At 36.1% G+C, this 144,179-nt stretch overlaps 1 long non-coding RNA gene across 1 annotated transcript; it reads left to right on the top strand.

Annotated features, from left to right (window-relative positions):
- Positions 1-60,034: 60,034 nt before the first annotated feature.
- On the top strand, positions 60,035-113,848 carry LOC140849596 (uncharacterized). The gene is made up of 3 exons (XR_012131679.1): positions 60,035-60,255; positions 60,868-60,990; positions 113,770-113,848. It is a non-coding gene; the product is annotated as an uncharacterized lncRNA (long non-coding RNA).
- Positions 113,849-144,179: the final 30,331 nt, after the last annotated feature.

Below are 144,179 nucleotides of genomic sequence, written 5' to 3'. Positions count from 1 at the left end.
CAATAATGGTTGTTATATCTAAACCCTACTCTAAAAAAGGCATCGTTTTAATGAATTACCAAAATGTCTGGTGTTACAGGTTCAGTTAAATCAGGGTTCCAAGGAGTAGTATTAATCCATGTGTTAAGCAAAAATAATGTATGTTCTGTGATAAAAATTACATAGCTAAAAATAATAATCCTTTGCATAGAGAGGCTAAAAAGAAATACACCATGGAAATTACTGAATAATGAGAATATAAATTATTTATCTTTTAACTAATTTTTGAAGTTCCTCAATTTTCTCTCATAATAATGTTGAACGTTAATGAGGTAAACATAAAGGAGAAGGTCCTGGAAGACTGACTCACTTTTCTTTATATGTATTTCAGAATATCTTGATATAACAGTGTATATATACAAGTTGATTCTGTTGTTAGACAGGAATATAATTAACAGTGTTTATATTTAGTTATCCAGAAAATATCCATTCTTTATTTCATGAGGGCTTTAAACTTTTGCTGGAAGTAGATCTTAGAACTTAGTTAGAATGAAACTCAGATAATGGGAGCTGTCCGACAGACAGCTGGAGCGATCACAGGTTAGGCTCCGGCTGAAGACAGATCACGCAGGAACCCACAGGCAGAACTCAGGAACACAAACACAAAAGTAGGTGTGATGATGTTCTGCAGTGATTCAGACCATTTGGCCTATTCAGACACACTTTGGGAAACTGCTCATTTCTTCAAAACTTATTTGCATGGAGACAGTTCCATAGTGTGTTTCAACTGATTACATGCCATGCTCAGCACTCCAATATTGGTGAACAGCTGAATTTGGACATTATCAACAAAATTATTTAATGTAATGTCTGACATTTTTACTTTTCACTGGTATGGCAGGATAGATAGCAATAAATAATGGGGTATGTTTAGAGGACTTGAGTGAGAAATGTTTAGATTATTAGTACTGAATTCCATAGTTTGGAGAGTCAGCCTTCCTTAATCATATTGATCATTTATCAAGAGGATGATCATGACATTTTGCAGATATGGGAAAAACCCAAAAACCTATTTCCCCAAGGACAAATAATATATGATAATGACATTTCCTTTTCCTATACTGCTGCTAGGAAGAACTGGGACTAACAAATAAAGCGCATTGTGAGAGTCATGGAAAAGCTCGCAGTTCCTCATCTGCTATGCGGTACCGGCACACTTTCCATCTAATAGAAGGTATACATTAATGAGACAACCAAGAATTCACATATCTGTACTTTGTTTTGATTTTATTTCATTTATTTGTTTTGGCTTAATTTTAATTTCATTTTGATTTTATTTATGGAAGAATCAAATGTGTAAGCTGGAAGGGAGTTTAAAGATAATGGTCTACCAATCTCATTTCTCCTGTTTATGAAAAAGTGGCCCAAGAGGAAATTATTTACTAAGTCAGAGTATAATTAACTTCTTGATGGTAGGATTGCTCAGGTTGTCTGGGTGCCAGTCAATGAGTATCCTATTTCTCATAAGCTAAGGGTTTGACGTGTATGTGTGTGCATAGGTGAGTGCCTTTTGGTATACATAGAGTACTTTTTTTTCCATTTTTTAAAATACATTGGCATTCTGATTGGTTTCAGTAGTATAAAGTTCCATTCTGATCTGTTTCAGAATGGCGTCATTTAAATTTTATTGCTACCAAACAAAAACTAATAGTTCTTCCAACTAATGACATCTCTTTCCATAACTATACCTAGAATAACTTTCCATGGCATGTGTCATATAGTTTATACAAGGTGAATTTATCTAAGATATTCAAAGTACGTATAGATTAATATACTGATAGGCTAATTATTTGTGAGTATAAAACTGGGGGCCTAAGACAAGTGGATCACATATTCAAAAGAATACAAATTCTTATAGCTGGAGAAATCCTAAAAAGCCCAACTCCCTCTGAGACCACAAGAGTTGCACAGCATGTAACGACTACCTCTAAATCATAACCCATTCTGCCTGCCTTCCTATACATTTTATTTCCTACTGTAGATGACCTTTTATACTGCTGGAGTATGCAATAAAGGAATCGAGAACAAATTCCACAAATAGTCATATAAAATTAGGGCTGGGAGTGAGCTTAATGTATTCTTGTATTTATTCAACACACATTTATTAAATATATCATATATCAGGCTCACTTGAGAGCTCTTGGGACACAAAGATAAAAAACACGATCCCTACTCTAGAAATGATAACAGTTATTAGAATATACACATATGCAAACAGGTTTTTAAAGCAAAGTTGGTTAAGTTTTCTTAAAACATGTGGACAAAGTTTTTAGAGACTACAGAGGAAGGAATAGTCAAATGTAGGCATCACACACAGAAGAGGAAAATTTTAACTGGATCTTCTAAAGACTTCATTCAGATGATAGAAGATGATGCCACAGAGAAAACGAGTAAGGTAATTTTAGGCAAAAGGAAAACCTTGAAAGAGTATGACACATATGAGAAATAATTAGAAAGGAGATGCAGCTAGAACCTCCATGAATAAATGTTACTAGACTCTCCTAGAGTCAGCTGGCATGATAGTGACATAATTTGGGACAGATTGTCTACAGCCCCAAGTATCAGTGTAGAGTTTTAGAATACTTAACAAAAGTTTTTAATAACAGATAAATGATAGGGTAACTCTTCCTAAGCTTATTTATTCTAAACTCTTGGTTTAAATGTTTCCAATGGCCCATATTAGAATTATGAAGACTTCTCATAGGAGTGAGGCCATAGTCCTGTCCACTGCTCCCTTGTGGATTTCTCTCTCTTTCCCATGAAATGGCTCCTTCATATGTTAGACCATATCTACTGTGTCCATGAGATGGCTCTTCCCATATGGTGAAGGAGCATTTCTCAGTTTGGGTATTTCCTTGGCTTAATCAGCTATTCTGGTTCAAAGATATCCTACTCAGACTTCTAGTACTTTGATGATTATATACTGCCAGCCCACTCAGTAAATTCCATCTTAATCTCCTCCCATGTCAGAAAATATCCCACTCCTCAGTCCCCATCTGATTTCAACACCTTTTGTCATTTGTGATCCATTGCTGACAGGCGAGAGGCTTCAAAATAGAAAAAAATAAATTAAAGTTTCTCTTTTTAACATGTTCTTTTCTCAGCATAACGGCCTATGGTGTGTCTAATGTAGGTTACTGATATAAAAATGATGGACAAATAAACCAAGATCACAAATATAAAATACCGATGCATGATCCCTCCTAAAATTGCTTCTTTTTTTATTCATTTTATTATCATTAATCTACAATTACATGAATAATATTATAGTTACTAGACTACCCCCTTCACCAAGTCCCCCCCAACAAACCCCATTAGAGTCACTGTCCATCAGCGTAGTAAGATGCTGTAGACTCACTACTTGTCTTCTCTGTGTTGCACATCCCTCCTTATGCCCCGCCACATTATACATGCTAATTGTAAGGCCCCCTTTCATTTTCCCTGCCCTTATCCCTCCCTTCCCAACCCTCCTGCCTAGTCCCTTTCCCTTTGGTAACCATTAGTCAATTCTTGGGTTCTGTGATTCTGCTGCTGTTTTATTCCCTTGGTTTTTCTTTGCTCTTATACTCCACATATGAGTGAAATCATTTGGTACTTCTCTTTCTACACCTGGCTTATTTCACTGAGCATAATATCTGCTAGCTCCATCCATGTTGTGCAAATGGTAGGATCTGTTTTCTTCTTATGGTTGAATAATATTCCATTGTGTATATGTACCACATCTTCTTTATCCATTCATCTATTGATGGACACTTAGGTTGCTTCCATTTCTTGGCTATTGTAAACAGTGTTGCGATAAACATAGAGGTGCATCTGTCTTTCTCAAACTGGGCTGCTGCATTCTTAGGATAAATTCCTAGCAGTCGAATTTCTGGGTCAAATGGTATTTCTATTTTGAGCTTTTTGAGGAACCTCCATATTGCTTTCCACATTCATGGTTGATCTAATTTGCATTCCCACCAGCAGAGTAGGAGGGTTCCCCTTTCTCCACAACCTCACCAACATTTGTTGTTGTTTGTCTTTTCGATGATGGCTATCCTTACTGGTGTGAGGTGATACCTCATTGTAGTTTTAATTTGCATTTCTCTGATGAAAAGCACCTTTTCATGTGTCTGTTGGCCATCTGAATTTCTTCTTTGGAGAACTGTCTATTCAGCTCCTCTGCCCATTTTTTAATTGAGTTATTTGCTTTTTGTTTGTTGAGGTGCGTGAGCTCTTTATATATTTTGGATGTCAACCCTTTATTGGATCTGTCATTTATGAATATATTCTCCCATACTGTAGGGTACCTTTTTGCTTTATTGATGGTGTCCTTTGCTCTACAGAAGCTTTTCAGATTGATATAGTCCCACTTGTTCATTTTTGCTTTTGTTTCCCTTGCCCAGGGAGATATGTTCATGAAGAAATCAATCATGTTTAGGTCCAGGAGACTTTTGCCTATGTTTTTCTCTAAGAGTTTTATGGTTTCATGACTTACATTCAGGTCTTTGATCCATTTTGAATTTACTTTTGTAAATGGGGTTAGACAATGGTCCAATTTCATTCTCTTACATGTAGCTGTCCAGTTTTGCCAGCACCATCTGTTGAAGAGACTGTCATTTCCCCATTGTATGTCCATGGCTCCTTTATCGTATATTAATTGACCATATATGTTTGGTTTAATATCTGGGGTCTCTATTCTGTTCCACTGGTCTGTGGCTCTGTTCTTGTGCCAGTAACAAACTGTCTTGATTATTGCAGCTTTGTAGTAGAGCTTGAAGTTGGGGAGTGAGATCCCCCCCACTTTATTCTCCTTTCTCAGGTTGCTTTGGCTATTTGGGGTCTTTGGTGTTTCCATATGAATGTTTGAACCATTTGTTCTAGTTCATTGAAGAATGTTGTTGGTAATTTGATAGGGATTGCATCAAATCTGTATATTGCTTTGGGCAGGTTGGCCATTTTGACGATATTAATTCTTCCTAGCCAAGAGCATGGGATGAGTTTCCATTTATTAGTGTCCTCTTTAATTTCTCTTAAGAGTGTCTTATAGTTTTCAGGGTATAGGTCTCTCACTTCTTTGGTAAGGTTTATTCCTAGGTATTTTATTCTTTTTGATGCAATTGTGAATGGAATTGTTTTCCTGATTTCTCTTTCTATTGGTTCATTGTTAGTGTATAGGAAAGCCACAGATTTCTGTGTGTTAATTCTGTATCCTGCAACTTTGCTGTATTCTGATATCAGTTCTAATAGTTTTGGAGTGGAGTCTTTAGGGTTCTTTATGTACAATATCATGTCATCTGCAAATAGTGATAGTTTAACTTCTTCTTTACCAATTTGGATTCCTTGTATTTCTTTGTTTTGTCTAATTTCCATGGCTAGGACCTCCAGTACTATGTTGAATAACAGTGGGGAGAGTGGGCATCCGTGTCTTGTTCACGACCTCAGGAGAAAAGCTTTCAGCTTTTCAGTGTTCAGTATGATGTTAGCTGTGGGTTTATCATATATGGCCTTTATTATGTTTAGGTACCTGCCCTCTGTACCCATTTTGTTGACAGCTTTTATCATGAATGGATGTTGAATTTTGTCAAATGCTTTTTCAGCATCTATGGAGATGATCATGTGGTTTTTGTCTTTCTTTTTGTTTATGTGGTGGATCATGTTGATGGATTTTCAGATGTTGTACCATCCTTGCATCTCTGGGATGAATCCCACTTGGTCATGGTGTATGATCTTTTTGATGTATTTTTGAATTCGGTTTGCTAATATTTTGTTGAGTATTTTTGCATCTACGTTCATCAGGGATATTGGTCTGTAATTTTCTTTTTTGGTGGGGTCTTTGCCTGGTTTTGGTGTTAAGGTGATGTTGGCTTCATCGAATGAGTTTCGGAGTATTCCCTCCTTTTCTATTTTTTGGAAAACTTTGAGGAGAATGGGTATTATATCTTCTCTGTGTGTCTGATAAAATCCTGCTAGCCCGGGGTTTTTTTTCTTTGGTAGTTTTTTGATTACTGCTTCACTTTCTTTGCTGGTAATTGGTTTATTTAGATTTTGTGTTTCTTCCCTGGTCAGTCTTATTTTTCTAAGAAGTTGTCTATTTCTTCTAGGTTTTCCAGCTTCTTAGCATATAGATTTTCATAGTAGTCTCTAATAATTATTTGTATTTCTGTTGGGTCCGTAGTGATGTTTCCTTTCTCATTTCTGATTCTCTTTTTCTCTTAATAAGTCTGGCTGGAGGCTTATCTATTTTGTTTATTTTCTCAAAGAACCAGCTCTTAGTTTCTTTGATTTTTTCTATTGTTTTATTCTTCTCAATTTTGTTTATTTCTTCTCTGATCTTTATTATGTCCCTCCTTCTGTGGACTTTAGGCCTCATTTGTTCTTCTTTTTCCAATTTCTATAATTGTGATGTTAAACTATTCATTTGAGTTTGTTCTTCCTTCATTAAGTATGCCTGGATTGCTATATACTTTCCTCTTAAGACCGCTTTTGCTGCATCCCACAGAAGTTGGGGCTTTGTGTTGTTGTTGTCATTTATTTTCATATATTGCTGGATCTCCATTTTAATTTGGTCATTGATCCATTGACTTTTTAGGAGTGTGTTGATAAGCCTCTATGTGTTTGTGACCCTTTTTGCTTCCTTTGTACAGTTTATTTCTAGTTTTATACCTTTTGTTGTCTGAAAAGTTGGTTGATAGGATTTCAATCTTTTGGAATTTACTGAGGCTCTTTTTGTGGCCTAGTATGTGGTCTATTCTGGAGAACGTTTGATGTGCACTTGAGAAGAACGTGTATCCTGTTGCTTTCGGATGTAGAATTCAATAGATGTTTATTAGGTCCATCTGTTCTAGCATGCTATTCAGTGCCTCTGTGTCCTTACTAATTTTCTGTTTGGTGGATCTGTCCTTTGGAGTGAATTGTGTGTTGAAGTCTCCTAAAATGAATGCATTGCAGTCTATTTCCTCCTTTAGTTCTGTTAGTATTTGTTTCACATATGCTTGTGCTCCTGTGTTGGGTACACATATATTTATAATGGTTATATCCTCTTGTTGGACTGAGCCCTTTATCATTATGTAATGTCCTTCTTTATCTCTTGTTACTTTTTTGTTTTGAAGACTATTTTGTCTGATACTAGTACTGCCACACCTGCTTTTTTCTCCCTACTGTTTGCATGAAATAACTTTTTCCATCCCTTGACTTTTAGTGTGTGCATGTCTTTGGGTTTAAGGTTAGTTGCTTGTAAGCAGCATATAGATGGGTCTTGTTTTATTATCCATTCAGTGATTCTATGTCTTTTGATTGGTGCATTCAGTCCATTTACATTTAGGGTGATTATCGATAGGTAAGTACTTATTGCCATTTCAGGCTTTAGATTCGTGGTTACCAAAGGTTCCAGGTTACTTTCCTTACTATCTAAGAGTCTAACTTAACTCACTTAGTATGCTGTTACAAACAAAATCTTAAGGTTCTTTTCTATTTCTCCTCCTTTTTCTTCCTCCTTCTTTCTTTATATATTAGTTATCAAATTCTGTACATTTTGTCTATCTCTTGATTGACTTTTGGGATAGTTAATTTAATTTTGCAGTTGCTTTGTAATTAACTTTTCTACTTTCTTTACTGTGATTTTATTACCTCTGGTGACAGCTATTCATCCTTAGGAACACTTCCATTTATAGCAGTCCCTCCAAAATAGGCTGTAGAGATGGTTTGTGGAAGGTAAATTCTCTCAGCTTTTGCTTATCTGGAAATTGTTTAATCCCTCCTTCAAATTTAAATGATAATCTTGCTGAATTAAGTAATCTTGGTTACAGGCCCTTCTGCTTCATGGCATTAAATGCATCATGCCACTCCCTTCTGGCCTGTAAGGTTTCTGTTGAGAAGTCTGATGTTAGCCTGATGGGCTTTCCTTTGTATGTGATATTATTTCTGCCTCTGGCTGCTTTTAGCAGCCTGTCCTTATCCTTGATCTTTCCCATTTTAATTACTATGTGTCTTGCTATTGTCTTCCTTGGGTCCCTTGTGTTGGGAGATCTGTGGATCTCCATGGCCTGAGAGACTATCTCTTTCCCCAGATTGGGGTACTTTCCAGCAACTACCTCCTCAAAGACACTTTCTATCCCTTTCTCTCTCTTCTTCTTCTTCTGGTATCCCTATAACGCGAATATTGTTCCGCTTGGATTGGTCACACAGTTTTCTCGATATTCTTTCATTCTTAGAGATCCTTTTTTCTGTTTGTGCCTCAGCTTCTTTGTATTCCTCTTCTCTAGTTTCTATTTCATTTATTGTCTCCTCCACTGTATCCAACCTGCTTTTAATACCCTCCATTGTGCTCTTCAACGATTGGATCTCCGACCTGAATTCTTTCCTGAGTTCTTGAATGTCTTTCTGTACTTCCATTAGAATGTTGAGTATTTTTATTTTGAACTTCCTTTCAGGAAGAGTTATAAGGTCCATATCATTTAAAGCTTTCTCAGTAGTTGTATTAATAATTTTGCTCTGGGCAAGGTTTCTTTGGCATTTCATGTTTGTATATGGCACCGTCTAGTGCCCAGAAGCTCTATTCTGGAGCTTCTGAGCCCCTGAAGCAATATCTGGGTTCACAGGGGAGCAGTATTTGTGCCTGGGGGGAGTAAAGAGCTGTTCCCCACCTCCTGGCTGCTGTGCCTGTCTCCACTGCCTGAGCCAGTAGGCTGGGCACACAGGTATAAGTTTTTGTCCCAGAGCAGCCTGATATGCTTTTCACAAGCAGCTGGAATCCCAGTCTCCCCAGGAACTCTGCCTGTATTAACTTTCCAACCCGGTAGTCATGCAAGTCTCATGAAAGTACCATGAAATGTAGGTTTGTGCTCCCAGAGCAGATCTCCTGAGCTAGGTATTCAGCAGTCCCAGGCCTTCCACTCCCTCTCTGCTCCATTTCTCTTCTTCCCATGCATGACCTGGGGTGGGGGAAGGGCCCGGGTCCCATGGAGCCGCAGCTCTGGCATATTACCCTGTTCACTGAGGTCTGCTCTTTTCTCCAGGTGTGTGCAGTCTGACACCGTCCTCTTTCCTGTTGCTCTCTCAGGATTAGTTGCGCCAACTATATTTTCTAATTGTATCCAGGTTTAGTAGGAAGCCTCTGTCTCTCCTCTCACACCGCCATCTTTAATCCATCTGCCCTAAAATTTCTTTTTATACACAGCTATGTTCATTTTGTTTCATCTGGGAATAAAGACCTTGAAGTCACAATGCTTCTTAGAAAATGTACCTTATTCATTTTGACACATCAGGCTTATTTGGATGATGGCCCATAAAGCCAAATCATCTGGATATTTATAACAATAGATTCAATAGGGTCTCCACATGTAGAAGTTGTCTTTTGCTTGGGTCTATATATATATAAGAACCATATTTTTACTTGGGCATTAATAAGATTCCAATTTCAACAGCAAGGAATAATTTAGGCATCATGTGATTTCTCCTTAATGGTTTATTTAAGAGCTTACACTACTGTTGACAGTGTATCTGAGGAAACCCTTCATGAGAAGTTGTTTTGTATGTGTAGCAACAACTTTTGAAACCTATGTGTGGCAGGTAAAGGCTTTCATTTTTCTGAATGGTTGAGATATAAACGAAATACATGAAAAGTCAGTCATACAGTTGTTGTAGACATTACTTCTTCTTAATTCTACATGTTACTATTTCCCATTTCATCACCCCATTAATTCAACTCTGCTAATAAAGACATTCGTTTTACTGTTTCTGCTCTCAACTAATCATTCTGGATAAAGTACTTTCACAATTAGGATTTCACTTCATATTAACTCACTTTAAGACATCCTCTCCAGGCATGCTTTGCAACTAAATGTGGTGACAGCCTTACCAAAAATTCTATGAATCCCTAGGAGGTGAGAGAAGTTAGATTTGAAATCTCAGTTCTTGTTTCCTTTGTTACCTCCATTCCTCCCCAGCTGAATAACTACTTTCCATTTTCCATAGAATTATTCTCATCAAAATCTCCTCTTCCAACTCTGCAAGCTAACACATGTATCATAGGTTAGGCCTTACTTGAACAATATTTCATTTCTCTATCAAAATACAGTGCTAGAAAGACTATATCTGAGCTCTAGTGCAACTCATGGCCAGTTTCTCCAGATAATACCAATAAATGCAGTGTAAGTTCTTGGGCCATGTTCTAAAGGATTCTCAGAATGTACATTCCTTTATTTTTTGTTTTTGATCATTAACTTATAGTTGATATAAAATATTTTACTGGTTTCAAGTGCACAACATAGTGATTCAACAGTTATATACGTTATTAAAACCTCACCCCAACTAATGCAGTTACTATCTGTCTACATAGAAAGAAGTTAGAGAACTATTGGCTATATTCTCCATGCTGTACTTTCATCCTGATTACTAATTCATATTATGACTGAAATTTTGTGTCTCTTTATCCCCTTCACCAATTTCACTCACCCACTGGAGCCCCTCCCCTGTGGTAACCACCAGTCACTTCTCAGTGTCTATGAGTCACTGCTCTTTTGTTCCTTTCACTTTGTTTGTTTTTAGATTCCACATATATGTGAAATCATATGGTATTTGTATTTCTCTGCCTGGCTTATTTTACTTAGCACAATACCTTCTAGGTCCATCTATGTTGTTACAAATGGCAGGATTTCTTTTTTTATGATAGAATAATATGCCATTTTGCATATGTACCACATGTTTATCCATTCATCTGTTGATGGACACTTTGGTTGCTTCCATATGTTTGCTATTGTAAATAAAGTGGCAGTAAGCATAGGAGTGCATACACTTTTTAAATCAGTGATTTTGTTTTCTCTGGGTAAATTTCCAGAAGTGAAATTGTATGGTATTTCTAATTTTTTGAGGAACCTCCCTACTGCTTTCTACAGTGATTATACCAATTTACATTCCCACCAACAGTGTAGGAGGGCTCCCTTTTTTCCACTTCTTCACAAGCACTTTTTATTTCTTGTCTTTTTCATAATGGCCATTTTGACTGGTGTGAGATGATACCTCACTGTGGTTTTGATTGGCATTTCCCTGATGATTAGTGATATAGGACATCTTTTCATGTACCTGTTGGCCATTTGCATGTCTTCTTTGGAAAAATGTGTATTAAGGTCCTTTGCTCATTGTTTAATTGGGCTGTTTATTTATTTATTTATTCATTTATTCATTCATTCATTCATTCATTCATTTATTTATTTATTGGTGTTGAGTCATTGAGTTCTTTAAAATTTTGGATATTAGCACCTTATAATTTGCAAATATATTCTCCCATACAGAAGGTTGCTCTATTGTGTTGTTAAAGGTGTCCTTTGCTCTACAAAGACTTTTCAGGTTGATGTAGCCCCACTTGTTTATTTTTGCTTTTGTTTCCCTTGCTCTAGGAGACATATTCAGAAAAAAACTCCTCATGTTTATGAGTTTATGTTTGAGAAATATTTGCCTATGTTTTGTTCTAAGAGTTTTACGGTTTTATGTCTTAGATTTAGGTCCATTTTGAGTTTACTTTGTGCATGGTATAAGGGAGTAATCCAGTTTTAGGATGTACATTCCTTTAGAGTTATCTGTTTTCTTCCTATGCTATCTAAATTTTGCTATTAAAATTTATAGTTTATATTATTAAACCTCTTGAAGAGTCTTCAATTTAAATCAGAGGCCTCTGTAAAGAAAGCGTGGGTTAAACACCTTAATGGTCATTTTTAATAAGCTTTCAAAGAAAATATTTTGCTCCAAAAGGTACACTTGTGTGGATATGAAGAGTTTAGTCAGTCTGAGAAGAAAGGAAAGGCTGGAGGGGGGTAGGGACATACCTGATGCTACTGGAGCTGCTTCACTCTGTTTACCAAATCTGGGATATTAAATTGAAAAAATTATGTATATGTGATTAAATAAGTGACTTTGATGTTTTCAGAGAATGACATTTGTGTAAGTTTAAAAATGTTGTTACCAGATGCATGGCAGGACAATACCTCATGTCAAACATTGTTGGTTGTTTTCATTTTAGACATCTTCATGGTTAAATTATGACCTGCTCTTCGGACCAAAAACTTAGAAACTGAAAAAGAGTATAAAGGATGAAATTAGAATCTGTAACATAATTCAAAGGGTCAGATCATAGCACATGAATCACTCTTGAATATTCTATTTGATTTTCTTATATCCAGGCCATTTTATACCACATCTTATACCACAGACCATCCAGGTCTAGTGATGTACCTGCAGCCCAGGTAAATGAAATTTTAACCTGTTAGGACTAAAACATCCATCATTTCAGATTACATTTCTCAAAGCTTCTTCTTTACAAACAGTGTTTTCTAGTAATTGTTAAAAGCAGGGAAAAAATTCTAGGGGATTGTCAAGGCAATTCATGCAACTGGTGGGGAGGAGGTTGAAATCAAATCTTAGTTTGAGACAATTTCTGCCCATTAGAAGTTCATAATCAACTTCAACAGGGATACACATAAAAGAGTCACCATAGTATAATAGGGAAAAAAATAAAATCACTCAACCGAACTGAGGGACTTCATTCAACTCCTTGAAGTACAGTGTCAACATCTGTAAGTACAATGTTAACACCCATCTTGAGGACTTTCATGAAAATCAAATAAGTTCCCTGTAAAGTAACTGACTCTAAATGATGTACTATAAAAGTGTCAGGGATGTCTCTAGGAGAGGCATACCATGATGGCAGTTTTAATAGAAGGTCCCCATTGTACCGGTATAGAAACACGTGGGAGACCTTAAATGGCTTCTTTGGTGCAGTGTCTTTCAGAGAAGATTTGAATAATAGTCAAAACCAACTTCTTTGTTGTAACTTCATCTAGCCTAGTATTTCCCAAAGTAAGTTTTGTGGAACAAAACTTCCAGTTTCTATTTATCGACATTCTGATTCAAGGTTTCTTTGAACTCAGAAGTTTGGATAGCACTAATAAATGACACAAAATGGATATCTTTACAGCAGGTCTTGTCTGAGGCTTTCACTTACACGTAAGTACTATGAATATATGAGTGGTGGTGGGAAAGAAGAGTGGAAGAGAGAGCCTGCAGGTTACCAAAACTCATTTTACCATTTAAAAAATACTGTTTTCTAAAGGAAAGCCCTAGTAAAATAGCATTCTACAACATATTTTTACACTTTGGGAAATGCTAGTCTACACTTTTGCTGCTGGAAATTATGCTATATAGCAGATGACTCTGTGTATTTTTTACTATGCTCAAAGTTGGTATACTAGTATACAGCATGTAAGTCAGAGCTTTAAAATATTGCATTAAGCTATTTAAATCCTTACTAAAATCCCTCTTGCCAGTAAGAAATAGAACATTAACCTCAGGGTGGGTACGAACTCTGTTTGAGAGGCAGCAAAAGGGGAACTAACCCTACAGAAGCAAAGAATGGCATTAAAACTATTCCTTCCAAGCTCAATATCAGAACATGGGTCAAGGACCAGTCCTTGCTCAGGGTATGGGGCCATGGGGTGTGGTGGAGTGGGTGGCAAGTGGTGGCTCATGTGCCACATAATTGCCAACAAAGATCTTTCCAAAGGAACCATCTAGGCATCTGTATGACTCAAGTAGTACTGATACATTTTTCCTGAAGTAGGTATTTCATTTAATTAATTCATCCAGCTATATGTTATACAAATATTGTTTTCACTTATCTGTGCCAGTGAGTGCTGAAAAACACTTAAGTGTTTCCTAAGTGTTCTCACCCTCTTTTAACTTACATGTTTCCCATGCTATCTTGGAAAGCACCAGTATTTTTCTTAAAGAAAATGAATCAGCATGGTATTTAGGTTGTTTTAATTTTTTTTTTTTTTTTGAGAGGGCATCTCTCATATTTATTGATCAAATGGTCGTTAACAACAATAAAAATCAGTATAGGGGGGTCAACGCTCAATGTACAATCATTAATCCATCTCAAGCCAAATCTCGTCAGTCTCCAATCTTCTGAAGCATAACGAACAACTTCTTACATGGTGAACGAATTCTTACATAGTGAATAAATTCTTACATGGTGAACAGTACAAGGGCAGTCATCACAGAAACTTTCGGTTTTGATCATGCAATATGACCTATAAACAATCAGGTCAAATATGAATATTCGTTTGATTTTTGTACTTGATTTATATGTTGATCCCACATTTCTCTTATTATTATTATTTTTATTTTTAATAAAATGCTGAAGTGGTAGGTAGATGCAAGATAAAGGTAGAAAACATAGTTTAGTGCTGTAAGAAGGCAAATGTAGATGATCAGATGATCAGGTGTGTGCCTATGGACCAAGTATTAATCCAGGCTAGACAAGGGCAGCAAGACATCCACGGATGCAGAAGATTTCTCTCAAAGCAGGGGGGGTGAGGTTCTGAGCCTCACCTCTGTTGATCCCCAAATTCTCACCTGATGGCCCCCCTGCGACTGTGCCTGTCTTAGGTTGTTCCTCCCTTGAGGAATCTTACCCGTCTCTGGCTAACCAGTCATCTTCCGGGGCCATACAGGGAAATGTAAAGTTGGTAAGTGAGAGAGAAGCCATATTGTTTGCAAAGGTTAGCTTTTTACTTCTTTGCAGATTTATGCCCTGTGGCTTCTATACCCAGCACTTGTCTCGAGGTATCTTTACCACCTGGAGGAATTATGATACTCGGTAAATTCGATATGAGGCACGAATTCTATTTAAGGGTTGTAATTAGGAAGGAAGAAGAAAAGCTATAGATGTAGCATATGAAGGAAACATGGGAGGATTGATTATTTCTTTGACATATCTTCTTGTAGAGTACCTTAAGTATGTATAGGTTTTAAACTACTAACTAATTTGTACACACATATTAACATAATAGGAATACGGTGACATAAACAAAGCAAATCTATAATTACCATCCATCTCCAGTGAAGACAAGAAAACCATTTAGGCACCCTAGGCATTTGTGAAAATTTATCTATGATATGATGGATATTGTCCAACTGTACTTGAACCATCAGGCAAATTAAAGCAGCCCATTTCTGGGATCTGTTCACATCCCATATGTTCTTTTAACCATAGATAGTCTATAGTCATGAGATTTTGGAGTGCTACAACTTGCACCCCTCCCAACTCCTGGTTGAGTTCCAACAGTACAGATCCGGTCAAATTCATTGTCTCATTGTATGCACATGCCAGCCTAGACATCTCCCTCCTCATTCTTATGGCAAGTCCAGGAGACGGTGGGCTGGATGCAGCCACAACCGCAGCATCGTCCGGATCCCTGTGGAGGCTTTTTGATGATCATCCCCCGGCACAAGTCCTCCAGAGAGTGCTGATGCCGGAAGCTCCTCCTCATATCGTATCTTAGTTCATTTTCTGGGTATCCAAGCTAGGCCCTGATCTTCTGCGTAGAAACAAACAGACCCTTTGCCCACACTTTGACATGCCCTCTATAACACTGTGCAGAACTCATTGGAGGTCAGCACAGAGTAACTGCTTTTTTTTTTTTTTTTTTTAATTAAGAGAAAGGAATATTATCAGAAAAGAGTACCTCCATAGCTGATCATCTGACACCCTTTAAGTGATCAACATTAAGGATATTTAAAGCATGCGTTGATCTTTGATTTACCAATAGTTTTATCCTGTTAAGGAGTAATCCCCCTTTTCTTTCTTTCTTTCTTTTTTTTTTTTTAATTTTTAATTTTTAATCTATACTTACATGAAGAATACTATGTTTACTATGCTCTCCCCTATATCAGGTCCCCCCTAACAACCACATTACGGTTACTGTCCATCAGCTTAGCAAAATGTTGTAGAGTCACTACTTGTCCTCTCTGTGTTGTGCAGCCCACCCTCCCCTTTCTCCCTCCCCCCATGCATGCTAATCTTAATACGCCCCTTCTTCTCCCCCCCCCTTATCCCTCCCTGCCCACCCAACCTCCCCAGTTCCTTTCCCTTTGGTACCTGTTAGTCCATTTTTGGGTTCTGTAATTCCACTGCTGTTTTGTTCCTTCAGTTTTTCCTTTGTTCCTATACTCCTCAGATGAGTGAAATCATTTGGTATTTCTCTTTCTCCGCTTGGCTTATTTCACTGAGCATTTTACTCTCCAGCTCCATCCATGTTGCTGCAAATGGTTGGATTTTTCCACTTCTTATGGCTGAGTAGTATTCCATTGTGTATATGTACCACATCTTCTTTATCCATTCATCTACCGATGGACATTTAGGTTACTTCCAATTCTTGGCTATTGTAAATAGTGCTGCGATAAACATAGGAGTGCATCTGTCTTTCTCAAACTTGATTGCTGCGTTCTTAGGGTAAATTCCTAGGAGTGGAATTCCTGGGTCAAATGGTAGGTCTGTTTTGAGCATTTTGATGCACCTCCAAACTGCTTTCCACAATGGTTGAACTAATTTACATTCCCACCAGCAGTGTAGGAGGGTTCCCCTTTCTCCACAGCCTCGCCAACATTTGTTGTTGTTTGTCTTTTGGATGGCAGCTATCCTTACTGGTGTGAGGTGATACCTCATTGTAGTTTTAATTTGCATTTCTCTGATAATTAGCGATGTGGAGCATCTTTTCATGTGTCTCTTGGCCATCTGTATTTCTTTTTTGGAGAACTGTCTGTTCAGTTCCTCTGCCCATTTTTTAATTGGGTTATTTGTTTTTTGTTTGTTGAGGCGTGTGAGCTCTTTATATATTCTGGACGTCAAGCCTTTATCGGATCTGTCATTTTCAAATATATTCTCCCATACTGTAGGGTTCCTTTTTGTTCTATTGATGGTGTCTTTCGCTGTACAGAAGCTTTTCAGCTTAATGTAGTCCCACTTGCTCATTTTTGCTGTTGTTTTCCTTGCCCGGGGAGATATGTTCAAGAAGAGATCACTCATGTTTATGTCTAAGAGGTTTTTGCCTATGTTTTTTTCCAAGAGTTTAATGGTTTCATGACTTACATTCAGGTCTTTGATCCATTTTGAGTTTACCTTTGTATATGGGGTTAGACAATGGTGCAGTTTCATTCTCCTACATGTAGCTGTCCAGTTTTGCCAGCACCATCTGTTGAAGAGACTGTCATTTTGCCATTGTATGTCCATGGCTCCTTTATCAAATATTAATTGACCATATGTTTGGGTTAATTTCTGGGGTCTCTAATCTGTTCCACTGGTCTGTGGCTCTGTTCTTGTGCCAGTACCAAATTGTCTTGATTACTATGGCTTTGTAGTAGAGCTTGAAGTTGGGGAGTGAGATCCCCCCTACTTTATTCTTCTTTTTCAGGATTGCTTTGGCTATTCGGGGTCTTTGGTGTTTCCATATGAATTTTTGAATTATTTGTTCCAATTCATTGAAGAATGTTGCTGGTAATTTGAGAGGGATTGCATCAAATCTGTATATTGCTTTGGGCAGGATGGCCATTTTGACGATATTAATTCTTCCTAGCCACGAGCATGGGATGAGTTTCCATCTGTTAGTGTCCCCTTTAATTTCTCTTAAGAGTGACTTGTAGTTTTCAGAGTATAAGTCTTTCACTTCTTTGGTTAGGTTTATTCCTAGGTATTTTATTCTTTTTGATGCAATGGTGAATGGAATTGTTTTCCTGATTTCTCTTTCTATTGATTCGTTGTTAGTGTATAGGAAAGCTACAGATTTCTGTGAGTTAATTTTGTATCCTGCAACTTTGCTGTATTCCGATATCAGTTGTAGTAGTTTTGGAGTGGAGTCTTTAGGGTTTTTTATGTACAGTATCATATCATCTGCAAATAGTGACAGTTTAACTTCTTCTTTACCAATCTGGATTCCTTGTATTTCTTTGTTTTGTCTGATTGCTGTGGCTAGGACCTCCAGTACTATGTTAAATAACAGTGGGGAGAGTGGGCATCCCTGTCTGGTTCCCGATCTCAGTGGAAATGCTTTCAGCTTCTCGCTGTTCAGTATAATGCTGGCTGTGGGTTTATCATATATGGCCTTTATTATGTTGAGGTACTTGCCCTCTATTCCCATTTTGCTGAGAGTTTTTAGCATGAATGGATGTTGAATTTTGTCAAATGCTTTTTCAGCATCTATGGAGATGATCATGTGGTTTTTGTCTTTCTTTTTGTTGATGTGGTGGATGATGTTGATGGATTTTCGAATGTTGTACCATCCTTGCATCCCTGGGATGAACCCCACTTGGTCATGGTGTATGATCCTTTTGATATACTGTTGAATTCTGTTTGCTAATATTTTATTGAGTATTTTTGCATCTACATTCATCAGGGATATTGGTCTGTAATTTTCTTTTTTGGTGGGGTCTTTGCCTGGTTTTGGTATTAGGGTGATGTTGGCCTCATAGAATGAGTTTGGGAGTATTCCCTCTTCTTCTATTTTGTGGAACACTTTAAGGAGAATGGGTATTATGTCTTCTCTGTGTGTCTGATAAAATTCCGAGGTAAATCCGTCCGGCCCCGGGGATTTGTTCTTGGGTAGTTTTTTGATTACTGTTTCAATTTCTTTGCTTGTAATTGGTTTGTTTAACTTTTGTGTTTCTTCCTTGGTCAGTCTTGGGAGGTTGTATTTTTCTAGGAAGTTGTCCATTTCTTCTAGGTTTTCCAGCTTGTTGGCATATAGGTTTTCATAGTAGTCTTTAATAATTCTTTGTATTTCTGTGGAGTCTGTTGTGATTTTTCCATTCTCATTTCTGATTATGTTGATTTGTGTTGACTCTCTTTTTCTCTTAATAAGTTGGGCTAGAGGCTTATCTATTTTGTTTATTTTCTCAAAGAACCAGCTCTTGGTTTCGTTGATTTTTGCTATTGTTTTATTCTTCTCAATTTTGTTTATTTCTTCTCTGATCTTTATTATGTCCCTCCTTCTGCTGACTTTAGGCCTCCTTTGTTCTTCTTTTTCCAGTTTTCATAATTGTGATGTTAGACTATTCATTTGGGATTGTTCTTCCTTCTTCAAGTGTGCCTGGATTGCTATATACTTTCCTCTTAAGACTGCTTTCGCTGCATCCCACAGAAGTTGGGGCTTAGTGTTGTTGTTGTCATTTGTTTCTATATATTCCTTGATCTCTATTTTGATTTGTTCATTGATCCATTGATTATTTAGGAGCATGTTGTTAAGCCTCCATGTGTTTGTGAGCCTTTTTGTTTTCTTTGTAGAATTTATTTCTACTTTCATACCTTTGTGGTCTGAAAAATTGGTTGGTAGAATTTCAATATTTTGGAATTTACTGAGGCTCTTTCTGTGAGCTAGTATGTGGTCTATTCTGGAGAATGTTCCATGTGCACTTGAGAAGAATGTATATCCTGTTGCTTTTGGATGTAGTTCTATAGATGTCTATTAGGTCCATCTGTTCTAGTGTGTTGTTCAGTGCCTGTGTGTCTTTACTTATTTTCTGCCCGGTGGATCTATCCTTTGGGGTGAGTGGTGTGTTGAAGTCTCCTACAATGAATGCATTGCAGTCTATTTCCCTCTTTAGTTCTGTTAGTATTTGCTTCACATATGCTGGTGCTCCTGTATTGGGTGCATATATATTTAGAATGGTTATATCCTCTTGTTGGACTGAGCCCTTTATCATTATGTAGTGGCCTTCTTTATCTCTTGTTACTTTCTTTGTTTTGAAGTCTATTTTGTCTGATATTAGTACTGCAACCCCTGCTTTCTTCTCACTGTTGTTTGCCTGAAATATGTTTTTCCATCCCTTGACTTTTAGTCTATGCTTATCTTTGGGTTTAAGGTGAGTTTCTTGTAAGCAGCATATAGATGGGTCTTGCTTTTTTATCCATTCTATTACTCTATGTCTTTTGATTGGTGCATTAAGTCCATTTACATTTAGGGTGACTATTGAGAGATATGTACTTATTGCCATTTCAGGCTTTAGATTCGTGGTTACCAAAGGTTCAAGGTTAGCCTCTTTAGTATCTTACTGCCTAACTTAGCTCGCTTATTGAGCTGTTATATACACTGTCTGGAGATTCTTTTCTTCTCTCCCTTCTTATTCCTCCTCCTCCATTCTTCATATGTTGTGTGTTTTGTTCTGTGCTCTTTTTAGGGGTGCTCCCATCTAGAGCAGTCCCTGTAGGATGCCCTGTAGAGGTGGTTTGTGGGAAGCAAATTCCCTCAGCTTTTGCTTGTCTGGGAATTGTTTAATCCCACCATCATATTTAAATGATAGTCGTGCTGGATACAGTATCCTTGGTTCAAGGCCCTTCTGTTTCATTGCATTAAGTATATCATGCCATTCTCTTCTGGCCTGTAGGGTTTCTGTTGAGAAGTCTGATGTTAGCCTGATTGGTTTTCCTTTATAGGTGACCTTTTTCTCTCTAGCTGCCTTTAAAACTCTTTCCTTGTCCTTGATCTTTGCCATTTTAATTACTATGTGTCTTGGTGTTGTCCTCCTTGGGTCCTTTCTGTTGGGGGTTCTGTATAATTCCATGGTCTGTTCGATTATTTCCTCCCCCAGTTTGGGGAAGTTTTCAGCAATTATTTCTTCAAAGACACTTTCTATCCCTTTTCCTCTTTCTTCCTCTTCTGGTATCCCTATAATACGAATGTTTTTCCTTTTGTATTGGTCACATATTTCTCTTAGTGTTGTTTCATTCCTGGAGATCCTTTTATCTCTCTCTATGTCAGCTTCTATACGTTCCTGTTCTCTGGCTTCTATTCCTTCAATGGCCTCTTGCATCTTATCCATTCTGCTTATAAATCCTTCCAGGGATTGTTTCACTTCTGTGATCTCTTTCCTGACATCTGTGATCTCCTTCCGGACTTCATCCCACTGCTCTTGCATTTTTCTCTGCATCTCATCCCACTGCTCTTGCATTTTTCTCTGCATCTCGTCCCATTGCTCTTGCATTTTTCTCTGCATCTCTGTCAGCATGTTCATGATTTTTATTTTGAATTCTTTTTCAGGAAGACTAGTTAGGTCTGTCTCCTTCTCAGGTGTTGTCTCTGTGATCTTTGTCTGCCTGTAGTTTTGTCTTTTCATGGTGATAGAGATAGTTTGCAGAGCTGGTACAAGTGACCGCTGGAAGAGCTTCCCTTCTTGTTGGTTTGTAGCCTTTTCCTGGGAGACTAGCAACCTCCAGTTGCTTGTGCTGGGCAGCTGTGCACAGACAGGGCTTCTGCTTCCTGCCTAGTTGCTTTCGGGTTTATTTCCGCTGTTGCTGTGGGCTTGGCCTGGCTGGGGCTGTTCCTCCAAAATGGTGGAGCCCCGTTGGAGTGGGAGCGGCCAGGAGGCTATTTATCTCCGTAAGGGGCCTCTGTGCTCCCTGCTGCCCAGGGGGTTAGAGTGCCCAGAGATCCCCAGATTCCCTGCCTCTGATCTAAGTGACCTATCCTGCCCCTTTAAGACTTCCAAAAAGCACTCTCCAAACCAAAACAACAACAGCAACAATGAGAGAGGGAACAGAAAGAAAGAAAAAAAAAAAAAAAAAAAGGAAAAATCAAGCGATTTTTTTTTTTTTTTTTGTCTTCTGGTGCCGGTCCCAGGCACCCGCTCACTGGTCCTGCTGCCCTGTCTCCCTAGCACCAGGGTCCCTGTCCTTTCAAGGCTTCCAAAAAGCACCCACCCACCGGTCCCGCAGGGAAGGAACGCTCGATATTCTTTGTCCTCAGGCACTGGTCCCAGGCACCCGCTCTCCAGTCCCGCCGCCCTGCCTCCCTAGCACCGGGGTCCCTGTCCCTTTAAGGCTTCCAAAAAGCACTCGCCAAAAAGAGAGAAAAAAAGGGGAAAAACGCGCGATTTCTTCCGTCCTCAGGTGCCGGTCTCAGGCACCCACCCACCAGTCCCACAGGGAAAAACGTGGGATATTCTTTGTCCTCCGGCGCCGTTCCCAGGCACCTGCTCACCGGTCCCGCCACCCTGCCTCCCTAGCAACGGGGGCCCGTCCCTTTAAGGCTTCCAAAAAGCGCTCGCCAAAAAAAAAACCGCTCCAGTTTCTTTCCACCCCCCGGGAGCCGGGGGGAGGGGCGCTCGGGTCCCGCCGGGCCGGGGCTTGTATCTTACCCCCTTCGCAAGGCGCTGGGTTCTTGCAGTTGTGGATGTGGTCTGGATGTTGTCCTGTGTCCTGTGGTCTCTATTTTAGGAAGATTTTTCTTTGTTATAGTTTCATAGCTCTATGTGTTTTTGGGAGGAGATTTCCACTGCTCTACTCACGCCGCCATCCTGGCTCCGCCCAGGTTGTTTTAATTTTTAAGTTATTGTCATTTATTAATTTCTGCACACATGCACACTGAAATAGGCAAACAATTGAATTTTTATGAACATGATCACAGTGAAGAGAATATATCCCAGGGTCAGGAATGTGTGTTTAATATATATATATATTATATATATATTATTTTATTATATTATATTATATATATATATATAATATATATATATATGTATATATAAAATTTTTATTCTTTTCCATGTTATTATGATGAAAATAGTACAACAATAAATGCTTAAAAAAGAGGAAAAACCTCTAAGAACATTTTAAGAGGTCACAAGAATAAAGACATGCAAAGGGGAGACAATCCTTTTTTAAGATACAAAGGGAAAATTTTTGAAGATGCATCAATATCAAGCTAGACTGCCTTGTTTTGAGTCTGTCTTCTCTATGATTTTGAGTCTTTCTTCTCTTTTATATAGCAAATAAGTGGTCATTCAATACAATTAATTGGTAAAAAAATAATACTAATGATAATTTGAACTAGCAATCTAATTCAATCATCTGATGCTGTGCATATCGTTCATTGAGTAATTATTTTACTCTATTTTCCAAGGAATGAAGTAATAGACTATTTATTTTGGTACTATGATGTTGCTTATGTGTGTATCTTTGATTTTTTTTCATTTATTTATCTTACAAATGGACACTCAGTGGCAGGTACTATACCAAGTGCCAGATATAGAAAAAGGTAGAGCAAAGTACTTGCCTGTAAATATTGCCAAGCACAAAGAGGGAAATACTGCTTTGACATATATACCTTATGTGCCTTCTCAGATTCCAACCACTTCCCATTTTTCTTGTTCTGTTGGTACCCACCTTCACCAAGTTGACCCTCCTCTTTCAGATTTGCAGGAAACAACACATCATCGGAGTGTGGGACCCCACTTTAGACTATTCACCAAAGACTCAAATGATTCAATGCAGAAATAAGAGGTGGTATCTCCCCGTGTGGTTGAGAAAAAGAGGCAGGAAGGATCCAGGTAGATAAATCTCCCCTGCCATAGAGGACCACCCCAAGCAGTGCACCTTTCAACCCACCCTAAGTCCCACATGTTGATACTGTATCTCATCATTGCTCAATTTGGAGAGGTAGCCATTACAGGAAGGAATTACCTTGCATGTATCACATCTTGTGTTGTTCCATATCCCTTTTTCCCCTCACTTTCTTCCATCTGGTCTTGTACATTTCATGTAATGACGTATTAATCTTTCTGTTCTACTCGATTTTTAGTGAGTCTGGGTTAATACACAAACATGAGAATAAGGGGATCTAATAAGGGGATAAATAACTATTGTAAAAAATGGTGAGATAAGTATTAATAAATGGGAAAATTAAATAGTAACAAGATTACCACTTATTGGATATCTCTTATGTGCTGAATACTTTAAAGCTAAGGTTTGTGATATTTTAAATACCTGTCAGAAAAGGTATTGTTTAGGTTAGGTATTTTATGAAAATATAGATGAGATAAATACACCTGACAAGGTCACGTAGCTAATACTGGTAGAATATGAAAATACTGGGGGTGGGGGGTTGTGAACATGGTTAGTGTTCTTCGGGTCCTACATTTAAGAGGTCAGGGAAGGCTTCTCTGAAGATACAGCTTTGGCATATGGCCAAAGAGTTCATAAGAAATAAAAAGACCTTTCAATCTGAGGGAATAATAGGAATAAAGGGACACATATTTTGTATCACAACCTAAGTGCCCAAATCATAAGGCTCAAGCTTTTTCTGTTTACGATTCCACTTGCAGCTTGTGTATTTCTACTGTCCACTCCACTGCAAGCAACATGCTTCAGAGAAAAGAAAACACTGGTCTAACTTAAACAGTAGACCTCTTCTTGCCAATAAAGAATGGCTTACTACCACCTTCTGATTTCTTAAACTTTTGTTCAATTTTTAAAAAATTTTCCTAGTAATACACAAATATTTATAAAAATGTAACCCAGGAAGGTTACATAACCTTTAAAATAATCAAGTTTCCCTCTAGTAAATCTAGTAAATCTAGATGTGCTCCCAAACTCTGCAACATGGACACTGACCTGACTGACCAAGGATAAGAGAGAGTATGTGGTTCTGGGAATGCCAGGGTCTCTGCTGGGAAGGGAAGACATTTACAGGCTGATGAATGATCTGTAGATTGCTTAGCTGGGAATGTCAGAATTGTCAATGCTTGGATAAATAAATAAATGAATAAATAACAAGAGTCAGAGGCAATGATTCAGAAAAAAATGGAACTGGGGAGAATGAAGTAGGACAAGTATGGAATTAAACTGAAAGGAAATGAATTTAAAAAGAGAAAAAGAAATCCCTAACAAAGCCATTCTTTGCTTTAAAGTGTACTGTGTTCATTTTTATTTATTTTGACTTATTTTTGCAATAAGAGAATATCTGTCTTTTGAAAAGTGTCTCCTATCATGGAATGACATAGAAAAGTACCCTGCTTTCTCTCTTTTGGTGTATTTTATTTTAACATCATTATCTTAGTGGACCTTGTTGATATGCAAATCCATCTATAAAGCATAATAACAGTTTATTAGAATCCAACATATGGGCTTGTATTATTTTTATTATATAAAGTATAATTACCTTTGCACTCTCAAAGCTCCATGGAAGATAAGCTGTGATTCCTGTGTGACTGTGGTCAGGTCGGAGAAGTCTACTGAGGCCAGACAAAGGTTCACAGATGGAGAAATTTCTGGAGGGAAGTCAGATCTACTTAGTCAGCCAGCTGCACAGATTGTAAAGTGTCTGGGAGTAGAATAACTGGACTTAGGGAGGATGCATCAAGCTATTTTTGGCACAAAACTTTGCATAAAAAATAGACATTAAAGGAGGAAAGGATGAAAGGAAGAAGGAGAAAGTATAAAACCCTTCATGCTGTTGCTTCCAGTAATTCTGTAAGCCTTACATATTGAGTCTGTGACTTTGGACAAGACTCTAACACTCATTATCTCTCATTTTCTTACCTGGAAAATGGAAATGTATTATTTTATATACATTATAGCAGAGTACTGGAATAGTTGATTCTCAATTCTACAACTCTTGGAAAGCTATTAGAGAGAGCATAATATATTTGAAAAATCAGAGAATGAATTTGAAATAAGTCAGATGTGGGTGTGATCTTGTCTCTGACTCTCTGGTTCAATCAACCAGGAAAAGTTATTTAGATGTGTTGGGATAATTTGATTATTTTAAGAATTGACACAACTGCTATAGAAGATGAGAGATTAGATATAATAAGAAAGCCGGAGCTTAGAGTCACTATTTGAGAATGCTTTTTAAAAATAATGTTTCAATAAATAAAACTTATTTTACTTTTATACTTTCAGACACTGATTTTTTAAAATTTTATCTTTCTAGAACCTTCAGTTTGACAAGTGATCTCATAGTTTTTCTGGCCTTCTCTTCTACTTTTTTGTCTGGATTTAAGTAGTTTTAATTTTCTCCTTTCATACTGGAAATTCAAATGAATAAACTTGCAATAGAATCTCTTTTTTAACAAGATATAATGTAACTATTATATAACAATGTGGTAGAATTACCAATCATGCAATGCCTTTCTGGTTAATTCTAAACCCATGCTGCCTTGCTCACATGTTTCTGGCATATAGAATATTGTGATTTCTACCACAGAGCAATTCCCAGCAGGCATACAAAGGCAAGATAGGAACACCAGGAAATGTTATGAGCCACAGTTACTGATCCATGATTCTTACTACATTTTGGACCATTCCCTTTCTGTTACTACAATAACTAATGTTAGTTATTGTATTTGCATAATCTCATCCCTGAAGTTCTAAATAACTGTACCTATATCCATACTTTTATAGCTGTCTGTGATCCCCTTAACTTTCAGCCACCCTAATTCTCTATGATTAAATCTAGTTTTTTTTATGGTGACAAATGAATAACATAGGCTGGTATTGTAAGGAGACCTAATCATTGATACTCTTGATAATTTAGGGGAAATCTTGGGGAATTAATCCTCGAGGAAATGAAGAGTAGTGAAAGATCTACAGAGGAATGGACAAAATAAAATTCACATTTTAGCTCTTGGAAACATGAAAAAGATCAATTGATTGTGTGAGGGGAGGGGAGGTTTCTGAGAGAAGCATATACCAGCTATACAACTTTTGTACTGCTACAATGAAGAATTAATAGAACACTATGTTGAAGTAGTGACAATGGAAATAAACAAGACTAAACAAGACACATTAAAGTGATAGGATCGATGTGAATTGGAGTTGAATTAAATATCAGATGTGAGGGAGAAAAATAAGCTAAGAATAGTTCCTAGGTTTCTGGATTGAGATAGTGAGTCAATAGGAAAAAATACAGATATGAACAAAATACAAATTCAGTTTAATATGTAAAGAATGTGATATTTCTATGAGCAATACTTAAAAAATTGACAGCATTGTAAAAACCATGAGCAGGAAGCATTTCAGGAAGGAAAAGTTAATATATTCATAGAGTTTATGTATCTAAGACATTACAGGGAGGTCAGTAGGGTGAGAACTGAACATTCCTTACTACATTTCTGTTCATATCCACATTTACCCTTCTTTGAACATTAAGTTTAATAACTTGTTCCTGGATCACAGGAACTATTTTCACAAATCAGCTTCTTTCCCAATAATATAAGCAGCAACAGATTGTGAATTTTATATTAATTTCTATTTTAATGGCTGGTGAAGAAAGAAGAAACTGATCTACCAGTTTCATCTTCCAGCTCAAAATTCATGTATATATTTGGGTTCAATTTATTCATTCAATTACAAAATTAGTAATAAAGTAATAGCAACTCCATGATGAGTGTATATTCAGGTCTTGGATGATATTCTTCAATCCCTAGACGGCACAGAGTCCCATGTGTCCTCTAATGTCAATCCGACTGGTACCCTTGCTTTAGTCTTTGTTTCTCAACAGACTTGATTGGTTCAACATACTACACTGTTCCATCCTAAATCTATCCACTCCCTGGAGTCACGCTGTAAGTGAAGTGAAGCTTACCAACCCACCAATACCAAATGTGTCTTCAGAGGATAAATGGATAATTTTTTTTTGAAATAGATTGAACTTCCTCAGAGTGATATATTGCTCTATATAAGCTTTTAATACCTGTACCAAGTCTGGGTTAACATTATCTACATAAACTTTGAGTCTATTCTCTTAAAAGCATGCAGTTCTATCCAGTAACTGTCCTTTTAACCTTTGGATCCTCCAAAATCTATTTGCTTAACCCTTTGCCAAACTCTCCTCTGAATCCTGACACCCTATAATATTAGAATCCCTCCAAGATAGTCTTATATTTAGAAAAGAGTTGAGCTGCTAGAAAGTGTCTGTGACAAAAAAATACAAGTTGTTACCAATATCTACCCAAACGTTCTTTCGTGCCTGGCTGCCAGAATAGAGACACCATTTCCAAGCCTCCCTTGAGTTTGATATAACCTTGTGAATAAGTCCGACCCACTAAACAACAATAGAAGTCCCAGAAACCTTTGAAAGAGAGCTGCCCAATCTACTTTTGCTTCATCTCTACTTTGATCCTGCTACCTGGAATGTAGCTACTGCCATCTTGGAATATAAAGGTGAAGACAGTGTGCAGGAGTTAGTAAAAAAAGGAGCTGAAAAGAACCTTGTTCTCTAACAGCTTTGTGGTACAGAATTGAAATCTAAATGTTTTACTACTCTAATTTACATGTGAAGAAATAATATTATTATTATGCTACTCACTGGATATTTTATTGTTATTGGTTGTATTATAATACCCTTCACATTGCTGCAAGTATTTTTCCTCTCTATAAATGCATTATAGCTTAAATCTATGACACTTCCATCCACTAGAATATTTTAAAATATTATTTTAAAATGCATGACAAATTTGGACTTAATAGAATTACCCCATCTAAACACAAATTGGTTACCAATAAACACATAAAAGGATAAATCCAATAATAAGCAAACTTACTGATCATCATGATTGTTGAAATTGCCAAGAATGCCAAAATTTCTTGAGAAATTATTTCATTAGAGTATTTTAATCTCCTGATCAATGTGTTTTTGATTGTAGAAGAATTAAGCCTTCCCATGTCAAACATAATTTTAATATATGCTCTCCATATTCTTTTGGCATAAAATTACTTGGAACAATGCATTAAAACTAAAATAATTAGAGTAGCATCTACACTAATTCAATTTATTAATTAAAGCCCTGGGGAAAACAAAATAATCCACAATGGAAAGACTAGCGTACTCAGAAGGTTCTCTATTTTCTCCCTCACTCTCAGCTTTTCTAAGGGCATTTAAATTTGTTTTATATTTATAAATTTGGCACACTTTTACCATACTTGTTTTTAGTTAGTAAATGAAACATTCCATTTTGGCTTTCTAAGAGCTGCAATGGAAGTTTTGCCCACCAACTACTGGAGGCAGTAAGAATTATCCTTGAGTAGAGAGATTAGTAATTTCAGGTCTTTTGAATGTCCTTAAGAAATGGAATTACCCCCCTTATGTCCTTTCATTACCCCTTAATGTCCTTATAAGTTAATTTCCTAACCAGAAGACATGTGCCTTTAAGAGGAAAATTAAAAATGTTTTCCAATTGAAATCCTGTGAAAGTGAAAGGAAGGATGGAATTTGTGGAAGAACTAGAGGAAAATTTACATCAGACACGGCTGGCTTCATGGGCATGTGACTCCTGCAGTTTCACAGGGCCCTGTGATCAGAGGGGGCTTCTGCTGGATTAAACACTTGCTATTGCCTTTTTTAACTAGAAGACTCATTTCATTTTTCACATACAAACTATGTAGCCAGTTCTGGCATCAAAAGTATGTATGTGTGTCTGCTTTGTGGAATTGCATAACATGCTATCTTATTGTAGAACTCCATATAGCTAGGATAATTTTTTGACAAGTAGAAACAACAATTAAAGAAGATTTTTAAAAACTTCTGTTATCTTTTTTTTAATCCTTTAGTTCAAGGTAATTGAACCTGAACAGCTTGTGTGATTTAAAAGAAGCACCACTGAGGTTACAGAGAACTTATCACAGCTAAGGAGCCAAAAGGAGTAAATGAACTGGGGCCCTCGCACATTGTCTGTCATTTTGCAAAACAAGTGATATCCCACAGGACAAAGTAGGGCATCGTGACTCTTTTAAACTATTATATATTAACTCAGAAATTGTTTAGTGTTTGTTCTTAAAAGGAGTTGTGCTTTTTTTTGACAACATTTTGTTGAGGAGGAATAAGAAACTCAAATGGAGATTTTCCTGAAACTACAAATCCAAATAGCAGCATGAATAGAGCAGTGCAAAATCATTTAATTAATTGCCCCAGCATGGTACATGTTTGGAAGACAGTGTCTGTGCTTCTAGAATCATGTAAATCCAGAAGGGAAGAAGGATCCTGACCTGGAAAAGTTAATTTTTTTATCTAACCATCAGGCAGAATTAAGGTTAAAACCACAAACAAATTAAGGTTAAAAATCCACCCTATCTTCTTGGCCAACTCAGCTATTTCTAGGACTGATTTCTAGGACTTAATTTTCTTGGTTTCTGTACCCCTTTGACTAAGCTTTGTAGTTTTGTTTTTAAGTCTCAGTATCTTTGTTATGAACAGGTCTTTAACCTCATCCTCATATTCCCAGCCATGTACCACACCCACATCTCCATTTTGGATCCAGTAAGGTTCATTTTCACAAGAGATTCAATCTCTTCTCTGCTATAGGATTGAGGGAAGCTGGAATCTAACATGCTTATGTATTAACTGTTAAACAATTCTGCTCTCATTTCAGCACAATCTTCTGTGGTTGCCCACATAGTTCTATAGGCACCTGGAGTGACTTTTTCTATTTGTGAAGACTGTTACTATTCCTCTACTTATTTTCTAAATTTTTTAAAATCTTTTATCCACAGCTATATCCCATTTTTGTATTTTTTGTTTCATGTTTGCCATTTGTTTTCTCGGAGGAGGTTATTTCCTCTGATGTCACAATAGGGTGAATGCATATGGCTATTTCAGTGTGTTTAAAGTCATTGTTGAGCTTCACCCTGACCTTCCACATTTTTCAAACTAAGTCATTGATCTTGCACTCTTCTTAGCATGGAAAAGAAACATAATTCATGTAACTGATTTTTCTGACTAATGATCTATATTTCTGTCTGTCTGTCTCTCTGTCACTGTCCCCAGTCTAAACAATATCATCTGATTCCAGGTTGTTTTATTTAGTTCTGCTATTTCTGACCTGTTGTTAATTACATATACCAATGTCATCATGATCATCACAGTTACCACCTTCATCATCATCATCTTCACATTATCAAATTTCCAACATATTTAGAATATATCAATTTGGCTTACTATTTACCACATATTATGCTAAGTGCTTTCCCCAGGACCTTATAAAAGCACAGCAAGGTACATGTACTTACCATAGCCATTTTACACATGAGAAAACAAAGGCAGGAAAGAGGAAATAAAATTGCCGGGGTTAGATAAAATTAAGAGTGGCAGCATTTGAACATGAACAGGGTCTGCTTGGATATTACATTTTGTTCTTAAAATATACTTTGTTATTGTAGTAAGAATAAAATACTTTGATAGGAATAAAATACATCAATTAACTCATTAGAGTTTTTACATCTATGGAAATCAGTATTTCCTTCATATAGGAGTAATATTTGGCTCAAATCTTATATAAGCAGACCTTGAAAGAGATCTTAAATTAGGAGAAGCTTGAAGGAAAGTCTCCCAAATTAGTCCTATGTGGCTTTATTGATGACTTTATTTACTTTATAGTTCTCATATCATGCACACATGAAGGAACCTAAAATATTTGAATGACAATGAAAACAGCCTGTTGTTGCAATGGGTGAAGATAAGTTGAAAAGCTGGCAGCAGTTGTGACAATACTAACCATGCAACAGACTACCTGTAGTTGAAATGTTAGAAAGATCAGTGGGGGTTGTGTTCTTTCTCTTTTGATTATTATAGTCTCAATATGTATTTGGAATTTAGCTTCCCACACCACATGTAAATTGATTATCCTATTAAGGGATCTGTATGTGAAGTTTTATGAGAAGCATTTGAAAGAAAATTGGCTTTAAACATAGCAAAACAAATAAAAAGGGTTATGTCTGTATTCTTCAACTATTTAAATATAGTCATAAATGGATTATGGTTTCCCCTCGACAGTAGAATCACAACTAGCAGATTGACTTGGCAGACATATTTGGGGGTAAAATCAGGAAGAACTGACTAATATCAAGAGATTTCCAAAAATCAAATACTTATTTCTCTATGGCATAAAGTATCAAGTGGAGACTGCATGGTTGTTTTGCTAGAGAGATTTGAGAATGGAGTCCTCTTTTGCGTGGATTAATAGAATAGACACTTTCCGAAGCTTCTGAAAACACTAAGATTCTATGATTTTAGCTTATTGCTTCCACAGTGCTCTAAGACAAGGCCAGGAGCTTGGCTCTTCCAGGAGCGCTGTGTGCCGAGAGAATAGTGGAAAGGAGACGCGAGGGGAATCGTGCGGTCTGAGACACCGTGTGTTTCAGGGAAAGTCTGAAGGACAGACATGCCCTGAATATGAAATGACCCAAATCAGTTTAAGCCCTTTTTCTATGCTCAATTCCCAGCTACTTTTTTGAGCTTGTCTGTAGGCAGGCTATTTCGCTCACCGTGTGCCTCCTTCCCTACAAATTGTTTATTTCTTTTAAAGCAGCTGTCAAGAACAGAAATCCATTTGCATGGCGCAGTGCCCGCGCGTTGTAGTTTATTGGACAATAAGCCTCGCTGACGCATCCATTTAAAATCTTAATCCAGAGGCTCCTGCTACATTTCTATATTGTCACAATGGGTCTGAAGGAAGGTATTTTATTTGATCATGATTTTAAATTTATCACTCATTACTTTGGTAAGTGAATGGAGCATTAATTTGAATCAAATAATAAAACCATTCCCAAGGTTGTGAATATTTTGACACTGACAGAATAAAACCTTTCTCTTAGTGTGCTGACCACTGCTTACAGCATGGAAGTATTCTTCCTAACACTGATTGAACTGGTTGGAAGTACTTTGTTATTTTTTCCAAAGTTGAATCTCTGCCCAGAATGTATATCAAATGCCACCGACATTGTAGTGTTTAACAATGAGTGTTGCTTAGGAAGGAAAAAAAAAAGTGATCACTTAATATAAACAAACAAAAAAATTGTAGTTAACCTCAGGAACAGGGGGAAATAACAGCTATAATTCTGTGTATATAATTGTCAAATCACTATGTTGTATACCTGAAATTAACAGAATATTGTATGCCAACTGTACTTAAGTGAAATTAATTTTAAGAATAATAATTCTTGGCAGCAAAGTAAAAAATAAAAACTTCAAGAGCATACATTTTCAAATAAGAAAAAAAATCTGACAATTACACCTGGAATATGACTTACATGATAATGAAGAAGGAAGAATAAACTATGCTATTTGAAATAAAATATTTTCTATTTGGTAGGTTTAGAGTAGAAAACAGGATAAGGTAGACTTAAAGAAGTGGCAGAACAAATGATATCTCTTCCAAAAATGTTTAAATATAACACAAAAATCTAACTTAAATATAGCTGTCTGTTTCTGACTGGAGCTTGTTGATTTGGATTAAAATTGCAGACTTCTCAGTCTTGAATCAATTCTAAAGGATGTAGTAATAGTGGAAGTGGAATGGCATTACAATTCACTATGCTCTAGCTCTTCATCCTTTAGGTAAGAAAAATAAAGGCAAGATGTGCACATAGCTTTCTCCCCCCACAGCACCACCACTGCACTGCCATTATCTCTATCTACTTCACTGATTCTCATTCTTCCTCACACTTTCAAAACCTGGATGGCATATGATATGCTCTACTGTTAGTAACACTTGATGTGTGTGTGTGGCAGCTAGTAGAGCAAAGTGGAGGAAGGGAGATGATGTGTACTTTGAAAAATACCAAGGAAAATCTTTATGACCCTGCAGACAAGCCTCCCTTACTTCCTCTCCTCCTCCTATAACCCCTTTTATCCCCATGGTGAGAATTTCTAGAATTCAATGTGTATTACACTGATTACAGAGACTGTTGGCTAACTTCCTAGTTATCAGCTTCATTCTGTTGCAGAATCACATAGAATACCTGTAAGAGAATGTGGAAAATTTATTGAAGCTGCGCTACAATGTAACAGAGTGCCCGAAACAACTCTTCAGGCTATTCATTTAAGCCACACACTTAATCTGCCTGATTTTGTTTCCTTTTTCACAGAGCCAAATTGTCCTAGGAATGAGTTGAACATTTATTTGGTTATTGCATAGCCCTAGACCTGGGTATGATTTTAGTAATTGGCAAAGTAGAGTCTCAGTCCCTCTGTATGAAGAATGACATAATACAAACAGTCCAGATATTCATTTGCCTGAGTTTTCTCCAAGCTAATTTGCAACGAGAAATATTTTAAGATGTGTCAGTCCCTATATTTCATCACTTGATGTTTCCAGTCATTAAAACCAATTATCTTAGTTGATGTCCAAATTTGTTTATATTGTAGTATTTCCATGTATTTCTATTATTTAAAAAATTAAAGATTTTTGTAAACTGAGATCTTCGATTGTTTATACCAGTCAAGTTGATGTGGTAATTTAAGGAGGAAAATACATTTAAGCTAAAACTACTATAGAACTATGAACTGCAAATATACTATTGACAGAAAAAGTTGTGGGAACTCTGGAATCAGAATTAGGATTTAATTTCTAGATCACGGTAATGATTGTGTGGCTTTAGGCAAATGTCTTATCCTCATTCTCATTTTCCTCTTCTGTGAAATAGAAGTATTGATATACCTTCATCATAGGGTTCTGAGAACAAAAGGAATTATGATTTGTCTTTTTATTTTTTTCATATCTCTTTATCTGGAGTGCTCTAAACAATATGTAAGCAAAGTACACAAAATTTTTGTTCATTCTACTCACAACATTAGATAGTTCCAGTGAATGAAATAGGTCCAGCATATTTCCAGGAAGACACTGATTTCCACATCTTCCAGTGGTCATTTGTACAGTGTTCCTCAGGCTTGATGTATGTACATGTATATACGTATGTATGTGTGTGTGTTTGTCTAAACATATGCATATATTTTAGACCCAAAGTTGCAACATCTCTAAATTCCAATAATAATACTTCATTTTTACTACTTTGTTCTCAAATTCATTAAAGATTCATTATTGGAAGCCAGATTTTTAATGATTCCTTTGATATTCACCAAACATATTCTCTCTTATTGATTGAATGTGAGTTTTCCATTTTTAGTATAACATTTTTTTTCATCTTTTTGCATCTTAGATAAAACATCTATTTACTCGGGAGTATTAGGGGTGTTGGTAAGCCACTGGGTGGTAAACTGGATCCATGCACCACAATTGTTCAGTCCAACAAAGTAAGCTTTTTGCTCAAATTATCTGGATAATTGCCTTAACTATTTTATTTTTTCCATGAAAACAGACTTTGTGTTACTCAGAGGAGTAATTTTTTGAGTTCCCATTTTTAGTGCTAAAAATAGAAAACTGCAAATATATGAAGAGAGATATGAGGAAGTTCTCCACATAGTTCATACAATAGTGTAGACAAAAGAGCACTTAACTTCATGAAATGAGAAATGAGATCAAGACTCACAATTCAATCAGAATGGATACATGGTTGTTGATCAGGTCCCACTTGCACAGGATGTGTATCTATCCCATTTGGAATCAGAATGAGGAAGCTAGAGTGAACTATAAATTGTCCAGAAATATCTAGGAGTGAACTGTTTAATTGTTAAACACACTGACATTTAAAATAACCTTCATTTGTCATTAAGTAGAAGTCTGAAGCAGGTAAAATATCTTATTTTACCTCATTCCTCTGCTTAGAGAATATATTTTGAGAACATTAAAAAAAGGTGTTCCTGCATCTAGAGTGGGTCTTTCTAAAAGAATCTGTTGCATCACCTACCTTCACCCCAACAACCCAACTTACCACACTTGAATGTCTTTCATTGTTGGTCTTAAAATCGACCAAAGTGTCAGCACAGTTTAGGTAAGTGTTAACGTAATCTGGCCCCTGCCTTTGTCTCCAGTCTTACCTCCTAGAATCCTTCCTTCCCTCTCAAAACTCCAATCCAACAACATTTTTTCAATCATTCCATGAAATATATTCCCTCCTGCTAGTGGGCATGTCCTGTTCCTTCTACCTGAACTTTGCCTAATTAATTCTTATTCTTCAGTCTGAGTCAAATGTAGCTTCCTCAGGGAAGCCTTCCCTCAGCTCCTAGTCATGTTTCCAGAGTGTCATGAAACTTATTTGATGTTTTGCATTTTTGTATGATTATTTTATTACCATCCATTTTCCTCAGTAGAACATGAGACCCATGTCTCTTTTGGGTCACAGAAGCCTAGTTTATAATTTCTGGCATTAAAGTGGGTGTGCAGTAGAATTAGTTCAACACATTATGTTAAGTATAATATAGAAAAAAGCCACTCCCAAATACCACATATTTTGTAATTCTATTTATATGAAATGTCCAGGAAAGACAAATCTACAGAGAAAATAGATCAGTGGTTTCCTAGGCCTGAGAGTGGGAATGGGGATTAACTCTAAATTGGAATAAGATATTTTACTGCAACAATGGAAATTTTCTAAAATAAGATTGTGGGAAAAGTTGCAGAACTCAGCAAATTGATTTTAAAAAATCATTGAATTGAACATTTAAAATGGGTGAAATTTGTGGTATGTAAATAATACCTCAATAAAGATCTTTTTTTTTTAATGTTCAGTGTAGTCTGGCTTTTACATTAGCCAAATGTGATCCCATTTATAAAAATTTGTTTCCACCTGTAAAGCACCATGTCAGTGGTTCTTAGATCTTTTTATATCTTTCTATGTACCCCTTCACATCTTTTCTGGGCCTTTGTCTTAACTTGCACCTGAGACTCGCTCTGGAAGACTCCCCTCAGCCACTGTAACAGCTTTGCCCAAGTGGCAGGGAGCCTGGAGTGCCTGGGCTTTTACCACCCTCGGGACGGGCCTTAACCAGTCACTGACTGGTAAAGGAGGATGGAAACAGAGCTTCCTCACCTCCATGGGGGACACACCCCATGCTCCCAATAAAGCTGAATCCACCATTTCAGCATCTTTGTCTGGAGATACTCCTCCCCAAGCATGTTTCCCTTTCCTTCCCTGCTTCCACCAACATCTGGGAGCTCTTCCATGAATTCCTGGAGCAGAAGCCCACACCTCAGACTATGTCTGTCGTAAACAAGCCCAGATGCTGACCCATTCAAGAGCCCATGCTTTGAAGATTTGAAGTTTCAAAAATAATGTGGAATGATTCACTCTTACCCTTATACATCATATTCCCTTGTAAGTCGCAGACTTCTCCGCACACGCCACATACTCACCTGCTGGGGATTCTCTGAACCTCTTCCTGCTCCTCTTCTCTTACACGCATTTCAGATCCAAGTCTGGCATTATCTTTACCCAAGGAACCTTCCCCATAGCTTCCAGTATGGATACAGTGTCTCCTTTTTTGACAGAAGGTATATGATTGATATTTATTGATTCAAACTAATTACATAATGTATTTATTAATTTGTAACATTATATACTTCTTAATATGTAATGCTGCTTAATCTAAGTTCAGAATGTAAATCCATTTATATATATAAATACATATGTAAATTATATGCCATATAATTTTCTATTAATGCATTTATTTTTAAAAATTACATGCATTTATTTAAAAAAATAAAACAGTAGTGGCTCTTTCTGGGAATTGAAGGGCATTATGATTTATAATTCATAATTTAACTTTATGGACTCATTTTTGTCACTTGAATAGTTATTACAATGTAAGAAAGAAAGAGAAATTATTACAATGTAAGAAAAAAGAAACAATGATTGAATTTAATTAGGAGCTGTAGGCATTATAAGTTGCCAGAATGTTGTTCCTGTTGCTGAGATTAATCGTTGATTTCATCTGTTTGGGGGAAACAAGGCTATACCCAGAATCAATTATATTCTGATATGCAAGGAACTGCCTTCTCAATTTAATCATAAGAGTGACTTCAGAAGCCACATTATTTAGTTATTATTATAGCATTTAAATGAATAGAATTAGCTTTAACATGCTTCAGGCCATTGCTTGTAACTCAGCAAATAGAAATCAAGTAGCGTGGCAGTTATTCTCTACTGGTTGAAAATTTTATCATGGCTCTAGAATGGCTATGTGAAATTTGATTTTCATCCTCCAGGTTTGGCGTGGATATAGGACAGGCCACTTAGCATATATTGAGAGGTGTGTGTGTGTGTGTGTGTGTGTGTGTGTGGCGGGGGGGCAGGTATGCCCTACTGTGTGCATGCGTGTGGAGATTGGTGTGGTTACATTAATTTTTAAATATTTAATTAAGATTATTGGTGATTTGAAGAGTCTAATTGGTGGTCATATAGGTCATCATTATTTTGTTCTATTATTTTTGGTCATCACCAGGCTGAAAGAAGTGAACATAAAAATCACAAAATCCCATAAAGCTGAACACGACAACAAAATGACCCAGAGCGCTGACAACTGACTTACGGCAAAATCTCTGGGGCTCCCCTGGGCAGATTGTGCCAAAAACCCTCCTTCCTGTGAAATGCTCTCCATCAGTACATTTCAGCTGGGACATATATAATTTCACCAGCTAAATATTTTTACTTCACACTTTGGACTGTCAATGCACAAAAGTCACATTTCCAACATCACTGAACCCTCTGAAAATAATAATAATACAATAAAAGCAGAGGGAAAGACTTTTGTCATTTCTCCTTGGCGAACAATACATACAGACCTCAGGGGCCAGCACAGGATTTTCCTCTGGGGTGTTAACTGTGGCCCAAGAGAGTAATCAACCAGTCATTGAATAGAAGCTGTAGTTTTCACTTTTCTTTTTTTTCCCTTCTTTTTCCCTCTTTCCTTTGTTTCATCCCTTTGTTTCTTTCTGTGTTTTTGTCTCCTCTTTCATTTTCCCTCCTCTCTCTACAGTTTTTTGTTCATCTGGTTTCTCTTTTTCTCCTTTTTTTATCTTTTATCCCGTCTCTTCCTTCCATTCATCTCCTCTGTTTTCCTTCCTTCCTTTCTCTCTTTCCTTCGGCTTCTCCTCTCCTCACTTCCCCCTCCTTCTCCTCGTCCTCCTTTTCCTCCCTCACCTGCCCCTTCTTCTTTGCTTTGTATTATTAAGAAACTTTACCAGAACAGCAGACTAAGAATCTTCCTGATCCTGACTCATCTGGAGATGAGCCTAATGTGGCTTAATGAAGAGACGAGCCCTTAGGACAGCTGAACTTTCTTCTCTTGTTGTTTACACCATATGCCCCTTTCTAACCATCTGTATTCCACCTTTTGGAAGTCATTGCTTATCTGGAACATGTGTATAACTTGTAGGCAATGGAGTATATGAGTCCATTCATTGCAGCATGGCTTCATGAGGTATTTCTCAAACTTTGATGTACAAACAGATCACTGAGGATTTTGTTAAAATGTAGATTCAGAGTTGGCCTGAATTGTGGAGCCTGACATCGTGCTTTTCTTATAAGCTCCCAGGTGAACAGACACTGCTAGTATACGCACCACGGTTAGAGTAGCAAGGGTGTGGAGTACTCACCTACAGTCTACCCACACCTCTATTTACCTGCTAAGTTAAAATCTTTGCATTCTATGGCAGGTCATTTTTGAACATCTATTGTGTGTTTCATGTTCTGGCATCTATTAGAAATAATAAGGAGACATAATAAAGCATGACCTCTGCTCTTAAGGACAAATTATAATCAAGTTGGGGAAAGAAACCAATTCTAAATATTAATTTGGTGCCATATGACTGACTTACTGGGGTGTGAAGATAGAAGGTGAAATAGCTCAGTGAAGTTATTATAGAATAATTAGCAAATAGCAGCATGTGATCTGCTGTTCTGCAATACAGACTATCAGTGGAATAGAGGTTCAGGGAGGAGAAAATTCACAAAACTTGGAGGTGGGCAATCAAGAGTAGACAGAAGATACTACAGTTAAGAAAACAAAGATAACATTTCAAAATGGAAAAAATGAAAACACCATACCTGGACTTTGTGACAGTTTCCCCAAACCCACAGTGAACTCCTTGAGAGTAGAGAAAATACCTGTGCTTTTCAATGTACAGTATTTGCTTCTTTGCATATAGCAGAAGGTAATGAACCAAACAATTCCAGAATAGATAATATACCTAGAATGATTAATTAGATGAAGGGATAGACTTATATGGAGATATTATGAAATGACTGAATATGTGTTGAGATGATAACATTTTGGGGGCAAGCCTGATTAATATCTATCTACAATCTATATGCATCTATATAGCTATCTACCTATCTATCATCTATCTATTTAAGATAGAAATAAAAAGGAAGGAGTCCAGAATATTTAGTAAGACCTAAGAGTTTTCAAATGCAGTGTTTGGTATGTCATTAAGCTTAGGAACACCTAGTCTACTGACATAAAAGATAAATTAAAATGTATTGTTATCTGAATATAGAAAACCAAATTTTTGAAAAAGTGATTTTTTTCACATTGTAGGGTGTCTCAGAGAAGTTCACATATAATTAAGATAAAAAACATGTTCAAAATAAAATAAGTTTAATTGGTTTTAATTAGAAATAAAAATGTTAAGATTGGATAATACTTTCTGATTGGCACATGAGTACTGGGAAAAGGACTTCAAAATTTTGGCAAACACCTTAACAATACACATACCTCTCTCTCTTAGTTTTGAATAATTTGGCTATATTATAACATTCATTACAAGTAATTTTCTGAGTCAATTAGCAATGGATTTTTAAGTGATTAGGAAATGATTATTGACCTCCTAGAGACTAGGTTATTCAAATGTTAAATTAATTTTTTTATGCAGGGACAGCTCACTCATGTGAGCACATATAAAGTTCTATGTAACTCCTACCTTTTATTTTTATTAAGTGGTTAGTGCAGTTGCTAAATTGATTCAGCTTTCTCTATAATAAGGTAAAAATATTTTGCAGTTTACATCTTGCCACATGTTTGTGTGCTCATTCTGTCCAATATCCTGGAAAATCTCCCATTATATGATGGAGTAAAGGGAATGTAGACAGCATCAAAAAACCCCAACCATGCTAACTGTTACTTATTTATTTCATTTATTAAGGTATCATTGATACAGTCTTATGTTCAGGTTTCACATGAGTAACATTGTGGTTATTACATTCCTCCCTATTATCAAGTCCTCACCACACACGGCATTACAGTCACTGCACTGACTGTTATTTTAAAGCATACAGGTGATTGCTTGCAGAAAGACAAAGTAAAATGACATGAATTAATTATTTCAGGAGTGACAGATGCAGACATATTTTAGGAAGTGATAATACATCTACCACAGCTCAGTTCTGAGATGGAAATTAAAAGTTCAGTGTTGGCAACGACCTTTTATTATAAGCCATGATGGTTTGTAGGGAGTTCTAAATTACCATTAGTATTTGATTTTAAGATCCCCCCAGATACTTCAGTTACCTCATTTTGAAAATCCACATTTATATTTTTCATTTTTATCTAATTGTTTTATTTTTCTCTAATTGCTTTTGAGTTATTCAAACTCAATCAGCAGCATAAAACCACTTTTAAAGGGGAAATCTGAGGAGTCTGTCATGACCGTGCACAAATTACTGGGCTGTAAGCTGATTCACATTTTCTTTTATACACAAAACTATTGCTGTGTGGCTGGTTTACTTCTTAGTGAACTTACAATGCAAATCTTGCAAACGAGCCAAGGCTAACAATTTGCCAAGCTGCTCATTTGGCCTGGAGTGTTTACAAGTTCCACCAACTCCAGTAAACAAGACTACAATATTCTGGTTACTGCTATTTAGATATGATTTTAGGATTTTGCACAAATGCTGTCATAATGTATTTCCTCACCTATCAAAATAGCAGGGTAATCCTTATGTCTGTAGGACCTCATAAGTGGAGAAGAATAATAAATCTTGCACACTTCAGATTTTGTTGTTTTCATTTGCATGCATTATTTCAGATGCTCACAAGTACTCTAGGATATTAAACTGGTTATCACTGTTCTAAGGTTTTAGTTTAATTTATTCATATGTCCAACATATAATTTATTTAGCAGATGTCTTACCAAATTCTTACATGTGCTTGTGTACAAGAAATGCAGAAATGGAAACAATAACAATAACAAAAACAGGAAAAAAGAACAACCAGTCCCCTTCCTGAAGAATTTTTGTAGTCTTATGAAAGGACGTATAGGTAATTAAACAATTACACATTTGGGAAGGATATGTGCCTAGAATGATGAGAATGCATCTTAAAAAACTAGGAGCAAGGAAGGGACTGACTATGAATGACATCCATTAGGTGGCAAAATTTAGCTGAGTCCTGAAGTACTAATATTGTTAAATGCTTTACTGTCTTCCAATATTATTTCTTTTTTAGGAACTCCAATATTTTATGTATTAAATAATTTTTTACCTACATTTTTGTTTATCATTCATGCTGAAATATTTGGCCACAATTTTTATTTATCTCCATGGTAATTATTTTATAGTGAGTTTTCTTTGCCTGTTAAGTTCAAGTTCTTCATTTACTCATTTTTTACCTTTGTAAAATGTGTTATTACAGTCTTTTATATTTTATTATTATCGCTGAAATATTTATTTCTAACACCTCTCTATCCTATGGCTATTGGAGTTTTCTCTGGGTTCATTTGAGGGTGAAAGAACATAAAAATATCCAGCTCCTTCTTTGCTGCTGCACGGAAACATTGTTTTTCTTATATGCTGTGTCTAGAACTTTTACTTTACCTTACTTAATTTTCCAAATCTAAAGGCCGGGGAGAAGGTCCTTCTGTTTCCTGATTGATCACGCTAGGTAGAATTACTGCACACAAGAATGCGTTCTGCACCTCTGGGTATATTATTCATCTACTATCATTCTCTGACCTTTGCCAGTTCTAAGTGATCCTGTCCTGTAGTTTCTTGCCCATAGTTTACAAATGCTACTTTCCAGCCAAAAGAACACAACTCAGCCAAGTTCTCTGAACTGAACAAAATTCCTCCACTCCAATAGTATGCTCCTAATTTCCATGGCATCTCTCCCTAGTATCACTTTTAATGTCCCTATTTCTATCAATAGTCTCTTCAATTTAATCTAGGATTTTTCTATCATTACCTTCAAAATTCTTTCAGCCTCTTTCCATACCCAATTCCAAAGCCATTTTCACTACTTTATTTGTTACAATAGCACCAAAGGAAGCATCTGGTCCATGTATTTCTCTTAGCTTCTGGTGTCACTGGAAATCCTTGGTGTCTCTTGGCTCACAGATTCATAACTCTAATCTCTGCCTCCATGGTCACCTGGTATTCTCCTGTCTCTGTGTCTTCACATGGCCATCTGCTTATAAGCATACCAGTCATATTGGACTAGGAGCTCACTCTACTCCATGATCTCATCATAACTTAAATCATTTCAACTGCAATGACCCTATTTCCAAATAAGATTACACTCTGAGATACTGATGTTAGGACTCAGACATACTTTTCTGGAAGGATGCAATTCAATCCATAAGATATGGCATTTGGCCAAAAAATTTTTCAACATTTCATTTGTAAACACTCTTCTTGACAATAGTCCTTACTGTTAAACTATATTACTTATATAGTTTAACCACATACAAGCTAAACAATATGAACTCCTATGTGTACACAAACTGAAAACTGAAGCAAATATTATATGTACAGTAGACTATCTTAACTATCTTAAACTATTACTATTTACTATAACCCCAAGACATTGAGGTATAGTAATAGTGGATTATTTGTTCTAAAGATGTTTACCCTTAAACTATACTTTCACACACTATGCAATATGAGAAAGAAAACCAACCTCAAGGCTTCTTTTTTTTAAGATAGAGAAGTAGCTCACTTCTTTGAAAAGTAGGCTTGTTTTAACAATAAAATAAAAGGGAAATTCATTAACTAAACCCTGATTTTAATAATAAGATACCACTCACTATTTTAAGATAAGGATTCACTGTTGTAAAACAAGTGGTGAAAAATGTATATTGTACATAGTAACTTTATAGTAGGAAAGCAAGAGAACTAAGTTGGAGATATTTTTGCTTTATATAGTTTATCATTTTGATTTTTTGTCTGTAATACATGAATTAATTTCACATTACATAAATTAAAAACAAAATAAAACTAGGAAATTACATGAGTTCAGTGACAGCCAAAAAGAAATCCAAAAATACAAAATACAAGCAAGTAACTTTTATTTGGTGTATATACAATACTTGAGGTATATTAAGATGATGAGAAGATCAGAGTAAGAATCAGGTTTTCAAGAAGAATGAGGAGACTGAGGAGAAAACACTTCTAGACATATTTCATTGCTTTGGTGCTGATTTCATGGGAGTTCCCCAAATACCTTCTGATATAATCTTGTTTCTGAAAGAAAAAACATTGTGTTTCTATATAAAAATCACAATTTTAAAGAATGTATTCAGATTATAACTGAGGGACAGTCTAGAATAAGGTTTGAAGAAAAAGGTAAGTATATATTGCTCTATTACAAATTATGTAGGCAAGAATAACAAATGTTTTAAAATTCCCTGTTAAGGAACTGTAAGAAATTGTTGGGTAAGAGCAGAGGAGAAAAATTATTAGCATAACAAAAAAGATCTTATACATTAGACTTATTGATTTAAGAAATTTCATAAGCATAAAGATAAAACTCAAAGTAAGAAGTTCTGGGTAAGTTCAAATTATATGAAAAAAAAATTTTAAGTTTAGCCTGAGCCAATTAAGATGATTACCTATAATCAATCTCTGCAAGACTCATATAACTGTCAAGTTGCACATTTAAATATTATTGTCTTTTTTTTACAAGAGTTATATTAAATTGGTTACTATGAGGGAGGGATTGAGGTGGGTAGGGAGAAAGGGTGAGGGGGATAAAGGGGCACAAAAATCTCAATCATAATATAAGTTGGCCATGAGGATAGTAGTACAGCATGGATAATATAGTCAATGAGTCTGTACATCTTTCTATATTGACAGATAGTAACTGCACTAGTTGAGGAATGATTTAATAATGTGAGTAACTGTTGAATTACTGTTGCATTCTTCAAATCAATATAACATTGTATACCAATTATACTTCAATAAAGTTTTATATATTAAATTAGTTGGCAATTAGAGTAATAGGAATGAAAATCTCAAATACTTTTTCATATATGAATGGAAATAGAAAGTAGAAAATTTATGTCTGGCAACTTTTGCAATAAGGAATGACTTTGCTGGGAGGACGTAAGGGAAAGAGGACAGGAATAAAATACTTTGGCTAAGGAAAGGTATGGAGCAGATGTTTTCATGTGTCTTCAAAATGGAAGAAGAATAAAGTAATATGAGGAAAGTGTCTTTCTATAAGATATTCCAGTGATATATGGTGGAGATAGAGAATAAAATACTAAATGAATGAATCATTTAATTAATGACTGTCCTTGTGACTGACTAATAGAAGTATCTCACAAGAATCATTAGATCAATAGATTTTATAGCTCTACTTAATGAACTAACTCTAAGATATGAAAAGGAGAGAGAAATATGATATCTGATTAAGCACAGTGAATATTGAAATGACTTATTCACTTCTGCAAGTTTTTCTTGAGCTCTGCCTCAGTGCTAGGACTGTTTTGCTACTATCTGGATATAGAAGGAAATTATCTATCATGTCCTCCCAAGTCCACTCAGAGGGCGCAGGAAACAGTTAGTTACTTAAGATTCACTCAGCATCATTGGGGGTGACAGGAGTGGGAAAGGCATGTAGCACAAGAAGATCATAACTTCACCATAAACTAAGGGGTGGGAAGGCATACTTGAGAGTGGGGGAGAGTTGTTATTTAAGTAAGGTAGTAAGGAAAACACAAAAGAAAGTTGATTGATTTATATAGGACAGCTTCCCTAGCAGTATTTTCATTGAAAAACAGTATTTTCCTTAAAAATGACATATAGAGAAAGACAATAGTAAGAGAACATTTAAAGAGAGCATCATAGTAAAAATATACTTTATACAAAACAGAAATAATAAAATTACATATTACACTATGTATCTCTGTGTATGTGTGTGTGTGTGCATCTGTGTTTCACAGGGGTATATGCAAATGACAAAACATACACATTTACATACATATAAATGTGGGTGAATAAATGGGCCATTTTGTGAGAACAGAAATATCAAACAAGTATAAATTGTTATTAGTCAGCAAACTTAGATATGTTTGTAGAAAATGCATATTGTTTGGAATTACATCTTTATTGTTAAATGTCACCAGAAGGGCCAGATTCATGAAATGAGACCAGTGTCACAAGATTTCACGGATATTATAATTAAGAATTCTCACCCTTTGCATGTTGAAACTCTTTTACCTTTATACATAAATAAAAATTTGAAGCCATAATAGTCTTAGTTAACATACTCCTTTAGCACTGTGAAAACATTATAAAAATCTTAGGTTATTGGGTATTGATGCAGATTTGTGTTCGGCAGGAAAATAGATATAAACAGGGTGGAAAGAATATAAGGCCATAAAGCCCACTAAAAGGGACTCAGAAAGTTAACCAGTTAAAACTAGAAACCCAGAAATGACTCAGAGCTAATGAGTTAAGCGGTTAAAGCTCAAAAAGCCAAGAGCAACTTGGCTTGAAAATATTTGAATATTCCCCAGATAAAGGAGGGTATCTCAGCATAGCCCATGTCTTTACTGTGTTAATCATACAGGCTCAGCTTATTTTTTTTAACTTTACCTATATGCTGTTTTTCCTCCTTTAGCTCTAATCAAGTAATTTGCAACCTGGGCAACTGATTTAGAGTGCAGGCCTAAACAACATAGTAAAAGGCAGGAAGGATTCCATCTTAAAGATAAGATTGCATTTTAACATCCAGGAAGTTTAAGAAGTAAGATTCTTGACTTACTCTTTAGCAAACAGACAATAATTCAGCCCACCTTGGGGGCCAGGCAGGAGGTCTTGTTTGATATGTTCCCAGACCAAGAAGTTGGTATCTCAGGGAGAAATCAGAGCAGTAAATTTCTTGTGTTAAGTTAATTTTAAATATTCAGTGACCACTTAACAGGTCTGCACCCCCAGCCCTTTGTCACATTCCTGAAAAATCCTTAAAAGTGGGAAGCCCCAACCTTTCAGTGCACTTTTCTCTCTAAGGTCTCTTTGTAAGTGTGTAAGTTTGATTTCTTCCCAATCTTTCAGTGCCCCTCTCTCTGAGGTCACTTGCACTTTCTGTGTGTAGCCTTAAACTTTCTCCCTCCAACCATTCAGGGCACCTCTCCTCCCTGAGGTTGCCTGTACTTTTCTCTCTTTCAGTAAGTAACTTTAAATAAAACTTTTACTCTGCGTCACTACTGTGTCTCTGTCCTTTAATTCTTTGTTGCACTGGGGACAAGAACCGAGAAAAATAAGCAGTACCCCTCTGACCCCCCCAACACTTGTAATTCTCTATTGTATAGTTGACTGAAGAAGAGATTTTTTAAAAATGCCTATATGACCAATAGTAAGGGCATAAAATGAAAAAGTTGTCAAAATGTGACTCTAAAAAGTGTGTCAGACTCATATCAGAATATTTTTACAGCTATATCCTTCAATTATTCAAGGAAAAAATACTATTTTATCTTTAATTTCTTTATAAGGCATTATGAAAAATGAAAAACTTGTAAGTACTCTTTTAGGAAGCAATAATTATATTAAAAACAACCTACAAAGCTAAAGTAAATTGGCATCATTGAAAAAAATCCTTAAGTAAAATTATGTGTTATTCTTGAGGATAATAAAGCTAGTGAAAAAGTACTGGAGGATATCAGCCAGTAAGTTTTCAATGGAATTTGTTGAGCACACAAGTTATTTCTGAATTTTCAAATGTTTTTCTCTATGATTAGGGCGTCTATATTTGCTAATGTGTGCCTATAGGTTCCCACTCTCTCAGATATGAACTTCTTTTCCTTGCTGGTTACATTTCAAAGAAATGGCTCCTAGATCCTTGAAAAAGACATTCTTGGGTTTTACAACTGGCAAGAGTCTTGTAAAGAGATTTGCAACTCAAAGGAACAGAAAGAATTTAAAATTACAAAGCTTTCTAAAGTAAATGCTCCAAAAAAAGGGAGGTCAGGGGCCTACCATCAGGAAGGAGGCTATCTATCAATCAGAGGGGAATGTTAAGGCCAATTGGTAAGTACCCTAAAAAAGTAAGTAGCAGTAGTACATATTTCAATGCATTTTTGATGGAATTAGATGAAATAATAAATTAATTTACCATAAAGCTTAAAATTCTAATAAATACCCAATAAATATTATTGTAATTATCATTAATATTATACATACTTGTATCATTCTTGTTCTCTCAAAGTTTCTAGTGGAAAAGTCCAGCTTGCCAACAAAATTTATTCCTGGGAATGCTTAATACCTGGGACAGACTTACATAATCTGCTCGATTTAACCTCTCATTTTAGAAACATTATTTGGTGAGGCTAAACATCTAAATTAACAACAAGCAATGACAACACCACCAAAGCTCGTTCAATACTTGACATTAAATTTTAGGTTAGCTCATATGTAACATAGTAAAATGAAAAAGATGATGAAGATTAGAAAAGCAATGAAAGCAGTGGATGAAGCAAAACTTAAAACAAATATTTAAGTAAAAAGACAAAATAGTAGAAAAACAGATGAAGCACTGTAGCCTTAGGAAATGCAATGTGTAGGCAAATAACCCAAATGTTGGATAATTTCCATAAAGATAACTTTTATACTATAAATAATTATTATCCACTTGGAGCTTTTAAGAAAATTATAACATATTCCTAGATGAATACTTTAAAAATTTTAGAAATATTTTTATTTAAAGGAGTTCAAATAAAAATTTTAAAATGCTACTGCTAGTTTCTGTACTCTAGAAAATTAACTTATATGGAACATCTTCTCTTGTGAATCTGTATCCAGGAAATATTATTACATGGTAATAAACTGAATAGAATTGTCCAAATGTCCTGTGGGGCCCCAGAAATAGTAGATGATATTTTTGGCTGAACTGACTTGAGTAAATAACAGGGAGAACATAGTACTATATTTGGGTCTTAAAACTAGTTTATTAATAAAAAATAATCATATTTTCCATTTTTATTATAGAATTAAAATATAGAATAAAATTCACCTCTACCACATCCTGATCCAATTATTGTTTTGAAGATATTTGCCATCATTATAAACTCTGCTTTTCATAATCAACCTGTTATAGAAGGCTCCTTATATGGAAGAAGGAGAATGTTTTCCTCTTCTTTGAAATTGCTTCCTTGGACAAATGAAAAAATATCTAATTGAATCCTACTATAAGAATAAGTATGCTTCCTTCTACTTGCAAACTTTAGATCCTTTTTCAAGGAGGAGAGGAACACAGCTTTACTGGGAACTTTCATAATAAATTGGACTGAGACTGTAGCGCCATGCTTTTCAAAAATTTATCCCTTGATTTTGCTCAAAACTGGGAAGTATCCCTGACAAGCCTCCTGGTTGCAAATGAAAGGGATTTTAAGAGGCAAGGACATTTTTGTCTTTAGTTTGGTACCTAGGAACTTTTGGCTTTCCATAATTTGCATCTTCAAAACCCTGTCAAGTTGGAGTAATAAAATTTATTTGGGATGGAGTACCATTGGTAAATGAATATACAAATTAATGATTAATTTAAGAAGCAAACCACATTCTTAACTCTTCATATTTTCAGGAAGCCTGTAGCTTTAACCATGTGTATTCTTGTAGGTCATGTTATGTCTTTGGAGGACTGATCCCTGTTAAACTGATTTCACAGGGAGACATCTAAGTTGAGCAGAAAGGACAGAGGGACAGAGAGGACACCAGCTTTCTGGCTGAGTTTAGACCACATTACCTCTTAGGCTCCAGGCTTGGCTAAAATAAGGCAGCCGTGAGCAATTGCTTCTAGAAGAGCCTCAGAGATTCCTTTTAAGACAACATGTTCTGATATATCTTCCAGGATTCATTATTCTCTGATGCTTGAAAGCTAAGCTCAAAACCAGACACAGGTCAACAAAGCTCCTGGTTTGACCCAATACCGTGGTATAAAGGATCCAGACCACAGTTCTGAATACAGAACAAGCGGCAAAGCCGATGCCTGTTGAGGGCTCAGTACTCTTGCCTCCAGGGAGGATAGATACGGCTGGTGCTCAGGCAAACTATTGATTGGAACGTTGTAAACTCTGCATTTATTGTTGAAAGAAGAGGGGGAGGGTTTGGGGTCTGAGAGTGTTTCCATCTTGGTATTCAGATGCATGAAACAGACAGTTCATAATTTATGCTGTGGAAAATCCAGTGACTTTATCAGTCTACAGATATGAAACACGATTCAGCTTGTGCTGATTTAGATCCTGGCAGAATGCCCCTGATCTTAGGCCACGGCACCTGCTCACTATTCTAGGGTGCTTACCCATTGCTTGTTCACCCACCATTCCTTATTCAAACTACAGCTCTCCTTCAACCCACACCTGAAATGCTACATCCTCTACAAAGATACAAAGTATTTCTCTCTGCTGAACCCTCAAAAAACATGTTGTATATCTCCTGTAGCCATTTGATTTTCTATTTGAAATAAAGTTAAAGAACTCATATGATTAGTCCCTTTAGGTGAGGAGTGTGGTTTCTGGAGGCAGACACTGGCATGCTGAATATTGGCTCAGTAATTTACCCACATGTGTCCCTAGCAAATAATTCAATTTTTTAAGCCTTATTTTTTTCACTTGGAAAATGAGAATAACAATAGTACCTAGGCCATACAGTTTTGGAAATTAAATGATATAATATATGTAAAAACGTTTAGTAACATTTCTGGTACAATAAAGATTTTTGTTTTTGTTATCATTCTCACTAACAATTGCTCAAAATCATGTTTTAAATGGAATTCAACATCTTATCAGGAAGCCATCTATTTTGCTCTGTAATGAAAAATTGAAAAGGGACTTTTATCCTTATATGTAAGAAGGCATATTTAAAAATCAGAAGTATCAAAGGTATAAAAGTCTATGTGAGTCATTCTATTAAAACAATCCCCAAAAATGTCACCACCTGTTTTGACAAGGATTCAGGTATTATATATAAAATGGACTTTCTTTTTTCACATTGTGTGCAGGCCACATGCAGTTACTTTCATCTTAGCAGTTTCACGCCATTGTGTTTCATTACACATTGTGATGTGTCAGAAAGGAAAACACTTCACTGACTTGCTGATGAAAATTTAATGTGTCATTTAAATACCCATTTTCAGTTCTTAAAATGGTTGAACTAACATAGTAAGTAAATATGATATTAATATATACTTTGAAGTTTTAAAAAGAAAACAAAAAAGGACAGAATGGCATTACTGACAGTTGCAAGCTATGTGTCTTCATTTGTAGAATACATAGCTCTGTGAGAAGCCGCCCAGCTGGAGTAGAAAAGCACAGGAAAAAACTTGCTCAAAATGTTCAACTTTTGGACATGCCATTTCATCTTCTTTTGGTTTTCAGGAAACTTCATGAAAATTCAAATTTCAGTGAAAGTGATACAGTTTTCATCTTCAACCAATCAACTTTATTGGTTGATATTTGAGCAATAATTTAACAAAGAGATTCAAAATAGGTGGAGATGACAATCAGGAAAGACCAAGGGCAAAATGGAAGAAGGAAGTAGAAAGAAAATAATAAATTTTGCCCCAGGCTATCTGAATGTCTTCTACAGTAGGAAAGTAATTAGGCATCATATTATTCAATGTTAGCTGGTGTTACCAACATTAAACAAAATTAGTAATTCAAGCAATTGTGTTGATAAATTCCCATGTAGGGTAGGACTGGGGAGAAGTACTATCAGTTTGATTTGTTTTGCTGAAATGTGAGCATGTTGAAGACACTCAGTTTTGAATGGGCTGTAACAATTCAGTAGGCATAATTCTCTTGCCTCCAAACCTGTATTGATACTAAATGAACACATGCATTTGCTTGTATTTCAGTAGAGATAACATGAAGTAGATCAGTATAGCAAACTTTTAGCAGAAGTTTCATCATATATTCATTTTGTGATCTTGAACAATTCAATTAAATTCTACCTAGTTCTTAGTTTCCTGATCTCTAAAGTACAGGAATAAAATAGTATTATCTGATGATTTAACAAGATGGTAGTGATAAATGGAATGAAACAGAAGTTTTTGGAAAGGTATAGGTAGACAATATTGATAGATAAGCAGAAACAGCTGAACCATTGTCATTTCTTCAGTGTAATTATGTGAATGGATTTGCTATATTTGTTTTGCGTTATTCTTAAAATGTCTCCATTCCATTACTGCAGTACAGAGGACTTCAGCATTTAAAAGAAGATGGGATTTATTATATTTAGTTAGCATTTCTTAAGATTTGTTCAAAGACTTGATTTAAATTAATTCATTGAATAGAGTTAATTATTGATTTTAGTGATCTAGTCTCCTCTTTATTAGGGTTATTAGATATAAGTTACAATACATTAGCATGTTTTGTACATTGAAGTATTTAGTTGATTTTAAATGAACCATAGCAACTGTATCTGTGCATGACATTTGACATTTGTCAATCCCTTTCAGTTACGAATTTCAGTGTTGACTGTATTTTGTGCTGATTAGTTCTTTAAATTTTTCTGAACAATTGCCTTTGAACATGCCAACATGCTTGTGAATACCTTCAGCCAAAAGCAATTAATTTCTCATCGGATTTGTCATGCTCAACCCCCTTCCCATGTGATCACTGACACCTTCATCTAGGCAAACACTCACAATTCCACAACTGAAGGACATGTTAGTTTTATCATAATCATGCCATCTATAACTACTCAGATATCCTAAGAACATGAAAAAGCTTATTTTCTCATCAATAATCTTTTTGACCTACTTGTCTAGCATTCTATGTTCATGTCATGTCTTTGAGTCATTCATTAGAAGATTTTGCACTTAAATATGTATACTTACATAGCCAATCTCTTATTTACTGATGTCTGATGGGAATGAATTTCCCATCACGGAGCAGATGTTAAGTTAACCAAGTATGAACAAATATGGAAAACATAACCTTGGCCTCAGTACCCAAGAAATAAATATCTTACCAGCTGAGAGCTAAGACTTTAAGAATATTCACATTGTTGTCATGTCCTTTATGGTAACTATTACCTAATTGCTTTCACTATAACAGAGATTTCTTGAAATGATTTTACTGCTAAAGGTAAAATCAATGAAAAGGTAACAATAGGTACCTCTTTCAGAATAAAGTGCTTAAAATATGACAGTGTCTTGTTCCCTTATTAAACTATTAAAAAAGAGTTGTTTTAGCCTATATGTATATATATATTCAACCTCACTGGTGGAAATTATATTACAATTAAGCCATTATTCTCTTTTGATTAGAAGGTATGTTTAAATAATCCCAGGAGGAAGAGAAAGGTCTTTACATCACCCTAAATTTCAATGGACCTAAATAAATTATGTTTAAATCTCTACTTTGATGTAGCAATATCCTCTTAAACCTCTTGAATGACTGCAGCTTATAGAAGTCTCCTGCTTTCCTGGAGCATTGCATACTGTATGTGGGAGGAAACAGAAAAATTTGGGGAAAGGGAAATTGTGCTCTGTCTTTCATCAGAAGTGTATTAATAGTCAAGAGTTACTCAATATCAGGATGCATAATAAAATTATCTACCTTTACTATGAGCAAACATTTTTATTAACAATTATTCCAAGTCCTCATGCATTTATATGCAGCAGCCTGAGGTGTGGAGCACATCTGCTTTCATCATGGGATAGATTGAAATAATTCCTGATGTAGTTGTTACCATTCATAGTTGCATATTAGACCTATTTGTGAAACTTAAAAAAAAGTACAGATGCTGTTCTCTGCTTACTCATATGGTATCTTCTGGAAGGAATTCATGGCCTTTATTAAAAATAAAAATAGAAAATGAAATCCATCAACCAACCACTCTGAGAAAAGGATTTCACTGGAGGGAATCTATATAGTAAATTCATGTACATAGTGTAGCATTTGGAACTATTTTATTTCACAAAAGTCTTGAGAGAGATGTGGATCTCTAAAATGTTGAAAAGTGGGGGTAGAAATATTATTCAGACTGCCAGACACTGATTATTCTTTCTCACTCAGGATGAAGATGTAGTCTGACTGATCCTAACTGTGGTTCAAGAGCAAGAAATACGAATATTTGTAAACATTCCCTTAATAGAAAAAACACAGGCTTTTAGTATAAATTCTGTGTGAATAGTGATATAAGCTCCAAATACAAATGGGGAAGAATTGAACTAGATCTGGTATAACTAAACTTTTTACAGGATATCTTCATTTTCCTGTTAGGGGCTCTGGGCAACAAAGAATGATACAATCTTGTGTTCTTGTTAGGTAGAAGGACAGACATGAGCAGCCAGAGAAGTGGAAGATAAAGTTCAAGGAAAAAAACTGCCCAAACTCTGCCCAGGTAAGGGATCCCATATGAAAACAAAAAAGGCTTTGCAGGGAGATAACTTCTTTGCCTTTTAGGATCAAGATAAACTGGTCCCAAACTGATCATAAGGTGGACACAATTGAAAAAAGCTAAGAACTTCCCAAACCACATCTCCTCATAATCTCATTAAAATGGCTATTTTTCTCCCCTACATGGGCTTTTCTGTATGCATTCTGGGAGAAGACATGTGCATCAAGAGGAATGGGTGTATAACTAAAACTGTCAATCAAAAGACCTCACCCTGTCAATCGAAGAAGTGCCTCCCAGCTAGGTTATAATAAATAGACCCTCTGCTAAAAGTCTGGGTCCTTTGTCTACCTTGACTCTGGCCCACTCCACCCTTAGATTGTATTTAAATACAACTTTCAATCTGCTTTACCGTTATGTCTCTGCCTTTCAATTCTTTGTTGTGGCTGGGACAAGAACTGAGGAGAACAAACTCAACCCATAACACTGTTCCTTTCTTCTGTGGACACAATGCCTTATCTTACCAAACAAGAAGCACCTGAAATTTTGAAGCAAGTATCAGCATTAGCTGTGAAGTAGTCATCAAACACAAACACAGCTGTATTTGAGAAGGAATGTGGCTACTGGAATGAAGGAAAGAAGAGCGAACTGAATATGACTTGGGAATACATAGCACCATCTTGTCAATGGATTTCAGCCCCAGACAAATTCCCTATGGATTCAGTGAGACTGAAAATGATAGTGAAACATTCTTGGGATGAAAGGATTTATACCCAACTTTATTTCTATGGTAGCAGGTCAAGCACAAGAATCCTGTGGACACCTCAGAGCAAGTCTGCATGCAGCAAGCTGGTCTCTGCCTCTGGGTCTCTCTGCCCCCACAGACATCTCAGTCTCTGTCCTCAGCATTGCCACAACTCCAGCCTCTGCTCTCCTGCAGCTGTGCAGCTCAGAGCACTGGGAAGAGCTCTTTGAGTCAATAACAACGTATTGCCCACGCATTTATAGTGAGCGAAAAGACCAGGGTTAGGTGAGAATCCTGGCCATAGGAACTTTCACTTTCTCCAAAGCACCCCATGAAGGAGTTATAGGATCAGTGTGATATGAGTTTGAAGAAATCTATATTTGGTCATTAAGATGACCAAACTATATTTCTTAGATATATATGGTCTTCATTCACAGTACCTGAAAATGCATAAGAATCATAAAGGAGAAATGGGTCTGGTTATGTTAATGAAGAGACTTTTGGACCCCACAGTGGGTAGGGGCTGGTTGGCAGGAGGAACAACTACAACATTAGAGGGTGGGGACTTATGGCTCCCTGTCCCAACCCTAGGGAGAGGAGAGGGTGAGAGTCTGGAGGTTGAATCAACCAATGGCTAATGATTTAGTCAATCATGACTATGCAGTGAACCTGTGGTGAAAATGGAAGTTCCTATGGCCAAGATTCTTACCTGACCCTAAACTACTTGGTGATGTAATTGGCTACTACTAGGCTACTGCTTCCACACCACAGGCCATATGCTATTATTGACTGAGTCACTATATAAAGAGCTCTGCCCAGTGCTCTGAGTGGAGCAGAGATGGAAGAGGATTATGTACCTACAGACTATTGCGTGCATATGTGATTCTAGTGCTTAACTTATTTCTGGGAAAATAAAGCTGGGTATAAACCCTTTTACCCCAAGAATGTTCCATTGTCATTTCTTGGTCTCACTGAGTCCATATTGAACTTTCCCAGGCCTAAAACCCTCAGGCAAGACACCCAGGCAACAGGAACCTGTAAGTTGCAATCGGGGATCTCGGTAGCCCCTCTCTACTTGTCTGAAGTAGAACAGAGAGAGAGAGAACACTAGTGCTTAAGTCTAGAAAATGGAATGAAATAGCAAATTAACAAAGATACTTATCACTGGGAAAAGGGGTCTCTTATTAGCCTCCCAAGAAGCTTGGAGGAGCAGAGAGACAAAACACAGTAAATTGATCAGCAAGAAGTCTTTATTTAAGGCAAAGTACACACTCGATGAAAGGGGAGTGAAGGCAGCCTCAGAGAGGAGGCATTCTTAAGAGCTTGGGATTCTATCTTTTAAGGATTTCAAGAATGGGGCAAAGGGCAGAAGGGTGGGGGTTGGGTGTTTAACATGTGGTTTCATGATATCTATCTTTGGTGAGAGACATTATGCCACCAACCACATCAGTTCTCTAGATATTCTGTAAGATAAGCTTAACACAAGCAATTTCTTGATCCTGTTCTTCTCCAAGACAGTGGTTACCCTCAAGCAGTGGAAATATACTATCATACATTGCCTCAAGATGGGGTCTGTTGTTGTCTAATTACCATGAAATATGTTTAGCATTTAAAATGTAATCTTAGATGGAGTCCCTTCTATTCTTATTATATTTTTTATATCTTGGCATTTTTCATAATAGGCAGGAAAAATTAATCATGATGCTTGTCCCATGTCAGTGCTTTACCTCAATATCCTTTATAAAAGTGGTAAATAGGTTTTCCAGAGTGCTATGAGCAGCTCTAGCAATTTAATGGAGCATAAGGGCAAGGTGGTTGGCTCCTCTAATCTGTAGCTGGTGGATCAGAGGCAAAGGTAACAGCCTGGCACCTGTGACTGGCACCTGGAGTGGAGGGCGGAGGGCACTCCAGGATATGGATGAAAGGGTGGAGTCTTGTGGGACAGAGCCCTGAATCTGGGGAATCTGGTGCTGTCTTTGGGCAGATAGTGTCAGAATTAGGTTGAATTCTTGGACGCACTGCTGGTTTTTGAGAACTGCTTGGTGTTGGAGAGGAAGAAATTTCCTCTACCCCTCAAGGTTCTTCTAGCTGGTTTAAGAATCAAACTGACATGAGAGAGATTAACAGAAGAAAAAAAGAAAGTTGAATTACATACATATGGGGAATAGATTCCAAAAACAGGGAGAATGCGGTATATATGTTATCCTGAACCAAGGAGAAGATTGTAGGGGTTTGAAACTTCAAAGGAAAAGAGAAGTAATTCACAGGAATATGAAAAGAATAAATGCGACATGAACAAAATATTTGATAGGCCACACAGAAATAATAGGGCACAGCAAGAAATTTTTAACAAACAGGCTTTGTCACATTCCTTACTGTCTAGCATCCCTAGTTTACATTATAATATAGTTGTCTATGATGACAGTTCTCCTCCTGAAGCACTTCTTCCATTTAAATTCTTTTTATGCAGTTGTTGTGGGTGGGGTGTCAAAGTATCCTTCCCAGTCTTTTGAGCCTTAATGGTATTCAGTTCAAAATAATCTGCATGTCAAAGTGGCTCATCTTCCCTTGGTCCCTACAGTGTCCTGTGTGGGGAAAAGCCCCCTCTCCCCAAAAAAATCAGTGAGGGATGCTTTTTGCTTGTCATTTCATCTCAGTGGATTTCATCTTCCTCCATTTTAGCTATACTTACAGCCAGTCAGGGACCATGGTTAAATGAAAAACAACCAAGCCGATGGATAAGATGGTACAAGATCCAATTCTTTAGCCTTCATTTCCATTTTAGTCAATAAAGATTCCAAGATACTGTTTGAGCCTATATTCATATTAGTGAGTGCTGCAAGCGTTTTAAGCAAAAAAAAAAAATAATGAAAAAATACAGATGGTATGTAAAATTATTTTTATAGTGGAATAGAAATATTGCCCCCACATAAGAGTCCTCAATAAATATCCTTATTATTAACTCTGGTCACCCTCTCTTACCTTATTTTGATTTTTCTTTTTGATTTTAGAACATTTAATTTCATAGTAGTTTCATTCAAACCCTTTACACAAGGCAATGTGCTTGGCGCTCAATATATTGGCGAAAAACATTAACTCAGGAAAAGGCAGTTCTTGAGAGCAGAAAGCCTTTGTTATATTTTAACGGCTTTATTGAAATATGCTTCACCTCCCATGCAATCTACCCATTTAAACTACACAATTCAGTGATTTTTAGTATGGTCACAGAGTTGTGCAATCATCACCATAATCAATTCTAGAATATTTTCATTATTTTCCAAAGAGACCTTGTATTAGCTGTCACTCTCCTAATACCCCCAACCCTCCCAACACCCTTAGGAAACCACTAATCTTTGTCATTATAGATTAGTCTCTTCTAGGCATTTAACAAAAATATAATCGTATATAGTCAGTTGTGATTGATTTTTTTCACTTAGCCTCTATATTTCAAGGTTAATCCATATTATAGCATGTATCAATATTCCATTCCTTTTTAAAGCTGAATAATATACCATCATATGCATCTGTTTTTCCCATTCATCTGTTGATGAATATTTGGGTTGTTTCCATATTTTGGCTGTCGTATATAAAGCTGCATTGAACATTTGTATACAGCTTTTGTGTGCGCATCTGTTTACATTTCTTTCGGGTACATCCCTCGGAGTGGAATTACTAGGTCACATGGTAACTTTATGTTTAATCCTAGAGGAATGGCCAGACTGTTTTCCAAAGTAACTGTACCATTTTACATTCCTTCCAGCAGTACATGAGAGCCCCAGTTTCTCCACATCCTTGCACACATACCAGCTATCCAACTGGGTGTGAAGTGTATCCAAGTGGGAGTCAAATGTGGTTTTGATCTTCCTTTCCCTGATGACTAATGGTGTAGAACATATTTTCATGCTAATTGGCAATTTGAATACCTTCTGTGGAGAAATTTCTGTTCTGATGTTTTGCCCGTTTAAAAATTTGGTTGTCTTTTCATTTTTGAGTAGCATTTTATTTATATATTCTGGATACTAGACCCTTATCAGATGTATGAGAGGACTTGGCATGCTTATCAAAAATGTATCAAACACTGTATACGGGTTTATTTCAGGATGCTCAATTTGATTCCATTGATCTGCATATCTATTCTCATGCCAGTACCATACAGTCTTGATTACTGTGGATTTATAGGAAGTTTTAAAATTGGAAGTTTTAATTTTTTTGTTTTTATTTTTGTTTTCTGGCTCTTCTAGGTCCCTTGAATATCCATTTGAACATATAAATTTTAGGAAGTGAATAGTCACTTTCTTCAAAAAAGCCAACTGGAATTCTGACAGGGATTCAATTGAATCTGAAGATCACTTTGTTTTTGCCATCTTAATATTAAGTCTCCCAATTCATAAATATGGGATGTATTTCCATTTATTTAGCTCTTATTTATTTCAAAAGTGGTTTGTAGTTTTTAGGGTACAAGTTTTGCATACCTTTCTTTAAATTTATTCCTAATAGTGTTATTCTTTTCAATGCTATTTTAAATAAATAATTTTCTTAATTTCATTTTCAGATTGTTCATTGCAAGCATATAGAAACACAATTGATTTAAACATATTGATTTCATTGCCTGCAACCTTGTTCAACTTGTTTAATAGGTTTATAAAAGATTCATTAGGATTTTCTGTATACAAGGTCATGCCCTCTACAAATAGAGATACAAACTGCTTTCCCATTTGAATGTTTTTTATTTCCCTTAGTTGCCTAATTGCCCTGGTAGAATCTCTAGTACAAAATGGAATAGAAATGGTAAGAGCAAATATCCTTGTTTGTTCGTGACTTGTCAGCCCATGTTTTCCACCAGAAACCTATGTTTGCTGCCCCTGGTCCTTCTGGATTCTGGGACTACAGATGTGTCACTTGAGCACGCATAGTATGCTGACCCATTCTGGCCTGGGGTGGCAACGATCGGGCACAGCCTTTAAGCCAGAGCTTTTTTCCGAGTTTCGATGGAGCCTTGGTGGTAGGCACAGCTGCACTGTGACTCTGATTAGGGCTGGCAGGCATCCAAGAGGATTAAGTTTGTATGATAGGTGGTTTGTGCATTACCCCTTACTGAGCAGCCTGGCATCAGGGGCCTCAGACCGGAGCAGACAGGTGTTCTGATTCTCAGGACTCCCCGGCGGGCCTCCGTAGAATGTCTGAAATCCCGCGAGATCTAGCTTCCTCCGGGATGAGGGGTTTCGGCTGCAGCACCTGCAGCCTGATTCCACCACTCTCTGAAGTGCCAAAGCTCCGCTGCGCTTTCCTGTCCCTCTTCCCCTTGCCACCTTCACCAGGACGGGCGCTAATTCCACCCCCTTGCCCAGAGCCAAACAGCGCACCCTGCTGGTTCAGGTGCTCCGTATGCTGGGAGCCTGTGCGCTCCACCCTCCGGGCCACTCAGGCGCGGGCCCCAAGGCCCTTCCACGGTGTTCAAAGAAGAGCATCCCTTGATGGAGGGCCTGTCGTGAATGGCCAGCTCCCCAACCTCAGGCTGGGGGCAGTTTCCTGGGTCCAAAAGAAACAACAATGCCCTGAGGTGGTTCTTCACGGAACGGATGGAGGAACAGGCAGTCGTAGTCACCTGCTGTGAATTGTAGACACCTCGCAGCTGCTGGAAGGGCGACTGGGCCCACGGATATGCGTGAGTACCTGATTTTTCTCCCATATTTTTTTTTGTGTGTATGTATGTTTGTGTACATTTGTTTCTTTTCTTTTATTTTCTTCTCCGCCTTCCGTGTGAAGTGCATTAATCTGATAGAGTGTTTTGCTGCTTCTCCAGAGCAATGTCCAGTATGGCGAGCCCAGGGTAATGTTTAAATACAAATGGAGACCAGATCTGAAAATTCCTTGAGTAGACAAAAACCTTTTAAGCCACTTAAGTGAAACGTAATTTAGCTTATTCTGCAAAACAGGAGAAACGTAAATTGTTCTGCTTCTTGTAAATGCCTCTGATAATCAAAAAAAGAGATTTAAGTCATCTCCCAAAAATGATGTAAGGTACTCACTTTTAACCAAGCCCCTGCTGTCTGGAAAATCCCATTATAATAACCAGTCACTATAAAGGTTAAACAACTTGATCATTTTTTCTTTATAATCCATCACGTACTGTTATGCCCCTGAGCTTCATTCATGTCAGTATTTCAATTTGACTATTCCCAATTCCTACACTGTTATTACATATGCAGTAAACTTTTACTAAATACTACTGATCGATTTGGTATTTCTAATTTTGCTACTTCTGGATTTTTGACAGTGTTTGGCACTAGAACTGGGATCCTAATAAGACCTCCCAGCGATTCGGGCCAGTGAACGGACCAGGTGCTGGTAACCAGAGCCCACTGAGCATGTGTTTTCTCACTTCCTATTGAGTTCACAGGTGAGTCTCTCTTTTTTAATTAAGCTAATTCCAGTTGTTTGCATATCCAGTTCTCTTAATTTATTGTGCATATCTGTATTTTTTTTTAATCTTCTTGGTTCAAAAGGGTGGAAACATGATTTTCTGTGTTTTGGAACAGCTGTTGAGTAATAGAGACCCTCAGTTAAGATGTTTTAGGGAATCTAAAGGTAAAGATGTGTTTAAAACTCTAAAACTCTTCTTTTCCCTGAAGAACTCTTGCTTCTTATATATGCATACCCACAGTGGACTAGGATCCTTTTTCTTTTCGGGAAATGGGTGAACTTTTGGATAATTTGGGATTATAGGACCACTGTGAGGAAACTTTGGATAAGATCCCCTTTAAGGCACATCCTTCAAAAGAGAGGATCCCAAACCTCTCAGAGATAATGGAATACATTCTTTGTATGAAGAATCTTCTAGAAAAACAAATAACTCCAAAAATAGCTTCTCTAAAAGGATCCTTACAGCATACAAATAAAAAATCTTTAGTCAAAACTTTAGCCGTTTGAGCCGGGAACCTTACCTCAGTTCATCTGCTAGAAATATTTGGACCCAGCTATTCTTTTGATTTTGTATTATTGTACCTAAGATGTAGATAAGAATTTTATTACTCAGAAATATAGAAACTAACCCAAATGTTTTTCAGATTTACAAGATCTGGGATAAATTTTATAAATAAAAAGCTAATTTAAGTTTGTTGATTCAATAAATACAAGCATGTCTTCAGAATTATCAACATTAAATATAATGCAAACATACAACTTTTTTTATTTGGGTCTACTAGTCAAATAAGCTCTTGCTATCTCAGTGTTACAAAATGTGTCAAGAAGACAAGAAACTTAAGGTGATTAGCTGCTTAATGTCTAATGCAAACATAATTACTAAAAGCAAATAATTTAAATAGATCCACATAAAAGTTTACACTATTAAACTAAATAATGGATATTCATTGTATATCTAAATCATATCCAAACAATATAATATACTGAAACATTAATTGTCAAACATAAGTTTACCTTTGGCTTAAATTTTTACAGGGAAACAAAAGCAATTTGGGTCTATCATAAATATGTCTTTGCCACATTAGAAATTGTACTATTAAAATATGTCTCTAAAAAGTATGTTTTTATAATTATGTATTTATAAATTTGCTATATACAGGATAATAATTTGTGTTACAGTTGCCTGCTTCCTACTTTTCACTGAAAAGTAAGACACTAATAAAATTATCTTTGACATATAAAAGTAAAACTACTAGAAACAGTAAGAGAAAAGGGAAATGATTTTATATACAAAGTATGGAGAAAAAAATGGGATGTGTGTTTTATATGAATATGCAAGGAATATAGGATGTGCTTTTATTAAGGAAAAAGAAAGTAATGTCAAAAATAAAATGACTGATTGTTCCAGAATAAGAAAGGAAAAAGAGTAAGACAAAACCCAGAGGGATATAGAAATTTGTAGAAGGTTTGTGGAAAAGAAATTTTATGTTATAAGGTCAAAGCTGGCTAAAATTAAAAAGATTTATTTATAAGTGCTGCTTAATGTGAGCTAAGTAATGATACTAAACGAGTTTAATTTTCTCAGTTAAAACGCAAAATTTCTTGGATTATTGGTCTGCTCTTAATAAAAGATTCTAAGAGGTTTTTGTTTACCTTTCATGTAATCTGCTAAGAAACAAAGATAAAAGTCCTTGGATATCATGAAAGCTTTCACTGGAATGTTGTATTTGAGAATATGCATAGAATCACTACCAAGTCTTTCATTATTAACTATGCTATTAATGGTGGGTTTTCATAGATGTCCTTTATCCATATTTGTTGAGAGTTTTTATCATGAAAGTGTTGGATTTAATGGAACGCTTTTTTTATATGTATTAAAATGGTCAGACTTAGTTTTTAATCTACTAATATGGTGTATTATACTGATTTCTGTATGTTAAACTTTCTTCAGGGGATAAATCTTACTCGGTCGTGATATATATATGGTCTTGTTTATTTTTCCGGATTTGGCTTGATAACATTTTGTCTGTGTGTATGTGTGTTTTCATGCATACATTCATAAGAGATATTGGCCTGTGATTTTCTTTTCCTGTAATACTTTTGGTTTGGGTAGCAGAGTAATGCTGGCCTTTTAGAATGAGTTGTGAAGCAATCTCTTCTACTTTTTTGGAAGTGCTTGTGGAGAGGTACAGTTTCTTCTTTAAATGTTCAATAGAGTTCATTGGTGACTTGTGACTTATTTAATTTTTGTCTTTTATTCCTTGATTATTTAAGAGTGTGTTGTTCTATTTTGATGTAGTTTTCAATTGCCCCAATTTTTTTGTTACTGATTTCTGATGTTCCATTGTGGTGTGAGAATATTCTTTGCTTTATGTCCTAGTATATATTCTACCCTGAAGAATGGTCTTTGTGCATTTGAGAAGAATTTATATTCTGCTCTCGTTGGATGCAGTTTCTTAGAAATGTCTGCTGCTAGTTCCACTTAGTTTTTTTGTGGATTTGAGTTAAAATGATGTCATTTCCTTAGCCCAGTACTGATTCGTTCCCACTTCCTTTGTTCTGCTATTGACAGATTATTACATTTTGTCTGTATTATTGTTTGATTTGGGGTTCATCTGGTTGAATAAATTTTACTACTCAGTTTAGAATACACTGACATCATTTTTCCATATTAGGTTTCATATTTGTGTGTCATATATATATGTATATATATGATACAGTTTCTCTTTGAGCAAATAGTCTATTGAATTTAAGACATATCTTTTAATTTGTGAGTGTTCTCAAAATAGGTTTATTTACATGTAAGAATTTTTAATTGATGAAATGCAATGTGTTAGGTTTTTTATTTTTATTTTTTTAACTAACATGTTTTTAAGAACTCTTCATGTTATTGTGTATGTATCACTACTATTACATTTCCAATGTCAAGGTCATGAATTGTTGGGGAGGACTCTTCTAATCTACTGAAAGGACAAAACATACAAAATGAACATTCGCCAAGACCTATAGTTAGTACCTATTGAGGTGCGCCGTTGTCCCACATGCACTGCATGCCCTATTCATATCCTCTAGGCACCCACAAGCCCACCCAGGATTGCTTCCAGTAACAATCTGAGACTCTGCTTGAGGGCGAATCTTCTCACAAGGCTGAAGATTTGTTCCTCTGGCAAACAAACCTGAAATGTTGGAAAGCAGTTGTCCCAGAAGTAGCTGTCTACTAATGACAGAAAGAATGCTGGATAAACATCCCAGCTCTCAGGCCTCTGGTTGACACAACTCAGAAGTATGTTTTACACACAGGTCCAACTTATCCCTCAGAATTCCCCATGGTGACTGAGGTCTAGCTTCCTATCACAATAACCTTTTTGATAATGCACTTTTTATTGTATTTTATTTTTCTGTGCCCCATTCCCATCCTGTGTTTTGTGGGATTACTCCAGAATAAACTACTTGCAGTCACCATCTTGTTTCCAAGTTTGCTTTGGGGGACACAGAAATTAATACTAGTTTCATTACTAGGTCAGAAAATGAGAGATATAATTTCCAAAAGAATATGGGGTATATTTGTTTTAAAAGGAAAAAGCAGTTACTCTGTGGTGATGGTTTTGTTAGGGCATTCTTCCTGGAAGAGAAAGAATTGTTTTAGGTCTATAAATACTGAACAGCTGGAAGAATTGGTTGGTAGAAGGAAAGCTTGGAAGCTAGATACTGACATGTTGAAGAGGTTTGCTATTCCTGTGTGTTCAGCTTTTATTCCAAGGTTAATGGGGAAAGCTCCTCATACTCGATAATCCTTGAGGGATTATGGATATTTTCACAGAACAAATTTGTAAACAGCTTTCAATGATTATTCTGAAAGTAAAGTCAAGATCTTTAGCATTTTTTCCCATGAGTCTAATGAGTCCCACTGAGTAATGAGAATTACTCAAATGCAAGAAATTACAAACACCTGAGACTATGTTGATAGACTTCCAGGGCTATATGAACATCAATGTGAGGAACATTGTACTAAAATTTAAAAAGCTTCCCTGTAAATGATTATAGCTAAACAGATCATAAAATCTAAAGGCAGATGGAGTCAACACAAGTAAAGTAATAGTTTTGTATAATGTAGTGGTATAAATTATTTTGAATGTGCTCAAATTATTATTGAAAGCAAATCCCCAATTTAAAAATTCTTAGAAATTGTTTTTACCCAATGTTATATCTGTCAACCACCAGAGTTCCTTATATCTTAATTTAAGACACACTGAATTAATATTTTGTTTTTAAAATGCTCAGTAGTCAGTCATCAGTTGTTTAAATAAACTTTATTATATAGGGGTGGTGTCCCTTTTTAACTAGTTGAACCAATATGACAAATCAGGCTGTAAAGGAAATGCTTACTTTAGAAGGTTATCCTAGTTTTAGCAGTGCTTTGAACTAATTCTATTGGACTAGTTTTTGAAAAGAGTCCAGTAACACCTGATTGAACCACTCAACTGTTCTAATTTATTGGCACCTCACTTGATATCTTATTGATCAACTTACTTACCTCATAGGCTTCCCAGCTAAAGTCATCTTTGCTTTCTTCATCACATCAGTTGTTCTGATCATGGTCTTTCATGTTGCTGAAGTAGTTTGCAGTCACATCTTTAACTACATAAGGGATCTTGTATGTTTAGGTCTGGATTTACCACTTTCACTTGGTCTTTTTTGTCCTTTGACAATATTTGATCTCTTAAAATTATCCAGAAAATGGTTATGTTGGTGACTGTGTCTTTCTTTAGCAGTAGTTACAAAATTTAATCATATTTTTGGCTAAACATTTGTCTTACTATCATTTTGTTTATATAATTTTATTCATCATCAAAATCATACCTGGAGAAGAAAGAGTGTTGGTATAAACAAATAGCATGTAACCAGTAAAAAATGGTGATGTCTTTGCATGGTTTTATTTTGCTTGTTTATATCCTAAGTTAACTACCAAAGTAATACACATTAATTTCTTGTAAGTTAATGTACAAGAAAAATATATTGATGCATTTTGTGATTTTTTTTTCAGTTTTTTTTCTGTACGATAACCCCCCTGATTCTTCCCCCTCCACACACACTCACACATTTATCCCCCAAACACAGTGAGGTTTCTGGCGGCTCTTTCAATTACAAGGATGGTGAAGCTTTTCTTTACATAAAACAATCTTCAGCAAAATATTTTCTAGCACCTCAAAAACTCTTTAATCTGGGCTCATGCTATGCAAAGTTAAAACGTAACCCATCCATGCCATATTTATCTTGCATTCTGTCTGTAGTGCTCTTCTAAGATCAATAAAATGAACTCAGCATATAGAAAAAAATGGAATGCCCTTAGAACTCCAGCTGTCTTTTACCATTGTTCAATAGGCATGCCCTGATTTTATCAAGGCAACTCTCATTTCTCTTTCCCTTGATAATAGACTCATTTCTTTATCTTTATATTTTGTCATTTGTCTAATATAAAGTTCCTCTATAACATACCAATTTCGATATTTTCTTGTGTCAACTCTCAGAAACTATTAGTGTGTGGAGAGTACATGCTTGTTCTTCTATGTCACACTGTTTTTCTCATGTTTTAATGGTAGTTTGTCTCTCTGTCCCCTTTATTATAACCTTGGTGATAGAATGTAAACGCCTTTTTCCATCTGTCTCCACCAAGAATATACTGTGAGAAACATATTTAAGTTCCTCAGATATTTGTTGAATAAATCAGTGTTCAGTTCAAGCCTCACTTTCCCTTAGAAAACATCCATAGTATCTTTTTTTGTTATTTTAAAGTTTTCAAAATATGTCAGGACTTTTCCTGATGGTGTATTGTCTGATAGTGAAGCAGTAAACAAAATGACAGTAACACCAACACCCACAAAGAATGCAAGTTATTTCAACATAGGTTAATTATACAGTGTCTACAGTTATCAGCTACACTGTAACAAATTACCCCAAAGCTTAAAACCTCTGTTATTTTACATGTAGGTGGATTAAGGATCAGGGTGTGACTGAGCTTGAGGCCTTTTGTGCAGGTTCTCTTACAAAACCGAAATCCAGATTTTGTCCTAGGTCACGGTCATTACAAACCTAGATGGGGAAGTTCCATTCTAAGCTCACTCACATGGCTCTTAGCAGGCCTCAGAAGATCCAATTCCAAACTTGCATATATGGCTGTTGATAGTTCCTAAATACTCATTGGCTGCTGGAGAGAGAGAGAGAGAGAGAGAGAGAGTTCTGACTATTTGGACTCTCCATATGGCTACTCACACTCTGGCATTGCATCTCCCAAAGAGGTTGAGTGAGAGGGGCACTCCCTAAGACAGAAGCTGTGGTCTTGCGGTGACCAAATGTGATACCCCATCAGTTCTGCCATCTTCTATTCAGTAGAAGCCATTCACTAGGTTCACCCCACACTCAAGAGGAAGGGATTATACAAGGACATAATTATCAGGAGACAGGGACCACTGGGAGAATCTTAGCAACTGCCTTCCACACATCTGTTGCATTTAAGTTCTGCATAACAGCCCACAGTATGCACATCTACGTCTCATCTATCCATTTTCATACCAGTGACCTACTTTGTTTCCAATTCCTCAGTACACAGATGAGAAGGCTTTGATGAGCTTCCATGTAGAGATCCCTTTACAGATCACAGTTCCTCTGCATATATATCCAGAACTGGAGGTGATGAGCCATAGGCAAATATATATGTAAAAGAAAAACATAAAATAAATACAGAATATAGACACTTCCATTTTCAAAATGAGTTGAGCTACCAGGTATGGCAAATTCTTTGTTTTACAAATGATATTAGATATCTTGATATGTATAAGTAAAGGGCTAGTGTATAATAGCATTTAAAGTTACATAGCTCTTCATATTAAGTAAGCTATTACACTTCTCTGTAGAAATTTATGAATAAATTCCTGATAGCTACTGAATTTGGAAACATCAGTAAATACATATTTTCTAAAAATTTTCACATTTTTATTTTATTTTTTGTCTTGGAAACAGATATATGAGAGTAAAGGGTTGTGCGTCACTTCTGGGCCAGTTCTGAGAAAATCAGAGAGAACCACCATTTCAGTACAAGTTAGCATATTTAGCAAGTAGCAGAGAAATAATCAACCTAACTTCATTTATTATTTTCCATTTATTGCATTAAAAAATCTGAGGGCTGGCTCATAGAAAAGTAAATAATTATTTACTTAATTAAGTACTTATGGGAAATATTTTATTTGAATCCCCAGAACATTTGAATTAAGAATATTTCTATAATTGGCATGACAGTCTCACTTTTAACCTTTAGAACAACTCAGTAAAATGTTATATCTTTTTTTTTTACACATCTTTGGGTCATCTGAGTAAGAATTCTCTGGGAATATGCATTTACATAGATTAGTAATATTATCCAAGACTCTCTCTATATATTCATCTCAGAGCTTGATGTTATATAGACCTAATGCTAAAGAAACCCTAAAAGGAAAGAAAAAACAGTCCCTCATGGGCCAAACTGTTACATATGCAAGATTAATCTTGAACTAATAAGAATAGGTAAGCTGAAATTTCTAATTCCATCAGTCATAACACTTAGAAAAAATTATAAAGTGCATTCATTACACTAGAAATAGTGTTACAGAAAACAAATTTCTCAGTGGAAAGGAATTTTGAAACTTCTAGTCTCTTTGGTTGAGTGAAATAAATGGAATGTTCTTACAATGATTTAGAGAAGAATGCTTTATCACTTTGTTAGGTACGCATATGAGGGGCTGTTAGCTAGATGAAATAACTGGCTATGTAACATTAATTCCATGCTGTAAAGTCATTAATTTCTGAAAGGTGAAAAAGATAGCATGTGACATATTGGTGATGCCATCACATAATAACAGGCATTTCTGGTTGTGGATACGTTTGATATTTGTACTTTTGGTATTAACAGAATACTTGAATGAATGGAAAAGAAACCCTGTATGTAGGAATAAAGAAGCAGTTTTTGCCTTAGAAGACAATTTATATATCATATGCACATATGTTTGTTTTGATTTTCTGTTTCTATTTCTACTTTAATACAATTAACTCAGTTTCATCAATTGACTTTTCAGGATTGAGTCTTAGTTCTTTTGAGTTGTTAAGTGGTGAAGAGATATTTCTTGGTTACCCAAGTACTTCAGCAATGACAAGCCCACTTGCATGTTTTATTTATTAGTCCTTTTAATCATTTACTGGATTATTAGATTTTTTTGTTCATCACTTTCCACTTCCTCCCTTCACAGATGATTCGTTTATAGAAAATAAGCAAAACTTTTTCTTAAGTACATTTTTCTGTTTACATTCTCCAATTTAATTCTCTGTATTCACATGCACATATGTACTAATTTCCTTTAAATTCCCCTTTCTCAAATAACTCTCCTGATCAGAAATGTTTAACTTTTTATTGATAAAAAACTTTATAGGATAAAACACTTAAATTGTTAGTTATTGCTTTTTATATCCTTACTTCAAAGTACCTTTTCCATCCTATCTCTCCACTATTTATGAACATAAACTCTGAAATCCTGATTCTCTCAAACAAGCGATTATCATTCCTGACACCACAACAAGTAATTATTTTTGGAATGCAATTCTCCATCCTCTCCTGTCTTATCATGTCACCCATCAAAATTCAGCAGAAGTTCTTATATCTAGTGGAATTTTGCAAATATCTCCAGCACATATTGATCTCATATTTCTGGATTAATACAGAACTCAAACATTCATCCTGGCATTTATATTATACTAAATATGAACAACTCTGCTATCTTCTAATTAACTACAAATTTAAATCAGAGATCACACCATATAAATATTTTCATCATTTGCCACTCTAAAGAAAATACCTTATCTACAGCAGAGGTTAGAGCTTGGGTGTTGGGTTAAGGCAGAAATTAACCATGTTTGAATTTTAGCTCCATCCTTTAGCAGCTTTTTCAGGGATGATTATGAGTGTCTAGAATTTTCATCTGTTAAATGTGATTAATACTGGATAAGATTCTTATGCAGGATAAATAATAAAGACAAAGAAAGTGCTTAGCTTAGCACTTAGCCCATTATAAACACTCAGTATTTAGCTTTGTTTATTGATTGATTGAATATTGCAGCAGTTATCTATGGCAGTATAACAAATCACCCTAAACTTCAGCATCTTAAAACAACAAACATTTATTATCACATACAGTTTTTGAGGGTCAGGGGTACGGGAACAGCTGGATGGTTCTGTCTCAGGGTCTCTCATGAATCATGGTTAAGATGTTGGCTAAAGGTCTGACTTGTGCTGGAAGATCTGCTTCCAAGATTGTGCACTCGCCTCTCTGTTGGAATTGGGGGGGTGGGCGGCTTCAGTTATTTGCTGGCTGTTGGTGGAAGGTTCAGTTCCTTTTCTCAGGGAACTCTTCATAGGGCTGCTTCAGTGTTCTCACAGGATAGTGGGTAGCTTCCCCAGAGCAGGCATTCCATGGAATCCATAATGTCTTTTTATGACCTAGCCTTAGAAGTCATGCTCTGTCATGTCTGCAATACCTAGTTACCCATGTCAGTCCTGGTCAGTGTGAGAGGGAGTTACACAAATGGCAGGAAGGCAAGACTCGTAAGACCATCTGGCAGACTGCCTTTGCTTTCAAGCCCAGACTATTGAATGGCTCTTGAAAGTTCCTTATTCTTTACTGAAGTCTTGTTTAGAGTTTCAGTTTGTATTAGATTCCACATTGTGAGGGTATGTTGTATATACTCTAATATCACATTGTAATTTTGTTCTGTGAAATCAGAGGTGACTTAGTACAAAGCATACTGTACGAGGTTTTAGACTATAGTTTGATGATCTTTCAAACATTGGTACAAAATGCTATTGGAGTAGTTTCAAAAGGACATCTTTAATGAAGTGTGAACAGTAAACATTAATATTATGAAATGGAGTAAAATAACTGCCATGAGAGAAATGCAAGTGTAATAAGGTTTAAGAAAGAGGCACATTATTTCCAGTTGTAGTATTTGGAAAGTATGGTCTATGGTACTTACTATGGCTCCATGGTCTAGGTAATACCAAATGGGTTTTGGAGAATCATGAGAGATAGAAATGGTGAAAGAGAAGTAAAAATGGCCATAACCACTAAATATCAAATATACAAACAAGGTAAGATACATTTACAAAGAAAAAGCTGAATTATTGAAAACCTACTAACTAAATGATCAAAATTATTTGACTGTTCGAATTTGCCTAGATTGTAAAATAATTTACAGTCTAGTGTATCTGCTAATAAATGGCATAAAGTAAGTCAATAATTTGCATGATGCTGAGACATAACAGAAAGCATTTGGCTAGTAAAGAGATCTTGAAGTTCAAACTTATTTTTAAGCTTTATAGATATTGAGGTGGCAGTGATATATGTGCTTGATTGTAGATAAGATATAAAGAATAATAACTTTGAAATCCTTAGTGCTTTTGGATTATGGTACAGTAAAATGCCCAATTTTATTAGCAATTATAATTTTATTATTGATACTTCTATACACTATTTTATTATTAAAACAAAACTTAAGCTGAATCCAAATGGTGGCTGCAAATTCTATCACTGTAGCTTCATTTCTGAATGTGACATATGTCATTAAATTTTGGGAATATAAAGTCATGGACTGCTGTTGCTTATATTCTGTAGAAGCTGCTTAGTTTAGGAATATGTGTGTGTGAGAGACAGAGGTGTGTTTATACATATGCATACATATATATGCATACATAACACATGTACTTAATTATACACAACACATATATAAATGGGAAAGATATCCCTGACTTTGAATGAAATAAATATTTTAAAGAGCAAAATAACATAGTGACATAGTGGGGAGAAAAGTTCAAGTTATCTATGATATTCTAAGATCACCTTATCTTGTCAGCTCATTTTTAATTCATTTTCTCTATTCTGGAGTGATTTTCATTAATAGCATTGTTATTTGACAAGTTCTTTTTGCAGCTTTTATTCCTTATGTCTTCTAAATATATAAATACATTTTATTGATTAGCTTCTATATTCTTCTAGTTTGAGGGAAGTTTTTTGACCACTCATAAGGCAAAAGTTCTAGTGAACTTTATCTTCACAGTACTTGTTACAGATGCATAGTTACTTTTATGTGATTGATAAATTAATATTTGTAACCTCTACCAAGTGTCTGTGGAGGCAAAGGTCAATCTCGTAAAGTGCTTGATAAATATTTGTCAAAAAAATGAAAAAGTGAATGAAAGAATACAATTATGAATACCTTCACAAAAGCAGAAAAATACTCAACAAGAAGAGTTTCTCAAGGAATAACAATGAACAGCTCCAAAAACAGTCACCTGAAATATGTTTTTGATATATTCATAGATTGACAATATATTTTTAACTGATAACTTTTCAACTAATTGTTTCTACTCTTTCCTAGTATCAGATATTAGAATCTTAAATAACAGGAAATAGCAGAAAGTATATGTTCTTATCATCCTTTCATGTTTTATAATTGGGTCTCTGCCTTTCAGGTGTCTTCTCATGAAAATATAATTTCCATATGTGATGTGAGTAGGACAGAGGTGCCAAGCTGTCATTGCTCTAGCAAATGAAATTTCCCTATCTTCTGACAGCCATCAGGGCTGATAAACCAACTCTGATGTGATCACAGTTGTGTCTCAGGGCCCCTTATGCCCACCCTCTGGAGCAGGTGAGTCCAGCATGACAGCTTGCCTCTAACACCTGAGAAGCCACGTTCCTAAAAGGCCAAGTGACACAGTGTTCCAGGAAGTTATGTTTGCTTCTTGGTTCTTGCCACTTATCACAATTAAATTGAATGGCCACAGAATGCAGATTGCAAGCCCAGAATATGTCGTGCATTTGCACATTAGTGCACTCTTGTCTGTATGAAAGGAAGGTTCAGTAATTAGAACACCGGAAGTGACATGTAAGCAGAGGCCTATGCCATGGATCTTTCTTTATTCTTTTTGGGATGATTTTGCCCCATTTCTTTACTTGAGAAAATAGACCTGCCACTCTCTTTTCTAATAAAATTAATTAGATCTTGGGTCATTTTCAGTGTTTCAGCCACTTTCTCAGTAATTCTTGGACAGCTTCAATACAGGTTTTTCTGTTCTAGCACAGATTTTTTTAAGGACTTACAAATCCTGGCACTGGATATGGGAGGAAACAAAACAAAACAGAAAACAATAACCTTGCATTTATAATCACAGACAATGTTCACAGGATTTCATTACTGAAAATATACTCAAATGATGTTTAGAATTTCTCTAAAGGGAAAAGTGGAGAAAATGGAGAAAAAACTTTGTTAAAATATGATAATTCAAGAACAGAAAGTGGCTATTAAAAATTCAGAACTGTGTAGATAAAGTTTGCAGAGAGCTCCTGGGAATTAGAGAACCTGATTATTCCTATATTAAATGCTGAACTTGAAGAGACCTGATTCATACCTAGGCAAAGTTTGCCAGCAGAACTTCATATTCTATAATTTTGGGTGAGCAATTTGTGTTTCTTTCCTGGAATCCCACTTTATATCCTAAAATTGCAAGCTATACATTTTGTGTGAGAGGCTTAATAATTAGATATTATAACTAGAGTAGATGTGCAGAGCAGAGTAACAAATGGTGAGATTTGAGCTTCTCTGGACAATGAGGGAGAATCAACCTGAACAGTTCTGATTGAAAGCATGAGGAGCAACATGTCTGACCCTTAAATCAAGGGGATTTTGGCATATTTTTCTAAACTGTACAGACTATACAGATCATAAAGCTTTGTAAAAAATAATTAGGTGTGTTTCTAGGAATATACAGAGCACTTTCAAGTCATAGAAAATGTAAATGATCATAATTGGAAATTCTTTCCAGAGTAAATACTATTTCCCACCACCCTCCCTGTTTCTTCCATGACCAATTGTCTCATTCTCTCTAAGTCTGGCTTTATCTCCCACTCCCCTACATTAGTGCCCAAGGAGCACAGCTCTAATCCCCATCACTTCTTTTTTTTTTAATCATTGTTACTTCAAAGTAAATAGTCACATATTCAAGTTACACTTCAGTCATTTTTTTATGACTCTGCTCCACTGTTGTTCTAGTTTTGAGGAACCACATACTCTTTACATCTTCAACATGCTTGCTGTGTGGGCCTCTGTTACACAACTTGACTAAAACTGAGCGGTAACAATCTCCCTCTGAAATCCTACCCCTACTGACTTAAAAATTTTTGTTAATGGTGCTACCAGTCTCTAAGTTATCTGGATTTAAGATTATAAATGTATTTCTGTTTGAAGCCCTACCCTAAAATCTAATGTTATCATAAACCCCTGCAGATGTTTCTCCTATCAGCTTCTAGTATGGCATGTGCTCACTTCATGACCTAATATCAAATATTGCAAAAATTCTCTTTATACTATGCCATACCATAAATTTTTATTCCTAACCCTTCAACATACCTTTTGACTATAAAATAAAAAATAAATGCCTAGACTAAGACTCAGAACTATTCCACAGTAAGATCCAAGCCAGATTTAAAAATTTTCCCAGTATCACTCTGTTTCATCTATTCCTGTGTGTATGTGTATGTGTTAATTTATTTTTGGGTAAGAGATGTGCATTGATTCATGTCCTGCTGATACTGTTAAAAAATCCAGTGTTTCACAGAATGCTTATTGATTACATAGATAATAAATTTCTACTCACATTGGAGAAAGCAGATGAACCATCTTAATCAAATGGTTCAACTCAACATCATCTATAAAATGTAAAAATGACATCATGTATATCCTGATACAAGTCACTGAGAAAGAAAAAGCACTCTCTGTGTAATACCACTACCAAAGTGTTCAGATGAATCTAGTGAGGAAAGCACAGGCAAATCCAAACTGAGGGAATTCTAAAAACCAACTAGCTTGAGCTCTTTGAAAATGTCAATGGAATTAAAGACTAAAAAGAAAAAAACAGAAATAACTAAAAATAGAAGAAATCTAGATTAATAAAGACAAAAGGGACATGACAACTAAATGAAATAATTATTAATTGGATCCTCAATTGTAGACAATAACAAATGAAGAACTTTATTGGGGTAAATTTATGAAATTTAAATATGGCTACATATTCAAGGAGGTAAGGTTTTCTCAAAGTCTTTTGTCTGAAAGCCATCAATATTGCTCCTCTTGGCTGTTATGCTCTAAATGCAGTATTTTACAGCATTTTATTTTGTTTTAATAACATCATAATTTTATAATCTTTTTTTTTTTATTGAAGGGTAGTTGACACACGGTATTACATTAGTTTCAGGTGTACAACATAATGATTCAACATTTATATACATGATAATTCTAGCTACCAGCTATCACCATACAAAGTTGTTACAATATTTTGACTATATTCCTAATGCTATACATTACATCCCGGTTACGTATTTATTTTACAATTGGAAGTCTGTACTTTTTTTTTCTTTTTTTTTTTGAGAGGGCATCTCTCATATTTATTGATCAAATGGTTGTTAACAACAATAAAATTCTGTATAGGGGAGTCAATGCTCAATGCACAATCATTAATCCATCCCAAGCCTAATTTTCATCAGTCTCCAATCTTCTGAAGCATAACGAACAAGTTCTTACATGGAAAACAAATTCTTACATAGTGAATAAGTTATTACATGGTGAACAGTACAAGGGCAGTCATCACAGAAACTTTTGGTTTTGATCATGCATTATGAACTATAATCAGTCCAAATATGAATATTCATTTGATTTTTATACTTGATTTATATGTGGATACCACATTTCTCTCTTTAATATTATTATTTTTAATAAAATGCTGAAGTGGTAGGTAGATGCAAGATAAAGATAGAAAACATAGTTTAGTGTTGTAAGAGAGCAAATGTAGATGATCAGGTGTGTGTCTGTAGACTATGTGTTAATCCAAGCTAGACAAGGGCAATAAAACATCCATGGATGCAGAAGATTTCTCTCAAAACAGGGGGGGGTGAGGTTCTAAGCCTCACCTCCATTGATCCCCAATTTCTCACCTGATGGCCCCCCTGCGACTGTGCCTGTCTTAGGTTCTTCCTCCCTTGAGGAATCTTACCCATCTCTGGCTAACCAGTCATCTTCCGGGGCCATACAGAGAAAATGTAAAGTTGGTAAGTGAGAGAGAAGCCTTATTGTTTGAAAAGGTTAGTTTTTTACCTCTTTGCATATTTATGCCCTGTGGCTTCTATGCCCAGCATTTGTCTTGAGGTATCTTTACCACTTGGAAGAATTATGATACTCAGTAAATTCGATATGAGGCATGAATTCTAGTTAAGGGTTGTAATTAGGAAGGAAGAAGAAAAGCTATAGAAGTAGCAGGCAGAAGAAAACATGGGAAGATTGATTATTTCTTTGACATATCTTCCTGTAGAGTAACATACGCATGTATAGGTTTTAAACTACTAATTAAATTGTGCACACACATTAACATAATAGGAGTACAGTTACATAACCAAAGCAGACCTATAATTACCAGCCATCTCCAGTGAAACCAAGAAAACCAGTTAGGCACCTTAGGCATTTGTGAAAACTTATCTGTGATATGGTGGATATTGTCCAACTGAACTTGAACAGTCTGAGAGAAATAAGACAAATTAAAACAACCCATTCCTGGGGACTGTTCACATCCCATATGTTCTTTTAACAGTAGATAGTCAGTAGTTGTAAGATTTTGGAGCGCTACAACTTGCACTTCTCCTAATTCTTGGTTGAGTTCCAACAATATAGATCCAGTCAAATTTGTTGTTTTACTGTATGCACAGGCCAGCACAGATATCTCTTTCTTCTTTCCCACGGCAAGTCCAGGAACCGGTGGGATGAGTGCATCTACAACTGTAGCAGCGCGTGGATCTTTGTTGGGGTTTTTTGATGATCATCTTCTGGCATGAGCCTTCCAGAGAGTGCTGATGTTGGAAGTTCTTTTTTGTATCATATCTTAGTTCATTTTCTGGGTAGCCAACTTAGGCTTTGATTCTCTGTATAACCGGGTCCCCCCTATAAACCCCTTTAAAGTCACTGTCCATCAGCATAGCAAAATGTTGTAGAATCACTACTTATCTTCTCTGTGTTGTACAGCCCTCTCCTTTCTCCCACCCCCCCATGCATGCTAATCTTAATACCCCCTTCTTCTTCCCCCCGCCTTGTCCCTCCCTACCCACCCATCCTCCCCAGTCCCTTTCCGTTTGGTACCTGTTAGTCCTATCTTGGGTTCTGTGATTCTGCTGCTGTTTTGTTCCTTCAGTTTTTCCTTTGTTCTTATACTCCTCAGATGAGTGAAATCATTTGGTATTTCTCTTTCTCCACTTGGCTGATTTCACTGAGCATAATACCCTCCAGCTCCATCCATGTTGCTGCAAATGGTAGGATTTTCCCTCTTCTTATGGCTGAGTAGTATTCCATTGTGTGTATGTACCACCTCTTCTTTATCCATTCATCTACCGATGGACATTTAGGTTGCTTCCAATTCTTGGCTATTGTAAATAGTGCTGCGATAAACATAGGGGTGCATCTGTCTTTCTCAAACTTGATTGCTGCATTCTTAGGGTAAATTCCTAGGAGTGGAATTCCTGGGTCAAATGGTAAGTCTGTTTTGAGCATTTTGATGTACCTCCATACTGCTTTCCACAATGGTTGAACTAATTTACATTCCTACCAGCAGTGTAGGAGGGTTCCCCTTTTTCCACAGCCGTGCCAACATTTGTTGTTGTTTGTCTTTTGGATGGCAGCCATCCTTACTGGTGTGAGGTGATACCTCATTGTAGTTTTAATTTGCATTTCTCTGATAATTAGCGATGTGGAGCATCTTTTCATGTGTCTGTTGGCCATCTATATTTCTTTTTTGGATAACTGCCTGTTCAGTTCCTCTGCCCATTTTTTAATTGAGTTATTTGATTTTTGTTTGTTGAGGCATATGTGCTCTTTATATATTCTGGACGTCAAGCCTTTATCAGATCTGTCATTTTCAAATATATTCTCCCATACTGTAGGGTTGCATTTTGTTCTATTGATGGTGTGTTTTGATGTAAAGAAGTTTTCAGCTTGATATAGTCCCACTTGTTCATTTTTGCTGTTGTTTTCCTTACCCGGGGAGATATGTTCAAGAAGAGGTCACTCATGTTTATGTCTAAGAGGTTTTTACCTATGTTTTTTTCCAAGAGTTTAACGGTTTCATGACTTACATTCAGGTCTTTGATCCATTTTGAGTTTACTTTTGTATATAGGGTTATACAATGGTCCAGTTTAATTCTCCTACATGTAGCTGCCCAGTTTTGCCAGCACCATCTGTTGAAGAGACTGTCATTTCGCCATTGTATGTCCATGGCTCCTTTATCAAATATTAATTGACCATATATGTTTGGGTTAATGTCTGGAGTTTCTAGTCTGTTCCATTGGTCTGTGGCTCTGTTCTTGTGCCAGTACCAAATTGTCTTGATTACTATGGCTTTATAGCAGAGCTTGAAGTTGGGGAGTGAGATCCCCCGTACTTTATTCTTCTTTCTCAGGATTGCTTTGGCTATTCGGGGCCTTTGGTGTTTCCATATGAATTTTTGAATTATTTGTTCCAGTTCATTGAAGAATGTTGCTGCTAGTTTGATAGGGATTGCATCAAATCTGTATATTGTTTTGGGCAGGATGGCCATTTTAACGATATTAATTCTTCCTAGCCACGAGCATGGGATGAGTTTCCATCTGTTAGTGTCCCCTTTAATTTCTCTTAAGAGTGACTTGTAGTTTGCAGAGTATAAGTCTTTCAGTTCTTTGGTTAGGTTTATTCCTAGGTACTTTATTTTTTTTAATGCAATTGTGAATGGAGTTGTTTTCCTGATTTCTCTTTCAGTTGGTTCATTGTTAGTGGATAGGAAAGCCACAGATATCTGTGTGTTAAGTTTGTATCCTGCAACTTTGCTGTATTCCGATATCAGTTCTAGTAGTTTTGGGGTGGAGTCTTCAGGGTTTTTTATGTACAGTATCATGTCATCCGCAAATAGTGATAGTTTAACTTCTTCTTTACCAGTCTGGATTCCTTGTATTTTTTGGTTTTGTCTGATTGCCATGGCTAGGACCTCCAGTACTATGTTAAATAACAGTGGGGAGAGTGGGCATCCCTGTCTTGTTTCCGATCTCAGAGGAAAAGCTTTCAGCTTCTCGCTGTTCAATATAATGTTGGTTGTGGGTTTATCATAAATGGCCTTTATTATGTTGAGGTTCTTGCCCTCTATTCCCATTTTGCTGAGAGTTTTTATCATGAATGGATGTTGAATTTTGTCAAATGCTTTTTCAGTATCTATGGAGAGGATCATGTGATTTTTGTCTTTCTTTTTGTTGATGTGGTGGATGATGTTGATGGATTTTCGAATGTTGTACCATCCTTGCATCCTGGGATGAATCCCACTTGGTCATGGTGTACGATCCTTTTGATGTATTTTTGAATTCGGTTTGCTAATATTTTGTTGAGTATTTTTGCATCTACATTCATCAGGGATATTGGTCTGTAGTTTTCTTTTTTATTGGAGTCTTTGCCTGGTTTTGGTATTAGGGTGATGTTGGCTTCATAGAATGAGTTTGGGAGTACCCCTTCTCCTCTATTTTTTGGAAAACTTTAAGGAGAATGGGTTTTATGCCTTCCCTGTATGTTTGATAAAATTCCAAGGTGAATCCATCTGGCGTGGGGGTTTTGTTCTTTGTTAGTTTTTTGATTACCGCTTCAATTTCGGTGCTGGTAATTGGTCTGTTTAGATTTTCTGTTTCTTTTTGGGTCAGTCTTGGAAGGTTGTATTTTTCTGGGAAGTTGTCCACTTTTCCTAGGTTTCCCAGCTTGTTAGCATATAGGTTTTCATAGTACTCTCTAATAATTCTTTGTATTCTGTGGGGTCTGTCACGATTTTTCCTTTCTTGGTTCTGATACTGTTGATTTGTGTTGACTCTCTTTTCCTCTTAAGAAGTCTGGCTAGAGGCTTATCTATTTCATTTATTTTCTCAAAGAACCAGCTCATGGTTTCATTGATTTTTGCTATTGTTTTATCCTCAATTTTATTTATTTCTTCTCTATCTTTATTATGTCCCTCCTTCTGCTGACCTTAGGCCTCATTTGTTCTTCTTTTTCCAATTTCGATAATTGTGACATTAGAGCATTCATTTGGGATTGTTCTTCCTTCTTTACATGTGCCTGGATTGCTATATACTTTCCTCTTAAGACAGCTTTTGCTGTGTTCCACAGTATTTGGGGCTTTGTGTTGTTGTTGTCCTTTGTTTCCATATATTGCTGGATCTCCATTTTGATTTGGTCATTGATCCATTGATTATTTAGGAGCGTGTTGTTAAGTCTCCATGTGTTTGTGAGCCTTTTTGCTTTCTTTGTACAGTTTATTTCTAGTTTCATGCCTTTGTGGTCTGAAAAGTTGGTTGGTAGGATTTCAATCTTTTGGAATTTACTGAGGCTCTTTTTGTGGCCTAGTATGTGGTCTATTCTGGAGAATGTTCCATGTGCACTTGAGAAGAATGTGTGTCCTGTTGCTTTTGGATGTAGAGTTCTGTAGATGTCTATTAGGTCCGTGTGTTCTAGTGTGTTGTTCAGTCCCTCTGTGTCCTTACTTGTTTTCTGTCTGGTGGATCTGTCCTTTGGAGTGAGTGGTGTGTTGCAGTCTCCCAGAATGAATGCATTGCATTCTATTTCCTTCTTTAGTTCTGTTAGTATTTGTTTCAGGTATGTTGGTGCTCCTGTATTGGGTGCATATATATTTATAATGGTTATATCCTCTTGTTGGACTGAGCCCTTTATCATTATGTAATGTCCTTCTTTATCTTTTGTTACTTTCTTTATTTTGAAGTCTGTTTTGTCTGATACCAGAATTGCAACACCTGCTTTCTTCTCTCTGTTGTTTGCATGAAATATCTTTTTCCATCCCTTGACTTTAAGTCTGTGCATGTCTTTGGGTTTGAGGTGAGTCTCTTGTAAGCAGCATATGGATGGATCTAGCTTTTTTATCCATTCTATTTATCTGTGTCTTTTTATTGGTGCATTCAGTCCATTTACATTTAGGGTGATTGTTGAAAGGTATGTTCTTATTGCCGTTGCAGGCTTTAAGTTTGTTGTTACCACAGGTTCAGGGTTAGCTTATTTACTATCTTAATGTCTAACTTAACTCGCTTGTTGAGCTATTGTAAACACGGTCTGATGATTCTTTATTTTTCTCCCTTCCTATTCCTCCTCCTCCCTTCTTCATGTGTTGGGTGCTTTGTTCTGTGCTCTTTTTAGGAGTGCTCCCTTCTAGAGCAGTCCATGTAGGATGCCCTATAGAGGTGGTTTGTGGGAGGCAAATTCCCTCAACTTTTGCTTGTCTGGGAGTTGTTTAATCCCTCCTTCATATTTAAATGATATTCGTGCTGGATACAGTAGTCTTGGTTTGAGGCCCTTCTGTTTCATTGCATTAAATATATCATGCCATTCTTTTCTGGCCTGTAGGGTTTCCGTTGAGAAGTCTGATGATAGCCTGATGGGTTTTCCTTTGTAGGTAACCTTTTTTTTTCTCTCTGGCTGCCTTTAATACTTTGTCCTTGTCTTTGATCTTTGCCAGTTTAATTATTATGTGTCTTGCTGTTGTCCTCCTTGGATCCCTTGTCATGGGAGTTCTGTGTACCTCTGTGGTCTGAGAGGCCATTTCTTCCCCTAGTTTGGGGAATTTTTCGGCAATTATTTCTTCAAAGACACTTTCTATCCCTTTTTCTCTCTCTTCTTCTTCTGGTACCCCTATAATGTGGTTTTTGTTACATTTTGATTGTTCACTCAGCTCTCTTAGAATTCTTTCATTCCTGGAGATCCTTTTTTCTCTCTTTGCATCAGCTTCTCTGGGTTCCTGTTCTCTGTTTTCTAGTCCATTACTGGTCTCTTGCATCTCGTCCATTCTGTTTTGATGTCCTTCCAGAGCTTGTTTTATTTTTGTATTCTCCTTCCTTAGTTCTTGCATATTTCTCTGCAAGTCCATCAGCATGGTTATGACTTTTGTTTTGAATTCTTTTTCAGGAAGACTGGTTAAATCTATCTCCCCAGGTTCCTTCTCAGGGGAAGATGTAGCAGATGCCGAAGCTGTCTGGGTTAGTCTTGTCTGGATCATATTTTTTTGCCTTTTCATGTTGACAGGTGCTATTGACTGTCAGCTGGGAGGGCCAAACTTTTCACTTGCTACTGGCCTTTCTTTACTGGGACAACTGCGACCCCTAGGGGCTTGTGTTGGGTAATTGCGTGTAGACTGGGTCTTTGTGTCTTGCCTGCTGATATGGAGGAAACTCCCTTTCGGGGGGCGTGGTCTACCTTTGGCTGCTTCTCTGCTTTCGTAGCACCCTCAGGGGTAATGGATGGGGGGAGCAGTTTGGCTGTTTACCTCCGTGAGGTGTCTCAGAGCTGTTGCCCAGGGGTTTAGTGTGCCCAGTTTTCCCTGTAATTTCCAGCCACTGGGCTGTGACCTTTGTTGTTTCTGTCCAGCTCTTGGGTCCCTGTCCGTTTAAGACTTTCAAAAAGCACTTGCTTTTCTTTGTCACAGAGGCATCAGCTTCGGGACCCACTCAGAGGTCTTGCTGCCCTGTTTCCCTAGTTTCCAGCCCTCCATGCATGCACTGTGTCTGCGCTCTGGTGCAGGTGGCTGGGTCTGGATGTTTAGCACTCCTGAGCTCCCTCTCCCTCCCTCCAGGAGCTTGTGGGAGGCGTGCTCACGTCCCACCGGGCCGGGGATTGTATCTTACCCCTTTCACCAAGCGCTTGGCTCTCGCACGTGTGGATGTAGTCTGGCTGTTGTCCTGTGTCTTCTGGTCTCTCTTTTAGGATTAGTTGTATTTGTTGTATTTTCAAAAATATATGTGTTTTTGGGAGGAGATTCCCACTGTCCTACTAATGCCACCATGTTGGCTCCACTTCCATAATCTTTTTTAACAAGTAATGTTTTCAATAGGTATTATAAATTTGGGAAAAAATTTTATATTCTGCAAATGTAAAAAGATAGATACATGGCATCGATCATTATCCATTACCAAGAATGCAAGCATTGTTGACTTCTGTCAGGGAGCCTCCTTGTATGGTATTAGTACAGCACTGGACTTGCCAAAGAACTTTCTAGTAAATATACTGGCATATATTATTGTTAGCGTTTTTCTTTTTTAAAACAAAATTTGGGTTCTATTATGTATGTTATTTTTAATTGTATTCTTTTTTTCTTACATATACGGCATAGATATCTTTAATGTCACAGCATATAGAGTTACAGTTATTTTTAATATGAGTCAGATATTCCATATTGATGGGTATCTTAGTTTTCAATGTTTAGCTTAGATGGGCAATGTAATTGAAATGGATATTTGTACATATTTCTTTTCAAATTTACGGGAACATTTCTCTGGGTAAATTTTTAGAAACATTCTCATTAAGTTTAAGGTTACAAATATGTATTCTTTGAGTTTCTTTATCATGCAACATATATACTTTATTGTCATTAAGAAAGTGCTTTACTGATTCTATTTCCAGTAATGGTGTATGAAGGTACCATTTTCCCTCACACATTTATTAATCCTGGATATATTTTATTTCCTTCCTTGCTTCCTCCCTCCCCCTTTGGTAAGCTGCCTGGTAAAAAAAATAATGCACTGTTTCTTTAATTTGTTTTTCCTCAGTACAAGTTTTGATTAATCACTGAGTAACTTCTCACTTTGGGGGAGTAAAATGTCATACATGGGAAGAAGAAAATGTCAAAGCTCTGGCATTTATAGTGTTAACTATAAATGGTTGGTGGTAATGTATCTGACCTGTCAATAATAATATTTATAGTCTGGCTTACAGTTCTTCCCCATAGCAAATCATTTGAAGAATATAAACATTCAAGTGTAATTTTTATTTTTTTCAGGTTTATTGAAATTTTATGTTTTCAGGTTTATTGACAAAAATATAATATATTTAAAGAGTACAATATGATGATTTAATATATGTGTGCCTTGTGAAAGTATTCCTAACACTGAGTTAATTAAAACATCCATTACTTCATGTATTTCAGGTTTCAACCCCCCACCCCTGCTTTTTTGTTTTGGTGAGAATGCTTAAATTCTACTCTCTTAACAATGTCTCATTCTTGATCTTAGAGGAAGAGCTTTGAAGTTTTCATCTTTTGCATGTGATGTTAGCTGTGAATTTATCACATATGCCCTTTATTATGTTCAGGTATGTTCCCTCTGTACACACTTTATTGAGAGTTTTTATCATGAAAGGACGGAAATTTTTGTCAGATGCTATTTATTCATCTAGTGAGGTTATTTTATGAATTTTATCCTTTATTTTGTTATTAGGGGTGTGTCATATTTATTGATTTGCATATATTGATACACCTTTGCTTCCCAGGAATAACTATCACTTGATCATGGTGTATAGTCCTTTTAGTACTGTTAAATTTGGTTTGCTAATATTTTGAGTTTTTTTTTTTACATATGTTCATCAGAAATACCTGTAATTTTCTTGTAGTGAGTGTCCTTGCCTGCTTTAATATCAGGTTGATCCTGGTTTTGTAAATGAGTTTAAATGTGTTCCTTCCTCGTCTGTTTTGAATCCCATTTCTTCTTGGTCACCAAATTTGTAGGCGTGTAATTGTTCATTGTAGTTTTTTATGATTCTTAGTTTTCTGTTAGAAGTTGTAATGTTCCCTTTTTAATTTTTAACTTTATTTATGAGTCATCTTTTTTTCATAGATGTGCTAAAGATTTGTCTGTTTTTGTTACCTTTTCAAAACCCCAGTTTTTAAAGTCACTGATCTGTTGTCTTTTTAGTCTCTTTTTCTATTTATTTCTGCTCTGATATTTCTTATTTCCTTACTCCTACTAACTGTGGACTTTTGTAGTTCTTCATCTAGTTCCCTGAGTTATAAAGTTTGGTTGTTTGAGATCTTTATTTGTTCTTTTGTTTAATGTAGGCATTTACTGCTTTTAAATTCCTTCTAAGAACTGCTTTTGCTGTGTCCCACCCTTTTTGATAGGTTGGGTTTCCATTTTCAAGATTTTTTTCTGATTTCTCTTTTGAATTCTTTTTAGGCTCATTGGTTGTTCAGGAATGTGTTATTTAATCTCATCATAGTTGGGCATCTTCCAATTTTTTAACAATTCTTATAAGACCAGTCTATGGGTGATGAACTCCTTAGCTTTTATTTGCCTGTAGAACTCTTTTTCAATCCTTGAATTTTGATAAACAGCTTTACTTGGTAGAGTATTCTTAGTTGGCAATTTTTTTTCCTTTCAGCGCTTTGAACATATTATCCCATTGCTTTCTGCCTTCAAAATTTCTGCTGCAAACATATGCTGATAGTCTTATGGGGTGCCCCTGTAAGTAACAAGTTGTTTTTTTCTCTTGCTGTTTTTAAAATTCTCCTTTTCTTTAACTTTTGACAATTTAATTATAATGTGTTTTGGTGTGGGTCTTTTTAGATTCACCTCGTTTGGTACTTTTGGGGCTTCCTCTATCCAAATACCCTTTTCTATCCCCCATGTCGGGGAAGTTTATAGCCATTATATCCTTGAATAAGCATTTTTGCCCTTTGTCACTTTCATCATCTTCTGGGACCCCCTGTTGATGCATATATTGGTCCAACTTTTGGTGTCCTATAATCTCCTAAGGTACCTTAAGTCTTTGTAATTCTTTTTTTCTATTTGCTCATTTGATTGAATGAATTCTACTGTGTTATCTTTGAGTTTGTGATTCTTATGCTTGAGGTAGTTGGCTGTTGAATCCCTCTATTGAATATTTTTCAGTTGAGCTGTTATATTCTTCAGCTCTATGATTCTCTTTCATGCCTTTAAATATTTTGTTGCTCTGGGTTGAAATTTTCACTTTGTTCCTGTACTGCTCTCCTGACCTCAGTGAGCATCTGAACGGCCATCATGTTGAGCTCTTTATTGGGTAACAGTGTGCATCTAGGTGCTAACTAGGATGTTCCCCTTCTTAGATATTAATGGGTCTTTACATACCCTCAACTACTGAGAGCTATTAAAAACAAACACGGCATTTTGAGAAATTACAAAGGATTGAAAGGCAACCAGGAGCTTGTGCTGGGCTGATCAACAAGGCTCACCTCTTAAACTGAAACCAGCATGTCAAGACTAGGAAAGGTGAACAGAAACCAGCACAGGAAGTTGAGAAAAGTAAAGAAACAGTGGATAATGAACAAAAGAACAGGTTAGAGTAAGGAACAAAATATAAATGTACACCCCACAAATCTATCTTATGAAACAGATAAATCATTTAGAAGCTGGATCCTCAGGCATTTAAAAACTACCTCTTTGTTTGCTAGTCCTGTGGGACTCATGAGTGTAAGCCCATTAACTGTCATAGCCAGGGGACTTGGGGACCATCCTTTGGGTGGCAGCTGTGACATTTGCAGAACTAGACGTGTGGAGAAGCTCCTTTGAGAGACATACTGTCAACTTGGCTTTATTGTTGGTGTGAGCTGGATGCAAAAGGTAGGAGAAATGGCTGGTGGCTCCGCTGGGCTCAGGTAGACTCATAGCCAGCTTCTAAAAGTGTGTTAATTAGGCACAACTATGCAGTCAGACTCTTTCTCAGGAAAGACTTGGGGACGGGTATTCTTGCCTGTTGTCTCTGTGCTGGTCCCTGAGGGCATAGCCACAGTGAGAGCCTGTGTCCCCTAAGAATTGCTTCTTTGTTTGCTGTAGTTCTGCCGTACTTGTGATCAGACTCCCATTGGCTTTTAGATATGGGTGTTTGGGGTGCCTGTCTCTTGGGTGGTGGAATTAAACATTACAGTGTGAGATGTGCAGTCCAAACCCTTTGCTCCTCAGGGTGAAGCTGGGCTTTTGGGTTCCTTCCTGATTGTGTGGCACTGTGCCCTGGGTGGAGTTTATAGTGAGAATGTGTCTACCCATTCGGATGTTATTTTTATGCCTACCATTCCTACCCATTCGGATGTTATTTTTTATTCACCCAGTCTGTAGTAGTCACTCAGCTAGTCTCTGGATTTCTCACGGAGAGGATTGTGCCATGAGTAGCAGTGAATGATCAGGGATGATCAGGAGCCTTGTCACCACCAGCTTGGTTCTAACTCTTCCCTAAACTATATAGGTTACTCCCCTACATAAAAAGCTTTCAGATTTTACTATTAATCAAATAAGTCCTAACTGCTCACTTAGTTTTATAAGACCATTTATTACCTTTCTTTGGTTCAGCTTTAAAATCTCACCTATCTCTCTCATACTCAGCTCAAATAAACTTGTCATTCTTTAAGATCCCTGTGATTCTGCACATACACTTCTTTTGGCTGGTATAATTCCCAAATCCCCATTCAAAAAAATATCACAACCACTTTCAAGATCCCCTTCACATATGACCTATTCTGTGAGGCCTACTCTCAGAATGCTATTGGAGAGATGGGCACCATCTTCCATGTTTCAGTAACATGTGATACTTTGCCATGGTTCTGAACACACAAGTCATGTTTTATCAGATAAATGGGTTTTCATGATGCTTCCCATGCTAGATACATAAGTTTTAAATAGTAACTTAAATTTCATTTGCTGTATTTTCTTTATTTGAAAAATGTGGATATATCTCAAATTATACAGAATTGTTGGGAACATTAAGTGAGTTTATGCATATAAAATGTTCCTCACAGAATATTTAGCAATCAGTAAATGATGACCATAATTATTTTTAAAATGTATGCACCCACTATAGGTAACTAAAGAAGAAATACCATTGCTTGTTATTTAAAGAAGAAATAACATATTGTTGCTTATTATTTCAATTGTATTTGAAGGGACTATTTTATTCTAGATTGTAATCTCCTGAAGTGCAGAAATGATTCCTTAAGCTTCTTGGCACTGTTGGAGTAACCAAATGCCTGACACAGATAATATCTGTCTAACAGATATTCAGATAGAGGAAATATCTATCAGATAACATACCTGATATCTATAGATATTCAGTATAGGTAATATATTTACTGAATGAATAAATAATCTGAATATTTCGGTTGCTGCAAGTTTTGTGCACTGTACATGATGTCAGCATGCAGAGCAGAACTAACTGGTAGACAGATTTCCATTATTGTCTGTCAAAGCTAAGACATTAGAACTAATTCTAGATGTACTAATAGGCAAAAATCTGCTGTAAGTAAGGCTGCTGGAAAAATCTCCCTTTCCCTTCAAATGATCCCCTGACCTGAATGTGATGCCTAGTGTTTCTTAAATAAAAGACACAATGATATATGTCCCAAAGAGTCAAGGAAGGGGGTGTATGTCCTGTTTTAGGTGGCGAAAAGCAGGTGTTTTTCCTAAAACTGGTCTTGGTAGATAGTGGGGAAATGAGAATAAGGACATTGGAAGGAGGGTGATAATTTTCTTTTATCAGAAGAAAGGAAGACATTGGAACATAAAACTTCTTTTTGCACTAGAATAGGCCTTCCATAGATCCCTAGAACATTCAAATGTGGGTAAAGCAGTGCATGACAAATTACATTATGCGGATATTGGGGAATATTGCTTAAAGAATATTCAAATGTATTCATGTCACTGTTGTCCAATAGATCTTCCCATGATTTTTCTGTATCAGTATGTCCCATGTGGTAGCTCTAGCCACATCAGGCTAGTGAGCACTTAAAATGTTGCTCATGTAGTTCAGAAACTTAAATTTTAATTATACTGAACTTTCATTAATTCAGATTTCAATTTAAATAACCAGAAATGGCTACCAACTGCTTATTGGATAGCACAGGTCTGTATTATCATTAAATCTCCATAAATACCCAAAAGGCAATAATCTTCTCTGTCACAGATTTCCCCCAATAGGGCACATTTTTACTTTCTCGGTAAAATTCAGGGAGTTTCTGCAGCCCATCGTTTTTTCCTGAGCATCATCGCTGCTCACTAGCCAGTTTGTCATCAGGAGTGTGCACATACTTCCCACAGCTGAAATGCTATTACAATTAACTCAAGGGAGTTGTACCATCAATACAAGAGGCTTTGCTTTCAAGGCAATCAAATTCCTTTTGAGGTGAACATGCGCAAAAGGACTTTCATAAAGAAATAACCATGCTTGTCAATTTAATATAAACTTAAACCCAATCTCATTTATCAGAGACTGTATCCTTCCAGTAAAATTAAAAAAAAATCCTCATTAGTATGAGTGTGTTGATAACAGTTTTTCATGGATGGAAGAATATTCTTGAATATCTTTGGAAATTTCAATTCAAATCCATGAGAAATTACAGTTTTAAAATCCATTCTGGGTTATTTAATGCTGCTAAGACATGATGCAGTGAGTAGTAGTATCTAACTTCAAAGGCCTAATTGCCAAATAAGAGAAAATCATGTGCTTTGAGAAAAACCATGGGTTTTTGCATTAGCTATGTAGTCCATCTTACATGTGTGTATTTTTTCCTTCTGCCTCTGGATAGAAAAAAATGATAAAAATTCCTAGATACTAGATCACTAGAGATGTTGAAAATTTCAATCCTTTCTTGTTTTAACACAGAGTAGTTAGAGGAGATTCTTTTTAAGGATCTGAAGAGCAAGGTCTGTAACTCCAAGTGGAATCAGTGTGTCACCTTAATTTAACTGAGAAGTTTCAGTGCTCGAGACAGCTAGAAGCAGAGCAGCAGAAAGACAGCTTTGTAAGCTGACATACTCAATGACCTGAGTTGTTTACTTAAGAATAACTTATTTAGAACACAAAAAGAAGCATGTGCCTTGAAATTCTATAGAATTTGGCAAGACTATATACTAATGTCATTGCTCTGTATTATTACATTATTTATTTTTAAAGTACTGCATAGATTTTAAAATTCTTTTATTTGCTTAAGTCTTGATTAATGATGCCTATACGTAACAGAAGCATAAGGTACATTCACATTTATTTTGGTAGAAAGTAAGTGAGAAAACATTTTTGGGCAAGACCCTTAAAGAAGAAAATACCACTTTTAACTCATTTGTTGTTTTTTGGGAGACGTCAATTTTTCATTAGATCAATTAAAAAACTATTTAAATAGAAAAACATCCTGTTTACATCAGAACGAGTTTAGAACAGGCATGTATATTACATTGACATTCTGCATTGTGATTTCATGAGGATAGTCTTGTCTATATAGAAAGCCACATAAAATTAGAAATGTTAAAATCCTCTATTTGTTTTATAATACTATATTGTCATAGTGTCATATGGAGAATAACTGAGTAATACAAAGTGCTTATTTGATGCAGATGTTATGGACAACTCATCAGTAATACATATCTTGTCTTTATCTGGTGTTTGAGATGTGAGTCTGTTTTATCCAGTTCTTCTTGGCCATTGGAAGTCAGATAAAGCATGGGACACATCTAAACCTGTGACTCTTAGACAATTTTAGGAATTTTATATTTTGTTTATCTAGAAGTTTGTTTAGAATTTTGTTTGGATTTATAACCTTGCCTTGGACCTTCATTTCATATCACTGCAGTATCTGATCTCTTATTTGGTGACCAATCTATAGAATCTGATAGTTTTCTACTTTGCTGCCAGAGCTATTCTACATTTCAGAGGTTTGTGCAAAGCATATTCTATAAGGCAATTGATAATCCTCTTACAGCCCCACATAGGGGACAAATCACATTAGTAGTCACAGGCTGATCTTCCCAGAGGAGTCATTCAACAGGTCCATCTGAACTGTTCCTGCTTTTAATCTATTTTGAAAATCAAAGATCCCACCGTTTTTGGATTTCTTAAGGTCATTGGTCTACTTTATGTTTCCTGTGATATATAATCTAATCTAGCTTGGAAGTGAAAGATGCAGTTAAGAAGGCAAAGTGAAAAAAAGAATTTTGAGATGCAGCACTGTAAGTTTAAAGGCTATTAATGAGCATAAATGATGCAACAACAACAACAAAAATTTTTAAGCCTCACAGGGACTATAGATTGCTAACAGAAGATACACAGTAATGTAGCTCTCTGGTTTTATGTTAATAGTATTTTCATATTATTTTTCTCTTTCCTGATAGGTATTTCCAACATGTGTATTTTCTTTTAAATTGTTGTGTTTTTATTTTGTGTGCATTTTTATTTTGGTGATGTTTGTGTGTGTGTGTGTGTGTGTGTGTGTGTGTGTGTGTGTGTGTATGCATGTCTGTGTGTTTAAATTAAGCTAATGTTTTTATTTGCCACAAAAGATCTTGTATACTGTGTTCTTCATGTCAATTTCACATGAGTTTGTTTTCCATATATTAATTTAAAAAGTTCTTCATGGTTTTAATAAAATAGGGAAAAAATTTCAAGGCTAGAATAAAAGTCCCAACTCAGGCTCCCCACATACTTCTGTGGCATTTGAAATTTCTCTTCAACATTTCAATGAAGACCTCCTGGAGGCACTGCAGTTTCATATCCCTTGACAGTGCACTCACTACCTTACAAGTCTGAGGAGTGTATTCAGTCTTTGAACAATTTGGAATTTGGGAAAGTTCTTTTTCTATTGAACTGAAACATTTTCTGTGTTAACTCATATACATTGGCCTTGGTATTATTCTCTGGGACCACACCAAACAGATCTGAAGTCCTTTCCCATATCACTTTTCTCTTTCCAAATTCTTCAAATACCTGATGTGTGCCAGCATGAACCCTGCTGAATTTCCTCTCCAACCCAATAAAAGTTAAAACAGTCTACAGAAGTTATGATTTTTAATTTTGTCCCCATGTTCTCATTCAGATTGTATTCTACTCCAGGAAAATAAAGTATAAACAGTGTTGTTGGGAGTGCAGAGGAGGAAAGATCATTGTCCTTCTGTTTTCACAAAACATTTGTATATTCCTCCCTCCTCCCTTTAGGGATGGGAGAGGGGATTTACTGAATCCTTCCAGTTTTTCCCACCATTCATTTATTGTCTTCATTTCAAAGAAGGATTAATACTGCAAAGAGACATTTTCAGTGGACTATTGCCATAGGGGTCAAGACTATTGCAGCAGTGGAGAGAGACTGAACTCATCTCCACTGAAATAAAAGGCAAGAGAATTTTTAGGTACTGGGAGTGCTAATGGGAAAGTACTCCAGGACTCTGGGGAGAGATTGGTCAGTGTGATTATGCCATCTGTGTTAGCTAAATGGAGTTTATAAAAAAGGCTTCTACCTAACCTCCCATAGACTGGGAGGTGGGGGCGCTATCATTGTTGATGATTACATTTCAAGGAGATGATCTCAAGTGGAAGGGGATGGATCTCAAGTCCTTGAGAAGGACATTCTGGTTGAAAATAGGCAAGAATCTGGGGGAAATGTATACTTTCAAAGCAACAGAGAAAGAAATTAAATTACATGTTGAATGCTTTAAAAACAAAAGAATTCCAAGGACCTATAGTCAGGAAGAAACCTATTTAAAGTTTAGTCAAGCTGAAGGGATTATTAAGGCTTGATGAATACTTATTTCTGATTTTTGAAAAAGTGGCTTTCATTGGACATGTTTAATAGGGCAAAGGCATATTATGTTAGGAAAGCACTAACTGGCTTGTTTTTCTGTTGCACTTTCCCTGATACTAAGGACAGTTCTTAGAAGTCAGCCTTTTGTACTACAGGAAGCTGGCTAAAATGTGTAGCAAGAGTTTTCTGAAAGCTCATAAGATTATATTTCTTTCAAATAGATCTAAATATGTTGACTTTGTACAAAGTAGAGGGAAGCTTAAGTTAGACTTAAAGTAACACATTTTTTTTGCAATCTACAGAGTGTGCACTTCGGCAATTGATGGACCTCACTTAATAAAGGCTAAACCTTGATATCCTTTTTCTCCCTCTGATTAGCCTATGAATGCCTTTTTCCTGTGTTACAACTCAGAGAGCTTGAGAAATAATGACTGTGACTCTAACATATATCAAGTGGAGCAGAATGAGCAGAAACTTTAGGAGTTTCTAAAGAGAAATGGATAAAATAGTTGAGGGATTTGAAATTGCCGGTGTCTTGGATGAAAATTTTGGCAAGAGAAAAGGTGACTGTTATGGGCACAGGCCACTAAACAGAGTGGGGTTGTAAAGACAAAGCACCTATGGACTCTGTCTGATATAACAAATACTATAGATTGACTAAAACTGAGAGAAAAAAAATGGAAGGTGAGAGGAAATGTGTGCCCAAAATGTGAGTCAGAGTCCTAATCCTAAATTGATACATGTATGCTAGTATCATGCTGAAGAAAAATGATCAGTTTGAGTATCAAACCTATAGTTGTCATTACAAACTATAGGACAAGGAATATGGAAATGCAAACAGGAATCAAGAGGCTGAATAATCATTTGACTTTTGTAAAACTTGTTGGGTATCCTGTGGAACACATGTCCCACTCCCCTTGTCATGATATGAGCCAGTCAACTCGAAGCAGAGGCAAGGAGTGGTGATATCATCTGAAATACAGAAACCAGCACTGACAGTGATACCACATAGAGGAGAATGGCCTTTCATTCCTCAGTAATTTACCTCTGTGGATACAGCCTGAGAAAAGAGTTATCCTTTGCTTGCTATGCCCAGACTTATGTTCTAACTGTAAAGTAGTAAATCCTCATTATTTATTTCTAAATATAAAAAGCTATGTCTCAACTTAAAAATAGCATAGTGTTAGAGCTGGAAAAGCCTTAAAGCCAACTTGTTTTAGAGATGAATGAAATGTCCAGATAATTTAATCCAATGTGGGGACTATCTGTCCAAAAGTCCCAATAAATACAACATAAACAGTGTTTTCATGCTTATTGACTAGGGTTAACATTTCTCTAATAGATTTTAAGAAAGCAAAGCCAAGGTCTGTAGCAAAGATGAGGAAAGGGAAAGAGCTAGAAAGACCTGCCTACAGAATTGTTGAAGAATGCATTTCCTTTACACTGATTAAATCACTAGGATAGGTGGTGACCTTTTATTGGAGTGCCTGCTACTTACATGGGGAAGTTCAAAATCAGCATAACTGAGCTTTGATAGAAAATGTTCTTATCAAAACAAAACAAAATTTAAAAAGTGGAAAAGTAAATAAAGTAGCATACTAATACTGGAGATACATATCACAAGTCACTTTAAAATGTGTTTAAATTATTCAAGCAGCAGAACTTAATTTTCGATTGGAAACCATTTGATATAAGTAACTGAGATACCACTGTGCCTGCAATAGAAGATTTTGAGCAGATCCATATATCTTTGGTGACTCTTTTCTGATCCTTTGCATATACATAATACATTTGAATTAATATTTGAATAATGGATGCTTGTCTGAAGTAACTTACCTGTCAAAGCCATAACACTGGAATGGAAATTATTTATTATGGGAATCCAGCTTTGGATTGATTTTATATGATAAAATTTAATGGAAATTGCATCAAATTTTGAGTCAGAAAATTCAAGTACAGTTACAGGTCCTTCATTTTATTTTTGCTGAAAACTGAAGGTAGAAACATCTATTATATCTGCCCCCTAGGAATTTTCTAATAATGTCTAAATGAATATTGTATAAAAATTGGAAATATACAAACAACTGATTACCTACTATTTGCAGTATGCATTACTCAGAAGTAGGTATAAAAAATTAAGGTATAATCCCTGCTCTTAAGAAACTAAATTTAATATGGGCTGCATTAAGTAAAATTAAATTTATACTATGATTTGTGATATGATAGAGCTCAAAAGAAGGGGGGACTGATTGAAATTTAAGAGCCTAGAAATTTTTTTTCTAGAAGTGATGGTTGCATTTAGGGATAACATATGTGAAGATACTACCTAGGTGAAAAATGTGAAGAATAACCTGTGAGGAAGGGTATAATAAAAGAAGGCCAGGCAAGAGTTGAAAACAAATCAGAGGTTTCTGTGTCAGTCTAAGAGTTTGCATTTGATTCTGAATGGTACAAGCCACTGAAACACTTTACCTGCAATGTGATATAATCAAATTTACATTTTGAAAGTTCTTCATATATTACAGGGAACAGTGAATCACAGAGAACAAAGATGGGTACAAAGGAGATGTGAGAAATTATTGACAAAATTTAGTTAAGTAAAGTTACTGAATTAGTGGCAGAGAAAATAGAGCATAGAAAATTTGGAGATGACCACAACTAGAGAGACAGGATTTTGAGGCTTCTCACATACCAATCCAAGAGAGAGAAAGATGCCAGTGATAACTGGGAGCTGTGACTTTCTCCAGTATTGGGATAATGGAGAACATTTAAAACTCAGGATGGAAGAGATACATTCAGTCAAAGCTGTCTGGAATATTTAGGTAGATATTTGTTGTACATAGTGAACCACAGGTAGAGAGGGTGAACTGGGGCAGGTATATACAGATTCATCAATGATCAAGGTCCCCAGAGGAATTTAAGTCACCAACAAAGTGTGAGTAGCTTGTAAAGGCTTCTGAGGAAACCATGGCAAACACAAATACTTAGAGGCAGATTATGGAAAAGGTCTCAAATATCTATCCTAGGCGATGGGAATAACCATTGAGTAGGAACAACTCCATAATGTGCTAATCACTGCTGAATCCCATTTGTTATTGGCATCCGTTGTGTAAGGTTTAATTTTCTGCATGATACCCTAAGAGCATCAGTAGCCTGAGCTAGAAAAGCAGTGTTGTTCTACTCTGTGCTTTGAAGCCTGAGTTATTTCAGTGAAAGAGCAAGTAGTTTGTTAGAATCTGGGCAGGAAGATCATTGATATGGTGACCAAGGACTTTTGCCAGAGTGAAAAAGGAGGTAATTAGAGACTTGAGTTACTAGGTTGGGACAAAACAGCACATTGGCATTCTGGAGGTTTGGATGAGTTCAAAAATTTGTACAGGAAAAAAATGTATGCCTTACTGGGATGTTTGTACATTTTAATGAGGTTATGAGGTGTGACTCACATAGCTGAAATAGGGAAGTTCATGACTGTGAAGATGTAATAGGATTGGCATTTCCTTAGTTTATTCTGTGTAATACTAGCCATGTGGGCTATTAAGTGTTGTGAAAAAACAAGTATTTAGTAAATGTATCCTAAACAATGTTAAATTTATTTTAAGTAACATCTCTCTCAGGGATTATTTGAACTATTAGGACTTGACCATTTAGTATGTGCTTATAAAATTCTTTGTCTATCATAACATTTTAGCTAAATATGTGGTAGTGATAATGGTCCATGGGGTTCATTTTGAGAAATACTAAAGTAGTAATGTAGGTGAGGTGCCAGTTTGATGCCTGGAATAATTCATACTCAATAATTGCTACTTTAAAAATAAGTAGCATATTTTAATACGGCCTTCTTTTGTGTAATCCCAAAGACCCATCTAGGCAATACTAGACAGTTGGCTGTGATTCAGATTCTGCCATGTTTTCATTTTCTTAGCTGTTACAGAACTTAAAAGAAGCAATTTATGCAGTCCTCCACTCTTTCAATTCTTGTGGAATTCAGCTATAGTGGGTGAAGCTAAAGTAGAGGGAAGAAATATATTTAGGTACAGTTTTGGCACTTATAGACAGAAGTTTTAAAATATAAATTTTATATATTAAATTTTAAAAAGTGTTATTATGAGTTAAACCATAAAACATGTTCAGTTAATGGGTGGAGATACCTGTATGTATCTATATCTCATACATATCCACTCCACCTCTAAGGCTACTGTATAAAAGACCAGTACAGACGACACTCCCAAGGAGGTATTATTAATAGGACTTTTCCAGGTTTGCCCAATGGAAGCCTTTAATATATGTTAGAGTGGATCTGAGGTGGGTGATAGTTGCCCATGCTCCCTCTAGCCTCTTTTTCAACCTCCAATCACCAAAATAAAAGAATACCATCACTAAAACCTTCCACTCTTTATCTTATAACAATCCCTCAAGTAGGTCTCCATATCTACCACTGATGAAATAGTCTAAACTAAAGGAAAACAGACAAAGATTTCCAGGAATTCTGAAATGACCTTCTCTTTCATTTCCTCACTTCTCATAGTTGGTCTTTCCAACCATTTCTCTCTGCAAATAATGTGATATTTTAAAAATGCACATCTGATTATTTAAAGGCTTTCTGTGGCTTTACTCTACTCTTAGGATTAAGACCCAAACCATTAAAATGCTATATGTCAGCTTGACTAGCCTACTGCTGGACTTCATTCACACCAACAACCCTCCCTGTGGTCCTCCAAGACTAAGCCTACCTTAAACCTTAGCAATGCACCAGATGCCATTCCTTACGACCCCTTCACCCATTGTTGCTTCTTCCAGCGTAAGATTTTTCCCCTCTTCACTAAGTGACTCCTACTCATCTTTAAGAATTCCACAGAAATTTTATTTCCTCAGAAAAGTGTTCTTTAATTTTCTTAGATTATATTAGGTTATAAGATCTCACAGTCCACCAGGATTATTATTTATAGTTCCTGTTTCTAGTACAACAAGAGAATATTTCATTTTCTTCTTCTCTACCATTGAAATTCTCTGAAGACAGGAGCCATGTCTACTTTGAACATTCCTACATCCTGAGTGCTGAGAAAATTAACAGTGGTAATAGTTTCACAGTCATTTATTCCACAGTATTTGATGAATAAACAAATGAACAAATCAGTATGTAACTGAGTAACTCAAGTATTGGAGCTGGTACTTGCCATTCCCATATGGAGCTCATGGTCTACTAGAAAAAAGACAAGTATAAAGATTATAATCAGTAATAAATAATAAGTGCAATTAAATACATTGTCCTTGGAGGATACAATGGATCTTTTTAGGCAAAGTAAGTGAAACTACAACAAGCATGTAAGAAACAGTAGGTGTTAAGGAATGAAAGTAGTTCATTTAGGCCAAATCAAAAATAACAATTCAGGAAGTGGTGACTAAGGATGCTGAAATGGAAGACGTGCCAGAAACCTGAATTGCCTTGTATTACATGCAAATACTTTTGGACTTAGCTTTAAAGACAATGGAAGTTTTAATATATTTTATGAAGTTTCAACTGTTGACTTGAACAAATATATATATACGTATTATTTTAGGCTAATGCTATCAGTGTAAATCATGTAATGAAAGAATGTTGGCATCATCAATTCTTATGGAAACTGAAATTTTTGATAACTAAAGGCCATGACTGTGAAAAATAGAGGTCAGTTTTGAGAACTAATAAGGAACTCAGAGTTAATTGGATTAGAAATTAATGGGTAAAGGTTGTTCTGTACCTGAAAACACCATTTTATTAATTTGTCTTTATTAAAATATTCAGATGAATGCATATACTTTAGAATATTTTAAAATGGTCATGGGAAACTGTCCTGTAAAGTGTCATGTAATTAAACAGATATTGCCATTTGTGATCTTGTCACCCACTTGAAAGTTGAAGGTAGTTTGTGTGTTAATGGCTTGCCTGGCCTGCCCTAATATCCCTGTCATGTCTCCTGAGCAAGCTTTTTGTTGATACAAATGACTTTGATTTTTTTCCATATTTAGGTAAATCTTTGTAGAAAGTACCTCTAGAGTGATGCTGAGAAATTAAGGTTCATAAATATTCACCAATTCTGAACCAATCATCCTTTCCCAGAAACATGCCAAATCATTTGAAATTGTCTGTTTTGCCTCCTCTATGTTTCATCAATATCTTGCTATTTCCACAATGGCCAGGAGAGGAATGCAATCACTCTGCCAGCTGTGGCTTGTGGCTTGATTTCTGATTTCTACAGAGCTCAAGTTTTACTAAAGGGAACTTCTTTATTTTGTTATACAATATACCACAGGAGGAGCTCCTATTTCCTGCCTGGAGTTATAAATTCCAGCAAGTTGGAGTGAATTTCTTTCAGAGATTTGACACCTCTCCAATGTTAATGTATTTTCAGTCTAATTTTGTTACACATCAGCATGTGCTTGGAATGTCAATTTCACCCTTACTGCAGATAACAGATTTCAGTTAAATTGGCATTGCCTAGTGTTTGTTGAAGAGTAAGTGCCTTATGCCTTGCCAATTTTATTTATTTGGTTTTTATTTGATTTATCTAAACATTACATGAAGTGAGTGCAAAATAAAATTGTATATGATTCAGAAAAAAATTACAGTAAGTTCCACTAAGTAGCTTTTACCGTAAGTTCCACTAAGTAGCTTTTCCGGAGATGGATGTGTATATCTATCATATAAAATTAACAATGGCAGTGTTTTATACATTATACATTTCAGGTGATTCTACTAATTTTATTTGCATTATTATATGGCGTACTTACTTTTAATACATGATGATGCATTGAAATTTCAAAAATTGGAGCTCCTCTTAGAGATAAACAAAGTGGTTTTCAAATGCTTGTGTTATCCTGCTTCATGGAATGATAGTCTCCATCCTTGAATCAGCAAATGTATTTTAATTATATCAAATGCTACAGAGTCTCAGGTACTATGACAGAAACACTGTCTATAATAGCCTTAGTGATCTAACAGCCCATAGACAGAAAGGGAGAACAGAGTGACATTCAGGATTTAATATTGAGCACTTAATTGGGATTTAAACCGTCTTAGTAAAATGCTCTGTGAATATGTGTGTGTGTATGTGTGTATGTATGTGTGTGTGTGTGTGTGCGCGCACATGCATACAAATGTAAAATACAACATAAAACTGTCCAAGTTTTCAAAAAAAAGCCACTACCTAGTATTTATAAATATTAGATAAATATCTTTCAAAGCAACTTTTGGCAAGGGAGGAAAAGATGGTGGAATAGGAAGGCAAAGCAGGAACTTCCACCCACACATACACAAAGGAAGCAACTGCAGCAAACACAGCTAAACCTGAAAATGACCTGAAGACTTCAGAACAGAGAACCTACACCTTGCAAAGAGGAAAAGACCACACAGAGAAGGGTTGAGTGGCAAAGCCATGATAAAGCAGAACACCAGCCCAGCCAACCCACAGGTGGGAGAAAAGGGATGGACTAGGGAGGGGTAGGCACTCTGGAACTCTGCACACTTGGCCCTGGAGAACTACTCTGGACACACAAGTCTGCACTGCATTGCATTCTGGTAATTAGTGGGGTTGGACACAAGGAACAGTTGGAACACTTGGGAGGCTAGGACTCCAGTCACTTGTGGAAAACAGGCATGTTCTGTTGGTAATGCTGAGATCCAACACAGAGGTGAAAGTTTGAAAGATTTCCCAGCAGCAGGAGGGGTGACAGGGTGAGGGTTGGTTGGAGGTCTCTCCACAGAAAAATGGCAGGTGGATCATACTTCTCCAGTCCCCCTGTGGCACAATGAGCTGGGCACTCTTGGGGGCCCCAGATGCTCCATTCCTCTCACTGGTGGCTCAGGCCTGAGGCACTTCATTGTGCACTTCCAGCATACCAGCCTACTTAGCCCAGCAGCATCAGACTTTGCTATCTGGCAGGCAGAGGGAGGCTTTTCCAGTCTCTTGGCTCTGTCTCAGCACAATTAGAGAGGCGCCTGCACAAGCCAGCTCCTTGGCTCCTTCTTCTGGTCTGGTGGGTAAATCTGGTGCCATGCTCCTTGCCACCACTAAGGGGCACCCACTCAACTCACTGCTTCAAGATCTGGAGACTTGCCTTGTGGCACACTTGCCCCAGAGCCACAGGATGGCCCTACCCACCCAACTGTCCCAGCAGCCACACCATCACTGCAGGGCAGGGAGAGGGTGGGCCTGCCCTGCCTGCAAGGATTCCAGCAGAAGCCACTGCACTGATCACAAAGGCCTGGATAAGACAAACTGTTGGACAAAGCAGACTGAAATAGACCACTGCCAGCAGACAGACAGACCGGTGGCCCCACACATTGCCCACCAACAGCTGGGGTTCCACAGCAAAAGAGAACAAGACATTGGAGAGGAAAGCATCTTGATACTCTGGAAAAAACAGTACTTCTTTATAAAGTCACTACTATCTATCCAGGAAGTATAGCAGATCTCTCTAATACAAAGGAAGAAACACAACAACCCTGACAAAATGAGGAGGCAGAGGAATATATTCCAAACAAAATTACAAAGTAAAACACCAGAAAGAATACTAAATGAATCAGAGATCACCAACCATCTTGATAAAGATTTCAAAGTAACAGTCCTAAATATGCTCACTGATCTGTGGAAAAGTATTGAAGAGTTTAGGGAAGACTTGAACAAAGAGATAGAAGAGCTGAAAAAGAACCACTCAGAGCTAAAGAATATAGTATCTGAAATGAAATATACATTGGAGGAAATGAATAATGGATTGCTGCAAGTAGAGGAGACAGTCAATGAGATGGAAATTAGAGAACAGCAACACAGTGAAGCTAAGGAACAGAGAGAAGAAAGGATAAGAAAGCTGTGTGATGACTCCAAACAAAACAGTATTCACATTATAGGGGTACCAGTAGGAGAAGGGATAAAGAAAGGGATACAAAGTTTCTTTGAGAAATTGTGGAAAACTTCACCAATATGGAGAAGGAAATAGACATGCAGATCATGGAAGTACAGCGAGCACCAAACAAAAGGAACCCAATGAGGACAACACCAAGACATCTAATAATTAAAATGGCAAAGTTTAAGGATAAGGAGAAAGTATTGAAAGCAGCCAAAGAGAGAAAAATAATTACTTATAAGGGAAACCCCATCAGGCTATCAGGAAACTTTTCAACAGAATCTTTACAGGCTAGAAGGTAGTGGCATCAAATACTAAATGATTTGAAACAAAGACCTTCAACCAAGAGTCCTCTACCCAGCAAGAATATCATTCAGATTTGAAGGAGAGATTAAACATTTCCCAGATAAACAAAGACTGAAGGAATTTATAACCACTGAGCTGGCATTATAGGATATGTTAAAGCCTAAATAGTTTTCAGCAGTGTAAATAAACCCACAGTAAAGGGAGTAGACAATTACTTTCCAAGCAAGTATAAAATTAAAACAAAAGTAGTAAAACCAACTAAACACAAATCAGTCAAGTGATACACAAAAAATGCATATTGTGACATCTAATACATAAAGTGTGGAAGAGAAAGAAGAAAAAAGTAATTTTAGATTGTGTTTGCAGTAGAGCAATCATCAACTTAACACAGACTGTTATGTAGTCAGGAAGCTTTCCTTGAACCTTATGGTAACCACAAACCTAAAGCCTGTAGCAGATAAATGAAAAACTGAAAAAGAGAAACCAGTCACAATGCTAAAGAAAAATACCAAGTAACAAGAGAAGAATTTAGGAGAGGGAGAAAGGAACAGAAAGGAACTATAGAAACAACCAGAAAACAGTTAATAAAATGGCAATGGGAGCATACCTATTTAATAATTACCTTAAATATAAATGGATTGAATATACCAATGAAAAGAGGTAGAGTGGCAGAATGGATAATGAAAAAAGACTCATCCATATGCTGCCTACAAGAGACTCATTTCAGAATCAAACACATGCACAGATTTAAAGTGAAGGGATGGAAAAAGATACTTCATGAAAATAATAGGGAGGGAGAAAAAGCAGGTGTTGCAGTACTTGTATCAGACAAAATAGATTTCAGAACAAAGTAACAAGAGAGAAAGGACATTACATAATGATAAAGGGGTCCAGTCCAACAGTAGGATATAGCCATCATAAATATCTATGCACCCAACATAGGAGCACTTAAATATGTAAAGCAAATTCTAACAGAATTAAAGGAGGAAGTAGATTGTAACTTATTGATTTTAGGAGACTTTAACACTACTCACATTAATAGAGAGATCAACCACACAGAAAATAAATAAGGAAACACAGACAACTGAACAACACATTAGATCAAAAGGACTTAACAGATATCTGCTACACCCAAAAGCAGCAGGATACACATTTTTCTCAAGTGTACATGGAACATTGTCCAGAATAGATCACATACTAGGTCACAAAAACAGCCTCACAAAGATTGAAATTGTGTCAAGGACCTTCTCAGACCACAATGGTATGAGACTAGAAACAAATTACACAAAGAAAATAAAAAAGCCTACAAACACATGGAGGCTTAACAACATGCTTATAAATAATCAATGGATCAATGAACAAATTAAAACAGACATCAACAGAGGGAGACAAATAAAAACAGAAATGCAACAGTCCTTAATTTGTGGGATGCTACAAAAGCACTTCTCAGAGAAAGTACTTAGCAGTACAGGCCTACCTTAAGAAACAAGGTCAATCCAAAATAAACAGTCTAAGCTCACTACAAAGGAAATTAGAAAAAGAAAAACAAATGAAACTTAAAGTTAGTAGAAGGGACATAATAGAGATCAGAGCAGTTATAAATAAAACAAAGAGGAAAACAACAGAAAAGTCAATGAAAACTAGAGCTGGTTCTTTGAGAAAATAAAACAGAAACTCCAGCCAGACTTAACAAGAAAAAAGAGAGTACACAAATAAAAACACACAAAAAAGAATAGTCACATTTACCACAGAAATACAAAGAATTATTAGAAAATTATATGCCAATAAACCAGATGACCTAAACGAAATGGACACTTTCTAGAAAAATACAACTTTCCAAGACCCAAGAAGAAACAGAAAATCTGAATAGACCAATTACCAGCAATGAAATTGAATTGGTAATGAAAAAACTCCCAACAGATGAAATTCCAGAACCAGATGGCTTCACAGCTGAATTCTACCCAACAGTTAAAGAAGACTTATTACCCATCCTTAAAGTATTCCAAAAAGTAGAAGAGGAGGGAATATTTCCAAATAGGTTCTATAAGGCCAGCATTAGTCTAAATACCAAAACCAAAAGATACTACAAAGCAGAAAATTATAGACCAATATCCCTGATGAACATAGATGCAGAAATCCTCAAAAAAATATTAGCAAATTGATTTAAAAAATACATCAAAAGTATCATCCATGACCAAGTGGGATTTATTCCACAGATGCAAGGGTGGTATAATATTCATAAATCAATGTAATATACCACATTAGTAAAAGGAATAAAAATCACATGTTCATCTCAATAGATGCTGAAAAAGCATTTGACAAAATTCATCCATTCATGATAAAAACTGTTTTGGCAAGGATGTGGAGAAAAGGGGACCCTCCTACACTGTTGGTGGGAATGTAATTTGGTGCCGTCACTGTGGAAAGCAGTATGGAGGTTCCTCAATAAACTTAGAAATACCATACAACACACTAATTCCAATTCTAGAAATTTACCCCAAGGAAACAAAGTCCCTGATTCCAAAAGATATATCCACCCCTATATTTATTGCCACATTATTTACAGTAGCCAAGATATGGAAGCACCCTGTCTATCAATACATGGATTGATAAAGGAGATGTGGTACATGTACACAATGAAATATTATTCATCCATAAGAAGAAACAAATCCTACCATTTACAACAATGTGGATGAAGTTGGAGGGTATTATACTCAGTGAAATAAGCCAGGTGGAAAAAGACAAATACCATATGCTTTCACTTATTTGTGGAATATAAAAACAAAGCAAAACAAAATGAACAAAACAGCAGTAGACTCACAGACACTGAGAAGTGACTGATGGTTACCATGGGGAGGGGCTAGGGTAGGAGGATAAAGGGGCACAAAAATTCCCAATCACAGTTTAAGTTGGCCACGGGGATGGTAATACAGCTGGAGAACACAGCCAATGATTCTGTAACATCTTCCTATGTAGACAGATACTAACTGCACCAGTGGCGGCAGTTAGTATATAACTTACAGAAAGCTACAATAAAGTTTGATGTTATTTATACTTGAAAATTTAATCTATAAGAATATAATTTGTGCCTTCTTTTTTAAAGGCCCTATACAAAAAAGATGGATACATTTAAGTGTGATTCTTACTACAGAGCTTCCATGCTTTAGTAAGTCATGTTGCTTTTAAGTATCATTCACATACAATCTTATATTGGTTTCAAATATACAATACAATGGTTCAACAGTTACCCATATTATTAAATCATCACCGCCACTGGTGGTTTTTGATTAATCATTAATACTTATTTTGATAAATAAAGTAAGAAAACTTCTTAATTATACTCTGTAGTAGTCTAAGAAATTTACTATTTAGGAGCCATCAAGGTGAACAAACCACATATTTCACTCATTGTACCAGAAGATTGGTGAAGTGACTTATTTTGAGAAAAACTGTTTCTTTACACTTAGGCATGAAACCATTATTTATGCTGAGGAAGAATAGTTTTAAGCTATCAGACTTAGCTATCTTAGTAGAATAATGAAAGTTACTGCAAAAACCCATGTTTTGTTTAACCAGTGATATACTTGAAATATGTATGTTTAAAGGTATTAAAATAATAAAGGCATAATGTAATTAGTGTTTCATCTGAAAGGAGATGTAAGTGTGATGGGGAAGGGCACATTCTTAGATATACATTACTTGTAATGAATTAGTTTGTGAGTTGAGTAGTTCTATAAAAGTCATTGTATTATTAAGTAAATACTTGTTCTTTAAAAAAAGGAAAACTACTGATCCTTAGCTCAGAGAAGTAGAAGGATGAAATATCATTGCTTCCACCCTTATAACAAGTAAAAAGCTAGACAGACTGCAAATTAATGACTTTCTGGAACAGTTGGAGAACTGGATTCTCATGGCTTCCAGCTATTGGGAGAGAAGACATCTGCAGGGAGAGAAGCAATAGGAATACTTTCTTAAATTGGGCCAGTGCTGCTGGACATGAAATAAGCCAGTAAGAATTCAATGGAAATTATTGTTAAAGCGTGAGTTGTGGGTTATGTGAAGGTTTATATCCCTTGGGGATTACAGATTTAGAGAATATTCACACTTCTGTACTTTTTTTCACCACTAATCTGGCCGGGTATTCTCAGGGAATGTTGGAGAGAATCCTGGGAACTCTTTCCTTATGATGCTAACTACAGGAGGGGAGCAGCCCAAGCTGCTGAAACTTCGCTTAGATAAGCCTCATATTTCTCCTCCTTAGAGCAAAATTTTTAATGTCCAGGTAAAAGTGAAATGAATATTATCACCTTAGGGGACTGGGTAATCCCTTGAACTGGGAAGAAAAGAAAAAAGAGGAAAAAATAAAAAGATTCTGTGCCCCAGTGGAGGGTCATAGATAAGTGTTAAACCCACTGTTACAAATGGAGAAGGGGCAGAAATTATTGTGAAGGCCCTGCTCGTGAGACCCTTGGACACAAATGCCTGTATAAGACTAAAGCTAAAACAATGTCAGAGAATAGTACCTCACACTGATCCCTACATCCAGCATAATAAGAATTCAATATAATAACTGTGTAATACAATTGAGATAGTGTCAAGAAATATATTCCTTTTAGGAGCAATGAAAAAGGAGAAATAAAAGCAAAGATTTGAATAGACATTGAGGAAATAACCTCTGACATACCATGCAATTTACAAAACAATAGTGACATTTGTAGGGTGATAAAAGGAAAGACAGAACAAACAAATCAAGCCCTGTCAACTTTGAATTCTATACCCAGGGAAAATATTTTTTTAAAATGAGACAAAAATTTAAAATTCTCAGATTAAAAACTGTGAGAAATTATTCCCAGTAGGCCAATTCTGTAATAAAAATTAAAAATTCTTTAAACAGAAGGAATTTTTGCTAGACAGAAATAAGTAAAACTCAGAAAATGGAATAAATAGAAATAAAATGTGTTTTTCCTATTTTAAGTGCTAAAAAATAACACTAGGATTTTTAAATCCAGACAAGATGATGCAGACCTGTTTCTCTGTATTCCTATCTGCTGAGCCTGACAATAAACCCTGGGAACAACACAAGAGGCAACTAATAAGGAACTGTGAGGGGTGATAAGAAGACACATTTGTTAGAGACCTCAGGACTGGAGCAGCCTCACAATAACATGGTATTTTACATACCTCCACCAAAAAAAGCAGGTGACCCAGAAACAGCATTGTGGATCCGCAGTTTAACAACTGAGGACAGCACAGATAGACTCATTCTTTCCCAAGCCAAACACATGTCTTTCTAACATGAGTTGAGCCTAACATTCACCTGCAAGAGGGATCTTTCAGTAGACCCCCCACACACACACTGCAGACAATAAGTGACCAGAAGAAGTGTTCTTTTTTCCTTCCCTGCCCAAGATTCCTGCAAGAAATATACTGATGTGGGAGAGCAGTACCTATAAGAAGAACTCAGCCACAACAACCTGCCAGCTATTGGAGTACCCATGGATCTTTTTGTCCCACGGGCCTGAAACTCCCCTCACCTGCCCAGAGACATTGATGCATCTGGAGCTCATGGGCAATTGGTAACCACCACAGAAATTATCTAGCCAGAGAAGCCTCTTTGTCACCTCAGGCCTGTACTCCTCTCCCTGACTGTAAGAAACCCAGAGCCCAGCCTGGGGAATCCCTTTCTTTGCCTCAGACACAGCATTAGGAGAAGTAGGTACCCCCAACAACACTGGATAAACTAAACACAAAGTAATACCACAAGGGCTCAGGAAATTAATTTTTTTATTGGAATTACTGCTCACAAATATGGGCCACACTTACATACTAAAGCTAATCAGGATGTTTGCTAAAATAAAAGATATAAAGGGGACCTAGGGTATCTTAACATAATAGCCAAAATGTCTAGGATGTATAAATAATCACTTGTTGTATTAAGAACCAGGAGAATAGCAACCTGAATGAGAAAAGGTGATTGACAGCAACATTGAGATAAGTCAGGTGTTAGGGTTATTTGAATAGGATTTGTAGCAGTCATCATAAAACTGTTCAACAAGCAGTTAAAGTTCTCTTGAAACAAATGAAAAACTGAGGTGGTGAGTGAGGAGCAGAGGAAAGCCTGCAGCCACCAGAAGCTGGGGGAGGCAGGGATGGCTTTTCCCTCACAGACTTCACAGGGTGTGGGGCTCTGCCAATATCCAGATTTTGGACCTTTGGCCTGCAGAACTATAAAAAAAAAAGAGTTTCTTTTGCTTTAAGCCACCAAGTTTTTGGTAATTTGTCACAGCAGTCCTAGGAATTCAGTACATTTGTTAAAACAAAGTTTTGCTCTGCAAAAGACCCAATTCAGAAGGAGTAAAGACAAGCTGCAGGTGGGGGGAAATAATTTCACATCATGTGTCTGACAGTTATGTGCTACCTAGGATGTATAAATGTGATAGTAATTTTTTTGATATTATTAATCTACAGTTACATGAGGAATATTATGTTTACTAGACTCCCCCCATCATCAAGTTCCACCCACATACCCCATTACAGTCACTGTCCATCAGCCTGGTAGATTCTGTAGAATCACTACTTGTATTCTCAGTGTTGTACAGCCCTCCCTGTGCCTCCCCACCCCCCACATTATACATGCTAATCATAATGCCCCCTTTCTTTTTTCCCCCTCTCATATCCCTCCCTTCTCACCCATGCTCCCCAGTCCCTTTCTCTTTGGTAACTGTTAGTCCATTCTTGGTTTCGGTGAGTCTGCTGCTGTTTTGATCCTTCAGTTTTTTCTTTGTTCTTATATTCCATAGATGAGTGAAGTCATTTGATACTTGTCTTTCTCCGCCTCACTTATTTCACTGAGTATAATACCTTCTAGCTCCATCCATGTTGTTGCAAATGGTAGGATTTGTTTTCTTCTTATGGCTGAATAATATTCCATTGTGTATATATACCACATCTTCTTTATCCATTCATCTACTGATGGACACTTAGATTGCTTCCATTTCTTGGCTATTGTGAATAGTGCTGCAATAAACATAGGGGTGCATTAGTTTTTTTTCAAACTGGGCTGCTGCATTCTTAGGGTAAATTCCTAGGAGTAGAATTCCTAGGTCAAATGGTATTTCTATATCGAGTTTTTTGAGGAATCTCCATACTGCTTTCCACAGTGGTTGAACTAGTTTACATTCCTACCAGCAGTGTAGGACGGTTCCCCTTTCTCCACAACCTCGCCAACATTTGTTGTTGTTTGTCTTTTGGATGGTGGTGATCCTCACTGATGTGAGGTGATATCTCATGGTGGTTTTAATTTGTGTTTCTCTAATGACTAGCGATGTGGAGCCTCTTTTCATGTGTCTGTTGACCTTCTGAATTTCTTCTTTGGAGAACTGTCTGTTCAGCTCCTCTGACCATTTTTTAATTGGATTATTTGCTTTTTGTTTGTTGAGGTACGTAAGCTCTTTATATATTTTGGATGTCAACACGTTATCGGATCTGTCTTTTATAAATATATTCTCCCATACTGTAGGATACCTTTTTGTTCTATTGGTGGTATCCTTTGCTGTACAGAAGCTTTTCAGATTGATATAGTCCCACTTGTTCATTTTTGCTTTTGTTTCCCTTGCCCGGAGAGATATGTTCATGAAGAAGTCAATCATTTTTATGTCCATGAGATTTTTGCCTATGTTTTTTTCTAAGAGTGTTATGGTTTCATGTCTTACATTCAGGTCTTTGATCCATTTTGAATTTACTTTTGTGTATGCGGTTAGACAGTGATCCAGTTTCATTCTCTTACATGTAGCTGTTCAGTTTTGCCAGCACCATCTGTTGAAGAGGCTGTCATTTCCCCATTGTGTGTCCATGGCTCCTTTATCATATATTAATTGACCATATATGTTTGGGTTAATATCTGGACTCTCTGTTCTGTTCCCCTGGTCTGTAGGTCTGTTCCTGTGCCAGTACCAAATTGTCTTAATTACTGTGGCTTTGTGGTAGAGCTTGAAGTTGGGAAGCAAGATCTCCCCTGCTTTATTCTTCCTTCTCAGGATTGCTTTGACTATTCGTGGTCTTTTGTGGTTCCATATGAATTTTAGAACAATTTTTTACAGTTTGTTGAAGAATGCTGTTGGTATTTTGATAGGTATTGCATTGAATCCATAGCTGGGAGTACAAAGTCCCTTGCTGCTTGCTGGTTGCCTTGTCCTTTTCCACTGCCTGTTTCAGTTACCCACACACTGGGAGCAGCGTCCAGGTTAATCCCCTTAACCACCATGGGTGGGGCATCCCAGAGCCCTGCCAGGAATGGCATGCGTGCCATGTGTGTTCTTCTGCAACAACAGCACCTCTTCATGCCTTAATCCAGATTCCTCTGCCTGTGCTTGCAGCTGTGTGCAGGCAGCACCCTCTGGGTCTGGCCTGGGCAGCTGCACCCTGTGAGAAGACTCTGGGTGGTTGCTGTGTGCGCAGCTGCTCTCTGGCTGCTCGGCTGCTGTGGCAGGGCCATGCTGACTGGGGGAACAAAAGGCAGGCTTCTTATCACAATGAGGGGCTTCAGGACTACATTGCCACCCTGGGGGGCTGGGGCACCTGAAGTTCCTCAGGATTCCCAGCCTGCTGGTCTGAGTGTGCTGGGATGATTCTGTCCAGCTGTGAGACCCCTGTCTCTTTAATACTTTCAGAAAGCACCTGCTTTTTTTTTTTTATCCCAGGGGAGCCGGCTGCGTGGACCCACTCGCAGATTTTACTTTTCCGTTTCCCTAATATCCAGTCCACCATGCAATGTGTGTCTGCGCTCCCAGTGTGGATTACTAGGGCTGATTATTTAGCAGTCCTGTGATTCCACTCCCTGACAGCTCCAACTCCTCTCCTCCCGCCAGTGAGCCAGAATGGGGGGAGCGCTCGGGTCCTGCTGGGCCACAGCTTGTATCTTACCCCCTTTGTGAAGTGCTGAGTTCTCGCAGATGTAGTTTTAGCCTGGCTCTTGTACTGTATCCTCTGGTCTGTCTTTTAGAAATAGTTGTATTTGCTGTATTTTCAAAAATATATAAGGTTTTGGGAGGAGATTTCCACTGCCCTACTCACGCCACCATCTTGGCTCCTCCTATCTCTTGTGGTAGTAATTTTATGTGTCAACTTGTCTAATCTAAATGGTTCCCTGATAGCAAATCAGACATTATTTCTGGGTGTGTCTACAAAGGTGTTTCTGGAATAGATTAGCATTTCAGTCCTTAGACTGAGTGAAGAAGGTCACCCTCACCATTGCAGGTGGGTATAAACCAATAGGTGGAGTGTCTGAATAGACCAAAAAAACAAGGGAAGAACAAATTTTCCTCTTGCTTGAGCTGGGAAGTCCATATTTTCCTACCCTCAGAAGTCACTGCTCCCAGTTCTCATGTGACTTATACCATCAGCACCTCTGGTTCTCAGACCTTCAGGTTTGGGCTGGAACTGCACCACCAGCTTCTCTGGGCCTCCAATTTACAGACAGCCAATCTTAGGATATCTCAAACTTCAAAATTATGTGGGCCAGTTCCTCATTATAAATCTCTTCCTGTAGATCCTTATATATCCTATTGTTCTGTTTCTTTGGAGAATTCAGGCTAACACAATAAAGATGTCTTGAAACCTAAAAAGAAAGGAAGCAATGCTGTAAAAATATGTGCTAAAGATACATTGAAGTGAAGACATATAGAATGTGAATAATCAAGAAAAAATATTCAGTACCATTAGCTATCAGAGAAATGTTTATTAAAACCACAATGAAATATCACTACATCTCCATTAGAGTGACTGAAATGAAATGTAGTGACACTAAATACTTGTAAAGATGTGAAGAAATGGGATCACCTGTACATTGCTCGTGGAGATTGTAATGGTATATGGTCACTCTGGAAAACGTTCTGACAATTTCTTAGGAAATTAAACTTGCAATTACTATGTCAATAAGCAGTTGCATTTGTGGGCACTTATCCCAGAAAACTGAAAACTTACATTCGCACATAAACCTATACACAAATTTTCTTAGCAGATTTATTTGTAATAGGCTAAAAGTGGAAAACTGTCCAAATGTCCTTCCACAGGTGAATGATAAAATATACTGGCAAAATATACAATGGAATAATATTAAACAATTTAAGAGTGAAATATTGATACAAAGGGAACAGATCAATCTCCAGGAAATTATGCTAAATGCAAAAAGCCAGTGCCAAAAGGTTACACATTGTGTGTTCTCCTTTGTGAAACATTTTTGAAATGAGAAAATTTTAGAAATAGAGAAGTAAAGCAGAGTTTAGGAAGTAAAGCAGGAGAGAGGAAGGTGGGTGTAAAAAAATGCTTCTGAAGGGACTCTTGTGGTGATGGGCCTGTTTGGTATTTGACTTTGGTGTTGGACACACAGACCTACACTTGTTATAGAATTAGAACCAACTGCATATATGCACACACAGAGCTTAGTAGCAGCAAAACTGGGAAAATCTGAATAAGATTGGTGGGCTCATCAGTATCAGTAAACTAATTGTGATATTATAATGCAGTTTTGAATAATTGTACCACTGGTTGAAATTGAGTAAAGTTTCCACAGGATTTTCCTGGGTTATTTTTAAAACTGTGTGAATCCATACTTGTCTCAATAAAAATTTCATTTAAAAAAAAAGACTTCGTAATTCAGAAAAGAAGAAAAAATGGCTTTTAAAAGATGCTTAATATCACTAGAAATTGAAATGCTAATTAAAACTGGTGGCCTATCACTGTATACATACATTAATGATTAGAATTAAATAGTTTGACAATATTATTACTGTGGACACATACATTGTTGGCAGAGATGTAAAAAGATACCACAATTTTCAAAAGTTATTTGGCATTTTCTCAAAATAAATCAGTAACCCTCAACTGGGAGCTGATGTTGCCTTCAAGTTGGACATTTGGCAATATTTAGAATTATTTTTGATTGTCATAACTGACAGTGAGTGCTGCAGGCATCTAGTTGGGGTAAGGCCAGGAGACTGCTGAAAACCCTACAATCTGTAGTAGAGCCTCCCACAATGAAGAATCATCTGATCCAAAATGGCAGTAGTGCTGAGGCTGGAAACTTTGATTTAATAAAAACCTATCATATGACACATCAATCCCACATCTAGGTGGTACCAAAGGGAAATGTAAACAGATGTTAATACAAGACTTACACACAAATATTCCTACCAGTTCTATTTGTAATAATAAAACATATGAAAAAATCCAATGTCTACCATCAGATTCATGGAAAATTGGTATATTTATACAAAGAAATCCCACTCAGCCATAAAATAGAATAAACCACTGATACATAAAAAAAACACGATACATCTCAAAAATCTTATGCTGCAAGAAAGGCCTCAGACACAAAAGAATAACTACTTATTTAATTTTTATGAAATTGTAGGACAGGCAAAATGGAATTACAGGGACAGGAAATGCCTTAAGTCAGAGGTGAGACATATTTGTGTGAAGTAACTCTTTACCTGTGGTGTGGATGCTTCAAATATTGTTGGTGGTGCTAGTTACTAGGGAGTATAGCACTCTCAAATTGCATGTAACTGTGCCATTAAAATTTGTGCATTTTATGAAATTTATATATATAACAGTTGATTATAAAACAGTGAGGTATTGGTTCACAATAGACAAATAAGACCAATAGGATCAAAGAGAATTATAAAAGGGGGCTTTACTGTCTACTCTGTCTATAGCAATTCCCTTTATACCACACCTTTTCCTTATTTATTTTTGTAGCATTTATCTGATTATTGCTTGTATTTCCACTAGTACATTAGTTTCATAAATTCAATACCCTTTTTATATTTATTTACCAGCTTCATCTCCAGCTCTTAGAATTGGGTCTGGCACTTAGCAGATATGTTTTGAATTTATAAACCACGAGTAATGCTGTGATTTCTCTGTGAGTTTTTTCTGAATACTACTAGGCTGAGGGACTGACTGTCTTCCATGTTGATTTCATAGAGCTTGCGATGTATGCTATTTCTATATTTGCCTATTTTAAGTTCCAACTCTCTCTGTTTTCTTTTCTTTTTGGTCTTTGTTTGCCATGCTGGGTTCCTTGAATTCAGAGTGAGCATTTTGACAGCTTGACCCTCAACATCTCATAGCACCATTAGCACAGTCAGCACTCAACAAATTTTAATTCGGTGAGTAAGTGAATGAATTGACAGGTAAGATAATGGAACCTTAGAAGGTAATCAATAGCTATCAGAATACCACATTTACACAGTTGAATAAATTGTTTTTTTACTTTAAATTGTTTGCTTTTTGTAATGTAGGGCTATCATTAAGAAATGGAAGAAATGGAGAAAATGACATTAAATTCAGTAATAAGCCCTGTGACACTTAAAGAGTGAGGTTACAAAATTAAGTGTCCACAAAGCATCTAATAGACCTGTGTTCTATGGAACATAATTTTGGAAATGTAGACCCCAAAGTTAGAAAAAGCAGACGTGTTGATGTGTTCTTTGTGCCACACACAATACTAAGGACTTTATAAACACTTCCCAATTCAGTTTTCTCAAGATCTGTGAGATAAGTGTTGTTTTAGCCATTTTTGAGATAATGAATTTGAAGCCTGGAGAAGTTAAATTGAATATAGTTATGGAGTAAGTAAAAAGGAAGCCATGATTTGAATCTAAATGTTTCATTTTAATACCTATGCCTGTTCTATTTTATTCTATCTTCCATAGGTGACTTGCCAATAAGATTAGTAAATACTCATGTGAAAGAAATATTTGGATATTTACACAATTTATTTGAATGAATCTATGCGATAACCTGTGCAATTCTAGTTTAAAAATATTTGTACTTCAAAAGACGTTGACCTATAGAAGGGGCTTCAAGTTTTCTTGGTCTCATAGCCATAAAACTCGTAAGTTTTAATGTAAAGATATGTCTATTCCTTTCTTGAAGATAGTTCCCTAAATTTCTATCCATATGTCTTAACTGATGCATTTAACACTAAGCACTTGGTGCTGCATATCCTTAGCCTTTACTTATCACCACACACTCTGAGAGGATTATACTTGATCTCCTTGTATGACAATTCTTTCCTCAGTGATTTCCTACCAAGGAAATACTGACCCACAAATGCTAATTTCATCAGCAAATGAACCTGGGAGGATTCAAGACATAATTGTTTGAACAGCAGATGCTAGATTATAATAAAGCAATAAACAAATATTAGGAATTTTTCCTTGTATATATGCAACCTGTTTATGAAATAATAGTGATTTCAGCAATTCTCAAAATAAAGATATTCACTGTACTTTTAATGAAGTGTTGAAGAAACAAATCCCCAAGTATAGTGTTTGTCCTTACTGTTTATATTCTACCCCCATCTTATCACCCTGATACAAGTAGCTTGAGCTATCTGTAAGATATTTTCATTTTTTCACATCTGAAAGTTTGGGTAAGGTTGAGTTTTTAAGAACTTACTGGGGTCAATTTGTAAGCAAGTGATTCTCTCAAGGGCTGATTTTGCAAGCAAAATATAAACATTATTTACTTCTATGCTGTTTTGAAGTCATGCCATTAAAAATTCATCTGGGAAGTCTAAGATGAAAAAAACAAGAAGAGAGAAAGCAATGAATTGCAATAAAAATCTTGGCAGAGTAATGAATAGGCGTGACAGGTCAGACTTCAATTTGCATAAAGAGTTTTGCCAAAGGTGATTTAAAAGGGTAGATTCTTGTCCCTGCCTTACTTGTGGCGATTCATCTCCCTTTGACCTCTTAGAGAAGGGACAAAAAAATTATGGTTTTTTTTCAAGGACAAATAATCACGATTTATGCCCTGCATTTTCAAAGTAGATGAAGACAAACAATGCGTCTTCCATCGTTTCATAGGAAGTTCATCTCAAAATTGGTGTAGGAATGTTTTCATAAACTTGAGGTAGCTGTTCTGAAGTTACCTTTTATCAGGATCCATGCATTCCGTATTCAGAAACATGAGACTAATAAAAGGAAACAATTCCAGTTAACATTCCATATTTATTACAAGAAAACCTGTGCTTTCCTATCCTAGTTATATATAATTACACAGTCCAGTTCTTTTCTGAGAGGAATCTAGAAAACAACTTCGTTTTCTCTTTTGGCTCACCATACCTAATTAGGAGTAAGTTCTCTACATCTGATTTATCTCAACAATCTACTCCTGTTGTTTTGTTTTTTATTTCCATTCCCTTTTGTGATACATTAGGCTTATTTGCTCTTTCTGGAAATATTACAGCATCTCCCTATATAAGACACTGCCTTCATCTATCCTAACTTGGTTGCTGGGGCAAGTACTGTGTTTTGATTATAGACAGAATAGAATGTTTCCACAACTTAATATGCTCCAGTGCCTTTTCAAGGACATCAGAGTAAGGTCCCAAACCTTAGCCTTCTATACTGTTGGTTCTTAAAATCAAATCCATTCTTAACAATCTTATAGTGTGCATGCACAGCCCAGTGTCCCTGAGTCATGGCTTCCCTTTTGGAACATTCTTCCCCACTCGGACTTCTGCAGAGGCAAACCTTTACTCAGCTTTCTGACAGCTCAGAATACTACATTCATGAATTTGCTTATTTTTTAAATAATTTGTAACAGGAATATTCAAAAGAATTATTGCCCTTGTCCTGGAATTTGATGAAGTGCTGGTATTGAGGATACGTGTTCCATTTGTCCTACATTTTAATTAAAATAAACCAACAGTAGCTGGTGCTCGTGTCTCTCCAAGGTGTATCGAATTAGACAATTCAGGAACCAGTCTTTATCTTCAGTACCTCACTCAGGTAATAAGGAAAGTGAATCTGCACTTTGCAGGATTACAGTGGCTGGTTTTTCTCTCTATTCATACCCTTTCAGAGAGAAGATATCTATCCTCCTGGAGGCCCAGGGTGGGTATCTAAATAGAACTCATGTAAAGACTGAAGAGTGTTTGGAAAACAGGAGGGCTACCACTTTATGCCTCAACTGGACCAGGCTCAGCCAGGAGACCTGCTCTTGCCCTGTACTTCTAGAACAGGGAACACAGTACCTGAGGAGAGATTGCTAGTGGGGATCAGCAGGGCTGACCGCAGCCCAGGAGGATGTGACTAGCCACGGGTGCTGGTTCCGGAATGAGCACTTTGTCTTCAAGACTGCATTTCTCCCATCCCACCACCAGATCCACTTCAAGTATGTGCATTATGTCAGAGTGCAGCAGCCACCCTGAAGGGGAGAGACATTACCTAACATTGACTTGTCATCGTGCCACCTGCTTTTTTCCTTTTCTAATTTATTTTGCCTCAAGAATGGAGTAGAGTAGGCAGTCTTGCCCCTCTTCTAGCTTGTAACTTGAAGAACAGAGAAGAATAATTTTGAATTGTGTATAAAATTAACAGCTTTAAACAAAAATAGAATGTAGTTTTAGGAATGAAAATGAGACTACTCATATAGGAATGCCTATAGATGTAAGGATGCTGGGAAGGTGATAACTAAGTAGATGGAAGTGGGTCTGAGTGGGATGTATGGCAGATAGGGTTTTTTTTGGTCAAAGTAAAACCATTTCCTGTTTATAATCCAGTGAGTTAATTATCTGTAAACTGATTATATATTAGTTTACCCAAAAAATATTTATTGAGCAGTTACTAGGTATCTGAAACTGACACATCCCAGGAACAAAGAGTAGTACAAGACACAGAAGACCAGTCTTCTCTGAGCTTGAGGGCTGATGGACATTACCTCATGGACAGGCTTCTCTTCCTCTTATCATAGGAAATAATTAAGTCCTCCATTTTCTGATATTTCAAACCATAGCTATACACAGCTAGGCAAACAATATTTCTTGTAAGTTTCATTCAGTTGTAATTCCTTAGTATTTTAAAGATACTCTCAATCCAGTGTGGGCAAATTAGTGTCATGTCTGATTCTAAGACTGGAAGTTGGAAGGGAACCAGCCCTCAGGGTCAGCCCTGGCTCTCCTGGGACTGTGTGGCCTTGGAAAATTAAGTGATTGAATCCCTGCCTCCTAAATGTAAATAGTAACAGCCTCCCGGGTTGTTGTGAGACACACACATTGTAAACATACCTAGACATGTAATATACATGTATACATACATTATAAATATATATAACATAAAACACCTAATTTTTGTAGCTACTTACACCTAATTCCTTTCCATGTGTCCTTTATTTATCTCCTGTGACCAAATCACTCATTATAAAAATGAAATTTGGGCATATACTAATATATCGTTTGCTCCAAATAATGTTCCTTTATCTCATTTTTATTAATTTTCCTCCTTTCGATGGTCCCCTTTGTTCCATGCAGCATTTTTCATCCAGTAAGTAAGGCTTATCTTACTCTGGGTTTAAGCTTTCTAGTCAGAACTCTTAGACAGTCTTAGGTTTTTCTCTTCTAGTATGTGATTCTGAGTTTGTCTACTACATTTCTCATTTTAATATTTAAGCTTAGCAGAGAGACTTTGGGTGATCAGGCTGAGTTTGTAACTCTTCCCTCTTTTGTTCCGTGCATCAGTTGTTTACATTTCTCTTGTTACATTCACAGATACAGCATCTGCCCTCCTTTGGGAGTCACGTTCCTTTGTAAAACCTGATTGAGGTCTATGTGTATCTTTTTGGATTTTGGACGTCTATTGTTCTGAAGCCTAGGTATTCGTCTGAATTATATCTATTTTAAAAAATATTATGAACTGTGATAGGACAAGATTACTTTTTGCAGTTTGAATGTTGATAAATTGTTCTTTCTACACCTTAAGAATTAAGCACCCTCTTCATTTAATACTTCTAAGGGGTTGTCACTCATGCCAGGCAAGAAAAAGCCTTTACTAGATTTTGTATTTGTTGAAGGAGACTTCTGGTTGAAACAGTGATTCAGACCTCCCTGTCCTTCTCTTGTGCTCTTACTGAATACATTTTGTCTGGGTTTATGTATTGGCCAGTGTTCCACAGAGAAACAGGATATATAAACCCTGCTTAGATGGATAGATAGATAGATAGATAGATAGATAGATAGATAGATAGATAGATAGATAGACAATAGGTAGATACATAGATAGATAGGGAAATAGTTTAATAGGTAGAGATACATAGATTGTAGTACATTTATCTATCTATGTATCTGTATGTATATCTATATGTGATCAGAGAGAGGGAGAAAGAGTTGTATAGGAATTGGCCTACCTGGTTATTGAGGCCATGTAGTCCCATGATATGCCATCTTCAAGATGGAGAACCAGGAAAGCTGGTCGTGTAAGTCCATCTGCGTGGGGAAGACCTGAGAATCAGGGGGTTGGCAGTGTAGGTGCTGCCTGAGTCGGAAAGCCCAGGTTCTAGGAGCATTGATGTTCAAGGGTTGAGGTGGATATTTCAGGTGAAGCAGAGAAAGCCCTCTTCCTCCCCCTTTTTCTTCTCTTTAGGTCCTCCACACATTGGATGATGCTCACCCTCATTGGTGACAGCAGTCTTCTTTATTCAGTCTACTAATTCAATGCTAATTTGTTCTTAAAACACCCTCAAATACACACCCAGAAATGTTTACCAGCTATCTGGACCTTCATTAGCCTTGTCAAGTTGACACATAAAATTATCCATTGCTCTCTGTGAGAAGGAATATGACAGAGAGATTAAATCCATCAAAATGTTACAGGCAGATGGACCTTGTTCTTTTTCTGGGGTATGTCTCATTTATTGTATCACCTGAAAAGTATTATTTACCCTCATTTTACTGATTTGTAAAGAAGAAATAATAATAGTGCCTATCTAAAAAGGACTGGAGGAAATGCATGCATATTGCTTGACAATGTTATAATGATATTTACTACTAATAAATATGCTAGTAAATAAGTAGCTAGACATGTTAGGCATTATTATTTTGTCCATTTTAGATAAAAATTGCTCTTCAAAGAGGTCAAGCAACCTATGAATATTTAGTATAAGTTAGCAGATTTAGAATTATATTCCAGTTGTTCAGTTAATTTTTTCTAGGTCCATGTAATGCCCACTACAAATTCATAAAGGAAGCCCACAGGAAATGTCCTTGTTTCTCTAAGATGAATCAATATTTAAGTAGAATCCTTCTGGTGTTATGCTATTTTTTTTAGTGTAATTTTTTTTTATTGAAGTATAGTTTATATATAGTATTTTTTGGTTTCAAATATACAACACAGTGATTCAATAGTTACTCACATTGTTAAATCCTCACCCCAACTACTGTAGTTACTATCTGTCAACATAGAAAGATGTTACAGAAACATTAACTTTATTATCCATGATTTTCTGCTTTCCCCTTCCTTGATCAACTTATATTAAAATATAGCTTTTTGTGCCTCTTTATCCCCCTCCCCACCTCATCCATCCACCCCAACACCCAACCCCTCCCAAGTAGTGACTACCAGTCACTTTTCAGTGTCTGTGAGTCTACTGCCATTTTGTTTATTTTGTTTTGCTTTGTTTTTATATTCTACATGTTACTAAGTGAAATCATACAGACTTTGTCTTTCTCCACCTTGCTTATTTCACTTAGCGTAATACCCTCTAGGTCCATCTACACTGTTGTAAATGGCAGGATTTCTTTCCTCCTATGGCTGTATAATAGGCCATTGTGTGTATGCACCACCTCTTCTTTATACATTCATCTAGGTTTCTTCCCTTTCTTGGCAATTGTAAATAATGCAGCAATAAATATAGGAGTGCATGTATCTTTTCAAATCAGGGATTTCGTTTTCCTTGAATAAATTCCTAGAAGTGGAATTACTGGGTTGTATGGTATTTCTTTTTTAAGTTTTATGAGGAACCCCATACTTCTTTCTATAGTGGTAACACCAATTTACATTCCCATCAACAGTGCAGGAGGGTTCCCTTTCTCCAACATCCTCACCAACACTTGTCATTTCTTGGATAGTGGCAGTCCTTAACCTGTGTGTGCTGATACCTAACTGTGGTTTTGATTTGCATTTCCCTGATAATTAGTGATGTGGAGCATCTTTTCATGTGCCTGTTGGCCATTGGTATTTGTTCTGTGGAGAAATATCTGTTTAGGTCCTCTGCTTATTTTTTTAATTGTTTCTTTTTTGTTGTTGATGTATATGAGTTCTTTATGTATTTTGGATGTTAACCCCTTATCAGATAAGTCATTTATGAATATATTCTCCCATACTGTAGGTTGCCTTTTTATTCTTCTGATGGTATCCTTCGCTATACAGAAGCTTGTTGATTAGATATAGTCCCACTTGTTCATTTTTGCTTTTGTTTCCCTTGCCCAGGGAGATGTATCCAGAAAAAAACTACCCATGCTTATTTTCAAGAGATTTTTGCCTATTTTCTCATTTTAAGAATTTTGTGATTTCATGTGTTATGTTTAGGTCTTTAATCTATATTCAATCTACTTTTGTGTATGGAGTTACACAGTAACCCAATTTTATTCTTTTGCATTTAGCTGTCCAGTTTTCCTAACACCATTTATTGAAGAGACCATCTTCTTCCCATTGTATATTCATGGCTCCTTTATCAAATATAAATTGACCCTATATGCTTGGGTTTATGTCTGAGCCCTCTATTCTGTTCCATTCATCTGTGGTCTTGTCTTGTGCCAATACCATACTATGTTGATTGCTGTAGCTTTGTAGTATAGCTTAAAATCAGGGAGACAATATCCCCAGCTTTGTTCTTCTTTCTCAGGATTGCTTTGGATTTTCAGGGTCTTTTATGGTTCCATATGAATTTTAGGATTGTTTTCTCTAATTCACTGAAAAGTTCCATTGGTATTTTGATAGGGATTGCATTGAATCTATAAATTGCTCTGGGCAGGGTGGCCATTTTAATGTTTTCTCTCTGTAAACATTGGATAGATTTCTATTTATTGGAGTCTTCTTTAATTTCACTCATGAGTCTTATAGGTTTCAGAGTATAGGCCTTTCACCTCCTCAATGAGGTTTATTCCTAGACATTTTATTCTTTTTGATGCAATTGTAAATTGTATTATTTCCTGATTTCTCTTTATGCTAGTTTGTTTTTAGTACATAGAAATGCAACAGATTTCTGTGTATTAATTTTGTATCCTGCAACTTTGCTGAATCCAGTTATTTGATAGTGATTTATTGGAGTGTTTATGTTTTTCTATATATGGTAACATTAATCTGAGAGTGTGCCTAACAGAATACGGTATGGTAAGAATTTCTCTGAGGTATTCTTATCATCCAGAACTCACCTTAACTGTGTATCTTTCCTAAAGTTCTGCTCTCTGAGGCTAATCAATCTGATAATCATTTCCATCAATATTATTTAAATTAATTCTGTACTCATTAAATCTTTTACTTTTACACAATGTTGATATTAAAAACATGATATAATATGATATAAATTTTGATATAATAGAGAGTGGACATGGGTTAGGAGGCCAGCGACTTGGTTTTGTTTGGGTCTCTGATCTCTTATCAACTATATTAGAATTTGGGCAAATCACTTCCCCTACAAATGAGTTTATTATCAAGTGGGAAGTTCAGGTGATCTTAGCCTTTTTCAGTAAAATATATTTTTTCATTATTTGAACTGAACAATGTCCTCTAATCTTTCCCTACTTCATTGTAATTTCTAATTTTATTCCATTCCTTCCTTAAGGATTCCCATTAGTAAGTTAAAAAACAAATCCACACAAAGAAAGTAACCATTTTTCACATCATCCTCCTTCAGCTATTGAGAGTGTTGTCACCTCTTCAAATTCAAAAATCACCTGGAAACAAGGGACAGAGTATGTAAAATTTTATTAAGATTTAAAAATCAAACTGATCCTGTTTAATAAATATTTTAGCACACATTATAAATTGACACCAAAAATACGTAATTATACATATTAGAAAAACAAGTAACAAGACATAATCTCATCCTTAAAAATACAGGTCCTTACAATTGTGAGTTTCCTTACTCCTGTTCTTTTTAAAAAAGAGTTCCCAAATTTGCTAAATTGTGATTTTCTTTTAAAGATCCCCAAAATGCTGTTATTTTCTTTGAATGAGTCTATTATTCTGAAAAATATCCACATATTAACAGCAACTGCACATCAGATCCTTCAGTTTAATTTTTCCTATAGCATAGCTGGGAGTTAGAAGGCTTTTAAATAAAAAACGTTACATTCTCCTTACTAGTTTAAGTTATTCAGAATAATTTCCTGTAGGAAAAACTTTGTTCTGTTCATTCAGCCTTTTAGATAGAACTAGGGCAGCCAGATGGTAGATTAAACTGTCTGTGGGGTAGCCCAAAGACGCTGATTCTAGATGAAATTTTGTCAGCCCAGAATTTTAGAAAACATAAGCAATATGTTATATTGTTTTTCTTCTTAATATTGCTCAAAATCACGTTTTCCTTTTTTATATATTAAAGTAAAATTAAAAAGTCACATGGGTTCTAGGAAAGACCCTAAGAGTTATCTGGTTAAATGTCTTTTATTTTATATGTTGGGGAAAATGCATGACTCCAGGGATAAGAACTGCTCTCAAAGTCACAGAGTGAATTTGCTTTTTAGTTATGACACTGACTCCAGCAGAGATAATCAAATATTTATTTTGAAAATATGATATCCATCTTCAAAATCTTTCATATTCCTTTGTGATAACTGGCCGGCAACCATAAGGTAGGCTCAATTTAGAATACTTTCAGGAAAGGTAATATGAACAAGGTATTTTCTTATGAACTCCTAGTTCTCTCATGAATTAACCTCATGGGAACCCTCCTTTCACCCTTTTCTGGCCCAATGAAACTTTTTCTGACCTACAATATAGAAGTTTGACTTCTACCTCTGTTGAAAGAAATGTCTTTATAATCACAAAGTTAGAGTTCTCTCTCAAACTCCCAGTGGACGCCAAGAGCAGTTCCTATTTGAATTCCTCACAAATGCAGTGAGCATAGGAGGATATGTTCATAAATACTTCATTGTCTTTAGCTGTACCTTAAATAATAAATAAGTTAGGTTTGCTTAGTTTTGGTTTGTAAGCTTAAGGCCCATTTTTTCCATTATAAAACAGCTTAAAAAGATTTTTTTCTCTTACCCATCCAAAGCTACCTTTGAGTTAAAAGAGTGTCTGGTTTAAGCTGATAAAATAGAGCAAACAAATTTAAATCAAATCTGAATCTTAGGCCCATGACAGGTATTCCACAGCTACTCCTCATATTCGGTCATAGGAATGATCTATACATTCCCATAGCTTAGGGGAATTTGATTTCTATGTATATAGTTATCGTGTGAGTTAATGGTAGACATTGATTTTTGGAAGTTTGACAGATTCTGATCTGGTTTCAGACCTAAAACTTTCTGTTAGACTATTGGACAGTTAATGTATTTTCCCATATGCTCATCCATAAAATGATGCCAGGAGCATTGATTTTACTCGCCACATAGGAATTTTGAGAGTTAAGTTGTGTATAGTTTGATATATAAAAATGAATTGTAATCAGTTCTCCCACTAGGTATTTGTGATGAAGAGCAAAATATCACTAAAACTTCATACTGTTAAATGTTCAACAAATAAATTATCATTTACTTCCCATGGATTTTATGACAAGGTGAAAAAAACCTTAAAATACGTGTATCAATAATGACACCTGATGTATATATATGCACATGTGTGCATGTCTGTATTTATATATTTGTGTGTGCATATAAAATACATTATAAATATGTATATTATATGTATTGTATGTAAATGAATAATAACATGTTTGTACATAAAAACACATGTACATATGCAAACATACACCAGAATGCTAGATAAGTTGTGCAAGGATTTTTGGAAATTTTGAAGGGTTCTTTGAAGTTGGAAATGTTAAGAAAATTTGATGAAATTATTTGAGCAGTGTTATTGAAAAGAAAGAAAAAGAGTGATTTAAAAGTAAGAATGCAGTTTATAGACATCATTCAGAAATACAAAGAGGAAAGTTTAGATTGGATATCATAGATAAAAAGTTGCATTAACAGCCCCATTTAAGGGAGAAGAAATTCATTATATGACCAATATTCAAAGATTTTAGAAGATGTAGAGAAATGTCAGTCTTATTTATTCAGTTAATGAATACAGTTTTAACAATTATTCAGACAGGAAATAAGATTCATTTTATGGCTTCTACAAAGCAAATGATTAAAAATACAGTTTAGGGAGGATTTGGTTATATTACTTTGACCTCTCAGACAAACAAAAAATGATCAAATTCAATTCAGTATTATCCATTAGTATAATAGCTCTGTTTAAGTCATTACCCTTATGCCTGTGTATGCTACACATATTATTGAATACATTTCATTAAGCCTCGGAAGTCAACAGGTGTAAGCCCTCAGTTCATTCAGCGTGTTGAGTGTGTTTCAAACACAGCACCAGCAACTTTTCCTCCTTACTTACTATCTGGGCTCTTACATTTGAACAACGGTTTGTTTCCCTGAGAAGTTTTTGTTGTGTTGGTGGTGGTATTATTTAAGTATCTTATAATTCTCTGGGCATATGTTAATTTAACTATAAAATCATTACAGTTTATTTTCCAAATGTTTTGATGACAAAAGTAAATCTTAAAATAGCACGAAAAAGCTCCTTTCATATGGTTTATCATTGTAGCAGAAACTAGTAGACTCACTTTAACCATTCAAAAAAATGTTTTTGGTATTTTTCAATTCATGAAGATTATTTTCACTAATAGGTAAAGGGAAAGAGATGTTACTAAATATAACTTCAAATTTAATCAGACGTGGGATCTTTGTGGTAACAAAAATATGATTAAAAAGCCTTTCTGTTACTTTCCTCCATCTTCTGCCTTGAGTGTTTTGGGACTTTAAGACATCTCAGTCCATTATCATGGCTTAATTAACTAGATTTAAAATCTCTATAGTTTGGGAGAAACATAACAAAATTTCAAATTATTAACAATTCAGACTTTCTCATTTCCAAAGCTGACTAATGTGGCCACATATTGTTTCACTATTTAAAAGCTTCCATACAAGTTAATAAATATCTCATGCTCAAGTTCTCACTCAACCGGATGGTACCCCAAATCTCCCTTCCCAGGAAATGCCCCAGAATCCACCAACCAGTAGAGTAAAGGCTGACCCAACAGGACTCTGCTCTAGCAGTATATACAGCTTCAGTTCTGATATGCATGAGGCATTCCTCACAAACTAAGTATTGTAAATAGCACTCTGTTTGACATTTACATGTATTGTGAAAGGATCACAATAGATTTAAATAACATTCATCTCATATAGATATAGTAACAAGAAAAAAATATTCTTGTGATAAAAACTTAAAATCTATTTTAACAACATTCTCGTATGTTGTACAGCCGATTTAACATAGTCATCATATTGTATATTATATCCTTAGAACTTACCTATCTTATAACTGCAAGTTGCTACCTTTTGATCACCCTGCTCCAATTCTCGCTCCTCTACTTCCTTTCTACGGTAACCAGAAATCTGATCTGTTTTTCTTTGAGTTTAGTGTTTTTTTTTTGTTTTGTTTTGTTTGGTTGTTTGTTTTAGATACCACATTAGTGAGATCATATAGTATTTGTCTTTGCCTGACTTATTTCACTTAGCACAATATCTTCAGGATCTACCCATGTTGTCGTAAGTGATAGGATTTCCTTATTTTTTATGACTATATAATATTCCATTCTGTATATATCACAACTTCTTTAATCATTTATCCATAAGTGGACAATTAGGTTGCGTCTATGTTTTGGCTGTCATAAATAATGCTGCTTTGAACATGGGAGTATAGATAACTTTTCAAGTCAGGGGTTTTGTTTACTTTGGCTGTATTCCCAGAAGTGTAATTGCTGGATGATAGGGTAGTGCTGTTTCTTAATTCTTTCAGGAAACTGCATACTGTTTTCTTTTGTGGCTGTATACCAATTTATTTCCCCATTAATGATGCACAGGGTTCCCTTTTCTCCATATTCACACTAGTATTTGTTATCTCATGCCTTTTTGTAAACACCACTCTTAATTACCTCCAATGTTTCCTTCAAATGTGTCGCAGAAGGAAAAAGGAATGAAAGACAGGAGTTATGCTACTAGCAATAGTGAGAGTTGTCCTACTCTAATTATGTCCAGGAAATGTGTTCAGTGTCATCATGGCTGTTCTTCCAGCAGACACGAACCACAGACAGGCATGCAGGTGGCTGTCCGACAGTTCCTCTTGAATTGGAGAAGAATTCGGTTGTGAACCTTGTATAATGACCCAATTTTTATTATGTTATCTACTGAATTATTATTATTATTTTTTGCCTGCTATCAGTCAGTTGTCCCTGGAGTTAAGTGAATTTTTATCAAGTATTTTCAAAACACCTTCAAAGACATGAGAAAGATTATTTGAAAGGTAATGATAATAATAATAATATTTCAATAATATTTATTTTAAATTTTCACAAAAAAAGAGGGAAACAATGAAATGCACCCATTCTTCTCAGTCAATTTGAAAAATCCTCCTCTACCAGAGAGGTATTACATCAGACAGAGAGTGAAGTTACCTCAGAAAAATCAATCATTTTTTTAACACAATGAAAACCAAGAAGCCCAAGACTTTGTAAATATATTATTTCAGATTTCATGACAAGGCGACAAACATACACCCTTGCAATATATATAGTTATGTATGAGGGGATTGCTATGTGGATATGTGTATTTTTTGCATAAACAGTTTTCATGGACTGTGTCAGGGATAAAAAAGCTGGGAGTTAAACTCCTGATAGAGAACAAATGACTTCCATTTGTGGAACTATAGACTTATAAAATGCTCTATTACCTACTCCATGTTTATAAGTAAATAAAATGAATAGAGCACACAGGGGAGAACTAACTTACTCATAGGCCAACATGGAGAGTGAGTTGCTCTCATGGTACATATTTACTTACAATGTATCATTTTGAGTTTTAGGAATTTGACTCAGATACATTAGCTCTGTCATTTTGGGTGTATGTTTTAGGCACTTGCCAAATCAGAAAAGACTTCTTTCAGTGGGTTACTTCAAATTTTCTTAGAAAGAATCATTCTTAATTTAAAAAAAATTAGCTATTATAAACCCAAATTTAAGGGCTTTATTTGGGAAGTGCCCTTCCAGTGTTTACTAACAATTTTCAGAAGACACCTAAAAATTGTTTTTCAAATGGAGATAGAGCATAGTAACTTTGCCAGCATCACATGCTTTACTTGTTGCTCTAATGTGAAATTTAGTTTTTTTTTAAATACTATCATTAGTTGAGATGTCTCATCTGAGAACAGTAGTTAGCATTTACAAATTGTCATTTTAATCTTCTTTTTCTACTAGAAAGGGGAAAAGTAATTGTATTGTAAGTTTAGTTAAGAGGTCAAGCCTTTAAAAGGGAATTGATGTAAGCATTTCCTAGGGGAAAAATGTCACTTAACTATGTGTAACCTCAGTCTTCTCATTTTAAATATGAAGCTAAGAATATCCATGTTTTAGGACAACTAAATATATTAAAGGATATGTTGGCCATAATGATTTAGAAAATTATTAGAGCATAATAAAGACTTAACAAATAATGAATAGTGCTATTAATTCATAATGACATACCCATTAGTTAATTGATAGTTTAATTTTGCAGCATGCTGAGTTATTACATGTATTTGTTTAGGTAATAAACTTGTACTACTTAATATATATTGCATAATTCAGTTTATATACTCATTTAAAATATCTTACCACAGTTACTTCTTCAAATTTATCACTGATTAGGCAATATAAATACTGGTTAGAAGTATAAGTTCTAGTATTAGACTGCTTGTGGCAAATCCTGCTCTATCAATCTAAGATTTCAGAACTCGTTTAACCTCTCTATGCCCGGAATTCCTCATCTGTAAAATGGTTTTAAAAAACAGCACTTACCTCATAGAGTTTGATGTACTCTTTTGGCAGCTAAATTAGTCAATCCATCAATGTGTTTAGAATTAGATCTGTTCTGCAGTAGATAATCAATATACTTGACTTGTTTACTTATTATATTTATTTGTAATGATGACTTCTACTGCAGAAGAAAAAGATTTAAAAGTCTTTTATACAAAGGAATAAATGAAAGAAAATGTCAGAAGGAGAGTTTGGAATTTGAGGAAAAACTCTGACCATAAGATTGATTCTACATGCAGAGAGAAAGGTGATGCAATGGCAAAGCACTGGGCATATGTTATAGAACCTAAGTTACAGGACTGCTGCTTGTTTGCGTATTTCAGGGAAGGATTGGGTTTGAGGTAGAGATTATATTATATAAATACCTAAAAGCTTCCTGGTGTTTATAATAGTTAAGGTACACAGAAAGGCTGTTGATTATTCTTATTAGTAATCCACGCCCAGTATTTTTGTCTGTTATTTCTATATGTTTATTTATATCCTGTCTTTTTCCAAAAACACATTTAAAGTGACTTGCAGGGATCTATAAAATGTATTACAATAAGTTGAATGCTAATTAGAAAGGCAGAAGAAAGTCAAGGTCTAAAGTCATAAACTCTAGCCATAAAGGAAGATAATGTAGAAAACATATAGTATCCTGTCTAATTCCTGGAGGTGGACAATAGAGTTCCCTTTACATGATTTAAATTCCAGTCAAAAAAGAAAACTGAATCCTTGAGGATTCATATGTCTTCAAGAGAAATCATGCTCATATCTCAGCGGAAGCACAAGTGCTCTTGACTTCAAGGCCATTTTATGTAAGGTGTGGTTTTTCAGCAGTTTATCTATTTTTTGCTGTTGTTAATGTGATAAATTCTTTATGCTTTCAGATTTTTTCTGAAAATGAAAATCCAGTTGGTTTTTATATGATTCAATAAGGTTTTTACATTGTAGTAGCATTTTGCAAGATTCATGATTTTATTATTTATAAATGAAGATAATTTTGTTTCCACTTCACCAATGATTACATCATTTATTCTTTTCTGATTGCATTTGCTAGTCCTTCTAGAGCAATGCTAAATATTAATGGAAAAGATGGGTTTTTTGCTTCACTTTTTCCTGTATCAATGATGTTTTTTATTGTTTTAGATTTTAAGCATGCTTCTAGATTTGGCCTTTATGTATAGGTAGTCATGCAAAATATTATATGCATCTATTCTTATTTATTAGTACCTTAAGCAATTTTCTGTATTTATTGAACTGACCTAGGACAAGATGAATCTGGACTTCCTTAAAGTCCTTGCCATCAATGAATGGCTCTGTTGTGATTTTTATTGCATATTTGCATAAGTTTAGCAATTAAATATACCACAATTAATAATGAATGTTTTTAAGTTTTTGGTCATATATCAAAGGAATATAAACAATAGTTCATTTGTATTGACTGTAAAACAGTGAATTTAATATATCTATAAGGACCTGGCTTCCTGTGCTCAGACTGTAACATCACATGTAAATTAGTATTCTAAAATCCCCATAAATGTTTCTCCATAAATATTGTATTGAGACTGAATAAAGTAGTCATCTTAGGAAAACTAAAAGAAGTCAACTGATGGTGCTTGATTCCAAAGAGAGAATAAAAAATGTGTGTGAGCTTTAGACAGTGACAAGAATCTCCCTGAGCCCTGTGATTACCTGAACCCTTTGCTTCTGTAGAGGAAAGAAGCACCTAAGTAATTGTTCATATGACCCCACTTTCAAGCTGCAAAATCTTGAAGTGGAGAAAAAAATAGTGAATTCCTAGACTATGACCAGTGTTAAAAATAAATGAATACGTATGGCAAAATAGTGGGTGGTCTCTAGCTTAATTTAATTTTAAAAATTAAGGAGAGTGCTCAAAAATGCTGATAAATGTATTTTATAGTACACCCAAAAACATGATTTTTCCTATTTGAAGTAATATGAGGTTGAAGGCACTGACATAAACAATATACCCTAGCTCTTGCTACACCACAGAATCACTGATACAATGATGTGATAGCAAAATACCTTGAAAGGAAATTCCAAATGCAGATTAAAAAGTCAAAATATTTCAGAGGAGCACAAACTGAGAGCAGTCACATTTCTGTGGGCGCCAAAGGAGCAATTTCCCTTTACCCAATTCAGTCTATTCCTCTCACCAGCATAGATCAGCACCAGGAAAGTTGCCTTAGCCCGTGATTTTTCCCATGAGGCCAAGTGAGATTAGAGGGTGCATCTGGTCACCTGGCCTCCCAGGCACACTCCGTTGGGCTGGTTTCTATCACACTACCTACCAAGCACCAAATAATCTGCAGAACTCAGTCCTCTGGACAGCAAGGAATGCAGGAAAAGGAAGAACATCCCCTTACAGCTGGTGCTGCTCTGTGAGATTGGGAAAAGGCAAATAACAGGTCTTTTTCTTACACAAGAGGGGGAATGAAGTAAAGAGAGCCTTTTCCCCAGCATTTCAGGACACCCTCCATGCAGCCAGTTTCTATCTCACTTCGTGATAAGCACTGAGCAGACTGTGGAGTCTGGGCCCTTGGGACAGTTAGGAATAAAGTAAAGGGAAAAGCATCCTCTTGCAGCTGGCACTGATTTGCAAGATTGTGAATCAGCACAGAAGAAAAATCTACATCTTCAAATGCACAAAATAAAAAGACCTACAAGGAATATGTAGAATCTAGAAAATATAATACAATCAAAGGAAGAAAATAAATATCCAGTCACCAACCTGAAATAACTGGCGATCTGTGAGCTGCCTGATAGGAATTCAGAATAATCATCTTAAAGAAGCTCAGTGACTTACCAGAGAACACAGAGAGACAACTAAACAGAATCAGGAAAACAGTAAATGAACAAAATGAGTATCATCAGAGATGAAAACAAGAACTAAACAGAAATACTAGAGCTGAGAGAATATGATCGTTAAACTGAAAAATGACTTAATTGTGTTCAGGAAATATATTCAACATGTCATTAGTTCATTCTTCCAGCAGACACAACCCAGGGAAAGGAGGAGGAAGAGGAGGAGGAAGCTAGGAGGAGGAAGGGAAAGAAAAGGAAGAGGGGACAGAAAACATATAATAGCATAAAAAGAAGACTTGGGAATAAATGTAATGGAGAGAAAAGATTTGTACAGTGAAATCTAAAAAACATTGATGCAAGAAATGAAGAAGACACAAGTAAATGGAAAGCCATCTCTTCCATATTCATAGATGGGAAGAGTTCATATATTGAAGTGTCCATATTATCCAAAACAATTTACAGATGCAGTGAAATCTCTATCATTACTCCAATGGGATTTTTCACAGAAATAGAATAAACAATCCTGCAAAAATCCTCAAACCCCCAAAGCAACTTAAAGAAGAACAAAACTGGCAGTATCACACTGCTAGACTCCAGAATATATCAGGTGGTGATCGTAATCAAAACAGTATGGTGCTGGCATCAATATAGGCATGTAGACCGATGGAACAGAACTGATAGTCCAGAAAAACATACATGTGTTTATGGTCAACTGATCTTCAACAAAGGTGCAAAGTACACACTACGGGGAAAGACTAATCTCTTAAATAAATGGTGTTTTGCCAACTGGATAACCAAATGCAGAAGAATGATGTTGGACCATTATGTCACACCATAAACAAAAATCAGCTCATAATGGATTAAATACTTAAATGTAATACTTGAAACTGTTACCACTTGAAAAAGATACAGGGGAAAGCTTCTTGACATTGTTCTTGGCAATGGTTTTTTGGATATGGTCCAGAAACACAGGCAGCAAGAGTAAAATATAGATAAATGGTACTGCATCAAACTAAAAAGCTTCTGCACAGCAAAGAAAACCATCAACAGACTGAAGAGTCAACTGTAGAATGGGAGAGAATATTTATAAAGCATGCATCTGTTAAGGAACTGATATCCAAAATACATGAAGAACTCAAACAACTCTAACAAAAAAACAACCTGCTAAAAATGGGCAAGTTCTTCAATAGACACTTCTCAGAAAAAAGACACAAATGGCCAACAGGTACGTGAGAAAGTGCTCGTTATTAATCATCATGGAAATGTAAATCAAAACCACAGTGAGATATCACCCTATTCCTGTTAGAATGGTCATTACAAGAGACCAAAGATTACAAGTGTTGGGGGAAGATGAGGAAAAAAGGGAATCCTTATGCTTTGTTGATGGGAATGTAAATTGCTATAGTCATTATGGCAACCAATATGGAGATGCCTGTAAAAAAATTTTAAATAGAACTATCATATGATCCAGTAATCCCACTTCTGGGTATATAGCCAAAGGATATTAAATCATTATCTTGAAGGGATATATGCACTCTTACATTCATTTCAGCATTATTTGCAAATAAGTATGAAAATAACCTTATGTGCCCATTGATGGAAAGCGTGATGTGTGAGTATACATGTATATATAAATGTTTTTTTTTCCAGTGTGTGTGTACACACACACACATACACAGTGGAAAAATTTTCAGCTTTAAAAAAGAAGGAATCTGTTAATTTGCAACTGCGTGGATAAACCTCAAAGACATGCTAAGTGAAATAAGCTAAGCACAGAAAGACAAATGCTGTAGTTCCCTCTTATCTGTGGGGGACACATTCTAAGACCCACAGTGGATGCCTGAAATTGTGGATAATACCAAAGCCTTATGTACTTTGTTTCCTATACATACATACCATGATGAAGTTTAACTTATAAGTTAGGCACAATTAGAAATTACTAACAGTAACATAGTAAAATAAAAAAATTATAATAATGAACTGTAATAAAAGTTATGTAAATGTGGTCTCTCTCTTTGTCTTTCAAAATATCTTCCTGTAATGCACTCACCCTTCTTGTGATGATGTGAGATGATAAAATGCCCATGTAATGAGATAAGGTGTGTGAGTGAAATAGGCGTTGTGACAAAGTGCTAGGCTATTGACCTTCTGGAGACACATCCGAAGGAGGATCTGCGGTTTGCTGTGGGTAATGGAAACCATAGGAAGGAAAGCTGTGGAAGAGGGGAGACTGCAGTCCAGGATTTCACTTACTTGTGGAATCTAAAAAGTTGAGATCTAAGGAGAAAGTAAAATGGTGGTTGCCAGGGCCTAGGGAGTGGGAGAAATGGGAAATGGGGAGATACTGGTCAAAGGTTGCAAAGTTTAAATTTTGTAGATGAATAAGTCGTGAAGGTTTAATGTAAAGCATGGTAATTATAGTTAATAATCTTGTATTGTGTACTTGAAATTTGTAAAGAGAGCAGATCTTAAGTATTCTCACCAAAGAAGTTTAAAAAGTAGCTGAGGTGATAGGTTAATTAGATTGATTGTGGCAATCATTTAACAATGTGTATGTGTATCAAAACATCAGGTTGTAATCTTTAGATACCCGTAATTTTCATTTGTCAAGTACACTTCAATAAAGCTGAAAAAATGCACTTCAGTCCACAGGGAAGAAAATACACAGCTCAGTAAATTAAGTTAAGTAAATTGGCCCATCCTACTTTCCTAAAATAAATTGTTGATATCTGACATGGTTTTTTAATAGTGTTAGCTACTGCTTTTATGGAAAGCTTTATAAGCATGATTCTGTCACATCTTCCTTCCAGCTTCTCTAGGAATCAGTAATACTAGCTTGGGAATGTGAGTCAGACATAAGCTGACTTCTCTCCCCACACAAAAATATTAAAACAAAGGTCCACTGCTGAGCATAACAGGGCTTTTTTCCTCTTAGTTTCCTGTTTATCATTAATTATCAGGTTAATGTTGTTTGATTTTGTGACTGATTGTTTTCATAGAATAGAAAATACTGTAAATCTCTGCTGTGTTGACACCAAGAAGAATGCAGCCTATATTCCTCTGTCATTATTCTCCTGGTATTTATTTCATGAAATCTTGAATCTTGTCCCTGACACTGACTAGGCTGAATGACACACACACACACACACACACACACACACACACACACACACGCACACTTCTGAGGAAGCCATTGTATCCAAGTATAGGTTGGAAAAGTTCCACTTATTTTATTTAAAATGTCTAAATTCAGGAAAGTCACCAAAACTCTGTTACATCTGTAAGATCCTACTTTTGCATGACATAAGCACATAAGGAAGCTTAAGGAAGATTTCTTTAAGCTTCAGTAGCCAAATGGCTATAGGCAGACTTATTCCATGATCCTGTTTTCTATAAAGATTCAGAAACGTGGTATCCTCTTAGTAAACATTTGGCAGTTGTTTGACTGCTGTAGGCTAGTTTGAAGTGCTTTGCATATAAATCATCATATTATTCTCTGTGTGTTCCTTGTGAGGTAGATAGAAATGATAAATACTATTTAACAAAAGGGTCACATATCTCTGTGTATGTTAGCAACTTATGAGGAACAAAAAGTGAACATCTTAATGTAAAATTAGGGAGAAATTACACAACTTTGTAAACTTTTGGTCAATAGCATTGAAGAAGTAAAGACTGAATTAGAGAAGAATAACTAATCCCTACAAATTTATATTTCACAGCAGTTAATACAGGTTTTTGTCTCAATAGCTATCCATGTATATTTTCTGAATACTAGAAAAAATGGAAAAATATCCATACATAAAACACAAATGGAGAAAGACTCCCATTTGTACACAGACTTACTTTTTTTATATCAAGTAGCCAAATCATTATGGCCTAAGTTCAAGGGATCATTCAAGGCTATGTGATTAAAAACTCAATCCATTAAATAAATGGATTTGTAACAATTAGTTGGCTTCCTTCATTGTTGTTGGCCTTGAAAATAAGTTGTTGCTCCTTCCTTCTAAGTGTTCTCTTTCCTGTCAGCAAGAATGCTAAAATTTCCTTCTAATAAGAACCACTTTCTAAATTGATAAATTAATGACTGGTGAAAGTGCAGTCCATCTGTTTGCTTATATGTTTTGAGGCAAGAGTGGTTGGTGGTGGTGGTGTGAGTTCAGTTGGACATGCAATGTTGGGGTGCCTGTGCAGTATCCAAGTGGTAGCAAAGGGGAAGTTGAATATGTATGTTTTTGTGATCAATCTTAAAAAAGTGAATAAGGGTCAGTTTTAAAGCCAGCAATTTGAGACACAGTTCTATGCTCTAAATCCCATATATGGCGGTAGTGATATAGATCCACATTTTTAAGTTAATAAGACAATGAGGCAGAAGCTGTATTTGTTATAGCAACTATTTTTAGAGTTCAAAGGATTTGTGCAATTCTTCTGGAGAGCAATAGAATAAAGGAATTCAATTACTGGATAATACAGATCAGACACCAAAGCAAATGAGCTTCTGTTTCAGTTTTCAACACTTTAACAGTTACTGAGCATACCCGTTTATGAAATGTTGTGTAGCTAAATAGGAAAGTACTTTACAGTTTTGTAGTGGTCAGAACAAAGTACATTGATATTATAAAGTTGTCAAGAACAGCACATATTGATGTAATATTTCTAGACTATCTTAAATATTAAACATTGTGTTTCAAGTCTAATATTTTTAAAAGATTATAAAGTTGAATACTGTATATTGAGGCAAAGGATAAACTCAAATGTCATCTTTAACAAAATTCAGATTACACACTGAAACAACTTATAAATGTTAAAACATTTAATAGAATATCATAATGGCCAGGAAGTAATATTGCAAACCTTAAATAGAACAAACCTACTTCAATGTAATGGTAACTCAAAATTCTGTAATCTCCACCAAATGTTAATCCATGGCAACATAGAAATCCCTAGTGACAACTGAAGAATTCTTTCCTTAATTAAGCTTTGAGAGTATTTCAGCTTGAAAAGGAAAAGGTGTTAAAGAAATGTTTTTCAAATTTGCAAGTAAAATTTTGCTGTAATTATGCTACAACATGTTAATGATTTAACCAGGATCTAAAAATGAACTTAAGAGGTTAGAATGATGTAGTAAGTTTACAAATGAAATTTAGTTTTAGGTTCTATTAGTGGGTACCACTAAAATGACTACCCATCTCCTAAAATACCCCTTTGAGAACCTTGTTGCTAACCAGGATAGACCCTAACAGCCATATGAGTCCAATGTAGCTTGCCAGTCTGGCCACAGGGGTTTAAAACAGAACTGGACACTGAGTTACTTCATGTGGCAATGAACAAAATTAATGAGAAATCAAGAGCTAACAGTTGACCAATTTCTAGAAAATAAGTGAATGGAAACTCAGAGAAAGCAAATTTCTGCATAGAGAAGACCTGAGAATATGTATTTAGGAATAAAATAAAAGTAAAAACAGCTTATCTCCTGGTTTTCCAGGGACATCCATTCATATATACTTAGTAGTATGTAAGGACATTGATAGGCTGATAGGGATAGGGTTTAACATGCAGCCAATTTTGATAAAGCTCATACAATTTACTTCAGAGAACTAGAACAAAGTATCTTTTAGGACTGATGTAAACATTGCGCATACCTCACAAATAAAGAACATGAAGGCATAGTATAAGCATGGGAGTTACCAGAGTCTAATTGCAATAAATGTATAAATTATGTAATAAATTTTACCTGATTTTGTACTTTCTAAGCTTCTCTAAGAGATGTTGTCTTACAACTTGTGTAGTTTTTCACATGAGGGAATACCCTGGCCCATTTTCTGTGACTCTCTGGTCCTGCTGAAAATTATTGCTCAATATAGTCTAATGAATTCTCATTTTTTATGCATCTGTCACTTAGTATCCTTACCCTGAGTTAGCTTTGCAGACTATTACCAACTTTGGGAAATTAGCAAAATTGAATCTTGGAGCCTGCAAGACCATAAGAAAGGGTGAGTTCAGGTTTAAAAGAAATGAAGCACTGTAGGGTGTGAGAGGCTTCCAAGAGTTACATCTTCCTGTTTCATTTGCATTACCTTCAAACTTTTCAGATAGGATTGTGAGCCAAGGGTTAACATCTGGCCTGGGCTGATACTGGCTATTGGTGAATATCTTGGTGTTTCTTTTCTTGAAAACTACAGTCAATGTAGGATTTTGTGTCTGGGTCTACTGTTTAAACCTCTCATCTGTAAAGCTCACTTAGATTGAGCAAACTGAAGTTGCATGCAAACTATGGGCCTGTACAGCTGGTGAGAAGCTGAGATAGTAGCCTCTCAGTGTTAAGATGACCTATCTCATTGGAGCCTATTCAAAGGTTGGTTAAATGTAGATTAACAATATGATAGAACTTAAAAATTTTAAAAGAAAGGGCAAATAAAATCTTCAGACCCATGAGGCCCTAGGCTTAAAACCGAACAGACCCTTAATAAACATAGTGTACTTCCCTCTGTTATGAATTTGTGACACTCTATATTAGTTTGCTGGGGCAATGTGGATAAAATTAAAGTTCCTGTAGCCAGGATTCTCACCTGGCCCTGCTTGGCTAGCTCACTACATACGTGTGGCAATGCATCGTTATTGATTCTATATAAAGAGCTCCGCCCAGTGGTCTGGGCGACACAGTGGCACGGCTGCAAGGCTGCGGAGAGCAGAGCAGAAGCTGGAGTGTTAGCAGCGCCAAGGATTGCTGCGGGGGCAGAGAGACCTAGAAGCAGAGACCGGCTTGCCACATGCAGACTCGCTCTGAGTGAACGGGATTTTAGTGACTGACATGCCACTGTGGGAATAAAGTTGGGTATAACCCTTTCACCCCAAGAACGTTTTACTGTCATTTCTTTGGTCACATTGAATCCATAGGCAAGACAGGCAACCATAGAAAATCCCACAGACTGAGTAGCTTAAACAATAGAAATATATTATCTCTCAGTTCTCTTCTCTAGACATCCATGATTGACATGTCCATTGTCTCAATATCTCCTTGGGCCCCACCTCTTGGCTTGCACATGACTGTCTTCTCTCTCCGTCTTCACGTGGTGTTTGCTTTGCACTTAGGCTTTCTTGGAGTCTCTGCGGGCCTGATTTCCTCTTCTTTTAAGGACATCAGGCAGACTGAATTAGGGCTCACCCTACTGGCCTCATCTTATCTTAATCACCTTGTTAAAAGTCTTATTGCCAGATACAGTTACTTTCTGAGGTTTTGGGTGTCTCTGGTGGGAAACACAGTTGGGCTAATAACCCGTTCTGTGTATTCAAGCCTAGAATGATGACCCATTGGTGAGAAGGTAACAGAGAAGAGTGATACAAAGATAAGATATTAGCTACAATAAACTTAAAAATATTTTCTTCAAAGAAACATTAGAAAGATTTTATAATTTAAGAAGGAAGTACTAGGTCAAATCATCTGAAACTGCCGTTATTGTAGTTCAGAATTTTTGAATTATTTTTGTTACTTTTATGACTGCTAGATCACAATGTAGAAACAAAGACCCACAATAAATAATAGGTTCTTGATAAGAGAGGAGTCCCACCTGGCTTTGTCTAATTAGGTCCAGATAGCTGGAGTAGATGGTGATCAAACTATGTGAGAAAAGTCTCGCTTGTTAAGGGTGTTTCCACCTACATCTCAATTTGGGGTATATATGTTATGTTATAGGATAAAGTAGCAACTTTTTTTCACATTTGACAGTAGCAGGGATTCACTGAACAAGAATTTTATCCCCATTGTTATAATAATAACTGGTCTTTTGTGACATTTTTACTCATAAACTTTTCATGCATTTCAGTTAATTATCCCTAATACAACTCTTCAAGGAAGATAGTTTTGGCCCCATTTTATTAGTTATAGGATTCAAGTGTTCAAAGATTAAGGAAATATGTGCCAGAGTCACAGTCTGAACTCAGATGTCTGGGCCTTCAAACTCCAGGATCTTTACCATATGTCCCCTTATCTTCACGAAAAGAAACGCAGGGCAATAAGTTCTGAAACAATATTTTCAGAGGTCGCACTTCTGTGCATATTGGTGGGTGGCCAGACTATGAATTTCGTCCTCACCAAGCAAAGGGCATTATTTTACCCCTGGTTGTCACCTACTCCAGTGTAAAACATTTGTTACTGCTTTGAGCTACTTTTTCTTTGGTCTCCTACTGAGCTTTCATCTGTGGATCTCTTAGTGTATAGTAAACTACCACAATCCACTAATAAATCATTATTATAATAGTGCAATTAAAATCTGTTACTCATTTTCAAATCGTTTTGTGAAAGGAGGTGATTATGTTTTGAAAAGACAAGTCAGTTCTTGATTCAAAGGAAAATTCAAATCAGAAACTAGCAAAGACATTTAGTAATTTTAGAGTTGCTCTTATATTACTTTCTGTAGATGTCATTTTTTTGAAAGGTATTGGCAGTAAGCCATTTCATACATAGGATTAAGATAGCATTAATAGGATAAATTTATTTTTTCTCATAAAACAAGAAAGGATTATACAGATGGTGAATACTTTTAAGTATAAAAATAAAGGAACGCTTGTATTTTACCTTTAAATTAGTATTATTTTCATTTGGGATCAGGAAACAATTACTTATTTAAAAATATGGTCATACATATGTATTCAATCTTTTTAAGATAAATGTTTAAAGAGAAAAATTTTTAAAGAATCATTTATTTTGTACTGCAACTGTTAGAAATTAAATATTCAGAAACTGATTAGTATACTTAAGAATGTAAGAAAGGCTCAAGAAAAATGAATGATAAAGCAACCAATCAAAAAATAAGAAGTGAAGGAGAATTTAATGCCAAATTGTTGTCCTTTTTGTTTCTGACATAGCTGCTTACTGATCTATAGGAAGTTCTCTACCTTGACTGAATAATTTTTTTCTGTAATAAAAAAAATCTATCATCAAAATATAATGCTTAGAGAGATTATCAATTAATATGGAAGAGTAAGAGGTTCCAAAACCCCATCACTCCAAAAATGCAATGAATGAGCTGCAAAAAATGTCAGAATAAACTTTTTAGGAACTCATAACTAGGGGAATGCTTAATGAAGAAAAGAAAAACTACTGAATTTTGCTAAAAGAGCTCTGTAGCATTTTTACTTACTGTAACTCCCTAACTCAGCAGCAACCTTGATGAAGATAGTTTTGTTCCTCGTGGATGTTACTGGTACCAGAGGGAGAAATGTAGACCTTATTGTCAGAGTTATGGTTGGGTGTTTTGGCCTTTCTATCAGCTTCCTAAAGGATCAGCTCAAGGTTCACCTTTGTTTCACCAGTCTCAGCTTTGCCAGGATTATGGCATCTTCCCAGGCATCAGTTAAAATACAGGACAAAGATGAGCACTTAGGACCAACAGTTGACAGAAATAGAAGCTTGGGAAAGGGGAAACTGGGGAAGGAGATAGTGAATAAGGGATTTTAAAAGCTCCTATCAGGGAATCATGAGGCTACCTGCCTACCCAGAGATGGGTGCATGCTCAGGAAAGACCAGAGGAGAAGCTAAGTTGTAAATGAAATATAGTCCTCTATCAATAACTATGTATCACTCTAAGTGGCACCTGTGGGTTAAAATAAATTCCTTTCCTATTTAGGAATGAAAGCATTGCTTTCCCAAGAATAAGTAGTTTCCCTAAAACCAAGAGTCTTCTAAATGGCAAAGCTAAATTTGAGTTTCTCCAGAAATAGAGTTATTACCCACTTGCACACTTTTATGTGCCATTGGTGCAAATGCATCATAGTCATTTATGGTGCTTTGCAAATTCAGATTCCCAATTCTTCCCAGACTTAGAAAATAAAATTGTCTATGGCTGGTGACCATAAATATCATTTTTACTAGCATCCTGAAGATTTTTAGAGCTGTGAGTTTGGGAAACATGAGACAGTGCTGTACTATTAGTTAAAAAGTCAAAGGGCACATGTATTTATTTTCTTTTTCAAAGGTTTTTCTACTAAGGGATAGCTCAGCTTCTCAGCTAATGATCACTCTAGGCTCTTCTTTAAAAGGACAGTAATAACCAACTATGTGAAAGTATCCTAAAGGAGTTACTTCTTATAAATTGCTTAATGATTTCATAAGACAATTGTGAAAGTTAAAGAACATGAAGCAAATAGAAACTATATGACAACTGATTGGATGCAAAGAGGACACACTCTTGCTCCTGGAATATACCTACCAATGTGCAACATAATATAAGGATGATGAATCCTAAGGAAAACAAAAATTGAGATGCAGTATACATACAATAATTGAGTTGTAGTCTTCAACAGCAGCTTGTAAATGAAAGACTGAGAAACGATATTAAACTGAAGGAGACTAAAGAGACATATTACAAATGATATTAAATGCCTGTGGTACAGTGGGCCTTAGTGGGACAACATGTGAAACCTGAATGGGGGCTATAGATTATGTGCATTTCATTCATCACTGCAGTTTTATTGGTTTTGATAGCTATATTGTGGTTACCTAGGAGAAAGTCTTTGTAGGAATTCCAAAATAGATTTTTCAGATATAAAAGGACCATGCTAACAATTGATGTATGCTTGTATGATTCAGAAAACAAAAAACAAAAAACTTCTATTCCTGTAAATGATAAGGTAGCCTGAATGTTTTTATTTTTAAAAGTGGTTAGAAAAATAAAGGAGATACAAGAAGAGAAAAAGTAGAAATTAATAAGGTAGGCAATAGATTTGTAATAGAGACTCAAGAGAACCAAATACAAATTCTTTGGAAAAGCTCTGACTGTACTAAGGAATGCAAACAAACAAACAAAAAAGACAGACAATAAATATAAAAAATCAAAAAGGTACTTTGAAATAAGTGCTGCAGATATTAACAAGATTATATTGGGACATCATGGAAAGTTTTACACCAACATTGAAATTTCAGATGAAATTGATGTTTTCCTACACTCAAGAATTAAAGAAAATGACTTAACCTTTAAGAAAATCCTCCCTAAAAACAAAACATGTTTATACATGCACAGATGTACAACAGACACACACAAACACAAAACATTGGTTTTTGCTATTGATTTTGTTAGCAAATTGCATCAAAATTTCAATACAGATTTAAGTTCAACCTTACACAAAATTTAGCAGATTATAGAAAAGGAAACAATGTTTCTAAATTATTCTCTGAGGCTGCAATACCTTGAAATGGACACTAAGAGAAAGGAAGACTATAGGCCAATATCATATTCTGAACAAAACTTTAAGGAAATTGGAGTACAGCATTCTATAAAATGAATAATACATCATAGACATTTGGGTTTCACCTAGCTATGTAGGCTATTTAACAGTAGAAAATAAATCAGCATAACACGACATTAATAAAGAAGGAAGAAGAATATATTTGATAATTTATATTACTGTAGACAATACTCATATAATTTAATGTTTATTTGTTATTAAATACCTTATTATGTGAAGAGGATACTGTTTTTTAATTTAATGTCAGTAATCCATAGATTCCTACTGCAAACGTGCCCAAAGTTAACAATATGAATTCTCTCTCTTTGAAATAAAAATTAAATAGTTAACAATGCCTACCATGTCTTCTAATATTTAATATAGTAACTGAGGTAACATATATATGTTGAAAAATAATTTTATTTTATCAATTTATTTGATATCATGCTATACATAGAAAATATTTGAATCTCTTGTTAATGCATTGTTAATTACATGAACTGATAGGGGAAAATTTACAAAAAAAAGGAAAATATCAATTATATTAGAAAATGCCTACAAAAGAAATACAAGATCTATTTATGGAAAATAAAATTTTGTTGATAGTCACTACAGAAAGCTTAATAAATGGACCTAAGTAATACATCAGAAATTGCATTTTCAAAGCATGTCTAAAAAATTGTCTGAATCAGTTTACATATACAATGTGCATATTTGCAATCCAAAAGTTCTTTATACCGTTATTTATAAAACTTATTAAGTTGATTTGTAAATTTCTTAGGGCCAAGAGTAGCCAAAACATTATCGTACTAATAGTACAAAGTATTGGCTCCTGAAAAGTTTAAAAAAAACTGATATGTTGTGATACCAAAGTATTCCCAATGAAAAGAAATGGGGAACCTTGATATAGACACAAGTATATATGAAGTATTGATGCATAAATGAGGTGGCGCTGATAGGGGAAAATGATGGTCTTTTCAGTAAGAAGGTGCTTATACTTGGGTTGATTTAACACCTATATGTTTAAGGCAAAATTCAAATGTCTCTTAATAGTACAAGAGAATGTTTTCAGAACTTTGGAACATGAGAATGTTTCTTAAACAAGCACGAACACTTCAGCCAGAATTTTAGCAAGAAGGAAAACTCAGCAGCATAGTTCTTAAGCTCCTTTAATACCCAATAGAAAAATAACATAAATACAAAATGGCTGAGTAGGAAGATTCAAGGATTGGTCTGTCCACCTAAGCAACTATTAAACTGGAAAGAATGATTGAAATAAACTATTTGGAACACAGGAATCTGATTTGTCACTTAAAACAATCAGGTCACTTGATGAAGGGAGAGAAACTGTTTCTTGGTAAGAGATCAGCCTCCACACACCAGGGACCATCCCCCATTCCCAGCTCCTGTGGCTTTGTGGGTAGTGGTCTGTGTTCCTCCAGTGTCTACCTGGTGCTGGTGCAGGCACAGGAGACCTCGTACTTCAAGAGCTGGAGGCTGTGCATTTCAGTTGGTCTGGCGGCCCCTGCAGAACTGGCACAGAACTTTCCTTGCCTTCAGC

Source organism: Manis javanica, chromosome 1 (genome assembly GCF_040802235.1).
Source record: "Manis javanica isolate MJ-LG chromosome 1, MJ_LKY, whole genome shotgun sequence".
Lineage (NCBI taxonomy): Eukaryota > Metazoa > Chordata > Mammalia > Pholidota > Manidae > Manis > Manis javanica.
The sequence above is the reverse complement of the archived record's forward strand: the minus strand, read 5'-3'. Positions and strand labels throughout refer to the sequence as shown.